This window comes from Gymnogyps californianus, chromosome 3 (assembly GCF_018139145.2).
Source record: "Gymnogyps californianus isolate 813 chromosome 3, ASM1813914v2, whole genome shotgun sequence".
Taxonomy (NCBI): domain Eukaryota; kingdom Metazoa; phylum Chordata; class Aves; order Accipitriformes; family Cathartidae; genus Gymnogyps; species Gymnogyps californianus.
Genome location: NC_059473.1, coordinates 10857637 through 10980855, shown reverse-complemented (window position 1 = coordinate 10980855; position 123219 = coordinate 10857637). Strand labels below are relative to the sequence as shown.

At 45.3% G+C, this 123219-nt stretch overlaps 1 protein-coding gene across 2 annotated transcripts; it reads right to left on the bottom strand.

Moving 5' to 3' along the window:
* Positions 1 to 21161: 21161 nt before the first annotated feature.
* Positions 21162 to 84631, bottom strand: SPRED2 (sprouty related EVH1 domain containing 2). Of its 2 annotated transcripts, none has more exons than XM_050894915.1 (6): positions 84540 to 84631; positions 46739 to 46916; positions 45229 to 45397; positions 42315 to 42379; positions 22478 to 22627; positions 21162 to 22063 (listed from the first exon to the last, which is right to left on the bottom strand). In XM_050894915.1, the coding sequence occupies exons 1-6, from the start codon at positions 84584 to 84586 to the stop codon at positions 21413 to 21415; spliced, it is 1260 nt and encodes a 419-aa protein (XP_050750872.1). In that variant the 5' UTR covers positions 84587 to 84631; the 3' UTR covers positions 21162 to 21412. The 2 variants fall into 2 exon arrangements, with proteins under 2 accessions (XP_050750872.1, XP_050750874.1); XM_050894917.1 differs by lacking the exon at positions 84540 to 84631 and adding an exon at positions 56597 to 56613.
* Between the last annotated feature and the right edge of the window lie 38588 nt (positions 84632 to 123219).

Here is a 123219-nt window from a genome sequence, read left to right as displayed (position 1 = left end):
AAACACAACTGCGCGGTTGTGGTGCTCCCTGGTAGCTCACAGCTCACACCTGGGACACGGCAGACAGTGGTTTAGAGCTGTTGGCTTTGGAGCAGGCTGCGAAGCCCAGATATCTACTCCACCAGAAAAGCCCCCTCAAACATAACCACCAAACAAAGAAAGCAGAATTTGTGCCCTTTCCAGACCCAGGGACGAATGATTTTAATCAGAAAGGCGTAATTGCAACTGGGAATGAAATTTCAGCGAGTGCAGCGACACCCAGGCGGTTTCTGGGGAGCAGCTGATGCGTTCTTATCCACATTCTTGCAGTAACAGGGGTCTGTACATTTTTGGGTTGCTGTTGATTACAGAGCTGTTAGCTGGATGTCTTTTATATTCAAGCTGGCTTTTTCCCCATTTTCCCCAAATATGTGGTGCAAGTTTCTGCTATTAAAGGGGGGTACTAACTTGGGAGGTAGGTTGGTCCCTTATAAATCAGAACGCTTGCTATTTTTGGAGGTTTTCTTAAGGAGTGGAGTGGGTCAGAAGGAAGTGACTTTTTTTTTTTAATTCCCCATCCCTCCTGACATTGTAACACAGTTGTTGCTTTCAAGAATATGCATGGTCTGTTTTCTTCAGACTATTGGCTCGTCTGGTAAAATAATTAGCTGTTAGGCAGACAGAGGGAAAGGATCACATCTGCACAAGACAGGAAGACTGGGACAGTAGAAAGGGGGGGAAAAAAAATCCCTGCTTGAATCACAGCTGCCCACCATGCATAGTAACAGAGCTTGCCAAGAATATTCAAATTGATTTAGGGAGAAAAGCTGAGGAAACCATTTAACCCCAGCCTGCTTGGATCCGTGACAGTATCTCTATGGGCTGCTCCGCTCCCACTTTGGGCCGAAAGAAGGGTTTTCAAGCCGCGTGTTTCAGCAACCATCCTTCCTCCATCCCCCTTCCCCTTTTGCAACAGGAACACAAAACACAGACTAATTGCCAGGCATGAGGCTGTGAGCTGCTTTCCACACGGAGAAAATAACCAAAGGTGGGAACATTTATTTCATATTGATGGGATTAAGTTGTAATTGGATCATGTGATTAAAACCAAGAGCCAGGCAAATTATTTGTGACTAATTTCGGGCAATGGGAACCTTTTTGCTGCCTGCTGCACACTCTGAATTAGGCCCCTTCTCAACAGAAATGGTCGGCATGTGCATCGTCTGCAAACAACCTTTTCAAGTGTGCGAGTCCAAAATTACTTGCTCAAGAGTTTCCGAGCACACACATCCGTTGCAGATGATTGTTCGCAAGCAGTTGTGAGGGTTTTGCATCAAAAAATACGAGTAGCAATTAGTTTGGACATGCGAGTCATACAATGAATCCCTTTCCCTACTTAAATAAATTTAAATCTGTAAGGATATGCTCATTTAATGATTAAAAAATAGGGCGTTGGGAGTATTTGTTCTCAGAACCTGTTGTCTCTGGGACTGTCTTTTCCTGCAGGAGTCCCAGGCTCGGTCCCAGCAATCTCTTTGGGATAAATCCACAAAAAGATAAATGCAGAAATGCACAGAACCGTATCCAAATAAAATAAAAGTGCTATAATGCAGGTGTTTCAATACTTTATTTCAGGTGCTGGTGCTCAGGTTCAAATCTGGAGCCCTAAACACCACCTAAGCTGTGGGTGGGCTTTCCTTGCCAGCTGGAGCAGCGAACTCCAGCATTCAGCCCCTCCAAACCTCTGCTCAGCTGCAACCTCCCTTACAATGGGAGGCCTTTGGCACATAAGCTTTTTTCCAGTTAAAACACAAGTTCCCTGGGTACCTAAATGTCTGCTGTGAGACAAATGCAGATCTGCTGAGACCCTGACAGCACTGAGCAGCTATGTGCTGTGTCCATGCCTAAACCACAACAGGCCTTACCAGCAAAGCGTTCTCCATCAAGCTCGCCTGCGGAGCCAGGCTGGAAGATGTGTGCGCAAGATGTTTTTGGATCAGGTCTCGCACAAAAACAGCTGTGGGAGGAAATGGGCCCAGTAGTCAGACCACATTCACCATTAATATTCATTTATGCACAAATACTAACACAATCATAGATGACTTCTAAAGAAATGGGCCTAAATACCTCCAGGAAGAGACAGTTCCGTGCTCTGGACAAATGATTTAGAGGCCACTGAAAGGAAACCCAAACCCTCTTCCTCTGTTTCATGAGAAGGGCCTCTCTTGCAAAGAGTTCCTGCCTGTGCATCCTGAAGAGCAGGAGACATCTCCTTATAACACAGGATTAAACACCTGAATGGCTTTGAGGGGCTGCAGCAGCGTCCTCAGCCTCTCCTATTATTTGCCAGGCTTTGGCAGCTCCTTGCACACAGCTGACCAACTCCCAGGGATCCTCTGCACACCCTCCCGCATGTACCAGCATGAAACGGGGTACCCTAGCACTGGCAGCTCCCCCAGGCTGCAGGACAGCCACGTTCTTGCATAGGTTCAGGTCTCCAACTGCTCTGTAGCTCCTGCGGGAGAGAGATGATCCTCCCCTCCTGCAGCACAGGAGCATTAAGCAGGTATTGGGTGTCAATGTATGTTGCAGAAGGCTCAGAGAGAGGACTAAAGCAGGCTGTATCTGTAGTTAGGTGGATATGTTTGAGGGGGCATGCTTGTAGTTTAGTTGTAAAAGGAGGGAAGAGGTGTAAAACAGAATTACATATTTTTAATTTTGAATGTGGTTGATCAGAAGCCCCGAAATGACATCCCTGAAGCAGGCAGGATTAAGTATGGCAACATCCCAAAGAATGACAGAGATCTAGTGCCCCAAACTTACAGCAGTGAGTCAAGTCATCAGCTCATGGCAAGACGGAAATGGAATAAGGAAAATGCAACTGAAGAAAAGAAAACCAAACAGAATGGGAGAGACAGAAGGAGGGAAAGAGGGACAACAGAGAGGACCAGGGTAGGTGGAAGGAATGAAGGCAGGCAATGAGATGGATACCACTGGCTTACTAAACATAGTTACACAGTCAAGACCACGTCACGGACACATTTGCTGGCGACCATGCAATCAAGCATAGCCCAAGGATGCCCTTCAGAGGATGTGGTCTATCCCCCCTTGTTTTGTGCAAGGTGACAACACTCAGTGTGCAAACGTGTGGCACTTCTCCCAATGTTTAGAGTAGAGCTGGTGCTCACCCCTGGCCAGACTCCTTCTGAAGTCAATGAAATAAGCCCTGGATGGGATAAGAGAGGTGTTGAACAGTGCTCTCGGGGTCCAAGGAAAATTGTTCCAGCATTGCATTTTTATTTAAAGTACTTGATGCATCAAGTTCCCTGCTGGAACCAGCTATTTCACAGGGAGCACAGCAAAGATGGAAGTTTGGGTTTTCCTCAAGGACACAGCTCCACTTTGAGGGGCAAAGCCTAGAAAAGTGCACAAGAGGGAGGAGACATAGAAACCTTTCTCCCCAAGGTTTGCTCAAGTTCCCCGCTCATGCGGAGAAGATATTAAAAGGGTAGGCAGTGTAAATCCACTAACACCAGGAATCCATTTTCTTTCAAACCAAATTCCTCTGTGAATCACTGTGAAGGAGCAAACACACAAGACCAAATCCAAAAACCATGTCGCTGTCTCCTTAGGAGCCTCAGATAGATAGATGATTAAGCATCACCTTACACTGATGGTCCATCTGACTTCCAATATCTGCATGCACAAGACGACGCCTGCCAACTTCAAGGGAGATACTCATGTGCACAACAGGCAGGATGAAGCCTTAAAACCGCTAGTAGTTACACTTTTACTGCCAGAAGCAACATTTTAATCTAAGTATTGGCTCCTGACAGAGGCTGTATTCTGAGGCGCTTCAACATCTTTGCTCCATCTGAATAATTGCAAATGCCTGTCTTTAATCTATTTTCAAGAATTGTTGGGTTTGGGTTTTTTTTTTATGTACAAAAGAAAATGTTTCTGTGTATACATTCATGGCAACAGAGCTACACAGAGACATAAACTAATGGAAGGTCCATATGTCGAGAGAATATCATATGTAATGAGAACTGCTGCATTTTTGTAAAATGTAATGGGACAGATACGCAGCAGCTGTGGGTTACTCAAGAAGCAGCTAATTTAGCAAGCTGAATTCAAGGATATTTCCCAGATCTCCCAAACAATGAATAGCAGTGTTGTTTAAGATTACCATTACGCCTTACATCCTCCTTTGACTGGAAGCAGGGGGAGGAAGCCTCTATCTGTGCTTCTGGGGCAGAAGTACATGATTAGTGCCTAGCTATCATAGGAAGCCCCAGGGGAGCAAGGGGGTCTGGACTTGAAGGAAGGAAGGAAATTGTGTAGGATAAACAAAAAAGAGCCTCAGGAAAGCAGTTGAAATGGGCAAGACTTGGTGAAAAACAGAAAAGAGAAAGAAAAAAGGAAATGCTGAAGGGATCTATTTGAGTTCTAGCTAATATTAAACTTTAAAACTAAGACACCCTCTTCTAAAACAGCATTAGAAATTTAGCAGGTTCATATTTCTATAGATTTAGGTTTGTTCTAAGGCAAGGTATTACTCATTTCAAATATACAACTAGCAGAATTTTTAAGGCTTGATTACCCTTAGATTTCACTTTTCTAAGGATTTTACTCCCCCCCCCCAAAAAAAAGGAAGATACAGGCAACCTGGATGTAGCAGATACAATCACAGCTCCGTTTCACCATTCACTGCTAGATTCACTGAGGAGATGGGGCTGGTGTGATCTCCATCCTCCCAAGGAGGCCAGTTTGCCAGCAGCCCAGGTACCCCACAGCCACCCTAGAGAGCCACAAACTCATTGCAGCTGTGGCTGCCCTAGCCCACAGCACAGCCCACTAGCCCCAGCTGCCCTGAACTCCCACTGCAGCTGGAGCCAAGTGCCTCATATAGGAAAGGCAGATACACCAGGGGACCCACCCCAGGATCTGCTAATTCATATGTTAAAACAGATTATACCTTCTGCTTCAAAAAAAAAAAAAAAAAAAGGAGGAAAAATTAAAAATGGGGCTAGTTCAAAATCTGGCTCCCTACAAAATCTCCAAACTCTATTTTTTGTGGGGAAGGTCTCTGCGGTGACAGTGCCAGTGCTGCCAAGAGCAAACTGCTGCAGTTTGCAGCCACCCTTCTGCAGCTGGGAGGCAGAGGGGGAGGATAGGGACTGGCTAATCTGGAATCCAAATTTGTTGCAGGTTTTACACATGTAAACAAAAGCGGCCAGGCCCTCAGCAAATTAAGAGATTACCTGAGTGAATAGATTTTGCAAAGGATTTTCAGATATAGTAACTTGGTAGTAGTAACTGAAAAGGAGATTGTTGCATTAAGACAGATAGCGTTTATCTGGTTCCTGGATCATGATGTTAGAATTTCCTCTTGCTGTACCGTTGAGATAACCGAAGGCTTTATCTCCCTATAAAAGAAAAATGCTTGATTTCCACACAAACGGAATGAGCTTACACAAGAGAAGTACCAGGAAAATCCACCTCTCCTGGCCAAGCTTTTCTCTCTGCTCCACTGGTGGAAATCAGGAGTAAATGCCTCAAGCTCCGAGACTTGCTGTGCACTCCTGGGGGTAGAGCAGAGCAGAGGCTCGTGCTTTGCTGATGGAGTCATTCCCACAAGCCCGGCTTTAGAAATTCATTATAGCAACACGCTCAAGCCAAACTTTTTGCTTAGTTACACAGAGAAGGGATCGCTCCTTCTGTTGAAATCAATGTTAAAACCACTGAGTGGCTTATGTAATGTAGCATCGGGCCTCCAAAGTGTTTTATGGCAGAGGAGCACATCTGGAGTCAGCAAAAGGCTATCTCGGGCCAAGGACTTTGCTCTTTGCCATATATGATCTACACATGCAAGTCTGGGGTGTAATTTTGCTCCTAGAGTCACAGCTGAAGTGAGATAACACAGCTGAAAGTTTTGGAACTACCTGAAATAAATACATTTTAAAATAGATTTTTTTTTCTTCTCAAAACTTTTTGAGCTGACCCTTTATATTTAGTGATAAACAAATACCACTCCACTCTCATATCAGAATGCAGTTCCCACAGTAGTTCATTCCTTTGCACGAGGACAAAAGCCCAGCCCCTCAGCACGAGGGGCCTGAATTTATTCAGGAGTCCATAGGAAACAGCTGTTGCTTTCAACCCAGCCTCTCCTTTATCTCCTTTATTGTTTATTCATGTCTCAGCTAATAGTAGCCACTGTGAGCAGGTCAGAACTCTGCACTCCAAAAAGCTCCTCAGAAGCTGATGGAACTCAGCCCAGTGCCAGTAGGATGGAGGAGCTGGGTTGTACATTATTCAATTCCCAGGTGGTGACAGAGGTAAATTCCTGACCTCGTTAGCTAATAGTGCAGACAAGAGCCAGGCCTTCGCCCCAGATTTTTGCAGAGGGGGGCAAATGTTCAGTGAGTTGCATGAAGGAAACAAAATGCAACAAGCCAAAAACAGAGCATGCCTTTGGACATTTCTCCCCTTCTTCTCTGAGTTTGTTGACAATTCCTTTGTACTGCAAAGCATGTTTACTCCTCCTCTCTTCTGTAACAATATAGTGAGCAGGATTATGCTCAAAAACCTGCAAATGTTTATCTGTAAAGACTGTGCTGTGGTGTCACGGCATGCAGAAGTGGTCCAGAGCCCAAACAGACCAGGGATATTTCTACAGAGAAGAAGGGGAAAGGCACAGAATGGTGACCTCAACAGGTACTTGCTGGAGATTTGCTACCAGCCAGGGGGAAAGACGGCAGTAATGAGCCTAGTGTGAAGAACAGGAAAATGGAAGGCAGGGCTCCCATGTCCTCCTTCTAACTGCCTTCATTTGTCTCTGTTTCCCAGCCAAAACGTGGGTGTAATTGTTCAGGCATAGCATGAAGCTTTAAAGACTCACAGTGGATACGGCATAGCAGGAGGACAGCATGATGTCAGCAAGAAGTGAGTTGTTTTCCTCAGCAGTGGAAGAATTAGCGAGCTAGAAATCCAGGGATGTCAGGACTTTAGTCCAAATTGGAAAGAGCATTTGAGCTTACCAGATTGGCAGGGGACAGAGGACAACCCTGTGTCTCCCCTTGCAGAAAGGCTTGTTGATTTTCCTGAGTTACAAACCATCGAGAGCTGTACATATCACTCACACTCTTTAAAGCACTGCAAAACCCGAAGCAGTGTCCTCATGGGGAGAGAAGCAACATGAGTTTGCCATGGAGAAGGGGAGAGGAGATGTGAATGCCTGCTCATAGAGTGGACCTCTTTTCATTTAACAGCAGATGACAGCGTCACTTATTTTCACAGACAGCTATTTAACAGTCAACATAAGGAAGCATCATGAATAGAGAACAGCAGACAAGGCATAAATTATACAGCTAACTAAAGAATATGGTTCCTACTCTACTTTAAAAGGCAGGCCAGATGTCTTCAGATACAGTCGACTGTTAGTCGGCGTGGTGAAACCCTTTCAAGACCAGCTAACTCAAGACACAATGTGTGCTTGATTCGCTTGGCTGAACGGGGATCTTCCTGGGCTGTGAGCAGGATCTACGCGCAGCTGAAAATACGGTGGGAATGAGTCAGTTCCTTGGAGCTTGTGTGGGAGGCAAAGACAGAACTGTGGGTGGCTTCAAAGTGTTAAACAGCCTTTTAAATTCAGGCCCAGTTTCTCAGAGGAATAAGGAAACAGAGATGTTCACCCAGTCTGGATTTAGTTCCATGCCTTGGGTCAGCCTTGAGAAAATTGCTCTCTGATAGTAACAGCCACTTCCCAGGCATGCAGGTCCACTTGATCCCGAGCCAGTTCAGCTTTAGATGTAATTCTGTGGAGTTTAACAGCAACCCAGTTAGTCCCTCACCCATAGCAAGGCGGCAGCAGCAGCTGGCCCTTTTCTCCTGACATCTGCAGGCTGCCTCCGAGGCAAGGCAGAGCCTCACCAGCTCCAGGTGAGGCATTTGTCTGTCCATCTCTGCTCCCTGCATCTCACCGCTTTTGCTCGAGCTGCCTGGGATAATAACTCTGCCAACACAGGTATCTCGGGTACCCACTCCCTGCGATGACAGAGAGCTGCTTCAACCTTTCCAGCTCTGTATTGGCAGCGAGTTTCCCCGCCCTGCAGTCTATCATTCCACCTCTGATGCCAAGAACTTTGGGATGTGGTCCTACCCACAACTGGTCTGTGCAAATGGGTGAAAGGGGGATGCTGTGGGTTAAATTACCTGGCGCATTGGAAATTCAGGCCCCATCCAGTTACCTCCTGCCAACTGTCTGCCATTCAGCCCCGTTCTCCTATAGTGCAACTGGAGTCTGGTCAGCTCTAAAGAGGATTTATTGGTTTTACTGGATCAGGTTCACCCTTCCGTTTAAGTGGATTAATGTGGGTTAGCTCTAACTTAGCCCCACACAGCATTAGCCAAGTCAACATAAAGTTCCCTACTACTGGCAATGTTGTTTTTTCCCTGTCACGATGAAATTTTAATGGTCTTTATGTGCAAAAGCAGCTTTGCAAAATCTTAGGCTCCTGCTTTCCAACTTAGATGATTTGGCATGTGAAGAATGCAATGAATATTTAAACCTGTAGTTTGGCATAGCCTGCACAGAGCAGCTAGAAACCTAGCTCTGGTCTTCCGGAGACTGGCCAGCAACCATGCAAAACCCCCAGCCCGGAGGAGCAGCATGGAGAGCTTGTGAGGATACATCAATCTTCAGCGCTCAGCCAAAATCACCCTAACCCCATCATTCTTTAGATTCTTTTAATTAACCTCAGGATTCATATGGAGGAGCTGTACGCGGGTGGAGCTGTGGGTTATTTGATAGATGACTCGGATCACTCTGCCGGTCGTATTTTATTCACGTGAGAGTAACTGTTGAAGGCTGTTATTTAACCACTGGGACCAGGGTCCCCATCCCAGTAGACAATGTGCAACCATGTGGTAACAATCTCTGCCTGGAAGATCTTACAATCAAACTAGATTAGACAAAAGGATCAAAAAGGAAGGGACCCCTCTTTTGCCCTCATCATACAGATGGGTGAACTAAGGTTTTACACACACACATTCAAGCAGCCACCAATTAAGAGTTTACTGTACACAATTTAGCCCACAGCAAAATCAAGGCAAAATCAACTTAGCTTTATCGGCTGTAAAAGGGCACCCGGTTCAGGAGCCATCACAAGAAAACCTCCATCATCCGCTTGAACACACAAGGATAGATGCTGGAATTCAGCCCAGACAACGTGGCTTTCATCTTTTACATGAAAGGGGGCTCCCTTTGACATTTTGAGGCCCACTTTTTTAAGAGCTGTTATGCAAACTTCGGCTCACATGAGCTTGAACAATACGGAGACGCGTACAACCGAAACTTCCAAAGTAAGCAACATTTCCGTACGCTGGACCTCATTCTGCAAAGATGTATGCAGGAACAGTCCCATTGACTTCGGCTGAACAACTCCAACACGTATCAGTTTGCAACCACCAGCCATAAAGGACTGCAGCTGAAAGACATTTATTTCTGGTATCAATGTCCCCTGAGCCATGGTTTCACTTTAGATATTAGCACAGAAAGATGCACATTTCTTCAGAAATCACTGTTGCTCTCTATCTCAGTGTGGCTTTCTGGAAATCCCAGATCTAAATATTGGCAGTTCTGTGCTATTTAATTTGTGAAGCCATCAGACCTCCTGTAGCTAGTGGCTGTCTTCACACGTGATCATATTTAGGAGGCTCCATAAGCCGGTATGTCATTATCTCAGTGTGTTAATTGATTAAGTCTGGCCTACATGCAGTCAGCTGGACTATTCCCTTTGGGTTGTTATTATTAGCAAGACCCAGACATTATAAGCCTTTGGAGCCCAGGAATCTCTCTCATCATGCAAGTAGAAGCCCAAGGAAACCTCTTGGAACCATTGACTTTCCAGCTACAATAATTTAATTTCATAGATGGAAAGATACTCATATTGATGCACAAGCAAGTGAGAAAAAAAAGGTGAAAGCAGACTTCAATCTGGCAACAAAAAAAAAAAGCAAATCATCCACCTACAGCCCTTCAAAGATACAGCCAACACTCTCAGCTGAATTAACAAATTGTGAAGCAGAACCTTTAGCAGCTAGAGCCAGACTGAAAAAAACCAGGGCATTACTTGACACATTTCTTTGCCCTGATTGGGAAAACATGTCACTTCCCTCCTAGATATCACTGGTATATGTTAAAACAAGTATTCCACAAGCGATGAAAACAACAGTACTTGGTTTCCAAAGGATATGTCAGAGCATGACTGGCTGTTTAAGAGAGAGGTACGGTGTGAAAGCAAAGTTGCTCTTGTGGGGCGAATGTTTAGTGTCCAGTAGGGCATGACTGCCAGCTGAGTTTATCCACAGGTAGGGCATTCATAACAAGGCTTTTCCCACATTGTTTTCCTGGTGTCTAATCAGGGATGAGCTCAGCAAGAGTATTAACAGCTCTCCATTTCACCCAGCTGCCTATTTTTATGAAGCCTGTAGGAAATCAGTTTCTTCAAGACCTCAGTTTTGTTTTCACTAGCCATGTGGTTCAAGAACCATTACAAGAGTAGGACAAGCAGAAGATTAATGGTGCAAATTCAAATCTGTTAGAAACCAAGCCAAAGTTGATTTTGTGTGTGTCTTTTTACTCCAAGTTGTGATTAAATTCAATGAGGCGCAGTGCCTTAGGACCCACATCTTAAAAAACCCCGTACCTACTATTTTCAGCTATCTGTGGCCTGAATTCCGGAGATGCTGATCATCTGTAGTTTATGTTGAAGCAATGAACAATTGCTAAACAATCAAATTAGAAGTCTGAAATTAGGATCCAAACATCAACCAATAAGTTTCTGCATCAGAACCACTAAGTTTCTAGTATTTGGCTGAATTGCTCACCTGGCCAGGCCTTGTTTTAAGCAAAGCAGGCCTTTCACTTGTGTTGCTTGTGACTAAGATCAAAAAGATGACCCTTAAAAAGATTGTGATGGCAACTCAGGCTGCAGAATTCTTCTTTATTTCTTTATAGGGGGTGGAAAAATGCCTAGAAGAGCTTTGCACAAAGAAATAAACACAAAGAGGCATTTTGGTATTGTTCTATGTATTAGCCAGGCTCTTAGAAAAATAGCTGCCAGTAATTACTCTCCTAACTCTGTATTTTGGGGTGATTATATATTACTGAAGCCAAAGGGAAGTTTGCCATTGACCTCACTAGGGCCAATGTTTTACACTTACCCAGCTAGGAAATCTTACTGGTTTCAGGAAGAAATTAAGACATTCAACACCTCTCAGAGCAAAGCCACTTGTACTTAGGAGCCTAAATACAGACTTTACACCTTCATCTCGGACACCCAGTTCATCCTAGTTTATATTCACAGCTACAGCACAGCTGTCTTTCTTTGAAAGTCTCTGAGTCCCAGAAAACAAGTATTATAAATCCAACTCAATGTCAGCAATCTGACAAATAAACAAAACAATAAATTTGCTGTCTTTTCACTACTCACTTCATATCCTCAATCTGTTTTGTGTATTTTGACACATAGGAGGCTTCAGAGAAACTGTATAACAATAAGAACACAATATCATCTCAACAACAAGAAAATTGAGGTTAAAGGATCCATAGAAGGGGATTAAAAACATTTGCCAAGAGAAGGATTTGGAGGAGGAGAAACTGGCATTTGCAAAATGGCTGCTATAGGGCCGTAGCTCCTGAACATCATCACATTTGCAGGGCTATCTGTATAAAAAACTGGCCGGGAAAAAACCTCAAACTATCAATTCAGCAGTAGAAAAATTTCCAGAGAAAATGGTAGAAGGGTTGTTATGGTATTTCAGAGAAATCAAATAAATTTCAAATAAAATTCATTAGGCTTAATGAATAAACTTACATCGCTGTTACATTCAATTAGATTTTTTTTGAAGAGGCACATAAACTTTCCTGTTTGAGGGGATAAATCAATGACAAATTGTCTGATGTTGGGAAGAAATTTCCTCTGCTAGCAGATGATTCCAATACAGAGTTTCTTGTATTCTCTCCCTTTGAAGTATCTGGTATAGGCTGTGGTTAGAGACAGGATATCAGCCTGATGAACCCCAAAGACATTTTCTTGTAGCTCAAAGTTCAGATGGTCACAAACAGCAGTTGTTCTGGTTAGAAAAAAGTATCACGCATTTGCTGTAAGTTCAAAAGCTCTCTGCTCAGCACCTGGATTTTCTGCTCTTCGTGCCACATCTTTACGACCACTTCCTTCAGGAACTGGCCATAAAATGTGCTCTGATGGTGACAGCTCTTAAAACGTTATGTATGTGAGTGGGTTTGAAAACACAGTCCTTTCAGGGGTGCTTCTTTGTTACAGGACCTTTTTCTAACGTAGGTTAGCACACAGGGACCCATTCAGCCTTTTAATCTTTGATTGGAAATTCAACCTAATATTGGAAAGAATTGCTGTCAGCTTGAAACCCTGCAAGCTGTCAAAAATGAGTGAAAGGTGGCTGAGGGAATGTCCCTACCAATTTGTCACTTTTTAAGTCAAAACTGCTTACTCCTCCTAGATACATTTTTTTCTTTTCCAAGCTGGTTTGTGAAGGTCCAAGTGAATGAAATGACCTGGCAACTGGGCACAGGAAAAAAGGTGATGAGCTAAGGTGCTGAGGTTAAAACCAGTGATCCTGGGGTCCGACGAAGCCATTCCTCGGCTGTCAGCAGGATGTTCTTGCTCCTCACTCACCTACTTGTAACTTTGCAGGAGCAGAAAGTGGCTCCCATTTCAAACACAGCCCTTTAAAGACAGAATTGGGGAGCTGGTGCACTGTGTAGGACAATAAATTCATTTTTATGGACTTATGCTGTCATTGTACCTAGTGTCTTCCTTAGGACAACGGGGGAAGGAGAAGACCGTGGAAAGTTCACCTCAGGGAGTTGCCAGGGGAGGGGGTACTTTGGGTGCCAGACCTTGAGATACTGGCATGCAAATCCTGCAGATCCCAGGAGACAAATCCTGGCTTCACTTGAGTGTATGGGATTTTTGCCACTGACTTAAGTGAAGTCAGGATTTTACCCCAGGGAACTGGGGAACTCAATCTCCTGGCATTAAATGGGCTGTTCCTCTCCAGTCTTCTCCTACCTGATGCTGGAAGGAGTCCATTTGTTCAAAGTCTAGGGAAGCACAAATGCAGCAAATAGCACTGCATCTGTGGTGGGTGCTAGAGTTTTGAAGTTAAACGTATGTGGTATTTCTTGCTACCTCTCTGACACATTACAGCCCTTCGAATCTCTCTGCAAAGACGTGTGTGTGAGGACTTTGCTCACCCAGCAGCCTGCTCCAGGCCTGCGGCACTTCTGGCCACACGTGGAAGTACAACCATGTCTCAGACCTGCGGCAGATGGCAGAAACCATATCTAAACTGTGGTACTGGCATCATTGCAAAGGCTGCCTTGCTCTGGCCAAATGGTTTACACCAAACCCCTCCATTTCAGGCAGATGAATGAATGCACAGGCTTTCCTACTCACCAAAATGCCCATGGTTTCCCCACAGCCCAGTCACTGGCCCCAAAGAAACAGAGTCACTGACCATTCAGCACATGACCCTCAAGTCACAGCAAAACAGATAACTCCTCTGAGCAGAATTCGTCTGTCTGCTTCATTCTATTGCTATTTCGCTTTCTACTTTGGAAGCCTTCCCATTTCTGTGGCTGGCTCAACCACTTAATGGGGTTCTGGGGTTTTCCCCAAGATGAGGATGTTCACTGAGGTCTATTCACTAAGCGAATAGAGAAATCCTGCAGCGATACCCAATACTTGGGGCCACTGCACAGAAAACCCCATTCATTGTTGCCAAGCCACCAGGGTCAGCCACACAGCTGGAGTTTTACCTGTTTATTTATTTATTTAAAGGGTAACTATCACTTGAGTTTTTAGCTCATGTTGGTAATTTCAGATTTCTGCTCCAAAAGGATATACGCGCACGCACACACGCATGTATATGTGTATATACATTTCCTGCTTGGCAGCCTTAGCCACAGTGTTGGTCTGAATGCTCCTCTCAGAGGCACAGGCTATTTGCCCTTCCCAGCAGGAATACATGGAAACTGCTGGGGGTACCTCAGCTTGAACATCAGGCCCCGTAGCAATACAACACTGTGACCCTGGGAGCTTCATTTTAGGTACCCCTCAAAAAAAAAAAAAAAAAAAAAAGGGACTGTATTTCTACTTATATTTCATATCTGGGATGAACCATATATCCTGCATCTGCATTCAGTCCTAGCTTCTACTCTGTCTTTTTTAGCTGCTCAGAGTTTTCTGAAACAAATTTATTGGGATTGGAATTTTGCGACGTTCAGACTCATGAACAAAACCAGGAGAGTGCTGCTTCTTTTGGCTGCGCATATCAAAATGCTCTCTGTTTTAAGTTGTGGCCAGCACTTTTGCAAAATGTGGTTGAAAGTTATGCTTTCTAACCTGGCTTTTATCATTGTTCTCAGGAAGTTGTAAAGAGTAAGCACTTCTAAAGTGAAATCACTTGAGTTCAGTAGTTCTGGAATTGGGCTTTTAAGGTTGGAAATGACCCTCCAGGGCACAAGGACGTTAATGCTTCCAATTTTAGAAGTGTCTGCGCTTTTAGTTTCTGAATCAGGTCGGAGCTAAACATAATCTGAATACCGGAAATCTCAGATTAGAAGATAGGGTACATTTGGGAACATATCAGACTTGATATTTCATCATCAAGGATCTCACTGTCTGCACGACAAGTTCCCTATCCCTGTTCTTTTTTCGTAAGATTGAAATCTCACATCAAGAGCTTAAACAGTTAATGAGCTAACAGCACACCACTGAAACAGAGAAATTAAGTGTGAAAAACAGAAAAATGCTTGCTCAAAGTGGTGAGCCTGATAGTAGTCCTGTCAGTTCCCTTAGAACAGATGTTGGCCAATTCTGCAGCTCATCATGACATAACCTTAGAAAATGCAGAAAAAGAAACGTCATTTCATATTACACTCTCTATATAATTAAGAATAATTAAGTATTCTAGATAAGAATTAAGTTTAAGGCTGTGTGACTTGGTAAATGTCTTAGCCATCCCGAAGTATGCGTTAATTCTAGCTCCCCCATGAAATGATGTGTATTCTTAACATCAGCGACTCCTTAGGTCATTACATGAATTATATTAAGTCTGGAAATGACTTTGTACTTTCCTTGCCACCTCAGAGTACACATCAGTGCATAGAGCTGTGATTGTGCATGCAGAGAGCTGGGGTATGTTACAGTCCTCAGAAACCTTTCTCTTTGCAACCACCCAGAGCGCTGCTGTGAGATCCTGTCCCACACGACATCAGGCAGCAGGCTTGAAATCTAGCAGAAGCCAAACAAAAGTCTGTCAACTCTTCCTAAATGAATTTACAAGTGGGGAATGGGGGAATGAGATGAATGGCATGGGATGGTTGTGCATGAGTGCAGGGAAGCAACTAAAAATATTTGTGGAGATCTAAGTACACCACCCCAAAAATACACACATACTTTCCACCATTTAAATATCTTGTCTCTGGGTGGAAGCCAAACATTTTTCTATTTATCTCCACGTATGTCACCAAGATACTAAGGAATATAATTGCCTAATTCAAAATTTTAAGAAAATACCAGAAGGCTGAACATCCTGGAAAAGGACAAGGTGTTAGGAGGATGTTAACTCATCCAGCATCGTGTGCTGAAGAAAGGAAAGCATTTCTAGTTGCTAGTGCTGCAAGCTCACTGTCAAATGATTTGTGAAAAAGGCTGCATTTGGTCTGTATGAGAAGCCAAGTTCTGCCTGTGATAAGCATTAGGAACACATGCAATGATACCTCTTGTTTCCAGGTGTCCTGACAGCTACTTTCAATTTGCATTTCTAAGTGGAATTAGCAGAGAAAGGAGATTTACACATTCCTTGCTGATTGGGCTGGTTGGTTTGGTTTGTGCTCCATGCAGTGAGGCTCCTGTAGAAGCCCAAACCTCCCAGTTAATCTTCAGACAGAGTGACAGGAGACACAACCTTTGGATGAAGACGGTGGTGGACTTGTGCTCAGGATACTTGTGTCACAAATTCCCCATGTGACATTACACAAGTCATTAAAACTCTGTTGGACTTACTCATTTTCACAACAGAGATAAGTCAGTTTTGCCTATTTAAATTACAGCTCTCCAAGCAGAGTGAGAAAAACTTATTACTGAGCAATTAAAGGAGGCTGGGTGAACCCTCCTCATGCAAAAATTCTGCCCCTGAAGGCAATGCTGGGCAGCTACAGTCACTCCTGAGAAATGCTTGAAACTGTTATCTTGGTACCTTGCAGGAAAACAGAGCTGTTGTAGCTGGAGGGACTCACACTGGTTATCCCTTGCAGTTGCCCTCCATTCCCCCTGCAATTCCTGACCTGATACTGCTTTTATGAGCAGAGGCTTGTTGGAAGTATTTGCAGGTTTCCTGAGTGAGCACAGCCAAGAAAATCCTCTCCTTGCCCTCTGCCTCTTCAGTTTCACAGGCTACAAGGAGAAAAGTTGACACAGGTGGGACTGCTGTGGTAACATTTGTCTGAACCCAAGGATGCCTCCCCAGGAGCAAGGCCTAGGGGTGAACTGGGTCAGCACTGCTCCTCCTGCCAAAGCAGGGAAAGGAGAGGCCAGGAGAGCCATTCTGACCCAAGCAATGGTAGCAGCACATCTGGTGTCAAATCTCTTTGCTATAAAATGCCAAGCTGCATTTGTCAGCACCTAAAACTCAGCATGGGTGAAAGGACATTATTCTAAAATGCAATTTGTATTACATTTACTAGTGAAATAGATTTTTTTTTTTAAAAGCCGTATTCAACCTTGTTTCACACGGTTGCAAGCTTACAGTATCCGTGTCCTCTCCAAACTCAATCTCCTTGATTGCACCTTGCCAAGAGGACAGTACCCATCCCAGATGATCAGCAGGAGTAAGCCCAGGACCTCCGCATTGATTAGGCTGCAGAAGGTTGATTGCCTTTCATGGTGCCTGGTATCTTGGTGGTGGTTGCATCTTCCATGGATCCAGGGTCCAAACGTACCATTTACTGGTTCAGTTTAGAAATCTCCAGGCATAAGCAACCCCTTTGATTCACAGACAAAAGCAAGAGGACATTGCAGGCTGCAAGAAGATACATAGCTTAGCCAGGCCTTCTGCGGGACAAGCTGAATTTCAATGGCCAGGGAACAGCGCTGAAGTCTTCCTGCCATAATTAGTCAAAAAAGTACAATGAACTGTAAGCAGCAGGCCGTTGGAGTCCCTTTGCCCTTGGCTTAGCCGCAGATGGAGCAAACACCAACGCAGACTGAAGGATTTTGTATGCAAGAGTCCTCCTGAACACAACACCTGACTGACAGTGCATGTGCTTCTCATGAGGCCTGCAAAGTCTTTTTTTAAAAATTGTAACACATATACACATGTATCATAAATGTAAACAGAAATCTATGTTTATATGAGCATATAATATTTCTAGAAATACATGAATACAAATATAAACCAATAAAAAGTGAAAGTGGACTCAGGATCTCAGCAAAGCTGTGACAAATTAAACCATTGAGGTTATTTATGCAACTGGCACATCACCCTGTGTGCTGGGTGAGCGCAGATGACGCAAAGCACCGCCATTGCAGGGAGCAAACCTTTTATCCGAGAAGGACATGTATAGTTTGGCGCGTGTGCTCTTTGCCTCCCCTCTTACACACCACTGGAGGCAGCTTCGTTATTCAGCAGTGAAACAAGCAGCAGCACATAGAAACAGAGCTACGGCTCGGTTGTGTTATCACACTTACCTACAGAAAAACAAAACTGGGCTTTTCAGAAGCGCATGGTGTTGGCCTGACTCAATCCCATCGGAAAGAACTGTAAAAATTCAGATATACTCACTGGTTTTCCTCCGGTTTCCTCAGTTGATTGGCTGCAGCCTGGTGTCCATTTTAACTGGGTTATTCCTCTTCCATCTTCCACATTAAACCTCTCCGAGCGGGGATGGCAGTGCCAGCCACCCCAGGCATCTCCCCTCAGCAGCGGCATCCGGCCAGCCCTGCAAACTCGCACCACGCACCCTCAAAAAGCGAAGTGGCCCTCACTCAGCAGCCATGCCTGCCGGCCTTTCTCTCTGCTGTCCCCTTTACTTTGGGGCCACTCTGCTTGGGTGAAACAAAATAAAATACAAACATCCCCGCAGCATATTTAGCCCAGCCCAAAGCAGCGCATGAGATGAGGGCCCGGGGAGAAGAGAAGGGAGAGCAGGAGGGGAATTCTGGCTGCTGTCATAGCTGCCGGGGCCTCCTGGGGTGCAGCACCACCAGGCCGGGCCGCCCTGCCGGCGTCCTCCCCCAAAACGTGCAAAACACCTGAAAACCACCTAAAAACACCTGCCCTCGTGCTCCCCGCTGCGTTTGGGCGAGTATGACCCGTGGCCGAGGCTAGCAGCATTTGCCACTGAAAAATGTAAAATAAACCCATTTTTTTCCTCAGAAACCCCGAGGTCTTGGCGAGGCGGCTCTGGCGATGGCCCCGTGTTTCCTGGCACCGTTTCGTTTTCCCCTCATTTTCCAGCCAGCCGAACGACAATAAGCGGTGTCATTTTGATATGATGTATTTATATTTACATGGTACATTTTAAAGCAATAGCTACACTGATCATACATATTAGAAACAATAAAAAAAGAAGTTAAGAACTAAAATGTACATCATACACTTGTATATATATTTTTTTTTTTTACACAGAGGTAAAAAGGCTTATAAAAATCAATACAACAGGGTTTTAACTTTTAGTATATAGATACAATAATGATGAGGCTTCAGGCACTTTAATTTGTTAACGTGAGCGATAGCTTGGATAAAAACAAAAAAAACTTTCCACAACAGAAAAAAAAAAAAATTTGGTTAATGTTTTGTTACCACAGATACAAAAATAAAATCTGAATAATTTCTCTCAAATGATTGATGTCAGTATTGCAAAGCTGACTGGGAGAACGCTACACACTGTTCAGCAGCAGTGTGGAAATTAAGGAGAAATATTTACAAAAAAACCCCCTATTTCTATCATTGTGCCCTTACACCACTGCCTTCACAAACCAAATAACACACGCAGCAAAATCTACAAGTATTACAAAAACCCAAGAGAAGAGGGAAGAAGGAGGAGGGGAAGAAAAAAAAATAAAAATGAGGGATTTTTTTTTTTTTTTAAACTTTTATTTCCAGACATACAGAAAGGCTTGGAGTATGTCTACTTTACTTAAATAAATAGGGGCACTTCAAGACCGGACAAAAAGCTGTAAGATCTTTTTGTAGTGTTGTGCTTTATAGAGAGAAGATCTTACAGATGTTTGTTTACATGAAACAACTTTGAGAACAGAAATAAAAGGAAAAGGTTGTTCCATTAATTTTTTTTTTTTTTTTTGAGGCTGGCTTGATGTTTACTAGACACCATTGAGAGATTTGTCAACTGCTATTAGGCACAAAATATTTATATTTCATTCAGAAAACCCAGACACATCACCCAGAGTGTAACACTCCATCCCTTTTCCACTATCATTCTTTTTTTTTTTCCCCAACTGAAAAAATCCCCAGCAACTGCTACGAATTAAGCCTACCAAACTCTATAGTGTATAAGCATGTTGCATACTTAATTCATGGTTGACTAAAAAGCTGTGATTAACTCTCAGAAGAACCATTGGGACATTCCACCAAGAAAGAATGGCAAGCATTCCTTTTGCATTTATTTGGCAAATTAATTAAAAAAAAAAAATTCCTCTCTTAAGACTGATGTCAATGTGCAATAGAGGGAGGGAAAGGACATGCGCCCACTGGCAATTTACTGCAGAAAGAAATTATGGCAGGAACAGCAGTGCCAGCTTTGACAAGCCAATCCCTAGCTGCCTCAAAGTATTCAGATTGTACTATGCTAGTTAGAGCTCACTGCGCTAAATCTTTTTTTTTTTTTTTAATAAAAATTATTTGGCTATTCCTTGTAATATATTAGAAAAATACTCTTTTTCCAAGCTAATTACAAGCCTTGTACACAAGACAACATGACATTTAAAAAAAAAATAAAAAAATTAAAGTAATCTTATCCTGCTGTACGCACCTTATGCATCCACTTGATAAATCTGGGTGGTGAACTGGGGAGGGGAAAGCCAAGGAGACGCTTCGGTCTGGCTCCTGCAAAGACTCACATGCTTAATCCTACACACAGACTCACAGAAATGCCGGTTGCACGCGCAATATGTTGAGACATGTGTAAGCATCTGGAGGATTGGGACCGCAGGTCAGGAAATGGAAGTGGTGGTTAACATCCTGGCTTTTGATTTTAAATACCTGTTTAGATTGCTAAATGTAGTTTCTACCATGGACGCGTATGTTCTCATGCTCATGTATTATACAGAAAAAAACCAAACAAATACAATTTTCCATATAATCCACCACTTAATGCAGCATTTCCCCAGAATTGCCATAATAGTGCTTTTGACGTTGCATTGTTAGTAATTCTTTGCATAACAACAATTTTCCTCATCTGGAACCTTAGTGTTTTATTCACAGATCATTACATGGCTGGCTAATGAAGAAGTTCCCTTTCTTTTGGGCAGAACTCTGAAAACACAGTTTTATTTTTCCAATGTTATTTAGGGAAAAAAGAAAACCCTAAAATTTAACTTTCCCTTTCAAGTAGTGGTCTGAAATGATTACAGGTAAGGAGAACTACCAGATTCTCAATGGTTATGTGACTATGGTAACTGAGCCTTGCTTTCTGTTCACAGAGCTTTACGAACAGAGAAATAATTTAAGATGTTTGCTGAAGGAAATGACGATGGACTCTAGAAGAGAAACTGCAGCTTAGATGGCTATTTTGGCTTTGGAAAACAGAACAAAAAACCCAAAGAAAACCAGTGACAGAAATACTGTGTTGTGGTACAAGTTTGTTACTAGCACACCTTCTATACACACACAATAACTTGACGGCAAGTTAAAATATCTTCCAAGTGAGACTTCATTCACTACACCACCCCGTTTCTAGAAATGCCGAAGCTTGCTAACACGCTGATGGTACCGCACAAGCGGAGGCAAGACAGACACAACCTGGAGATGTTCTACAATCCACCACCATTTAAAGCAGTTCTTTTCTCAAACTCATTTTAACTGGGAAAAAAAAAAAAAAAAAACCCATGTACAAGACAGTCTGTTTTGATTACAGATTAATAATACAAAAGTCTATGCTGTAGGTTAGTTAGTTAGAACACTTGATGAGCAAATCAATGCAGTGTGAGCCCCAGACGACTGAATGTAAAGTGATCCGAACTGGTGGTTTCTGGATGCTGTTGGGCACAGTGGCTGCATCAAAATGAGTGATCTCAATGCTCCAAAACCAACGTGTTCCTTGAACTACAGGAAAAACGTAACACTTTGAATGCATCTGTAGTCATCCAGCAGCTTTGTGTTTTCCACCACAGCACCTGCACATAACCCCACAGTGGTAACAAGCCCGAAGCGGCAAGTAACAGCACATACATGGAGCAATGAAAGACAAGGCGATAAGGGCCATCCACCGGAGGCAAAACATTTCATCACTGGTGTCGCACGAGCAAGGATCTGTATAGTCTCCTTCTGGATCGGACATACAGTGATAGAGCATAGTGTCTGCGCACCACATACAGCTCACTCGATGGATGCAAGTCTTGACGCGGTCTGGAGCATCCTGGCATTGACCCCGTTTGTTCTCCTCGTGGTTGAACATGTCCCTGCAGTACACGCACCGCGACCTCTCACCATCTTCCTTCCGCCTGGGCTTGAATTTGACAGGTTGAGTCTTTATCACAGCACCCTTGATATCTTCACCCAGGTCAAAGTCCGAGTTGTCTATGTAAGGATAAGTGTATTCATGTTTTGAGGCCTCGCTTTTGGCAAAACGTACATAGGAGTCCATGTCATCAGGATCAAAGTTCTTTCCTCGCGCTGGGGCATGGCGATAGTCCTCGTATCCAGTCATCCAAATCTTTTCCCGAGGATTGATGCGCACTATCTCCTCATCATCGTCTGGAAAGTTGACATGCCGGTAGGATCGCGGTACTGACTGTGGAAGTAGGGATGGAGATGAAGAGGGAGAAAAGACAAATACGCTCACTTTGCTATCAGCTATCACTGTCTCCTTCCTTAGTGAAAAGCCAATATTTAACAATTTTGTCTTTCCTTCTTTGTATGCCCTTCACCGTGACCCATCACAGAGTTTCAGCCTTTGGCTCAGGAATGAGTACAACTGTCACAGACCTACAACTATCTGTGTGCATGTGGTACAATGTAACTTATTAAATCACAGTGTAAACTTTTTTTTTTTTTAAATAATTGGAAGCCATTTAAAGCTAACTGAGAAGGAAAGGGTGAGAAAGGAAGGGGGGGGTCTTTCAGGGATGTGGGGGGAAAACCAAACACCAGTCTTAGCTAGGGCAGACACAGCCCTTTAGGTGGCAAGACTGGGAAGAAACCTTACTTGTTCTAGATGGTAGTGGTCAGAGCTATAATGGTCGTAAAGGTGTCCACGAGTGCAAATTCTTCGATGTTCGCAGGATGCAGGAGAAGCCAGAGTTCGCACGGGCTGTTCCCTTTTTTGAGAGGAGTTAGAGGAGCTATCTGTAGCATTCTGTTTTAAATGGAAAGGAGGGAAAAAAAATCATCATACATTCAGCTGTTACTGTATTAAAAGAGATGTTTTGCCACTCACTGACTTCGTGCACACCTGCAATATTGGCAACACCTGACAGCAGGCAGCTTCATAAAGTTTCACATGAAATACTTGAAAGAGGCAGATCTGTTGCCAGGCCATAAAAGCTGTCGCCACACACGTGGAAAAATAATATGCCATAGCCTACCCGTGACATATTCACCAACACCACTCGTATTTGCTTGGCATGTTATTTGTTATACTGGGCATTGAGGAATGATGAGCGCTCACGCTAGAAGTTACCTCTGAAGAGCAAAGTTAAACTCCGTCAAATGATGCAATCGTGTAAGTCCTGCAGGCACAGTCAGACAGAGCATCTGTGTGCCCAGGCTGTACCCCACTAGTTACCCAGGCTACAAAAATACTGGCAATTTTGTTAACCTGCAGGTGTCCCATCAAGCCAAAAACTCCGTTACACCTTCTTCCCCAAACACTCATTGAATTCCAGTTCATCACAGGCTACTTGAATAATCAGCTTTCCCTTAAAAACTTCAGGGTTTTTTTCCTCGTTTTGTCACTAATCTCTGATGTGCAATGAATGTTACTTGTGTTTTTATACATTCCTGGCTCACGGCGAGCACTTTCTTTAGGTTAATTAGTTACATCATTACACAACAACGATCATGAAAGGGTGAAATATCACGCAATAACATGCTGTTGCCAATACCCGCAGCTGCTTAATGTATTTCTCCTCCTGGAGAAACACACAGTGGGGTACCAGTCTTAGCCATCCTCTTTCATAGACCTTCCTTGGTTAAAATAGTTTCCATACAATATCTAGACATTCAGGATTTTGCCCATTAATTCTTTTCATAGATTAGTTGGGCTTTTTCATATTACCACGAATATCAGAGGACAGCTGTTAAATGCACTAACAGATCTGGAGCAGGAAAAAGAGCCTCCATGCACAACGATCAGAAGAGCTGTAACATTCATGAGCTGAAAATATTGGTGCTTTGAACTAAGAAAAATCTCCATCCTCCTCCAACTAACAAGCTGTGCTGCAGCTACGACGAGTCCAAGGGAAAGGTCTCCATTTGCCACAACAGTTAGCTAGAGACACAACCTCAAGAGTGGAGAAAAGTTGTATCGGTAGTGGGAGAAGACTGGTTTTACCTGAAAAACCTTCTCTCCTTGTCAAGAATGCACTCTCTAAATATTATTTTCCAATGAATCGTACTACACGTGTCTCTCACTCCAAGAATACAAGAACGCTCATTGTGGATATTTGTTTATTCTGAAAACAACACTCTGTCCAAAGGTGAGCACACCTTAAAGCATTACAACACAAAATAGATGTTGATCCTCTTTAACATGTATAGCACTTAAAAGCACTGAACTCCCAACTTACTTTGTTGAAAGCAAATACACAGATCTGTTTGCAGTGTGATGTAAAGCCAGGCTGGGTTATCTGAGAGGTACAACAAGCAGGATGAGTTTTGAATGGCTGACCCACCCATTAGGAACAGACTTTTAATGCATGTGTTTGTTTTGGTTGGTTTTTTTTAAACAAGTACCTAGAAGCAGAACAACTCTTAAGATAGCTAACACCACCTCTAAAATGTAACTGCCCTGATATACAGGCTCTTTTTAAAAAGTGGTTTCATCAGCCCAGTCTTCATAACTTATTAGACAAAGGCACTTCAAATCTGGGGTTTAAACCCTTCAAAGCTAGTTCTTGTGCCTGTAACTTTAGGTCCTACAATATACAGCACATTTTGGGGACATGTCAAAAGAAAATGAGCAGCTTCTACAAGCAAGTACTTCATAACAACATTAAGCTTCCAACCTATTTGGAAAACCTGAGAAGAGTTAGGATTTAGTTACAACAGCCGCCTCATACGAGTACCTTTTTGCAGTGCTGCATGCGGTGCAAACCCAGATGCCGAGCTGTAATTTAAGCTTCTCAGAACAACAGAAAGGCACACACCCCACAGTCCAGGCAGCCTCAGCCTGCAGCATGCTCTCAAAGTTAAACTTTGACTGGCGTGAACCAAAAAGGAGGCAGGGCCTTAACGTGGTGCCGTACCAGCCAGCAGGACCCTTCACCTTCACTGGAACCGCAGTCGAGCCCTGCTGGGACAAGCCTTTCATGGATATGTTCCTAAAACATCATGGGTGCTCATGGTCAAAATAACGAAGCCTGGGAAAATTACCCAACTGGAGGAGGTTGCACATACTGGCCTGCAACCCCCTCACCCTCCTAGATGAAAATAAAAATCCCAAACTGGATATAACTGCTAGATAATCTCAGCAGGGCAGCTGGGAGCTATAAGCAGCCCTCCAAGCAGCGTGCTATTTGCCGCCTCTCGGGGAAGGCAGTATTTCTGCAATAGGCAATTGGAAAAGAGGCTGTAGTGATTTTTATCTTGCCCGATCCTTATCTACCCTTGCTTTCCTCCACACCTTATTCTCCTTCAGACCCGGCAGGGCAACCAAGCCTCTCCTCCACATGTGTTGACATGGCTACAAAACCTGTTTGCAGCATACCACAGAGGCTGTGGCTCTGGCCTCCGCTCTCACCTTATTAAAAATTGCTGCATTTCCACGCTCAATGTCCTCAGATTAGAGGGGCAGTTTGCCAACACAAACACTTACTCTTAGCGCCCAGAAAGGGAGAAAGCAAGCTATCCGACACTTGGTCTCTGCTCACGCGTCCGTAAAAAAGTTCACGCTGCCTCCTGGTTGGTGACGCTAAAGGCAACTGGTTGACAAATTCAGTGTCTGCAGGGTTACCTTGCTGACCATCAACTGGGATAAGCATTGTTACTTTCCAACAAGGTCCTCCATTGAAGCTTCAAACTTCTGTAGTAGAGAGAAGGCTCTCGACACATAGGAATGAATGGTTTGAAGATTGGTGAAAAAAAGGTAGAAAATACCCTTCTCCCAAGCAGAAGGTCACCAGTGAACCCCACAGGCTCCTCACCTGTGCTGGTGAGCATACTCATCAATGATCTGAAGAGAGAGGTGAACAAGATGACACAGTTTTCTGATGAAACTTAAGTTATTCAAGGGAGTAAAAAGGAAAGCTGACCCTGAAAACTTGCTTAAGAATCTCATAATGCTGAGAGACTGGATGTTAAAAAAAAAAATTATCCCTAAAGTGCAAAGTGATGGAAACACCTTGATCTGACATGTACAATGATGCACTCTCAGCCAGCTATCGCTGCTCAGGAAAGAGGTCTTGGGGTTAAAACAGACAGCCCTGTGACAGTGTCAGCTTGGTGGCTCTGCAACAGATAAGAAAAAAAAAGCAGCAGCAGCAAAGATGATCATCAATGCATTGCATGTATCTGCTGTACTTCCCCAATCCGTCCGCGGTTCTGGCCCCCCCTCCACCCTGTGTCAATAAGGGTATTTCCACCATGGCAAGCTCACAGAGCCATGGTCAGGACAATCAAGGACACGGGATGGCTTCTCAACCACAGCTAACTAAATGGCCTGGGTCTCTCCAGCCTGGAAAAGAGATGATGGAAGGGATCATGAAGATGGGAAGAGAAGTCATCTACTGAATTGTGAGTCCCATGGGAACGTGAGTAGGAAGAGATTATTCTTCTAGTATCCTTCAGAAGAGAAGATTGTGAGGCATCCACTGGAACAGGCTCGGATAAGATTCAAACAGAAGGAGGTACTTCTGACAGAGCTCATAGTTAAAACGTGGTTCAAGAAGCCATATGGAAACCCTCAGAAGAAAATAAGTGACCGAGGATCAAAGACATGATGATGCTCAGGCCTTCAAAAGCGTACTGTTCTCTCAGTACCACTCCACTGGGACTCAACCTGGACTTGGTGACTGGCAAAAATCAGGCATGTTCTCAAAGAAAAGGCAAAGGCACTCTCATCTTCAGCCAAGTGCCACTATGAACAAATGATGGCAAGGCTTTTTCAGTGATGGAAGCAGGGAACAACTTACGTCCCTCATGACAAGACTGGGTCTTGGCTGGGATTTTCTACTACCAGCATAGCAGTGAAAATTTTGGGGAGGATGGTGAAGGAGGGAGACATGAGAAGTTTGTTGCAGGTCACCCAAATACAACATACTCGCCTACAGGAATACATCTAGAAAGGACATGGTCTCCAGAGCCAGGCTATTTCACTGATGGAAAAGCATGTCCCAAACCATCGAGCCACCGGTCTATCAGACAAACACTGTCTTCCTCTAAAGCCTGTTGAAACCAATCCAGCGCCAGTATTTGTTTTTGAGGGGGAAACTACTGAAAACATGCCCAGTAGCCACATAAGAGAAATGAACCCAAAACTAAAGTTGTTGGAACAGGGAGTCCGGTAAGAAACTCTGTTTCAACACGCCCTCAAATGCTCAATTAGAGAAATTTGTGCTGCACGTACTAGAGCTTTGTGATTGCTATGGTGGTTGCGAAGTCTTGTGGTTTCACTGCTCGGATAACAAAATCATTAATCATGACCATAATGGTAATTTTATAAAACCTGTGCAACACATTTCCTTTTGCAAGTGAGCTGTACATATCTGAGCAAGCACATGTACCACATGTTTGACATGGCTGCTTTGAGAAACAACACTGGGCTTCTACATGCAAATGATTGCACTGTGATCGTTTTTTAAAAAAAAAAAAAAAAAAGCGTCCTTGTTTCCCCCTCAGACTTTCAGAAGTGACTCATTAAATTAAAAAACCCTAGTCATTAGTAAAGATTATGTTAATCATTTACTGCAGTTTACTTCTCATTGAAATGGATTTGTAACACAAGAACGGCCGGCTAATCAGGTGCCTAAGTAATATTCTGAGATAAGCATCTATCATAACAACCAATGAGAAAAAGAAGCCTTCTCCTGCTCCTGAACTGGACTGATCACCTTGCCTCTAATGGCTTCACAGAATAGGTTCACCTCGTGTGATGCAACATCCAAGGGTGACTACAAAAAAGAAGAACGATTCATGTCAAAATTATGAAGCAATACAATCTGTGGCAGCTTGTCAGAAATTGGTTGCCAGAGGGAAATTATGGAGCTCTGTCACTTGTAACTTCCAGAAGTGCTCTCAGCCAGCTAAAGCATTCACAAGTTCGCTGTCAAAAATAATTGTGGGTCAAGCAAGACAAGATGGGTTTTTTTCCCCTCTAGGATTTTAATGGTTACATGAGGTGGAGAGGACAAGGGAGAAGTATGATGTTGAACAAGTAGTTTCGCAAGTAATAGCCCTAAAGGAGGCGAAAACCTGTGCCAGCCTGGCCTTTGCAAAGCACAAGCCCTCTACAAGCTGACCTGCTCTCTATTGCCATGCTCCGTTTTGCTCATCTCCCACTGCCGTGCAAGCCCGCTCACTGCATCGCCTGTATCTGAGGTGGACTGTTGACACGCAGCATGGAAATGCAAAACTTGGTGGGGGGCTCAAGGTCTCATCTTTACCAAGGCAGCCTTCTGCAACAGCCTAACCTCCTCGCAGCAGCTCCTGTGTTCACTTCGGGAAGCCTGGACATGTTAAAGAGGAGCCCATTGCCATCTTGTCATCTGAGAAGACATCCCCGCCGTCCCCAGGACAAGAAACCCAGCTCCCTCACCAATTCACGGCTTGAGGACGAGCCTGGAAAAATGACAACCAGCAAGCTGCATCCTCCCCCCGGCCGTAGCCTGACCACCTCTGGCTGAGACCCGCGTGATGAGCTCCCTGCAGGCAGCCGGAGCCCGTTCTTTGTGTGCTCTGCCCAGGTGCGATCCCTTGGGAGCCCCGGCACAAACCAGCTCTTCTTCGCTTGGCCCTTTTCATTCGCTGGAATGAGGGAAAACACAGCTGTGCTATCAATATGGAAAGGAAAAATGATAAAGTCGGCGAAACAGTACAGCAAGCGAGCAATACTGAGCTAAGCACCGATCTGAAGTTTATCTGCAGAGCCTCCGCTGTTTATGAACTTCACAAAGAGGAAGTCTGAGAGTTATTTCGGACGCATGGCAAAGAAACTTCCACCTTTCCAAAGAAATTAAGATAAAATACAATCTCCCAGAACTCCCTCAGCTTAATCTTGCCAGAACAAGTCCTTCCTTTCCCCTCCAGCTTTTTTTTTTTTTTTTAAAAAGCCTGAAGAGATATAGCACTTTTGAATTTCACAGAGAGGGGAACAGCAAAAATCCTAATTTTTGTCTCAAAACACCTTTTTCTCTCTATTCAAGAAAATTAGAAAAGGAAACAGCTGACATTTTCCACTCACCTCTAAGTGTGCCCCATATACTCAGGACAGCCCACTTCAAAGGGGGCTTAGATTATCTAAGTATTAAGAAAAAGGTTCAGTGTGAAAAAATCTTTTAAGATTTGAGACTCCTGTCTCCTGAGCACAAGCTTTTAATTTGTCACGGCAAGATAAAGCCATGGAAGAAAATGCTTCTGTCAAATTTGTTTGTTTCCTATCACTGAAGACAAGACAGAAATTGTATTGAAGAAAATCGTTTCCATACATTTTGAAACATTCTGACACTCTCATCCACTGAGGACTGCTGGAGCTGAATCTCGTTCTATTCCCTAGCAGAGAGTCTGAAGGAAAAGCTTCATGTTAGATCATCTTCCAGTACAGTTCAAAGATAAATTGGCTGTACACAACCATTACAATAAGCATGGATTCAGATTTTTCTAAAACCAGAACAGGACTATAATTTCTCAAATGTTTGGACTGTTTCCTAGTCAACACTTACAGAAATACCAATATAAAGTGCAGAAAACTAGCTAGCTTTAGTGCTACCTTTTTTATTTTTAAGTTTTGTGGTTATAGCTTTTAGTGCCAGAAAGATGCTGGTGGCTGTGCTGTCTTAAGTCAGCAAAACTTAAGGAACATTTACAAGGATTCAGTGCACAAGATCATCTCCATTAAGCTAATGCTAAACCCGCCTCTGGCATCATCAGTCAGTTCTGCATGGACCACAGATGTGGCTTAATGGCTCCCTTTGAGGAGTAAAAAGAATATATGAGAATCAGACACAGTTAAATGATACGGCAAACACTCAGATGTGGTAAGGGGAAACCTCAGTGAGATTTTCCTGTTTCACTACTTGCTGGTGATACAACGCTTCAGACACATCTCTGCAAAAGCAGGCATTTGAACAGATACAAAGAGAAATGCCTGCAAAAGTCAGAGAAGGACTGAAGTAAGACAGTACCCCATTTTGCTCAGACTCAGCCCAGGACCAGAGGCTGTGAGCGGGTCCACACAACATTTCCTTCCCATATGACACCCCTTCGCCTTGCCCTTACTGCACAACTGGGCTACAGCACTGCTTCAATGGAAGGAAGAGTCTGTGCATCAGGTACTTATAAGGGAAAACCAGAATGTTCTAAGGGGAAAAAACCCCAAACCACAAGTCCCAGTTACTGGGGCTGCTCCCTAGGCAACACAGCAATCCCACGGTAGAGTGGTGAGAGTAGGATGGCTCTGCCTACCCACGAAGCGCTCATGTCCTCATCAATCTGGAGAGCCTCTCCTTACCAGCACTCCTACGTTTCCTTCTTCATTCCTGTAACTCCTCCTTGCTGTGGCCTGATTGGATTTCTCTATGCTGAGATGAGCTACATCACTTCAGCAGGATCTTTTTACCTAAACCTGGGAACTGTTTAAACCAACCAATTGCTTAAAACCATCTAGGGACAGAGGCAGGCTTTTCCTTTTTGCATAAAGGGCTCCGTTAATCTGTTTATGCCTTGGAAATGACATCTCGGTGTGGACTACAACATTGTCGGGATGATCAGCTGCCCAATATTTGTGTTCATACAGCTCTGCGAAGATTAGCAAAGCCTCCCTCCTCTAACAAGTAATATTAGCCACGTTACCACAGCTGTCCTCTGCTAAGGCCATGAGAGATGGCCGCCGAGGTCTGTACCGGCGTGGGGAGGTGATGGTCCCTGCTTCTCCCTCCCACTGGTCCCATCACCTGCTCTGTGCACGTGCTTGCGTGGAGAACCACAGGAATCCAGCCCAAAATCATTTTTGTATCAGCTCCCTGACCCCAGCTGACCACCTGTAGAGGCTTGTGCCCTCATGTCACAGGAGGGTCTCCAGGTGAAGCAGGGGGCAGAGACAGGGGCGTCTACAAAGGGAGGTGGGTGCCAGCTCCTCTCTGAAGTCTTCTGTTTTTGACCCGCTTGCCATCAACATAGCTGCAATTAATTTGGAAAGTGCTAGCTCCTAATTTTAAGGTGCTAACACGGAACTTAGGACATCCAATGCTGCCAAAAAACTTTCCTTTCGGAAGATGAGTAGGGATGCTAGGAAATAAGGGAGCGAAGCTCAGCTGGGGGGTGTTAAACACCGTACGTGCACAGGGGATGGCAAAAGCCTGCGCTGCTGCTGAGCGCAGCCGGGAACAGATGGCTCCACATAACTCACTGCTGAATCTCAGCTCTTCTATACAGAAATTTCCGGAGGGGGGGGGAGGAAGAAAATAAGATTGGGGGGGGGCAGGGGGGAGAAAAATGCTAATGAAAATTAGATTATCTAAGCTAAAAGAATCACTGTACCTAATCCACCACTAACGTCTTTGCTATGTACAAATTCAACACTTCAGCCTCTGAATTCAGCAGCACGCTCCTCCTATATAATACACCAGGTTACAAACGGAGGGGAAAGAACAGTTAAATGCAAACTTCCCACAGCAGACTGATACGATATTTTAAGAAGTCAGTTAGGGGTCATTTATTCACACAGTTATGAGCATCCACGTTATTTTAGCTGGAATTCATCATCAAAATAGAATCCAACAGCTGATGCAAACTTTTAAAATACCCTCTTCACATGCACTGCAAATATGTCAGGCTCTGCTTAAAAATGCAATGGTACTTATTTACTTCTGCCTTTCCTTCTCCTTTTGCAGACAGAACCAGAGACAGATGAACTGCTTCCTATAATCACTTCTGATTTAATTTTTGTAAAATATTTACGAGATAAGGGGTGAGCAGACCTTTGGCAAAACACATTAGGCAGGTGAGGCAAGGCAACAGGGCTATTTAGATGCAGTTGTTTATAATGCATTTCTGTGCTGGGCAGAGGTCCATTTTGAGCTCCCTGGACTCTTGTATTCTGTTGCTCGTCCTCAATTACTACCAAACACATGCCTGAGGGCGGAGGGAACACCATCCTGCAGTATTTTGTCAGTCAGAAGGCAGTTTGGTTTTTTTTTTTTCTTTAAAGGGGTGAAAGGGGGAGCCTGTCACTTTAAAGGAAAATCATTCTTGAAGCCTCACGTAAAAGCACATCTCATTGTTTAGCTTTACCAAACTCCTCCTTTTCCTTTCCAAACTCTCCAAAAAAAGAAACCCCAAACACAAAAAAAACCACCACATTTGAGAGGATGCAACCAAATTATGGTTAGACTAGCAAAACTCGGGTGCGCACTCCAAGTGGCCTGAACTCTGTGTGTTCTGTTTTTTTTCTTTTCTTTTCTACCTGTTACATGAGACAACAGATTCAAACCAGATTTGCCAGTGTTTAAACAGCACGTGGAAATTATAGGCTCCCTCACGAAGAGCAGGGCAACGTAGTCATTTGCCCCACGGTTCCCACTCAGCCCCCTTCATATCACTGCCAAGACAGATGCTCCAGCTCGGCACCAGGAGCCAAACGCTTTCCGCCCTCTAAATTACGCAGAGAGGCCGGGATGCCGGGACCGATCACGGCTTTGCCCGCTCACTCCACACCCGCATCCCTCCGGCCCCACCAGTGCCGCTGGGTTATGTGCCAGGCGGTGATTCCCCAATCCTTTCTGCCGCGGCGCGGGAAGTTGTCAATCATCGCTCTATCCCCCTGGCCAAGGCTGCCTCTTTCCAACCGTGTTTACACCCCGCACAGGGTCAACTTCGCCTGTCACCTTCAGAGGCAGTGCCCAGGGATGGGTGAGACACCTCAAATCCAGCCGGCGTCTCCGGTGCCTCCTCCCACAAGTGCCCTGGGACAAAGCATTTTGTTTGAATGCAGCAGCCAGAGAGATTGTAGCTTACAAATATAGCTGCTTGCTGAAAGCGACTTCCTTACGTTGCATATTAAAATAATGGAAAGGGCCATTTTCAGTCTTTGTGAAATTTTCAAGCACCCCGCGGCCAAAAGAAAGGACTATATGCTTCAAAGGCTAACTGCATAGCCCAGGTTAAAGAAGAAACCTAATTGAAAACTATAGTAATATCAACTATGTATTTTCAAGGTAAAAGCATAACATTTGGCCATAACACACCCCCATCAACACCGCCTCAGCTATCCTGTCGTCTCCTTGTCTCAATCAAAGGATGAATTTTGCAGCAGCAACATGAAGGAGGAAGATGCCATAAATACTAAGCCAGGCTCAGCCACAAGTGTAAGAACCACCTCACTTGTACCACTGGCACAAGCACAGCAAAGGTCTGCAGTGAAGTCGTCTTGCAGAAGGTGGTGTATCCATGGCCAGGGGGTACGCGGCGAATTTCAGGCAGAAAGATGAATATTAGCAGGGTGGCGGAGGTTTTTTGCCGCCCGCTTAGCCTATCACTCTTATGGTTTCCCTTGAGCCAGCACTTCTGCTTCTCCGGCCCTACAGCAAGCTGGCTCAAGGAGCTAAACCACCAGAAAAGTATACACTGTCTTTTATAGGGCTAGTTTTTGGTTCACTTCCCCAGGCTGGCTCAGCACGGGGTCAGCCATGCTGGTAAAAGGGGGACGGCAGGAGCCCCTCTCCACTCCGCTGGCTCTCAGCGGCGCTGAGGCTAAAGATACATCAATCAAGTCGCATCCCTCAGCTGTGGCTTCATATATGGCGCTAAAATAACCCCTGCAACCCCGTTCCTGCTCCCCCACACCAGCTCTGCTCTTGGCACGGCTGTGCTGCAAAAGCAAGGTGGGGGAACCGAGCCGGCTGGAAAACAACTTGCTTTTCACGGGCATCTTGCCTCAAATCAGGTCCCCCTTACATAATGCCTTAGAAACGCCCAGGGAACCACAGCTGAACAAAAGCAAGGCCCAAACGAGAAGGCCACAAACCCAGCCTGCGAAGCTCTGTTGACAAGCTGAGGTAGGCAAAACCGCCACACTGCAAACACGGAAAAGACGAGCTGTACTTGCAAATGCTCCTCCTGGCTGAGGGCGAGGGATCAGAGCTATGCAAGGGAAACAGCAAGGGCCACGGTGGCTGCTTTTGGGGAGGAATAGCAAAGCCCACCTTCAGCAAGGGGTCTCACGGATGGCTTTGTCGGCAGCCAGCAATTCCGGCTCCACCTCTGGATGCTCACCCCTCTGCGTCCCCCTCTACCTGGGCTGTTGCCTGCGGGGCCATGCACTAAGTCCAACTAGTAAGCTGATCCAGGTTAAAAAATAATCCTTCAAAAAAAAAAAAAAAGTAAGAAAAAAATCTCTTCCCCCTCCATTTTACTGTATGTTAAGAAAGGGCAATTTCATCTTGGCTATGTTTTGTTTCTGACACATTTGTGCCTTAAGCACACAAATACACTAAAGCATTCAGCTCCAGACGAATTAAAAGGGAATACGCTCATAAACAGCTTCACACTTTAACTCATCACATAGTTTAAGTACATTACTACACAGCCAAATTATTTTTTCAGAAGACAAACAGGCAGCTAGCTGATTGCAAGTGTGAAATGGTGCTACAATGCACTCAGATCATGAATTCATCAGCTAGAAACCACAGCTAGGGAGGCACCAGTCAATTCACCTTTGGACAAGGAATCCTACAGGCAGGTTTGCTGGCGACCCTTCTCACCCCAAAGCCTCAGGTGACTGCCTATTACAAGAAAACAGTCTTTCAGTAATCTGAAGATTACTTAAATGAATGCAAGTCTGGTTATACATAACAAAATAATTAAAGAGAGTATAAAAACGGAAAGAACCGGCACACTAAAATATGCCACCATATCATCATTTAAGCACAGGGAAAGGGGAAAACGGGTGTTAAAAAGAGAAAGAAACAAAAAAAACCTGACAAAAATCGCCTCTGAACTGCTGGGGCAAACTGAACAAAACTCAATACTTAACTGGTGCACAAATTACACCACTTACAAGTTCTGGCAAGATATAGCTATAAGGAAACTTCCATCACAGCAGAAGATCAAATTTCAGTTTCCTGCAGGATATATCCCAATCCCAGCACAGGACCAACTGTGTTTGTATGTGGGAACGGTACAGAGCCAGAAAATACACTACAAAAAACGGTCTTGAGAGGAAGAATTGTGACAAGAGAAATTGCTTACCCTCAGCAAAGTAACTCAACACATCCAAGTCGCTGCTATAATTAGCTACATAAAACCTACACGGCAGCGAGACTTGGAATATCTGATAGCAATACAGATATTTTCTGCTTAATAATTTGTTACCGAATGACAGATGCTCCTCTCCTTGTCTTCACACAGACACCCCAAACGCCCCAACTCTCAGCAGGCTGATATTTGCAGGAAAGGACTGCTTCCCGTATTCGGGCTGCTGGGGGGCGGGGGGGACGACATGACGGATGGACGGACGGAAAAAATCATATCCTTTCTTTTGGGTCTGGTTTTGTGACAGCGAACACTTTTCTGCCTCCTCCACAAAGTGCACACAGGCATTCGTGACCGACCGAATTTCCCATCATCTCCCCGCCGGCGTGGCGGTGACTGCCCGACTCTCGGGAAGCGCTGCAGTACTGGTTGGGTGATCCTGTCCTTGCCGGAGACTCAGGAGTTTGAAGACTGTGTGTGGTAAAACAACCAGACTGATAGTTTGGTTTAAAAAAGGAAAAGGAAAAAAAAAAAAAAAGAAAAAAAAAAAAGAAAAAGGTTTTGCTGTTTGAAAGCCTTAGACTGAAACAGTGCCAAAGCAACTGAAGTTCAGTGCATTTGGGAATTGTGTTAAACTGCATATTCCTGATCTGCAGGAAGAAAAGCCTGCTTTGCCCACCACAGATTGAACCGAAAGCAAAAAACCAATATGATAAATACAATAAATCAACACATAAATTGTGCGAGACCTCTACTTCCCCCTCCCTTCTTTTAAAGGAAGCAAATAAAGCTTCAAATCTACCCCACAGTTCTCCCTCCTATCACTTCCCCTTAGCTCTTCACTTCACTTACATCTCATGAATCTGTTATATACACAAGAATAAACAGATTTTAAGCTCTGTGTACCTCCACACCACAGTAATTTTTGTATTTCCTTCTGTCCAGACAACGGGCTGTGAGTGAGCAAGGACAATCTATAGGCTGAAGTAGACAGTAATTGCCCCTACAGTTTTGAAGGACTTAAAGAAAAGAGCAGCTGCCACCCAGATGACAGCAGCGACACCTCTGTCTCAGTGACAACGATATTAAGTTATCAGTGAGTATAGCTTGCTTGTATTGATAGAAAGAGTAAGAAAATAAATGGGTTAATTTCCAGCATTACTTAAAAGAAACAGGAGGTCCTGAAGGAAAGGGAGAAACACAACACTATAAAAAAACCTGACAGCCAGAGAAAACTTTCCACTTGACTTTCCCTACTGAAAAATCTCTCTAAGCATCGTTATCCATTCCCATTGAGTGACATGAATTTATTGTGGGCAAAGTTAACCTGAAGAAAGGCAGAAAAAAAAGGAATAAAAAGAAGCTAGCCTTAAAACAACTGAATATTCAGGACCTTTTCACTATTCCAGTGGCATCTCTCCTGCCTCCTGACCCCTGGCATAAAAGCAGGAATAATTCCACTGAGAAGCTGATACACCCTGATATTAATGGGAGGAAGGAAAAAACCCAATTAAACTACAGATAAACCAATGACTTCAGACTCCGGGACTACCTTGGTAGTCAGTCTGCTGGAACAAATCAAGGCAGATTTCATAGCACTGAAGTGCGAAGAGCGAAAGCCATGTTCAGACATGACGAGCGATCGCTAAGTTGGTGTTGCACTGACTGTTGAAGTGTAGGATGGGGATGCCCAGAGCACTGTGTATAACTTGAGAGACCCAACCATAAAAAAATATGAATAAATCTTAGTCTAGTTCATTGCTCAAAGCCAGGAAAGGCTTTTTTGGTTGGTTTTTTTTTTGGAGGAAGGAATTTGAGCCTGCTGGTTTCTGTGTGTGAATTTCTCTCTTCTTGGCAAGTACTTTTTTTTCTTTTAAAATCTGAATTAGAATAGCTGTGGTTTACAATGCAAGCCCAAAATCCAGACATCAGAGGATGTGGCTAGCAGCAGTGAACCCTTCGGCTGTACATGCACAGCACAGCTGGCTGCTCAGCAGGAAAAATAACATAGGTAAGGCCATCTAGTCCTATCGTTTCGACAATCCTCTAATCGCCTTGCTCAGCCTCACAGAGCAAACAAGGTGGATTTGCTCGCGGTGGCAACCTAAGCACCGCACCCCATCACCCCCATACAGAGCTCTGCTCCTCCAAAAGGCATTTTTCCTTTCTCTTACTTTATCTTAGCCTTAAGAAAAAGGAAATTGCAGGCTCTTGCTGCTCCTCAATCCCTGAGCACAACTCGTGAAAGAAATAAATCTTGCAACTCAGTGCTTCTCTACGCTCGGCAACATCATTTTCCACAGAGGGGTGGGACGAGAGATGCTCCAGCATCACACGGAACTTACAAATATATTCCAAAGGAATTGGACTGGGTTTCTACATATCTACTTTAAAGAAAAAGAGCTACAGTGGTTCTTTAAAAGAACCATCTGAACGTGAAACGACCAAGCCAGCAAGAAAAATTAGATTTAGTGTTTATCTAACTAACATAAATCTTATAAATTTTAATAGTGAGGCTGTAACACGCTTGAGGCCCACATGGGAGATGAAAGTAGGGAAAAGGTTTCATGGAAAGGCAGCACGGAGAAATCTGGTTTTTTAATTAGGAAACCAGAAGAGATGCAAGGAGGGCTAACGTTAACATCTGCCACAATCTGCACCGCTACGGCAGAGAATGGGTAATTGTGTCTGTCTCTTAAATGACTGTCAGCAGTGTCCAAGCCACATGACAAACTTCCTAACTCGAACATCCCCAAGCACAGGAGTACACGTTCATGCTGAGAAAAAGGCACGAGGGGCACAGGATCGCTCCAAACACACAACTTCATGGTGAAAACCTGAGTCTGAAGACTTCTGCTGGAAGCCCAGTGTGAATCCCAGCACCAGGACCCTGCATAGAGAAGAAAAGTGGTGGTAGCAAGATCTGTCCACATCACCTTAGTGAAGCAGGAGAGTATTTTCCCTGTCTTGTAGTTGAGGAACTGAGGCAAACAAGCTTTTAGCCAGGAGTCTGCAAGAGAAACAATGGATCAAGTATCTCGAAACGCAATCCTGTAGCTCAGCCATGCACCTCTAGATCATGCCTGCTCTACCTGCAAAATTCTGCAAGTCTCATTTTGAACAAAAACTAGGATTTTTAAAAAATTATTACTGATTACATGAAACAGCTATGATTGTAACATGCATATCAAACTTAGTAAGGTTGGGTTTTGTTGTTTTCTCCCTCACATTCCCATTAACCCAGAAGGGGACTGCAGTCATTTTTAAGCTCACAAACCAGAACTGACATGGGAGCTGTTGCTCCTCCTGCCAGTGGGTGTCTTTTCTTTAGCACTAAAGCAGGCAGAAGGCTGCGGATTTATCTGAAAAACACGAGCGGCATTTCAGCTGAACCGGTCATAAGGTTTCGGAAAGAACACCTCTGCTTTTTCGGATGGGTTGCTAAAAGAGACCATTTCAGGCACTCTGCAAACTCTGGAAGACATTGACTTTTCTTTCCTTGGACTCAATTCACATTTTTCACTTCATGGTCTTGTGGGATTATTATCTGTAATTGAAAGTAAAAGTGTAGATTAAGGAAAAAATTTTGCACAAGAACTCAATTATATGGCAAATTCTGTGGCTGAGGAACTACAGAATATATTCAGTCCTTATTAAACGTTATTTCTGAAATGAATGTTAATTAAAGAAGGCTGAAGATACAGGCTGGATGGATGAAGACAAACAGAACAATCTCAGACCGTTGCAAAGACAATGTTTTCCCCAATGGAGACAGAACGGATGGCTAGTCTTACTCAGATTGCATCTCTTGAGAGGACGATTTATAATGTACAAGACAGGAGAAATTTATTTGCTAACATATGGAAAACATTTATGGGCTCTACTGAGGATCTGGAATTAAAGAAACACAACTACATATTGTTAAAACTTCTAAATGGAGATTTCATTTAAGAAATAAGCATATTGCCCTCAAGTCAGTGACATTTATTTCTATATACTTTTGCTTTCTGCCCTGTTACGTATGAATTTCAGAACAGAGGTTTGTACCAATTTGTCTAGTTGCTGTAGGTCTAATCCACAGGAAAATTATTAGATGGTAAAATTCTGTTTTTAAAGACATAACCCATGCTTCAGAACAATGGATGGGGAGCATACACCGTAGGGATGGGGCAAGGTACTGCTGCCCAAGTTATGGTCTTGGCACTGCAAATTACAGTGATGGGAGGAGATAAGGCTACCAACACCAGCGATGCTTCCCAAGCACATGCTCACATATCCACACCTGCAGATAATTCACCCCCTTCAAAACAAAAAGAACACCTTCTGGTACAAGAAAATGATCCTCCATTAACACACACGAGATCATAGCCTGAGGGAGAGCTCTGCCTCCGGGGCAAACCTTCTGTTCCCCATGTAAATAACTTGCTGGATGCCTGGAAGGGTTGTGTGCTGGCTGACGAATAAACAAAACGGATGATGTACAAGTTGCACGCACAAAAATATGCACAAAGTCATCATCCCACAGAGCGGTATTGAAGCTAACAGGATCAGGGACAGTATAAAAGCCCCGCGTCAACCAATATCCAACAGCTGTATCAGGGTCAGTGCTTATATGTAATGAGGGTGGTTGTTTTAAAGCCAGTACCATTACATTGGTGCAAACATCAGGGCTGACGTGCAAGATAAAGTTGGGGTGGCTGCCTGCAAAGTAGTGCAAGAAATGTGAAGTTCTGGACCACTGTGGCTGAAAAGACTGAAACACCTTCAAGGAGAGGCAGGACCTTGGGCCAAATATTTGAGGCAGCAGCGTAGCAGTGACGGCTGGGATTTTCAGAGACGGGTAAATGACTGATTAAATGACTCAATCATGCAGATGCTTTTGAAAATTCTGCCGCACGCATTTAAGTTTATTCATGCATGTGTGGGAGAGGGGGAGGACTGTGAAGATTTTAATAACTACCTTAGGAAATAAAAAAGAACAAATGTACTTTCTCTTTAAAACAGAGCAAAAAAACCCCAAACCCGAAAAATCCACTGCTGTGGCTGGACAAAAGAGTTTACAGGAAAGTTGTACAGAAGTTTTGTGTGCAAGGATGACCAAATGGACTATGACACACAAGTCAAAAAGAAGTGCAAAGAAAGAATGAAACAGAAGGGTAAAAATAAAACATAGCACAGCCCTATCAATTTCTTCCAGTCTAAAAGCCCTCCACGCTTCAGTCTGTTATTTCTGGCTTATGCAGACTTCATACTCCATCACCTACCAGATAAATGGGAAGCTGAGAGCTTCAAAGAGCTTAAGGACTGCAGGAGAAGGAGAGACTTCATCCCGGGAAAGCAAAGAAGAAATATTGGGGAAAAAGATGCTCCTAAAGCCTTGTTTTTGGAGTATGACAACACACCCGCCCTGATGTGACAGCTTGACCAACAGCATCATGCAAGCTACCACCATCAGTGAAGTCCCTTTCACACTCTGGAGATCACGCAACATGCAGAGAGAGCTGCCAGGCATGGCACAATTCGAGGTGTGAACGTCCCCCTGGATCCCAACAAGGTGCCGACTGCAGCTGAGGTTTCCCTCCTTGCTAATGCTATCAAGCAGCTCGTTCTTCCTTCTCCGCTGAGCATCCTACCCATAAATATCTGCATGGCAGGGGGTTATCTGTCACCTCCCCGGGGTCAAGTAGGGGGGAAAATCTCTCGAGGTTTTGGCTCTTCACTTTGAATGCAGGAGTTTGAGTGATTTTGATGCAGCTGGAGCACCATTCACCCAACTTTCCCAAGGTAAAGCAACACCTACTTAAAGGCAACAACTTCTTCCTCCCAGTAAAAAGCACCCTACGAGTTTAAAACTCAACACTCAACCACAAGTTTGAGCTTGTGGAGAAATCCAGGAGCACTCCCAGGTCCCTAAATGTCACCTGGTTGAATTTTAGCAAAAATACCCTTTCCTATTTCCACAGGCTACTTTTCACTGCTTTAACACTGAGTATTTCCATGTCTAACCCAGTGAGAGCTGGCACACACCCGCCCAATGCACATTTTGACAGTCATCCCCTTTCTGACAAGTGCAGAAGAGCCGCACACACGCCCAGCGTGATCATCCATCCCCAGCAGAGCATGGCTCACCCAGCGAATTTGGGGACAAAATAGCACAAATCAGTAAACCGCTCTGGCTCCAGCAGTGCCTCCCCCCCGGTCCATCCCATCCCAGTGCCTATAAATCACTTCTGGCAGGTAGCTGGGAAGCAGCTGCTAATGATAGTTTTGCTGCGGAGCGCAGGAAGTCACCTTTTAACCCTGCCTGCTGTTGTTTGTCTCCCGGAGCCGTGACAAAAGGACAGATGTGGACAACATGCCAGCCGTCGGGAGGATCTGGTCAAAACGCAGCAGGGAACCTGCCCTGGTCCCATATCGGTGAAACATCGCCCTCAAAAACGTATTTTGGCTTTGGGTGCTTCCCAGTGCCCGTTTTCAAACAGCTTGAGGCCCGTCCTCAGTTTTTCCTCGTTCACCCTAAAGATGCAGGGAAGTATCCCAAAGACGACTTTAACTGAGTTTGCTGCTGCTGCTGCGCTGAAGACATCCCACCTTCCACCCTCCTGCCATCCAGTCCCCACCTGCGCCGCGGGACAAGGAGGGCATTTATAATATAACTAATTCACGTACGCATGTGCGTGGGGTTTCGCGATTGAAGCTGAGCAAATAAATTTAATAGACAAAGTATTCGTTGTGAGCGTCTTGTTTTCAGCCCATGGAATATCCATGATCGGATTACAATTTCATCCGACATAATCTTTTGAAGCGTGCAAGTGTAGAGGGGACAGTAGCTTCTTCTGTTTCAGAAAAGCTCCAAAACTCATTTTAGACATTACCACAAATTAAATACAAGCAACTCACTCCTACTTAAGTCCCTGATGGTTAGGTAGATAGCATGCTACTGTGCCTTCCTCCAGCTGCAAAACACTTGTTTGAACTTTCTACATTTCATGCATAGGTGAAACACTTAAAGTTGGCTTTTGTTAACAATTGCAATTCAAAATCTCATTTCCTTGAGTACGCACCCCAGTAGTAGCCATCTACTCTAGCTTGTGGGAAGCTTCTTAAAGACAGAGAGAGAGGTATTGAGAGGTGTGTGCACCACTCAGACCAAGCCATAGGAAATGTGAGAGTTATTATTCGCTCACTTCTAGCCCTGACAACATCTGCTCTGCCATGCTTTTCACATGGCAACAGGAGGCAACAGAAACCCAAGGCTTTACCTTCTGGAGAGGATGTACTTCCATCAAATAAAACACACCCACTGGCCAAAAACGGTGATGGCTAGAAGCCAATCCCAAGGCATAAAAAGAAAACCCTTTCCAACTTGACCATGTAAGCCAGAGCATAAAGGAGAACGACCTCGGGTTACATGTACTTACAGTGAAGACATCATCATCGCCGACCTCAGCCTCGTTGTGAAGCGTTGACGAGGAAGTCGTAGACCCTAGGAAAAAAAAAACAACAGCTTTTTGAACATATGACATTTCTATGCAACTTTTTTTTTTAATTAGGCTGGTAAACATTTGGATTCTCACAGCTTTGTATGTTGTAGGTGTGTAAAAGAGTGGCTCAAATTAAGGAAGGAAAAAACATCTACTGGTAGCTGGGCTGGAGAGGTAAAATCTAAAAGTGTTTCTTGACACGCAACTGCATGGCTGCCAATGCTAATTAACCATGTTAAAAATAGCAGTTAACATTTCCAATTACAGAAGACTTTCATTTCTGAAGAACGGTAAAACTACATACGAATCAGTGCTCAAGACCAGACCCTCAGCTGTCAAGAAACTATATTCGAGTTATTCTTCACATATTCCCTCAATCTGGGGGGAAAGTGACTTTTTATTTAAAAAAAAAATAAACCTCACTTTGACAATTAAGAGCTAGATTGGTTTTTTTCCCTTCTTCTAATTTTGGAAGATGTTATATATTGTAAAGGTCTTCTCTGTTATCAGCTATTTGTCAGAGAACCACCTTGCTCCATGTAGGCAAAGTATTTGAAAGGAGCTGAAATGTGGAAATACCATAGACAAGAGCAAAACACTGGGGTGCAGTTCTCATTAATTACTTGGCAATCGTGTGGAAAAGTGGAAAAACATATTTAAAAAACCTTCCTCCAACCTATTTCCCCACCCCACGGGTGTCCCCCTCCGGAGCAGCTTGAGAGCCTGGTCAGCACCCACATCGCAGAAGGGCAGCAGGGAGGGTGGCACACGCCATCACTGGACTCGGCAGTAAATTTATGCTGTGGCTAAAAGGGGGTGACCCCTCTCCCTACCCCCGACCAAGGGTCCTGGACCCCCGTTCCTGGCTGGCTTCACCCCCCCCATGAGGCGGCCAAGGAGGCTGGGTGCAGCAAGATGCTCTGATGGGGGGAGAAACCCCAAGTCAAAGGCATTTTTTTTTGATGTAAGCTCACTGTTATACTGAATTAGGGCCACATCACATCCCTAACTAAAATAGTTGAACAGTTTGTACCACCTTCATTCTGGAAATTTTTTAAAATAATGTGCTTTATATAATGCTATCCGCACCAGCCTTGGCTGCTCTCAGTTGCATCATCACAAAGATGTGCAGAGCTAAGTGCGAAAGCCCACTTAAAACACTAAGTAATGGGAAAACATTTGTGCCATTTGCTACATTAGCTTTAAAAGTAAAAAATCCAGACGCTCTACAGAGCTGCATAGGATTCCTGTACTTGTGCACAGAACTTCTATACTTCTGACGCTACAGGGAACAAACTAATCGGTTAAATATTAATAACAAAGCAGCGATTTCATGAAGTGAAGTTTTGAATGCACATAGTTTGTTGTGCTTAATATTACCTGCTAAATTTGATCAACTACATGAACAAAAAATGAACGACAAATGAAATCCACTGCCCGACACTGTGTGTGCACGAGCCAGTTATTGTTTTGCATTCAGAGAGCCTTATTTGGAAGTTAAGGAGGAACACATTCATGAGGATCAGTCTGTGCTCTTAATGGGATAAATATAGATTTGCTGATTTTGAAGTATCTGAGATACAGCAGAACTTGATTTTAAATACCTCCACTGTAAAATGGATCAGAAAGAGCAGAACAGGAGTTGCCATGTACCGGCATCTCCAAAATACCACTCAGTACAGCTGAGTTATCATCTCCTTGAAAATTTGCACACTCCCGTGTCACTTACATAAAACATCACTTTTATGGCTCAAAATGCTTCCCAGTTTTAGCAAGCAAAAAGAAGAAAGCGGAAGACCTAGCTGTAACTTCTTCACATTAATGGCACAGGAAAAAGCAAATGAATAACTAGTTGAGAAGATCCTTCCTCTTAACTGATGAGGTATTTACCAGGAAAGAGCCCTGGGGGATTAATTCTCTCCCAGTATCTACCATTTCCATGTTAAAGCAAGGACAGGGCACCCAGAACGTTAAGCTGTCTTATGGAGCTAATGTCCTCAAAAAGAATACACATCTGTATATATACTTGAGCTAGTATCCTCAAAAAATAATACCATCTGCATATAAAAATATCCCAGTCACACCGGGTGAGAAGGAGAAAAACTTTGGACCACTAAGTCCCTACATAAAGTGGCATGGTTAAAAAAAAAAAAAAAATTAAGTAAAACACCCATGAAGAATCACATTTCATTAAAATAAAGTGCTATTGAATTATAGCTGTATTATGATTGCCTGATTGCAATGAAATGCGAGAAGGAAAAATTTATGACAACTTCAAAGCACAGGCAATTCAAACGCATTTTTTACAGAATTACAAAAAAAAAACAAACCCAAAACACAACAAAGTCTTCAAGAACTACCATTCAACTAAGAGGACGCAGACAAAACTAATTACTGCAAAAAACCAAAACCAAAACAAAGTTTTATTCAACTCCAGGCAGGAATTCATACTATGATTTAACAAAGACTCAGTAAGACAAGATTCGGCTGCACATAAAGAAGAGCCTGGGCTGTTTGAGTTGCCATCGCTAGCGTGAAACCCAAGCCTATCAAAAAAAGCAGTAATAACAGACTCGATGATAAAGGGGGGAAGTCTGGACAGACCAGGCCAGATAGGATTGGAAAATACCTGGACTGAAATCCCTTCCCTCCTTAAGGGATGAGAAAACTCGGTTCTTAAAAGTAAGCTCAGCACAGGGTAAGCGCCCAGCTACACTTGGACACGTGCACAAGAGACACAAGAGACATCCACGCCCAAGAACTGATTTTAAAACCATCCCTCTTCCCAGCTCTGTGACTCAACCCCCCTTCCCCACTCTTCCAAGGGTTGAAGTGGCCGCCGCCGCGGTACCTTCAATGAGGTCCTCGATGGCTTTCCTCACTCCTCTGTCGAAGGCTCGAGCATCAGCGGGGCTTTGAAAAGTGAGCCCGAACTTTCTGTTGTCGACTTTCCAGTGGTGGAAGGTGGGGTTCGCCTTCGTGTACACCAGGTCCTTCTTCACAAAGCACTCCAGCACCACCTGGGAGGGCGCGAACCCCGAAAGAGGAGCAAAGTCACTTTTCCCACCCCAAGGACACAGCCGGCACCATCTCAGCCCGGACCCAAAAGCAAGCCAAGTCATGCCTCGTGTAGGGGAACATCCTTCCCTACCAAACGATGACTAATAAGCACCAGACACTGTAATTGTTCTCATAACCATTGAACATTCATCTTTTGCTTGTGCTTTGAGTAGGTGCTTGCTCCCTACCCCAGGAGCCTGTTTTGGATGCAGACCCAGTGTGGCACAGGTTACAGCTAGCAGGGGCTCAGGTGGAGGGAGAACCTCTTCCCTCAATAATTTTGCTCAACAGAAATTTTATCTGCCAGCAGCAGATTTAGGAGGTGCTGTAACACTCCCCTCACCTTTTTTCCCCTCCCTCACCCCCAGCCAGGCACTCATCTCAAGCTCTGCTGTGCCAAAAACCATCTCTAGGATGATGCTCAGGGAGAACAGGAACAGCTTGTTAGTCTTACGCTGTCCTCCAAAACCATAAGCATGGCTCCCAAATAGTGTCAAAAAACACACCCTAAGCAAAAGAGTATTGCAAAAGACAAACTATACTTGAAACAGCTTTAAAACGCCAGTCTCTTTGAAAGCAAGATCATTTCCGACTCAAATAATGCACTTTTTTTGCCCAAACACTGAGTTGGCAGAGCCTGTGCAGGGAGCATTATTTTTAAGCTAGCCCATCTCTTCACAGGAGCGAATTTCAGAAGAATCAACTATATAGAAACAAGATAACAAACTATAACATCTAAAACAGACCCTGGAAATAGGGAAAAGGTTTTATTAATTTGATTTGTGCGGGGAAAGAAGAGAGCTCCTTTTTAGATAAACAGCTACCAGGAGAAACCGAGTGCGTCAATTCATAAGAGACAGCTTGTCTTCATATTCTCACTCTGCTCGTTCAAACCTTGAACGGCACGCAACATAAATAATTCATGGCCGTTTTAAAGGCTTGCACTCCATTACTCAGTGCAATGTGACTGGCTTCATGGGTTCTTTACACTTCAATTCACTTCTCACTTACCCCCGCTAGTCTTAGAAAAAAAAAAACACAGGCCCTTTTTCAATCATCAAAGGGGGTCTTTGCACATGGATGTCGAAAATTTACCTGCTCCTTCCAGGTGGCAGCATGCCAACCCAGATAGAAAAAGATAGCAATTCTAGACGCAGATGGGTTTGTTTTCTCCATTCTGGTACTATTTGCACACGCCTGTTTTTTATGTTTTAATAAAACTTGCACAAGAATACAATAGCAATAGATTTGGGATAATTCTCATTATAAGAACAGACAAAAGTTGAATTAGGGTCTATTACCAGTTTGTCTTTCTGCCTTTCACCATGGATTAGAAATCCACTTCTTCCATTGCCCTCCGGGTACGTGACCTTGCAGACGCCAACTCTACTGAGACCGCCTCCTTCTTGCGGCAACCATCCCCCACTGGAGTCATCTCGGGTCATAACCACAGCTTTGACTCGCACAATATAGCTGTCACTGCAATGGTAACAAAACAAAAACAAAACCTTTTGTGAGCATCACACAGTCTCATCAGAGCATTTTTCTTGAGGGCGGTATTTAGACAGCACTGGTCTGGCCCCAACACAGAGTTTCTGCCCAGGATGGAAGTCCACCTCCGTGACAGATGGCCTTGACCACTCAAGCCACCACAGGAAAGAGACCCATCAAACAGCAAGGAATGAACCCATTGCGTTTCCAGATGTCAACATACAGATCAAACAACCCATGGTCCCAGACACTCTTTCCCTCATGCAGCTGGGGATAGGGACCAAGAGAGCAGGGTGAGCCAGGGAGCACCCAAAGGCTACCACCCACAGGGGATGCATTGGGTCATCAGGTCTCCAAAGTGTTGGAAGAACATGTGGAGCTCAAATAACCCATCAACAAAGTGTTTTAAAGTTTTTGTGATCAAATTAGTGAAGTGGGCTTTGGAAGGCGACACTCAAATTCCTCCGCAACTAGGACAGCCTTATGGGAAAAAACCCCGAAGTGTGGCTCCAGGTGATACCTCAGACGAAAGGAGACAGGAACCATCTCAGCTTAGGTCATCAGGACCACACCATGTCCCTAAAACAGCTCCACCAGCATTTCAAGGGGCTTTCAAAGGCAGTACGTCATAACCTCACAAGAAGCTATTCTGGAAGCACCTGAGATTTGGGGATAATCCAGGTGCCCATCGCAAGGGGGCAAAAGAGCTCCCACAGTGGGAGACTCCACTCACCCAGGCCTCCATCCGTACCCTTTCCACGGAGCAGCTGCTCCAGCATCTGCTGGGGACATCACCAGGGAAGGGGAGCAGAAAGGCCACTACAGGACGTAAGCAAAAGCCATGCACCTTACATGGGACACGCAACAGATACCAAGCTAAAACGGGTTGTCCCCACCCCAGAGCTGCTGGGAAATACCCAAATTAGCTTTTCTGTCCTCACGCTGCTGCTGAGTCCCGGCTCGGTGCAACCCATCACGTGTTAGACATCGATTAACCCAGTGACTGCTCAAGAACAGCGCTGACAGCTGTGACGCCCTCACAGGGAGGTCACCACAGCATGGTTAGATGTCACCCATGCACAGCAACGGCACTGTTGGCTGCAGAGACACCCACCAGTGCCCACAAAGGTGCCGCAGGGCACTCAAACCTGGGCAAAACTGGGAACATCAACAGGGGCTAAGAAAAAGGACGTGCAAAGAAAACTGCCCAGGAACTGTCCATCTCCAGGCCACCGGGTGAGCTCACCAGGAGGAGGAAGCTCAACCCGTAGAGGGCTCCCAGAGGAGGCCTTTCAAAATGACAGGTATAATCCTTTAGGGAAAGAAACTTCCCCTTGAGGAAAGCTCTGTATCCGGACATTATCCCAGCATCCTGTACAGCATGACAAGAGAATGGGCTCTTTCCATCCAAAATTACAAGCAGCACAGTAGCTTTCTTCATCCTGTACCAGGTAAAACTGCCTCTAGCTTTCAGACATTATTTTTGCATCACTTTTGTAATCCAAGTGCTAATACCTGAAGTTTGAGTTCCCCTTTCTCTAATACGACCAGATTTTATTTAATACCTAAGCAAGCAGCCTCACAGATACTTGAAGGCAATTTTGAGGACAGACCAAGGGAGGCAGCGAGCATCTTCTGGGCAGAAGCGCCTGGGACCAGCTAATCTCTTCTGCAGCTAGACAGATCTTGCAAAACACACGCTGCCATTTTCCTTTCACTGGCTTTATTTTATGGATACACCAACTTTCTCACTGCACCTACATAATGAAGGTACTACACAGATGCTTAAGGTTCATCCCCTGTTGCTCTGAGGACTTTGCACTGGCTGATAAAAAGCTTTTCAGCATACTCAGATGCACGGCCCATACCACAGCTGACACACGCAAGGCATTCACAGAACTGAGAAACAACATTTTTAAGAGTATTTTTGCTCTTGAGTCCTTAAAGCAGCATCCTGGTACAGGAAACAGGGCAAGTGTGTCTATAAACAGATCCAGTTACCTTTTTATTTTCAAATGAAAACCCATGTCTAGATTTTACCAGTGGCAACTTTAATCTCTTGACTTCCTGATACTCAGAATTAAGCAAAATACTTCAGCTAATTTCCTACTGTGCAAAAATTGAGCTGCTTCCATCCAAGACAATTTTTGTTTTCTTCTCTGTACCTTTCCCATATGGTCTATAAGGATTAACAATTAACAAATAAAGAAAAAAGAAAGCCAACTATATGTTTCTATGTAGTTCTCCTGTTCCCCAAGGATCCTTTCTGGACTTATTTTGAACTCTTCTGACTTCTGGGGAACTCCCATTAAATTTCAAGCTCTCTTCTGAAGTCTGAGCTGCTCAACACAACCTTCCTTCCCATCCTCCCGCAAAAGTCATCCACACAAACTGCTGCTTCTCCTTCCACACTTGAAAATCACCACTGGCAATATAGCTTCCTGCAGGATTTACCATTCACTTCTATGGCAGCAGCCGGAGCCTTCGGCTGTCCCAAAAGTAGCGTTGTCTTCAGTTACTTTGCTGCAGGATATCGTCCACTTAAAGGAAAATTAAGAAAGCAGCAGCTACTCAGTATTTTGTGATTTCCACCAATTATTTACATGTTTCCATCACCTCTTGGTGATTTCTCTAGGCTCATAATTATGTTTGAATACTAGTGGATGCCTACACATTTAATTTAGGTCCCCTGACTACTATCCCTGCCCATTATAATCACAATCTGGTGGGGCACAGGGCCATACAGTTTTCATCTTCATATCCACACCGATGCCGTGACCTATGGCTCTTACAACCTCTGCCACCGAGGCCACTGATTTCACCCACGTGCCAAGAGAACACCATATAAACTGCGTTTCTCCCATCTTGAAGAGCTACCTCCTTAAATATATCAAGCCAGAAAACCTAGTTTCCGTCCCCCTACCACGGCAAGAAGACCTCTGCTCCCCTATTAGAAAAGGACCTTGTCAGCAGAAGGGTTCACCTTTGGCAAGGTAAGCAGAGCTCTGGCTCTGTTAACGTAATCCCTTGGCACGCTTTCCTGCACGATCAAAAGTCACTGGTGACGCTGTGCTCCCTGGAGAGCCCCGTCCCCACTCCCACTGGGCTCCAGCCACAGGCGCACGTTTCCCAACGTGCAACCTACGCCAAGGGACTTAGGAAAAAGAAAGAAAAGAAATAAGGAAAGAAGGTGGTTAAGGCTTCTTAGGGCTTGACATCTTCGTTTAGTCACTGGACGAGGACTCAGAAGCTGCACGTTGAATTTTCAAGGCTACGCACCGCTTCCTTCGGTTTTCTATGTAAAAAATCTTGCCTGCCGTTTCCATCCACAAGTCTAGAATAGGCAATGCTTCTTTCCATCATGGCAGTGTTGATAAATACTTGGGAAGTACCGAAATATTTCAGGTCCATATAAGGACCTTGCTTCCTTAGAGTAAAAGCTGTTTATTTTCTTTGCTATTATTTTTATGTGACTGCACCGAGGCTCCAGCTAGCTCCGGAGGATTTTGAATGCTTGCAACAAAGGAGCAACCTGCAAATCCCACGTGCATGTCACTGCTGAAACCTTGGTGCACCGAAGCAGCGAAACAACCATGTTCTAGTCATCCACCTGCACTTTTATCATGGCAACTGTGCAATTTGACTGTTCCAGAAGAAACGGTTAATGAGGTACGTGAAAATATTTGGTCCATTCCCATTAATGAGATATCTAATGTCAGCGGCAATGGGTAACGCAAGCCTTTTGTATAGTTAAAAATGAAACAGCTAAAAAAACCCCTGCAGTAGCCTTAGTTCCCTCATTTTATTGGCTTCTTAAAACTTTAAGACGCTCTAATTGTCGGGTTTATGGCCTATGTGCTACGCATTTCATGCAAGCTATTCTTAATTATGCTCTTAAATGGAATATTTTTCTATCTTAACCCTACAGACTTGTCTTCAACAGCCTTAAAAGCTTGGGAAGAAAGTATCTGCAGGGATTACCCAGCTGCATGGCAGCCGGCCAGCATGTTCCAGGGCTGCTTCAGGTTGTTCGCCCGCCCCACCCTGAGCAAAAAACCATAATGAACTTGGGGAGTAAAGGTAGTGCAGAAAACCACGTGCTGTTTTTATTGGAAGGAAGAGAGAGCCCTTTAAAAATTATAGCTTGTGGGTGTGCATATATATCTATAAAAAAATATATTTAAAAAAAAGAGCGTGTGCATGTGTAATTGCTACTCAGAAGGATATTGAGAATTTTCCTAAGTGACTGAACGATGACCTCTGCAATAACTGAACCATGGCTGCATTACCTATAGACTAACTTTTACAAAGCATCTGTGTCTAAGAGACAGGCGGTGTTTAAGGCGGATAAAAAAGTGCTTTCCTCCAGCATGCACGAGCCGCATTGTTAAGCACAGCTGACACCATCCAGCCCTCTCCGACATGAGCCACATCACTTACAGCAACCGCAGCACAGCAAAACCAATGGGGGAAAAAGCCCTGAGCCTTGTTGCACGCCTGGCGTGGGTTTACGGCTGCAATCCTGCATCCAGGATTAAATGGCAAATAATTCCTTTGTTAGCTAAGGCTTTAATTTTGCCAGTGTCTTTGTAAAAGGAGGGTCGAAGTACACAGCTCCCTTCCCACCAGCCGCTCTTTTCCACTTTGCTTCAAACGCAGCAACTGCAAATACCATCTGAGATGTCTAAAAATCCCGGGGGGGGTGGGGGGGGAAGTTGTCCAACCCACCATTTACTACAATCCTTTGAGTAACATTTAGCATCCAAAACACTTCCCAGACACCTTCCATAATTCAATAATATTTTTTCCTCTAGCCAGGCTAGTTGACCAAAACATAAACTTAAAAACTTCCATGCTAATACAGCACTTCAGTATTTTCCTTTCTTCTCGACTTTCCAGCTTACAAGGCCAGGAGAGATTCAGATCTCGGACAGAAAGGTAATTGCATATAATGGGTTTCAAAATTATGGACTGCTGTCTTTAGCACATCGACATTCCCAGATCCCAGATTTCAGGGAAGAGCCAAAAGGACAGCAGGAGGCTGCAAATGCAACGGCAGCAGAGGTCGGGCTGTTCAGCTGAACTGAACCGCAGACACCAAGTGCTTAAACACAATTTAAACTATTTGGATCCATGCAAATTTAACTTTACAATTACTGGGGCATAACCTGTCTTTGGCTGAGCTGGATGTATTTCACGGTGCTCTTCCTTTGCCCTCTGTCCCTGCCCCAACAACTCCGGCAGCTGGAGTTAAAGCCATCCCGTTCTGCCCAGGTGATCGCTGGAAATTATATTGCAAGGATCCTCTCTGGAGTTCATCCCGCAGCCAGAAAGCAGCGGCATTTTCACGAAAGTAAAGAAAAACTGCTATTTTTGGAGTCCCACTTTCTTGATCTGATGCTTGGTTCATGAACCTTCTAGCAAGGGTGAAATATGTGCCGATTATAACCAGCATTTTCTTCTTCAAAACCCTAACTTATCACTTTGGTAGAAAGAAAACTTTCGAGTGCACGGAGCCACAGCAAAATAAAGTTGATATTTTGATACCATTTAGATTTCCAGCAGGTTTGAAGCTTTTTCATTAAATATCAGCACGAAAAAAAGCCACCTGCACCCTTCTGGTCAGATCCAACGGTAAAATAGAGCCTGTAGAAAACCATGGAAAACCTCCCAAAAGTTTTCCTTGCCCTCACCTCTGCATCATACCAGGAACACAGAACCACTGTATCTGTAACCCATCTCTAGTATAACAAATTTGCAATCTGTATTTTTCTGTCTTTCAAATCCAATATTGCCAGAATAAAAAGGCATCTGGGAAATTTTGGTTTCCACCCGGTCAGAGTAAATACAAGACAGTTCAATCTCCACATGCCTCGCTCCAGAGATGCTGGCCAAGTCCTGCAATATGTCTGTCCTGGGGCACTTCATCTTAAACTGATATTAACCTTACAAGCTCAATTTCAGGACATTTCTGTCTGTCTCAACAAAATGAGAAAACTTTGTTGGCATTTAGCATTTCCTCCCAGCTTCCCTCTGAAAACGGAAAAGAGTTTTCTCTTCCAACTCCCCAGTTCATGCCTGGCTGCTGAACCGAGTTTGGCAGTGTGTGTTCAGCTTGTATGCTAACCATTTCAGGGGAAAAAAAGGGAAAAAAAAAAAATTAATTCCAAGAACACCGTTAGCCGCAGCAGCGCAGAAGGTGGAAGAGGAAAATCATGCCCCAAAGGAAGCGCTCATGCAAGATTTGGAAATCACTGCTGGTAAGTTATAAGACACGCACAGTCCTACCTGCACATCCCATAAAGAACTCCAGAAGAGTAGCTTTGCACGAAGGTTATTCAATGCTGGGGATTTTCCTGCTGGCTGAGTGCTGCCCAAAATCTTGTGTGCAGCAAGAAAACCCAACCCAGCAGGGTGATCACTCCAATGGACTGTGAGAGTCCTGGATGTGGCAGGGATGCTCGAAGGCTCAAGCGCCTTCAGCCCTCAAAAGCTTGTCTTCCTATACGACACATGGCCTCATGCAAGGAACACAGCTCCAGGAGGCTGGAGCAAACCCAAAGTACCACCTTTTGATTTTACTTTTTGTTCCTTGATGCCTTTCTGGGTCTAGAGCAGCCTCAAAGGCAGAATAAAGAGGGGCCACGTCCTCCATGGCCAGTGCCCAGCAAGCCTGGGTTTGCTTCCAGCGCTGCAGCCCATTCGAAAATCCTCCGTAGGAAAGATTAATAGCAGTTTTGTTTGTTTGTTTTTTCAGAAGGAAAAGGACTTCTCAAAAAAATCAAGACACCTGCAACAATCCAGCCACCCGCCTCCACATCTCCCTTGAATGCCGAGGCAATGACGAACAAAGGAACCCTTTCACCAAAATGTTTGTTAAACATTTATGGTTGATTTTATTGAGTTTACGAGAAACAGCTCTATCCTATTTGTTTGAATGGGATTTCATAATCCCGTAATTATTTCAGATCCTTCCAGGAAGTACATGGAAAACTCATTTTTTAAACATATGTTTATATACATTATATATAAAAATACACATACACAACATATAATGTAGATATGAAAATGTTCTTTTATATATATATTCATTTTTATATAAAAAAAACCAAAGGAGAAAAATTTTATAAAATTTTTTTTAAATGACACACACAAAAGCATCAGCTTCTGCTGTGAGAGTAACTCTCGCAGCGCACTTCTACAATGCGACGTCCCAACTAATCTGGATGAACCAAACTAGGGGATGAGAGCAATTTTCTGCTGCAGATGGGGCCCTTGGCCCTCACTCCTTACGGATCTGGTGTTAAAAACCAGCAGGGTTTGGCGCAGGCAGGGTAACACCACTGCTATTCACACAGCTGCAGCGTTGGGTGTTTTAGCCCTGCATGAGCTAAACCCGTTTTTTCGGCCAGCAGAACCTCTCCTCCTGCGCCAGGCTTGCCCAGCGATCCCCACAAAGTGCCGTACACATCGGCAAAACCCCAAACGAACCGGCAAGCTGCTTTTTAGGGAAAAAAGCAGGCTTGCAAACATGCTGACGGGCAAGCAAAGAGCCACTGATGCAGCTCAAGCGCACGGATTTTAGGGGCTATCCCCAGAAGTTAGCTTACTACGCAAACTATAAAGTCTAACTGCATTGGGGCAGACTAATTTACTACTTGCGGCGGTATTGAAGCATCTATGTAATATATTGTTGAAACCCTGCTACAGCTATTGAAGCCCACAGCAAAAGTTGTTACAAAGATACCCCCAAAATTATTTTTTTCTAAAAGACAGCCACCATACCACTGAGATGCATGCTAATAACAAAACTTTTAATGAGCAACCTTTTAATAAAACCTCTTCAAAAAAAAATCACAGTGAACCTCCTTCTCACTGGAGAACTGAATTACCTCAGGACCAGCCTCCTCGCAGCTTTGCCCGGTGGCTGCTTTGTCAGTGATTGTAAATTACAGGTTTGGTGTTTATTTTAAAAAAAAAAAAAAAAAAAACCAAACCCAAACCAAAACCTAAAAAACTTTTCTTCAAAATTGTTTAATGGATCAATTCTGCAATAAATCTTTATAGCTGCACGTGTCAGTATGTCTTGGAAAGTTCTAAGGAGCAGCAAAACAAAAAAAATCAGTTTAATAAGATCACGTGTTAAAATAATTTACCCTGCAGCTCATGAAGCCGGCATGCAGTACAGGCAAGACTTGCACACTCGAGTCCTCCTGTTTTCGTGCAAAGGTACAAAATACTAACAGATTTCAAGGAAAGCTAATTAGTACTATCATTTACTGTAATGAGAAAGGAAGTTGTTATTGCATGACAGATGGTATTTGTTTTATATCACATGCAAGATAAGCAAAAATTGCATAAAAGCTTAGCCAGACAAACAGGTAGTTGCATGAGATCTGCATCCTGAATTGATCTCCCCTGAAAAAAAGCCACAACCAAGTTCTACCCTAATTTTTTTCTAACATATACTGACCATAAACACTCTGTTACTGTTATCCTATGTTAGCTAACGAATGGTGATATTTAGCAAAAATAAGGAAACTAACAAGCACAGCAACTGTATTCCACCCTTCTAAGTTTTATCACCCTCTTTATTTTGTAAAGTGAAACTAGAGATTTGATACCGCTTGCCAAAAATTACAGAGGAATGTAATGGAGAAATCTATTCAATTCACAAGACGACGCTATTTCCACATGACCCTCTTCCCCATCCAATGAGTTTTTGCTGTCACGTCGTAGACTGCTGTGATGCCCATGATGACAACAAACGCGCTGGCCAGACGAGGTATCCCATTACTCCCATATAACATCACGTTTTGCAGATTAAGTGCTACCCGTCCTAACACAGCCATATTACAGTGCGAGTGAAAATAACACAAGGCGTGCTTACCTTCAGCTACAGAATCAATACTACTCCGGAACATAAAAATAAATTATTATGTATATGCATACACAATATTTCTGAAAAATTCAAAGTTTACAAAGAAAAGGAAAAAACCCAACGCTAAAACCCCTTGCTCACCCTACGCAATTTGCATTTTCCCCCATTCTCCTCCATTTTGATGAGTGCAGAATGCAACTATATTTATCCCCCTGTAAACATCCTCTGTGACACGTACGATACAACTACAAAGGCTAGACAATATTTTGCAAATATAAAAAAAAATTCTGTGACTCAATTCCAGCTGAATCTATTTCAGAGGAGAGGGGAGGGAATAAGCAGGATAACTGCGGTCTAAATCTAAAATGTTTTTATCTTTTGCCAGGTAAATGCATTTTAAAAAAACAGAATAAAAGACATTCTTAACTACATGAAAACCAGCATGCACATTGAGTTTGCCTTCCACCTCTCTTTAACCCCCACCCCCACCCCAAAAAGTGTCCATGGAGAGGAGCATCAAGGGAAGCAGCTTCCCAGGCAGCATCTATTTTCCTCTCGGTATTTAAGAGAGGGTGCACGTTAAACCATTACTTCTGAAAAAAATTTATATGTAACCATAAAAGAAAGCCTGTGTTTCACAGAAGTAGTCATACATATTCTCTAATAAATTATATGCTGATTTAGAAAAGATTGAGAAGGGCTGTGGGGGCAGATGGGGGGAGGCGGAGGAAAAAAAGCCAAGAGTAAAAAACATGAAATTATACACAGCGAGAGCACACACACATACCTGCTGGGGGATGCCATTTCCTCTACATTTTACACCCCGATTGCTCTGTTTTACCATCATTGCCACTTCCAGCCTCCCGATCGGCGTTGGCTGCCCCACGTCCCAGCTGGCTGCTGCCGAGCGAGCGGCTTCCCCCCATGCGTGATTCAGTCTCCTTGAGGGATGTGCTGCATTGTACCGGGTGAGTCATCCCAGAGGTATTCTGCATATTACAGCCCCGGCCGGACCATTACTCATTCGCAACATCCTCCCGGGCTCGGAGAGCACAAGCACACGCACCGACCAAAGATCCTTGCTTCCCCACCCCGGTTACAGGCTGGAAAAAAAATAAAATAATTACGATACAACCACCATAAACTAATAACGGGGGCGTTTAGCAGTGGCTGACTGAGCAAACGCGCTGCCGAGAGGTTGCACCAGACCTGCGGGCGCGTCACCCGCTCACCCAGGTCTGCAAACAGGTCCAAAGTTGAAAGCAGGCGTCATCTCCTCCGGTAACCCCGGCTGCACTTTATTCTCCAAAAGCTGCTAACGCAGCGCTGGGACCAAGGGTCCAAACAACTCAACAGGCTTGGGGGAAGCACTCAGCCTCCCGATGTGCCTGTCTCCATCGCAGCTTTTAACAGGACTTTAAATACTTTCAGTTTGCAACAAGTTGGTATTTATGAGTATCAGCTATAGGTCCTTGTATACCACACCTTTGCAGGCAGCCCACGCAACCAAAGTGCCAACACAGCAACATCCCTATGCACGAGCTTCGTTTCGGGCAGTTGGCCTCAAGCGCTTCCTTGCTGCTCAAAAACTTTCATAACCACTTTAACTACTCGCTCAGCCAGTGTGTGCGTCCCCCAAAGTTATATGATCATCCCTAAATGCCCTCTCATTTTTTTAAAGCAGAAATGTTGCTCAAGAACTGCCTCGGCACCAATGACAAGAATAAAAATTGTGACATTGGGGCTCTGAAAGCAGCTTCTAAAAATACGTGCCCGGTTTCTGAACTAATCTACACTGATGATTAGGCAGGAGGGGGGAAAGAAAGCTAATTTAAGTGTTTCCAGGCTCAGCTGCTTCTGCCTTCCTTAAATCCAAACCGTTTTAACCTTGATTTGGGGCAAAAATCCCTTTTTCCCTGGACAGAGAGCAGTGGCCGAGGTGACGCTGCCTGAAAGCATCCTTTAGGAAAGCTGCATCTCCATTTTGCAGACATAATAATCTAAAATCACACATGCTCTTGAAAACTTCAAGCTTGGACCACGGAAACACCGAGCTTGAGACCACCAAGGTTTGAACCCAGCTTCCGTGCATAGACACCAGGCTGCACAGAGGATGCTGAGGACAACCTGAGTCGCCAGGACAGAAGCATTTGTTTGCTGCTTCTCTTCAGCATCCAGCAAGCACATGTGCAGGTGTAGCTGCAGGCACCTACTTGCAGCTTGGCTGGATTTTGTCATGACAATGAAATCAAGCTACAGTCCAAAGCCACGCTGAAGGCAACAGGCAGCATTTTAAGTTTGTTATAGTGGGATCAAGTGACAGCTGCGTTTACCCTATTTCAATATACAACATAAAAAGGTCCTTAATTTAATGGGCAAAGGGTACTCCATTTTGGAAGAAATGCAATTGTGACCACTGGGTAACTCATTAGCCAGTCAGAGCATCATGCTATCCAAGTAATTTAAAAAAAAAGTACTTTTTTTTTTTAAATTTTAATTGCACATCCCCAGTCCACAACTCGTCCTACCCAGATGCGCCAGGATTTGCTGCCTTGCTTTCCTCTTCAAGCTCTGCAGCAGCACTGCTTTTACCCTCAAATGCTTAACACAGCGCCCATCAGCTCTGTCCTCAGCTGTCTCCACCAAGAAGTCAGCACACAAGTCCAAAGCAACATCAGCCAGAAAAAATAAAGAAAGACGCCTGGCCTTTTTTGCTGCAAGTCCAGTTTCTAAAGTTTTTCTCTCAAGGGATGGGGGAAGATGAAATTAGCCTCCTAGTGTAAGACAAAACTATCTTTCAATAAGCTGTGTTGTAATAATGTTTTTGAAACAACAGCTTCAGCGGTTACATCTCCCCAAAGCTTCCCTGTTTTCTTGCCTTCCCACTGCTCCACAGACCAGCCTGCCACTGGTCCTCTTAGAAACTCAAAGCACAGCACACGGCGAGAGTCGGGACTGAGCACTGACACGAGGCAACTTACGGAGAAGCAGCATTAACAAACACGACTCCAGCATTACACATCAAAAGACAGGTTTACACGGAAAAGCCATCACGCTGTAACGCTAACACAATTTCGCAGCTGCCGCAGGGTAGCTCTCAGCTCCCGTGGCTGGGTTGAGCCAGGACTTGGGTATTTCCTGCAGAGTCGCCTGTTTGCTGGCGTGCCAGGATCAGGGGCAGGTAGGGAGAAACACTCTGCGTGTGAAAATCAACTGAATCACTGGTTGTGTTCTCGCTTTTGCAAATGTTCTTTAAACTTAAGGCTAAGCTAACAAACCTCAGCTCCAGGGTTGGCAATGCTGCTGCACTTTTTTTGTTATTATTATTATTATTTTTCCCCTTAAATACCGCCCTGTCCAGTACACCTTAGCACACCCATCCCTACTAGCTTGGCGCTACAGTGAAATATCCTCCAAAGCTTTTGTGCATTTCCTAGCTTGGACTGGTGAGCAGCTGCTCTAATACATGAACATTTTCCCCAGTTGCCAGCGGGATGCACGCTGCTACAGGGTTTTGCTATTAGAAATCTAAAGTAAACATTGCAACTGGAGAGCCAACAAGGCAGTGGATCTGCTTTCCGCTGCCTTCCAGCCAACTACAAGCATGGTTCAAAGAGCCGAGACTGTGGTTGGAGCAAGAGGAGCCCATTTTCACTGTAGCTGCTGGAGTCTTTATGATTAAGAGAATGAAATTCAGTCACCTCGTTAATGCCAGTCATATTAATGGGCTGAACTTCTGCAGCACAACATTAACACAGCGCACAGGACCAAGCCCTGACAGCTTGTGAACCAGGCAAAAAGATGTTTCAGCACATAATTTCGGTGCAGTGTAGGCTTCCGAGTATCTGCAGCCCCAGGTCCGTATAGGACACTCCGAAACTTGTAATGTCTCATCATCTGCGAACACCAGACAACCTACCTTAGGTGTAGCATTCAAGATTTCCTGCCTAAACATTGCTTACTGTGCCTTGTGGGGGGTAAAGAAGGTTGCTTTTCTCCATTTTTGTTTTAATTTAAAATAACAAACAAACAAAAAACCAAAAACCAAACAAAAGACTTTATAGACATGGTCAGTGTAGCTTTTTTGTCCAGCACTTCAGAGACACCCATTTCATTCATGCTGTCCTTGTTGCCCACAAAGTTATCTTGAAAACAGCGTTCATTCAAGTCGTGTTGTAGAGAAGAGCTGGAAGTAGGGAAACGGGTAGAAAAGCTGATCCTTAGGAATGACTTCAAACTTTTTATGATGTGCTTGGGGCTGCTGAATATTCAGGAGCACTGAAATGCTCCTCCCTACCTACCCTTACCATGCTTTCCCTATTTTCCATGAAACTGGAGTAAGGCTCTGCCATGCTGCATGCCTCTGCCAGCACAAAAGCAAGGTATTATTAAAAGTACAGCTGAATAGCGCTTCAGCAGTTGGAGGAGTCTGCTGGGGGATAGATGGTCCATAAAAGCCCATGCAGGAGCAGTTCTGGTCACGGCACAGCTCGATTCTGCTTATGCATTTCTCAACATAGACTTCACCCAGATGTTAAGCATCACTGATCACGATGCTTTCCTAACACAAATGCACCCCGAGTACTCCAGTAAAACTAAGGAAAGAGGAAAGCTGCAGTATTTAATCTCTTGTAGATATCATCTGATCCAAAACAGAGAGGATCCATCCCTTTTTCTTTTTGCAGTTGGCTCCAGCAAGCTGCAAGCCACCAGCACGGTGGGAGAATCTTGCCGTTAACACCCGGCAGCAATTGCTTTGCAGCTCAGGGCCCAGGCTGGGAGGCCATCGTCCCAGCCGGACTAGCACAGGCATCCCTTTGGCACCAGATCATTACATATAGTACGATCCCCGGTCCTAGCGAAGGCACAACCTATTTATAAATTACAGAGACGCTAAATGAGTGTGGCAAGTTGGAGGCAGCATTTCTTTGCCATTCCAAAGTGTGCAAACCAAGGCACCTCTTCATATATTGGTTTAAAAAGTCCATCTCCAGGTGACTGACAGCTTGCAACACCCATTTTTCTTTTCTAGGTGTTTTAAAGCTTAGGCCTTGGACAGACACGTCATTCCCATAGATGAATGGACCTTTGTACATATGGATGACAATAAAAAACAACCCCAGCATAGATGAGTATTTCCATCCAGGATGCAGAAAGGTTCTGGGTGGAGGCCATGTGGATTTAATTTTCCTGCAGACAGATCAAAGGAAAGCCGCCAAGAGCGTCTTAACTTGACTCCAAATAAACATCCATGCCCAGCAAAGAGGTTCCACAAATTACATGTACCGAGCTCCTCCACACCGGAAAAGCCTCGTGTGCTTTTCTTCTAATTGAACCCTTCCTCCATAGCTCCTAATTGATACCTGGACAAACAGCTGTAATATACTCCAGGAAATATAACCCTGTACTTCGCTTTACTCGTGTGACACGGACTCAATCATCACAGGGCAGGCTGCAAATTTTCATTTTCTTGATAAAAAAAAACTGGCAAAAAAAAAAAAAAAAAGGCTAGTGAAAACCCAAGACCTTCCTCCTCCCTTTTTTCGCACTTAAATACCTAGCTCAAAGGAGAGATGCTTTTGATGTCCTGCCTCTCCATGGTTTGCATCTGAATTTGTGTTTTTCTTGCACCGGTATCAATATCTCCTAGACTAGCCAGATGGCAGAGCTCAACTGCTTCTTTCAAGTCGTCCGTCCAAAGAGCTCCTTGCCACTACGAGCGAAGATCAATCACTGCCACAAATGGATGCATACCTCTGACCTCCTGAGAAAACCGATCGCTCATAACACAGGTTGAAGAGCTTGACTTGGCTGGTTGTTCCTAAATCAAACCCTTGTTTCATTTCAGCTTTAATCTAGACTGCTTAGTCTAACAGATACTTTACTCCAGTTTACCTGCAAAAGAGCTCAAGTGATGAAGAATCCACAACATCCCTAAAAAAAAAAAAAAATACTTTTAAAGTGTGAATCATCTTTTAACTTCGAACCACTGCATCTTTGCTTTCCTTTTCTGTAGGATAAAAATTTTTCCCATGCAAGTACTCTCAGACTAATTATGCGTACCCCAGACCACGTACATTCAGTTTATTGTCTTCTCCAATTTCTTCTTTCTAGATTTCAAATCATCTTTGCTGCTCTTTCTGAGGCTTGGCGCTACCTTTCGCAAAGCCCTCATGCCAGGACTCAATACTCCATGCTAAAAGCACGTGCAAAGGCAGCAAGACACAGCAGACCAAGAGGCAAGCACCACGATACGATAACCTTTATCCACCTACGTTTCTAAATCCATTGAAAACTTCCATAAAACTGTGTTGACCAGCTCCAAGTTCATACACTCAAGCTAACGTCGACTGCACCTCCTGTCGACTGCACCTTGTTTTGCTGGGGACTGACTTAAGCTAACCAACTTAAATTTTCAAGATCACTCTGCTTCTTCTGCAAGTGTTAGTAAAACATTATCTTGTCCTTAAAATGTACCTTGTCCAGCTCTTTCCAGTGCTCTTGGGAACAAGCTGCTATTTTATAGACTTAGAGGAAGATGGTTAATGCTTAGGATTCTGCTTTCAGTTTTAGTAGTGTGGGAATTATTTTGTTGTTCATTTAGGATAGGGATCTTCGCAGTCTGCCTCTTTCAGAGCACAGAAATTGTATTGGGGCAGGTTTCCCTTCCTGCATAGAGTACTGTAAGCTTCGCCATGCCTGCCCTGTATCAGGACATCCAGCATTAACTATTATTCAGCTTTCTGATGTTATTATTTAAGTCCTAGAGCAGCCAGAGATTTCTCACCAATACCTTCGGCTTCCTCCAGCCAACTGTGCGCATCTCCCAACCTCTACTTTGTTCTCCCTGCAGCCAGCTTTCCTGTTTACATCTCTGCCGTTGCTTCCCTTGCAAGGCCGAAGGGCTTTGGAAAAAGCACAAACAAACAGGCGTTTCCTCAAGCTGCAGGCAGTTGCATGCCTCTCTTCCTACCACAGTCCTTCGCCCGGTCACAAAAGCGTCACTTGCATTTAACGGCCTGTATTTCCTGCGCGCCGTTTGAATAGGCAGATCTTCTAAATGCTAGAAGATAACGGGTGGTGTGAAGTGCCTGCTGAATACATCACTGGCAAGAGCGATTTTGTTCACATATGGCAGAGAAGTCAATCGAGGAGATCACCTCGGGGTCATTCTATATTCTCATTCTGACTGGTAAGGATGAGTTGTTCAACACGGTGCACATTTGTGTTTTCATGCCAATTCCTTCCAAAAAGGTTAAGCTTTGGGTACGTCTGCCTAGGGACAGCCAGAGTCCTCTGGCATATCTGAAGGTGACTGAAGCCTCCCATGGTCTTTCCTTTTAGCAGCAAAGATGGTGAAGGAGCTTCTCATCCTGTTCCCGTCAGAGTTTTTGGTGCACTCGGTATCAGCTCGGAGCTGCAATCTCAAATCTTCTTGGTTTATTGCAGAATACCAGAACATCAATGCCCCACACAAAACCAAAAAAACCTGCTAAGCTTAGAAAATATCTAGTAACAGCTTATGCAAGTCTCTTCATTTAACTGGCCACAACACTCTGTTTAAAAACATCAAAAAATGAATACTGAAGAAAAGCGACATTATCGTCTTGAAGATCTGTGAGAAGAAAGCATTTACCTTTCATCTTTGGGCAAAGCCTTGTCTATACTATTCGTTGCCCACCTCCAACAAATTATTAAGATAATGTCTAGAAGGGAGGAAGAAAACATACCCTGATTTTTTTCCCCAACTTCTCACTTGTTTTTCACTGTCTCAAGCTGTGTTACAACCACTTTACGCATGTTCAGCAGATGATAATGGAACCGCAAGTGTTTATCTCAATCCAAAACAGCTTTTTTTTTTTCCTCTCCCCTTAAACTCAGATTTAACTAGGGTTTTAATTCCTGTTTACCAAGGACACAAAATTGACAGGAGGTGCATGCTTAATCTTTCGACACCCCATCTACGAACTTGGTTTTCTTTTTCCTTAAGGCGGTTTCATCCAGTTATATTATGAGTCTCTGCCTTCCTTGCTTAGGATTTACCTGCCTCTGCCTCTATGTCCACTAATATCTTGGAGCAAGAGAAATTTCAGAAAAAAGCAAGAGCCTTGGTCTGAAGATGGGTCTCCGTTGCATTCGTGCAAAGGGAGGGCAGCTCTGCGCCCAGCACTCCAGTGGGATGTTTTGGCTCCCAGACAAGACGGCGGCGGAAGCGCGATGTGCCAAGACTGCCCTGCAAGGCCTTGTTGTCTGCTAGAAATTAATATTCAGAGAAAACAGCGATGGCGTTTCGGCGTGCTAAGGGAGAGAAATACGCATGCATTGTCCAAAAGCAAGTTGAATACAAGCTTTGCTAAACAATTCGCACTGTGATGGGAAATCATAAGTTGTCTGAAAAAAAAAAAATCATCCCCCCCCAGGCCTTTCTGAGTCTGATCAAGTGCTATTTCCAATATTAATTTGCGAGGTGGGGCAAGGGGCAATTCAAAAGGTTATGCCTTGAAGGACCCACAAGCTGCTTCTTTGTCCTGGGATGCCTTTTTGTTAATGTTAGCACCACGATGAGGCAGGTGCCCAACCCATGTTTCCTCCACCATGGGGACAGCCCTGGGGAAGCCACCAGGCCAACACTGTGAAGGCGCTGTGGATATCAATGCAATCCAGTGCGTGCTGCAGAAACCCGAGGCAGTGCAAGCACGAGCATTGAGTTGTGGGTGGTGTAACAGACCCAGCTTCAGTGGATTCAGTGACAGTGTTGGATGATGACAGCTCCATCCGAAATAGAAAGCCAAGGTGGAAAGCCAGCTACTCGGCCCAATCCAGCGCTCTCCCTTGGAGATGCATGGATGATGCATACCATCAGTTTTGAGGTAGAAGGGAGAAACTGCATCCTTGCTTCAGCCTGTCCAGATGTGCTCAGGCTGTAACGAGCCCATCGAGAACTTGGGTGTTGAGTACCCATCCACCACACGCATGCACGCACGTTTTAGGAGGAATATATTTAAAAGCCCATATTTAATGCATGTATTTAAAAATTGAGCTGAGATTAGCTAAAAGTAACAAAAGTTAGTAGCGTAGTGGCTGAAAAGATTGCCTCCATCCTGTTACAACAAGGCAATGCAAGAGTTGGACGTAGAAAACAGGCACTTCTCTGTTGACTAACAGCCAACTCTCACCTTGCTAATAAATTAGGTGGAAATTCATGGCCATCTCGCAACAAGCTTTAGAGACATAGCAGCATCCCTCTTCTAGGAGTCTAGGTAACACTTGGACAGGAGACCTCCAGATGCACTTACAACCAAATAAATGAAGTTTAGCTGAAACAATGCTTCGCCAAAACCAACACAAAGACAGTGACCTCTGGAATTTGGGGCTACTTGCAGATGTCCTAAAGGATGCCATCGACTAAGTCATACAAAAGGTACTTTAACCCCTGGCAGTGATTCATCTAGATATTTGTCCTAGCAAACAGCCTTATTACTGAGGGAGAGTTTCCTATTATTTGCAGGAAAATTCAGAAGAGAACAAGTAGATACTAATTTGTTAAAGAGACAGATAAACATGTACAGGAAATACTTCTATGAAGGTCCTGATCCTCTGAAGATTAATAATCTACAGTACTGGAGACAAAACCATGACACTGAGGAAATAAGCAAACTATAAAAACAGGAAGAAGTGGAAGTTTATTTTTTTTATGTTATTTTGAGGGAATATTTGTTTTTCTGAAGCTTAAGATACCGGCAAAAGCCTCCATCTGCAGGTCACACTATTCTCTATACAAAAGCAGCTGCAGAGAGTTTCCTCATCCAGGTCCCCCGAGCTGTCAGTCCGGGGAGGCCATCCTGCACATTACAGATTAGCTGCCTCCCTAGCCAACATTGTTATTCGGTTTTCACCTCATTTGAAGTCATTACAAGTCACTGAAAGGGCCGTCGTTGCGTGGACAGTGTTCTGTAGGTGATACCAATAAACCAAGTTATTTTGCTGCTCCATTTCCCCCCACAGCCACAGGACGAAGGCGCTCCCTCCAGACATGTATTTCGGTATATTTACTGTAATACTCAATATTAAGGTAGTACTTGTTGGAAATGAAGGATTTTGCCACAAAGAGAAACCATCAAGAAAAGCTGTTCTGGACTCTCCTGCCTTGGTTTTTGTTCAAATGAAAATAAAACTACCACCGCCGTGAATTACAGTCCCTCCAAGGATGCAGCGAGGACGTGCTGAAGCCAACCACTGCTTCTGCAGCGACTTGGTGGCACAACGATTTTCGGACCATCGCAAGTCACCAAAGCTGAACAGACACCACCGCTTTGTCCAGAGGCACTAACCTTTTCTTCCACCTCAGAAACGTCTTGTGCTAGCTCACGGTGGCATCACAAGGAGCCCTCGCACTCGTGTCATGTCTCATACGTAAGTTATCTTACTTAAGTGAGTCACGCTGAGGCACAGCGCTGCCCAGGGCTCTTCTGCTATTAAAGGATGTGGGGAGAGTAGGGGCCAGGGACACCACATCAATTTGTCCTCATTCAGGAACTTTTTGAAGTAACTCCTCCACCTCCTTCTTGCAAAAGCCTGCAAGAAATTTAGATCATTCCCACTGCAACCAATGCTACGCACATGTACTGAATGCCACCCTAAGAGCTGAACTAAGCTCACATCTGCCTGCAAAATTCCCAGAGCATGGAAAGCCATCAGTACCGAAATTAAGTTTAACTTAACCTGAAGAAAAGGTTTAAATATTTATGCTTCTAATATGTTCTCATCACTTCGCTCTTTAGTACCATATATGGTTGAATTATTTTTGTCTACTGGAAGCGATTCCTTTGAACTAGGGCATTCATCGCTTTGGAAATATAATTAAATTTCCACGTTAGTTAGCAGATGTTAGTTAACTATGGGGGGGAAATGTTCTACATTAAAAAAAGGCAAGCGCAATACTCTCAAACCAGCTTTCCACTGGGATTTGACCTCTACCACAACTGCAATGAAGACCAGGATGCTATTTGTATGCTTACTGCATGGAACATTTGTATAAATATATAAATATCTATATATTGTATCAAATATTAAGCATTTGCTATTTGTCTGACACAGAATATACCAAGCCACGTTTTCTGGTTTTGTACATATCAACCAGGACAGCGACCAACTATAACAACAGTATGGTCAATTAAATTGCAGTAAAATCAGAGAAGCAAAGATCTGACTCTGAAACAATTTAAAATTTCAGTTCACACAAATTATTCCTGTTTAGAGAAATGCTGATACTGCTACAGTGGCATAGAGTGTCAACATGCTCCCCGACGATGAGGAACAAGCAAAGGTCTGTACTCAAAAGCCCACCTGAGCCAGCCAGGCTAGCTGGTGGGTACCTGCCTTATGCCAATTCACACTCCGTTTTCAAGTGATTACTTACACTAAAATCCTGCTGAACTGCTGCACATCCAAGTAGACCAGCTGTCAATCTTTTCTAATTTTTTTTTTTTGTCTCCCATGCTCCCACGTTAGCGTACCAGGGTTTTGCGCAACGAAATGTTTTACACCACGTCGTAGCTCCTCGCGTTAACTGATGGTATTGGTAATTAAACAACTCGCATCAATTACAAGCAGAAATTGGAATAATAATAACAGACACAGACGGAGCCCTTGAGCACTGGCTTCTAGGAAATTACTATCAAGAGCACTGTTAAACTTCACACTCTCCAGCTAATTAAGTATTTGAGGCGGCAGTGAGAAGCTGCACCCATATACAGCACTCGCCAAGGTTACCTTTGCACCCTGAAATGTCACCCAGAAATGTCATTTCAGCCCTGAAACGACATCCAGATATTCTGGCTTCACCCCTGCGTTGCTCTAGACTAAGACGAAGGAATGAGCTACCAAAAAAACCTGGACAATACTTCCACAAAAATACTAAACTTTGACTCCTGCCATTAAGGCAGTTCATCAAGTGTGATCCAACTAGCAAAAGACAACAGTCTATTTTTCTCCATCGTCTGCCAATACCCAAGAGATACTTTCAGAAATCATAGATTGGCTCTTCAAGTCCTTTTCTTCAAAGCATATAAAAATAGTATGAAGTAACAAAAAAGCACAATAAAATGACGAGTGCCTTGTCTGAAGCAACCTTCCAAGCTTTGGCAGGCCTGGTTACAGAGCACGCAGTGCACAAGGACAGCTGCAAGCCAGTTAATGCTGAAAGCGTCGGACATCTCTTCTTCTGGGGCATCTCATGGCTTCTTGCAGCACTGCCCTGGCTGCACGGGTTGTTTTTTGCCTTATCCATTAAATCAACCAGTGTTTGAGGTCCATGGGTACTTCAGCAAGTCAGAGATGCATGCCAATGACACCAGAAATACAATAAAAAGTAATAATAAAAAAAATCAAGCAGCTTTAAAAATTTCCATGGCACTTACAGGCGGTGGACTCTCCTGCCAACCAAGGTAGCAACAGGGAAGGCTGGGCTCTGGTGCCAGGGACCCCAGACGCCCATCATGCCTATGATGACCAGCTGTTGCCAGTATGGAGGATGGTACGGGGACTATTCCAAAAATCCCGCTCCTGGATAGCACTCGGGACTTCCTTGTGACCCTCTGCCAAGCAAGCAGCATTGCGAGCTCAAAGTGGCTCCTCGCTTGCTTTCTTGAAACGCTGCTGTGAAATGGGCACGGACGGCTCTTAGGAGCCTGGCAGTGCCCATGCCATTTCCAAATAGTAGATTTTATTAACTTTAACCTGCTAATAGCTGGCAACGCAATAACCCACATCCACAGGCTGCTGAAGGTGCTACATCCCGTTTAGATTTGTAGGGCTAAAATTAAGCTTTTCCTTTGATACAGAGTAATTTTTGCTCGGTGCCCCAATGCTTGTTTGGGCAGGCTTTCTATTCACCTGGGGCAAGCATGCTCTTCAAGCTTAATTAGGTCATATCCCAGGCTAAAGAATTTAATAGTTAATTGACACATCGTGCCAACCTACGGTGTGCTCTGCATGTCTCTCATGCCTCGCGTAGTAGAAGTTCAAGGGTGGGAGAGCAGCTTGGGGTGGGGAGAAGGTTTAATTTTAGCCAAAAGGAAGAACACGTTCAGCACACTGCCTAGCTAAAGAAATAAAAATAAAGTAAAAATCCACTCTGCCACAATCCTGCTCCATGAGATGGGCAGACTAATTTATGCATGATCCATAATGCAGAGGAGCACTAAATGGCAAAAAACATTCACAAAACTGGAGCTACAGCCATAGACAACGTGCCAAGCCAAGAGTGCTGTGCTACGCAACGTGGGGAGAAAGCCTGCACAATGCTTGAAGCCACCAAAACCTTGAAGCCACCAAAACCTTGAAGCCACCAAAACCTTGAAGCCACCAAAACCTTGAAGCCACCATGCATGTCTGCACTGAGACACTGAGGGAGCCCATTGCAAACCTCATCCTCGAGCCGTCACGACCGAAGGCATGGCCTCACTAAGGCTACTGGCTGTGCTCGGGCAGGAGACTGTATCTTCAAGCTACCTCCCAGTCACTAAACACATTGGAAATATCTTCTTATATAAACAGGTTTCTTGCAAGCTTACATATTCCCGTGCCAGGTCAGTGTGTGTTTTTGTACAAAAAACCACAAAGACCAATCTCAGAGAGACTTTTTCCATGCCTGCCTGCACACATTTGATCGGAGGGAAGATGGTAACCGTCTTCTGACCTTTACAACAAGGCACTCTTGACAAAATTAAGGCTATCCTGCAGAAGGAAGTTACCACATACAGAAGCAAATATCTCCCTTAAGCACAAAAGAGGTTAGTATATTTAGCATTTTAATTAGATCATGAATGACAAAGCCACATCCCTGCAAAAAGAGTTCCTGTATTTGAGATGTTCCAAATCAAAATGAATATACAGAGACTGGGTTTTAGCCTTTTAGGTATTTCCTTCCCCATATTTAAGGTCTACAGTTTTCAGAAGAAGTTAAATATAAAACAGCAAGAATGTGCACAAGCTGTGAACATGCACAATCCTTTCAACCTCTTTTATTCAATTAAGCAAAGAAACTCTTGCACAGCAGCATTCACGTTCCCTGCAACGCAGCGCCTTCCAATGAGCCACATTTTCCCCTCTCTCCAGTCTTAAGTTTTTTCTGGGTTTTAAAAATTTACCTTTGCTGTCAAGAGAGTTTCTAAATGCCCTTTATGAATTATACAGCAAGAGATGCCTGAACCAGGTGCTCAACCAGGCACATTCCTATTGGAGCCATCCAAGGAAAACCCTGCTTGGTTTTCTGCCATCTCACCAACGTAGGGAGCTGCAAGGGCAGCTCAGGCAATCTATAAGTAGGACCTTCCTGGACGTTATATTATGCATCCTCTACAAAAGGATTTTAAACTTCCGGAGGTTCTTTCTGTTCAGAATTTGAAGCTAAACATCAAACTAGCAAAACACCCCAATGGATTACTTCCTCTCATTGATGAAGACTTACCATTTTCAAGTGTCTTGAAACGCATAACATAACAGGAAAATTTACCTATGGATTGAAGAAAACCTTTCTGCATCTTCTGTACTTGTTGCAAGAGACCTTGAGCATAGCTTAAAGCACCGGACAGTTTTCTCCTAACACAACACCACTTCTGTAAAACGTGGCACGGTTCCCTTTATCATTTGCTTTGCACCGCGGACTTCCATGCCGCGCTCCTTTCCTCACCAACCACAGCCATCCGTCATGCTTCAGTCACCTCTCCCTGGCTATTTACTTAAGGCTGGCTACGGCCAGGAATTCCTCCGCGTAACAAAATGTACAAACGTGCTTTTATATGGTGCATTTCAACGCTGGTGAGTGCTCTCAAGGAGTTTCCCTTTTCTGTCCTGAGGAGCTGGTTTTACTCAGAAGTTCAGGGAGCAGCAGTAGTTTCTCGCTGACAAAAGTCACATGCAGAAGTAGAGGAAACGGGCTGAGCATTTATTCCTTCCACCTAGGGAACTGACAGCTTAAAAGAGCAGTTGGGTATTAGTTCTTAGGAGCCTCTTGCAATTAAAGAGCTTGCAAAACCCAAAGCACCCCCTCTCTTGGGCTATTTTGCAAACACGGGCTCAGCGTGACCTTGTGCTTCCCACCGCTTCACAGAAGAAAGCAGAATTGGGTTTTCATCTGCAAACATCACGGCAACTCAGCGCTGCCAAGCAAATTCATACAATTGCTGTCATTGTACCTCTGGAGTCACTTGAAGCTGCACTGGCATCATGCATCTGGGTGACATCGAGCAAGCAAGGCAATGAGGATGAACCTACGGCACACACGCTTGAACCAGCAGCTGGGGTTGAAGCCAAAAGCACATCCCCTGCTACCCTGCCACGCTGCTGGGCATCTGCACTCTGCCAGAATCCAGAAAGTAAGACGTGATACTAGGCTTAATGGATAAGAAAAAAGCCAGGTGCTCTGTACCTGACAAGAAACGCACCTCTGAATGATAAGCCAAGGAAGACACACACCATCTGACACTGGAAGACACTGTCTGCAAACACAAAGAAGATGCACTTCTACTGGTCTAAGAAAAACACAGTCACCACCTTCCTGTGCCCCTTGTAGCAAGGGGTGACCCAGCTCGCCCAGGTTCATGTCGTGGCAGTTTATAAAACCACAAACTGGAATGAATCAGTACAAAAAAAAATTAGTACTTTTTCTGCTGACGCATCATCACTTAAGTCAACAAATTTCTCTGCCATCCCATCCTTCCCTTCTCTCCCCACTGCTCCCATTACACGCAGGGATGTTTACTTCCATATAGACTGCAAAAAAATCCAGTACTAACCATACTCAAAAGCAACGTTGGCAGCTATTTACCGAGTATTTTTTAAAGCATCCTAATATTTGGAGTGTCACTTTCATAAAAAGATGAGAGAGGATGTGAAGGATTTCTCTTTGATGCTCCGTTCATAGCTGAAGGCCAGCTAACGTTAACCATCTGAAGAGACAACCTCTTCCAGCCACAGGCATGTTCCCTGCAACCACCAGTAGTAGTTTTCAGCTAGATCCCTGGAAGTCCATTGAATGAGTCCTTTATAGCATTAATTGCAACAAACAGCATATGTTATACATTGTCTGCAACTGTTCCACAGACGACTGGTCAGAGACAACAGATCCAGAAGTCCCTCACAAAGGAGCTGGGTTTTTCCACCCTTGCTTACAGGGCAGGGGTTGCTCTACTGTTGGACAAACACGGCACCCGGCTGCTTTAAATGTCTATACCATAGAGTAGGTAGCCGGGGCTCACCAACGGTGAGCCAAGGTGGATGATCATCTGGAGAAGGTCCAACCGGGGATGCTCATTTCTAGTCCCACATCTACCATTCATATGCCAAGCACAGAAATCAGAGCAACTTTTTCCTTCTTAAAACGTGTATAGTGAAGTACTACTTGCAGTCAGGTATTTTCAGAAGGGTACCAGACTCATGTAGAACCACAACCTGGTAAATGGTCTTGTGAAAAATTATTCCTCCTATTCCTGCAGCAGAGAGGAAGCAGAAGAGTGCAATAGTCTAGTAATATTTAACTGTTTTTTCTTGATTCAAAGTTTGCACAAAAGGTATGCATTTTACTGACATCTCAAAATTTAAGTGCTGGATCAAAGGACACATTTTCCTCTGTATCATCTTACCCCAAATCAACACACACACCTTAGACACATTTGTAATCCAAAGAGAACTGATTTGCAAAAGCCCCAAGTGATTTTATTGCTTAAATCACTGCAGAACTTGGAGTGCATTTCATCTAACAGAGGCAAAACCAAAGCAGCAAGTGCTCTCCTGCTCACTGCTAGTCCCCTTCAGTTTTGTTTCTTTAAGTCAGCGCTGAGAAAGCAATTTAAGCTTCCAACTCTCAACTCCTATAATTGCATGAGTTATGCGGCACCAACTCCAGAAGTTTATATATTTTCTTTTTAAAACATGAATGGGAAAGTGTACACAAACACCCTTCTTTCCCCATCCCTTCCTTCCCATAAGGAGGAGTGTTTGTTTTTTTATTCGACCTTATGAAAGGTTGGGGAAGCTATTCCACCAATACTCTGATAAAGGTAGCCCACCCTTCCTTAGAGATATAGTAAAGGGAAGGACGAAAAAAAAAAATCACCCAAACAGCCCCACGAGCAACAAAGCTGCTGGAAATATTTTTTAATGACTTGTACAGAACAGCAAATTATATCAACAAATTAACCCAGTTTGCAATTCACCTAAGCTTTCCTGAACAAGAAAATATAGAGGTACACAGATGCAGAGGCACCAAGCACCGCAGAATTTTGGTGCTACATAGACAAACCCTCACATCCAAACTAAAAATGCCTCAGACAGGGCTTTTTGTGTTTTAATTTATAGATCTTTATGATTACCATTTCTAAAATAATCCATGTGGCTACTAACTTTAGGGAACAGTCTTTTTTGTTGCTTATGAGGGTTTGGGGTGGAGGGGGGGGCTTTTCTGCACACCCTAGAAATTTATTTCAGGGATCTTGTTGAAAGGTGTGCATGCAGAACCAAACCAAATGAGTGGTTGGCGGCAGACTTCGTTAAGCCGTAATTTTTTTTCATTCATAGACTGTAATTTCAAAGGGCTTCTTAACCGCTCACCGGGGGAGGATCGGCACAACTGAGGACAACAGGCACACCAACCGCTAGCTCCACACCCAGGAACTGGGAGACCCCAGATAGATCTTGGTGTCTGGGTACACAAGCATTTCTGGGACCTAATAATAAAACTGGGAGAGAAGCAAGAAGATTTTTAACGTGCAAACACAGGAGAGAAGTTGGGTAAAAACATCACTGTACTGCAAGCACACATATTTTAATATCGTCCAACCCAGCATCATGCAAGACGGCCATTGCAATCCCAGGACCAACGAACTCTTTCGGAGTTCAATCCAAGGCATGAAAATAAGCCTGTTTCTGCCTCCCCTTTATCTGCTGCCTGTTAATCATTTCTACACATACCACATACATATAAGCACAACTTTTAAGTGGGGGAAGACCCCTCCACACACAGACATCAAGTCGAACGGATAAAATCACCCACTCTCCTTCTGCCTTTGCCCGTCCGCACCAAGCTGCGCAACTGCATTTGGAAGGATTTTAACCAAGAATGGTCACTTACCCAGACGAACTGACTCGGGAAGGTTTACGACTTCTGGGTAAGGGCGAGAGAGACGCAGACTTTTTAATAATTGATAAAAAGCACAGACAGACCTGACGAACAGCTCAAAAAAAAAAAGTTGATATTTATCATATAACTTGTTTTAGGAACTACTGTAAAAACGCACATCATTGACCTGATAAGATCTTCCAAACCAGTAGAGTTTATGTATACATAGGCATGGGGGGAAATGGTTTATTTGGGCTTTAAGGCTCTTCCTGTAGGATGCAGTGTTTATAAAGGGTATTTCTAGAACTTCCTGACTGCGCTTGTGAGACCGTGCTCTCTGTACGCCTCCCGCTCCTCTCCACACCAGCCTGCTTGTCTGCAATATTTATAACCAGTGCCTTAGAAGTACAGAGACTGTAGATGCTTCACAAGAAGTCCCACAGTTCAGCAGGACCAACCTCTAAGTCACTAAAGTGGACAAGATACAGGAAAATTACAGTTGTTTTTGATGTGTTTTTCCTACAAAAATCTGCTAGTTATCCTTGTCTATATAACACATAATGCTGTTTGGGTTTTTAACTGCACCTTTAAAATGCATTTAGTCCCTTTCTCCCCCTCCCCTATCACTCCCCCTTTAATTTTTTATTTTATTTATTGTTTTTAACCAAGCTAGCTAACTCTCTACATTTCCCTTCCTTCGGACAACAAGCAGAAGCTCATCTCTAGCATTGCTTAATAACTTTCCAGCCATTCAACATTTGGGCTCTCATGCAGTATTACAATACCAAAATGCTGAATACTTCCAGAGAAAAAAAACAGGAAATTTTTCTCTTAAGCAGCTCTAGTGTTTTAATTGTACTGCAGCCTTTTATTCTTGTTTTTAAACACAGAAAACAAGCTCTGCACTAAGTTTTTCCTCTAGTTCAACTAAACATCAGATGCCTTTTTAAAAACACAAGGTCGTTCAAGAAACGCTAAGTATCGGAATGACTATTTTACAAAACTCTATACTGTTTCCTAACCTTTCTATCTTTACAGCCACCAAACTGCATACATCCAGTAACAACATGTAAAGCAACGACGGGCTGCAACCAGCTTAACACCTCCCATGCCAAGTTTCAGTCAAAGATGAATTATGTTGGCAGCACTATAAATCTCCAGCGATAAAGTTTTTGCTGTAATTTCACCAGTATTTAAAAAAAAAAAGCGCAAGCATGCTCCGCTGAAGTATCAGTGGCTTTTCCGTAATTTATACACACACACTTTAAATACACGGAGTGTAACAAGCTCTGAAATACAGGGATTTATGCTGCGGTCTAACAAGAGTGGCTGTAGCCTGGCTCTCCATCCCCATCAAGGCAGCGGGGGTTTTAATAAAAGATTAAAAAATAAAAATAAAAACTAAAATAAATCAGCGCTAAGGAATCAGGCACCTTGGGTTTTAGGAAATGTGATCAAATAAGGTGGCTGCGTTGCCAAAACCATGGAGAAGATGGTAGAAGGCAGGTCTAGCCTGCACTTTCAGCAACATGCTCTCCCAGGCAGCTCTTCAACAGCCAACCTGGCAGCAGAGGAGGGTGAATTTCTCAGCTTGCCCCACTGCACTGGGCATCTAAGACAAAATTAGGCATTCATCTCCCCATCGTGCCACCGGACTTCTGTCCTCGCACCGCCACCCACGCAGTACAGACGAACGATGGAGAGATGCAAAGGTCCCAGCGTTACAGGAATTGTGCTATTGAAGAAAAACTAAGTTTAACAGTTGAAAAAACTCCGAGAGTGCTTTGAATTAGCCCAGGTGATACTTTAAGGTCTCTACGTAATTTTTAAGAACCAGACTGTTCGTAAATAACCTGCAACCCCAGACCCAGAAGCCCTGCAGCAGCGGCCGAGTCTACTCGCCAGCTCTGCTGATGCTTTCCAGCAGCTCTTTACGGCACCCCTTTGATTTCTGGAAAACAAAAAAAAAGTAGCTCTCCAGTATTAGCACCTGGATACCTCTTCTCTTCTAAACCCTCAGAGATCTTATAAAGACCCCATGAACAACCGTCCTGGTGGTACCCTCCTGGCACCCCAGCCCAGAGGCTGGGTGATGGGCTGCAGGGGAGGAAGGACGCGCGTGATGAGCCACCCAGGCTGTCGCTCGCTACCGGGGCATGAACCCAGCTATTCACCCCCCCCTTACCTCATTTCGTCCCAACTCGAGGCAAAGCACACGCTTCCCTATATGCTGCAACTTGAAGCATTAGTAACCTTATATCAGCTTGGGGGCATACCTTTCCACTCGTAAAACCACGTAAACAGCCAGCTTGCCTTCCAAGCGCTTAAAAACCCAGGCGGGAGTGTTTGGACATGTCAGCGGAAGAAATGCAGCGAGCAGAGGTGAGCTGAGCTTTCAGCTTTCAGCAAGTGCAAGCGCCCAACGGAGGGGGACGAGCACAACTGGTATCTTTTCAGGCAGCATCTCCCTCACCGTGGGGACCTGCTCAAGGTGCTACGGGTAAGGAGTTATTTTGGCTGCAGAAAAATGAGTGTTGCCTGTATTTAAAGGGAGGAACCCTCCACCTAGAAACAGATATACACAAGGCTATGGGAGAGCCTTCTTTCACCTCATGTCCCGCCCCACCCCCCCGGAAAAATGCTTTCTACCACCAGTATGTGAATTAATAACTAACTAAAAAGCATAAATGGTCCAGAGACTCAAAAAAAAAAAAAAAAAAAAAAATCACACAGATGTGCCTTAGCTCAGATACTAATTGCTGCTAGTGGCAACAACTAATCCTAAGCATGGACTTAATTCCTATAAAACCACATCATTTAAGAAATGTTGTCTTTCTGCAGGCGAGGGGAGGACGAGGAAGGAGCTGGTAGGCGAGACTGTGGTGCTGCAACAGGCTCCGGTGTTTAGGGAAGAAGCTTCGTGATTTCCCACAGAGTTTTGAAACTCTGACTGCTGTGCAAACACCTTCAGTGTATTTCAGCTATTACAAAGGAAACTAATCTTGCTCCTGACTACTCACTGAACAGGCAAGCAATGCTAAACATTTTAATGTACAGAACAGGGAGGGAAGCTGCCTAGTCTTCAGACTCACTTTTAACTAGCAAAAAAAGAAGTAATGGGACTATCCAAACAGGACGTATGTATAATGCAATTAAAAAAAAAAATAATCTAAGCGTTTCCAGATCTCCTCAGGACTTAAGTGCATGTGCAGAACATGCTCCTGTCCTTGCACGGCAGCGCAGGTCCTTACAAGCAGAGAGACATGTTTCCCATACGCTAGATCAAAAGACACTATCAGGTTTTACAATGCATCTCCCAGCGCCATCAATGTGAGTCTCACAAAGAGCGACAGCAGAGGTGTAATAGCGACCAACTCAACTTTCCTATTAAAAAAAGGGGGGGGAAAGTGGTTGCTCTCAACAAGAGACACACACTTTTGTTCCCAGAGAGATGTACACAGGTAACAAGTCCTAATGTTACTTTTGAAAGGCCATTTAATACATGCGCAAACAAAAAAATCCATTTAACTGTTTAGGTAGTTCACTAAAGATACTATTTTTGCCTTGCATTTTGCCTAGTTTCTGTAGCACCTCGGACAAAAAGCACTAGCTAGCAAGAAACGGGCTCCACCACCACGGTAGTCTTCAGCCCATGAAACGTTTTTCTTCTTGCTAGGCACCGCTGTCAAAGTCCAAGCACTTTGTAGAGGTGGTCAACTCCACAATCTCACTTTTGAAAACACCACAGATGGGGAAATCAAGTAATTTTGTTAGAAAGCCCTGTAACCGCTCCTCCCCATGCCTGCCAGTAAGAAGCTTCCTTCCTAGCTGGAATAGCCATCAGCTGTCGGGCTCAGCTGATAGACTCAAGATCTCTCCTCCGATTACAGCACACGTAGGAGTTGAGAACAAAGGGGAGGGGAAAAAAAAAAAAAAAAAAAACAAACCCCAAACCAAAACATAGTCCTTGAAGTGTGAGTTGCAAGTGAAGTCAAAGAAGAAAGTTATTCAAAAAGCCTAAGAACAAGCAGACCGGAGACAAAAATAATAATTTGGTTTAAATCTCACTTAGACCTACTGCAACAGGTAGAACCTGCCGGCTGTTGGCAGAAAGGTCTTTAACAGCCTTGAAAGCATACTTTGTAATGCTGCTTTTGATAAAATACAGCTTACTTTTAAGGTGAAGCATCTACTTCTACTGCATGAAGCAGTGTTTCGCTCCAATGGCTACATCATCAGGTGCATGTTACAGGAGACCACCTTCCCCTGATGCCAGGGAGAAAATATCGCCAGCAGGGTTTGATTTGCACCAGGAGTTGCGGCAATGGCAGGAGTCCTGCTTCCAGACAAGAATGACACGTGAAGGAATAGAAATAAAATAAGCAAGAGGCAAAAAAACCCCCAAGAGTGCAGGGGAAAGGAAACGAAAGAGCACAAAACAAGAAGCGAAACGGAGAAAGCGGGCAGGAAAGTGCTGAAACCCAGCGGAAGGAGGGAACAGCCCCTTGTCGGCTCCACGCGGAGAGCTGCTCCCAGCCTCAGCTGGAGGCAAAGCTACGTCTCCTGCCCCAAAGAGCCAGCCAGCGGGTGCCAGGGGAAGCCTGCTCCCCTGGGTGCGATGGGTACAGGGCACGGGAGGGAGGAACCAGCGGTGACTTTGCTAGAGGAGGGAGAGCGATGAGACGGAGCGAAGACATCCTCCTGGACTTAAAGGAGACGATCATCTTCTGCCCACCCAACATTTGTTTGACATCAAGCTGGAGTAGGAAAAGAGGTGAGGAGCATCGCTATGATATCTGCAGGTACCAACACCGATGGTCACACCGGTATGATAAAACCCCCCAAAACGACTGTGCCAGCGGGCAGAAGCACAGTATTTGGGCATCACTTTGCTATTCTTGCTGCATTAGCAGGGTTCACGCCCTCGCCCCGGCTCCGCTTCTGCAACCTGGCACCCTCAACTCACCAAGCGGAGGGGACCAAGAGACGGCCAGCCTTGCCACGCTAGGAAACGAAGCATGAGACACTACGTGGGCAAACCCAACCTTTGCTCCGAAAAGCTGATGCAAAACCAAAGGGGAGGGTTAGGCGCAAAGGGAAGACATCAAGAAGATGGCCGGCACAGCCCAGCTGCATTTCTCTGCAGCTTCAGAGGGCCAGGTTTTCAGCACCGAGCAAGCACCAGAAAGATAAATGATTAAAGGAAATTTGACAAGGAAAGGGGCAGGGAAAAGGGAAGGAAGGAAAAGAAAACTCACAAAATTTTGGCAGAAAACCAATAGGTAAGGAAAAAACCAAAAAACTAGAGGAAAAAAAAAAAGCATTAGAAACCATCAGCTGAGTTTACCCACAGCTAAGGCGGGAAGAAAGGGTCAGTGCAAGCAAGGTGCTGGGAGATGCTGCACTGCTCTGCTCACTGGCAGGCTTGGAGAAGACCTCTTTTACCAGTGCTGGGATTTATGTGACAACAGCTTCTCACTTGCTTTTGGTAGTCCACAGAAATGGGGACCACTGCAGCTCGCATCTGCTGTCAGTCAACTCCGCAGTCTACTTGTGCCTTTTTTTAGTGAACTGACCTTTTTTATTTTATTTCTTTTTAAATTTCTGCACTGCTTCAGAAGTGTAAGTCCTCCAAAAAGCAAATGCTCCACTTAGCAAACAGAGCATATATCAAAAACGCAGTCTCCAGAGCTGTACTTTTGGTTTTACTGATCTCTGTGCCCTCTACTCTTGCACATCTCTTGCGAGAAGGATTACCTTCTACTGTTAAAAGGGGGGGGACGGGTGGAAGGAAAAATAAAACAAAACACATTTTTCAATGAATTTGTTGCAGGGAGCAGTTCCTATGGCTGAAGCTGGTCCTAACAGCGGAGAAAGCAAGAGGTGCACCTTTGCCAATGAGCCACAAGATCTCAACTTCTGCAGAAACAGGGCGCTGCCATTCAACGGGCTGGATCAACACGCAACGTCGCTTGTGTCAGGATGCGGCCGACTGCCTGCACCCTTTTGGTACTCAAACTTTCCAAGCACGTCTCTCTCAGGTTTAATACCTCTGGAGGATCATTTATTCTTATTCTGCTGGAGGGAAGGAAATTGAATTTATTGATTCCTCAAGCCAGAGTGTGTAAGAAAGCAAAAGGAGGGATTGAAACCAATAGTTAAGATGTGTCTTGTTCCTGAGCTCCTATTTTCCAGCCTGGTCCCGAAGAAGAAGGACAATTACCATCATCTCCCTGCGGTTCGGTGGCCGACAGGAAACAATTTTGTGGTTTAAATCCAGCTACCAGCGAACCGAGTCCACGTTAAGAGTGAGCCTCGCCGCACAATGTACTTTTGTTTGCAGCCTCGGGATTTAATTAAATGGGCAGATAAAGCCTACCTTTTAACCCACGCTCGAGGGTGCGCCCCAGCGAGATAAAAAACAGGCTGCAAAAACAGGTCAAAGATGATCCCGTTGCTGGTGCGGCATCTGTGCCACGCTTGAACATCGTCCCACCGCCGCCATCCCACCATGCTTCCTGCTGAGGGGGGCCTTGCCGAAAAACCTCGCTTTCTGGCCCAAAGGCAGGTTGTTTAGGTTTCTCCTCTTCAATACAGGATCAGGGTTATCCAAGGGCTGCCCACGGCTGTAGCGTGGGCTAACGTGCTGAGAAATTCAAGTCTGGCTCCCTCCCGCTTGTGGCAACCCTCTTCCCACAGGTCTCCTTTCCAGTTGTCCGACCAAACACCCTCTCCATACATCTTCCACCTACAGCTCCTTTCCAAGGCATTTCCAAAACAGAAGTAGAAAGGGTAAATCCCTTTCCCGCCCCCCCCTTCATCCAACAGAGCTATTATTCCCTTATAAACAGCAACTTCTCCCAGTAACCGAACAAAGCAGCTACTTATATGTCATATTTTAAACAGGCATGTTTTCAGGCCAAGAAATAAACAGTTATATTTTGGCAATCCTTCATTTCCTGTCCTATTTGCGAGCAATAATGTCATGATACACAGCGTGTCCCATGCCTTCCTCCCCGGCTTAAGCTTGCAGCAAAAAAATTTAGCTGAATGCGCCACTTATGACACCTACAGAAAAATCATCAGTAATGGGCAACAGCATGGTGAAAATGAAGAAAAAAGAAAGAAATTATTTTTTCAGCGTAAAGGGCGAACTGCAATATTGATAGACTTGGTATTCAGAGCAAGCATCACTGGTCCCTGCTCAGCAATGGAGGGAAGTGGGATTTCGCGACCAGTGAAAGGACGAACGAGTGTGAGTCAAGTTTAATTTTCTTTCCCTGGACTGGGAAAAACGCATCACCCCGAAGCACCAGTGCAATCTCACACCGCATTTTGCTGTCCCGGACAATGCCACAGCAACCCTCTGCACCGCCTGAGACACATCCCACTTAACCCAGCTTGTTAAAAACCTCCGAGGGACCGGTCCCACTTGCAAACACTTGGCACACGCGCTCCGGGCTCGCCGGAATAAATCAAGTGCATGTTTGCCGAGCAGCAGGGACACCCCGGGGACGCAGCCGCTGCCTGGCTCGGGCAGGGCGTCGCGGCTCCATCCCAAGCAGCGAAAGGCTGCGGACCAACACTTCCTCGTTCGCTGACCTTTTCCATTTAATTACTTCCTGTGACTTTCTTGGAACCGTGCATCGGAACGAGCAGGCGGCAGCCTCCGGGCGTAACCGAATCGCTTTAAGGGTTCAACTCCATCCTCCTACTTACAAGCGGAAAGACGCCAGCAGCCCACCCGGGAGCTGCCGGCTGCGGAGAGGGTCACGGCTCGCAGCGGGTAGCTGCCCGTCTGCAGGCAGCACTGCCCGAAACTCTCCAACCACTTACTCAGCGCCGCAGCTTCATGCCTCCGATTTATTACCGGGCATCCCCGTTTTCCCCCCGCCCTGCAACGTGCAAAGGAGAAGCGCAGCGGTGACTGGGGGGGGGGGGGAGCGGGGGGGAGAAGGTGGTAAGCAGAAATAAAGGCTGAGATGCAGAAAGAGGCCCTCGCTTTGCAATGACAAATTGACCTCTAAGTATCGATCTGAAATGGTGCAGTCATGAAGGGACCAATGAGTTCCCAGCATCCTAAGTCCTATTTTTTCCCTCCTTGGTTTTATAAATTGTTTCAAAACTCAAAATCTTATCGAGCTCTTCTCAAGGAATTAAAAAAAAAGCAAGCCAAAAACAGGGGGGAAAACCCTCATAATTTACTTCAAGAGGGTTATTTTAAAATGCATCCTGACAGTGGTCCTTTTTTTTGTAATCTGGCTGTTAACATTTGCTCACAGTGCACTCAGTGAAACAAGAATAGCTATGCAAATTAAAGCCAGATATCTAGGGCAAATAGCACGCTATACTACCATTGTTCTGACAGCTTGAGAAAACTTAACAGGAGAGCCTGTCCTTATTTCTTTTAACACCATATATATTGGGGGGGGGGGGAAATCAAATCACTTCACCCACCACTGAAATGAAAAACAACCCATGAGTCACCAGCTTCAGCGACGCTATCAATCAATGCAAGGCTGGAAGTGAAGAGCTTACGGAGGAAACCATGGCTTACCTAAAACACCTCACCATGCTCCTGCAAGGCAAAGGCCTGGACTAAACTGCGACAAGCCCTACTGCAGCCTCCAAAACAGCTGCTCGGGATGTGCACCAGGGTAAGGACCACAGTGCATCATTTACCCTGAAAGCCAACGCATCCAGCCGCCAAGAAAACTGCTAACGCTGGCCTAGGAAGCAGGTTGGGTACCAGCTCCCCGTGGCCACCAGTGTTCCCCATCTCCCAAGGACCAAAGCACAACATTGCTGGGTTGACCGGTGACCCCAGGAGAGGCGGCGTGACCCGAGAGCCTCCCTCCCTAGCCCAGGTAGGACCCACACGAAACCCATTAGCCGAAGCTTCCCTCAGCATTGCAGCACAGCGGCACGTGGAGGAAGAATTTACTCCAAAACAAACTGCAGCCTACAATTAAGGAAAAAAACCCCAACCATCAGAGCCAAGCGCTCGCTGTTTTACACCGACACTCACCTCCGCACCAAGCCCTGCAGGAAAACGTGTTCGGAGCAACGTCTTCCCGCAAGATGAAGGTTGGTGAGCCCCAGCTTTCATCCACTGAATTGGATTAGGTTTGCCCCTGCGCTCTCAAACCCCGAGACAGGGACCCACCTCTCCTCCTCTTGTCCAATTTGAGAAATGAAACCAAAAAAACCCAAACCAAGAACCGGTGGGTTTTTATTGGAAACGAGCTGGCCACATTTTTCCAGCCTGCTAGGTCATGGCAATCCACACGAGAGAAACTCAACTTTTTTTTTTTTTTTTGGAAGAACCATACCAACTTCAAAATAACCACAATTTCAGAAGCTACATATAAACGCGTATTTATAGTCTCTTCATTAAGAAGTGCCAAAATAACAATTCCTCTTAACACACGTGTTGCAGGCAGAAGCCGTTTCCTTCGCCGCTCACATTTCTCCAGTAAATCCCCTTAAAATAAGTTTGATGTTACGAAGGTGTAAGCGCAGCATATGCCGCCAATTATGATTTTTTCGGACTCCAAAAACTGAGCCGAAAAGTTGCACAATTTTGACGCCGCTTTATAAGCCCTGAGAGAAGTCATTTTAACGCGCGGTACATCCTATGGCGCTTGGCACGAAACCAGTCCTGCACGCAAGTGAGTCATTTTTCTCGACTGTCAAAACCCAGAAAGAGATAGCCAGGAACAATGTTTGGGCCAGCGCTGCTTGTAAAAGCCTTTCCTGTAATTTCGCTGCAATATCTTTAAGTTTTATTTTGGGGAAGAAAATTTTTAAAAAGGGAAAAGAGCATCGTCAGGCATTTTGAAAGCCTTGGTGCGGCCTCTCGGGGGGTTTATTGGTTGGGGAGGCTGCGGGACTGTTCCCGAGCGGGGGTGCCTTTGCCGGGGGGTGGGTGCAGCAGGCACCCGCAGCCCCCCGGGGCGGGGTGGGTACGGGGGGGGGTGGCGGTGAATGGGGAGGCCGCCGGTGACCGGGTTTATGAATGCGGCGTCATGTGACGGCGGCGGCGGCCGCCCTCCTATTCACAAAACGGCGGCGGCGGCCGGGGCGGGGATCCGCGACGTTCACCTCCCCCCCCCCCCCGCCCGCCCCGCTTCCCGCTCTCCCCCCCCGCCCCCCCACCCCGGGGGTGCGGGGCAGGGGAAGGGGAGCGCACCGCCGCGCCGCCCCCTCCGCTTCCGCCTCAGGCCGCCCCCGCCGGGCGCCCCGACCCCCCCAGCCGGGGCGGGGAAAGGTGGCGGCGAGGGGTGTCCGGGGGTGCGTGTCCCCCCCCCACTCCCCCGGCACCCCGGCGTCCCCGCGCCTCCCGGGATTTTTTATGAATGAAAAGGCGGTATGCAAATGAGCGCGGCCCGGGGGGGAGCGCGAAATGGCGGATGCGCGGGCGGGCAGCGCGCACACGTACGCGCGTGTCCGTGTCCCTCTCTCCGCCCGCGGTGTGTGTGTGTGTGGTGTGTGTGCGGTGTGTGTGCGTGCGCGGTGTGTGTAGAGGGGGGTGAGGGATCCGCACCGGCTCCCGCCGGGGCAACAAAGGCTGGCCCCCGCCCGCCCGCCACCCCCGCCCGGCCCCGCTCACTCGTCAGGGTAGGCTTCCTCGGTCATCTTCTCCCCGTCTAGGCTCATCCCTCGCCGCGGGCGGCCGGGCTGCGCCTCCGCATCTTCCTGCGCTTCACATGGCGGGGGAGGCCGCGCCGCGGCGGGCCGGGGCTGGCGGCCGCGCCGGGCCCGACGGCGCGGGAGCGCGGGCGGCGGCGGTAGGGGGGAAGGGGGTGGAAACGGGGGGGCTACGGCCGCGCTCGTCGCCGGGCGGCGGCGGCCGGGGGCGGAGGAGGAGGAGGAGAGGCGGCGGTCAGCGCGCCGCGGGGGCGCGGCGGGGCGCGGCGGCGGCGGCGGCGGCGCGGGGTCCGGGCCCGGGGGAGCGGCGCAGCGCCCGGGGGCAGGCGGCGGCGCCGGGCCAGCCCCATGGCCGCGCTCACGCCATGGCGGGGCGCCGCGGGTGGCGGCGGAGGGAGGAGGGAGCCCCGGCAGGAAGCGGCGGCGCTGCCGAGCGGCCGCGGCCGCCGGGAGCGGGCAGGGCAGCGCCGGACCCGGACGGGAGGGAGGGAGGGAGGGAGGGAGCCGCGGCGGCGGCGGTGGCGAGGAAGGAGGAGACGCGTCTGCCAGTGGCGCCTCCCCCGCGGCGGCACGGCCCGCCCCGGCCCGGCCCGGCCCACCGAGCCCCCGCGGCGCAGCGCCCGGGGTGCGGCCGGGGCCGCGCTCGCCTCCGCCCGCCGGCGCCGCCCCCCGCGCCGCAGCCCCCGCGCCCCGCCCGCCGCCACTCCGCTCGGCTCGGCTCGGCTCGCTTCGGCTCGGTCCGGCTCGGCTCGGCTCGGCTCGCCTCTCCTCTCGGTTCACCTCAGCTTGTCCCGGCTGGGTCCAGCCTTACCCGGCCCCGCTCAGTCCTGTTCAGCCTGACCTAGTAAGGCCCGGCTCAGCCCGATCTAGCCCACCTCAGTCCTGCCAGGCCTAGGTCGCCTCAGCCTGACCTTGCCCAGCTCGGCTGGGTTCAGCCCAACCCAACTTAGCCCGGCTCGGTTCGGTTCCGCCCAAGCCAGCCTGGCTCGGCAGAGCTCCTTGTCATGGCTGACAAGGCCCGTAGGAAGGATTTACGTTCCTGTGGGTGACTAGCGCGATGCCGTGTGCGCAGCGAGGGGTTTAACAGCCTGTTGGTAGAAGAAGAGCTCAGGGAGGCAGCATTGCCCTCACGGAGCCGCGTCCTGAGGTGACGGGGCGCCTCTGCCCGTACAGCTGGGTTTCTCACCGCCCTTGCATTCTTCCCACCCCATCTTGCCCTCTACAAGAGCTCAAATCAACCCTTGGAGCCACGCTCAGCAACACTATGGGGTGAGCTACAATGAACAGTGCCGTAACCGTAAACACTCTCCCAACTTGTGATGTGTCCACAGCTACACCGTGACATCTTCTCCTGCTCTGGAAACTTGCTTGGTCCACAGAGGAGGGGGTGACAGGAGCTGACTTTCGAAAAGAAAGTTTGGCGCATGAAGTTGAATAACTAGCAGTGAGTTTTGGCTTTGATTTCTCCATCAGGTCCTCTGTGACTGAGCAATCCTGGGAGAAGAAATCTGTCTGTCCCACCCAAGCACATCACCTTGCCCTTCCAGCCTCCACAGGCTCCTCAACTGCAGCATCTCTTTCCCATTGTGGGTAGGGAGATGGGAGATGTCCCGTCTCTGCTCTCACTGCGTAGGGATATTCAGACCCTGTACAGCTGCGATTGCTAAGAAAGCCACTTACCGATTTATCTTTCAAGTCTAGACTATGGGATTTAGTCTTGAAGGGGCCTTCAGATTTTGGGGTGGAAAGTGTGTTTCTGCTCTGTTGGGTTTCAGTTTCTAAGTGCTGTAAATTTTCTTTTCAGGAATGGAAGTGGAAACTTGGAGAAAAATCTGTGGACTGCTAGTAATGCGTTGGAGGCAAGAGCTGATGAAAGCTTTGAGGTCTTCTTTATGGGAGGTTACCCCCCAGGAGAAGCAGCATGTCCTTTGGAGATGGTACCAGAATCGGCAGCTTTGGGGGCATTACAATATTATAGTAACGCACTTGTCACTACTAGAGGTTCAGCCGTAACACCAGATAACATGTGAGAGTGCAAGCCCGCTTCCCTCCCCTTGGCAGCCTGTGGCGTGCTCATTCGGGTGGCAATGCTGCCTCTCTCCCCATCCCCTTCCCACCCATTCATTCCTCTGCAAAGCACAGTTTGATACCCCCTTGGCTGTGCTAATGCATCCCCTCGTTGGGGAGTTACGCTGCTGGATCTGCTAAATGGTCCCAGCTAATAATACCCCCCAATACCTCTTTATTTTGGAAAGTTTGTCAAGGATCCAGCTTGCAGAATGGCATGATAAACATCTTGGCAAAGCTGAGCTGGCAGCGAAAGGAAGTGTCAGGGCAGGAGTAAGCGGCTGGGGGCAAGGAAATGGCAGGAACGTCTTCAGCTGCTGTACCATAAAAGACCAGATGTAATGATTTGACACACTTCCACCCATCCTATGTCTTTTTTTTTTTTTCCCCAAACGATGCTGAGATTGCACAGGCGTCTAACATCCTTAAAATCTTTCATGCCAAAAATTTCCATGGTCAGCAGGAGCATCGATGCGCATGAAGTGGGGAGCATGGCATTTAGCAGTTGGCTACTGCAGAACCAGAATAAGGGGAGAGTTAATGGCCACGTGAAAAACCCAAGGCGCAATCATGTAATTAAAAGGCCATTATAATGGATATACCGCTGAGGAGGACTGGGTATTAATCACTGACTGATTAATGTTTGCGAGCCTGACTGTATGATCTGGATGTATTTTTATATACTTGTGTTGTGTATGCATATATTTGCCCCAGTGGCAAGAAGCAAACGTGTCTGAGACTTGGAAGCTAAAGTTTCACTTGATCTAGTTTCTTGAGTCATTTCCTGTGGATTTGCGATATCTCGTATTTGATCTCTGCTTTCACTGTCCTGCTAATTTGGAAGCTAAGCTATTTATTCTCCGAATGATTTCTCTCACTGCACAACCTTCTTACTATTACTTTCATACCGATAAATATTGAATTTTATTTTTCTAATATTCAGGTTACCGTGCCAGTTCTTGCAAGTAGCGCTTTCAAGATGACTGACTTTTCTGAATGAAAAGGCTCTCAGAGGTGCGATTTCTGTTTGTGCATTGTACTGTTTGTATACAGAGCTTCTGCTTACACACAGAATAGCGCTTCCCTGTGATGTGATCGTTACAGTACCTAGAATTAATTAGCCATTGGTGGCAGAGCTTCAAGACAGCAGCTTCTGCGTACTAACGATTTGCATGCTATGACTATTCTGTGTTTTATATTCAAAAGGAACATTTATTTTGCAGAGTAATACTTTAGCCGTTGCAGAGAACCTGGTATATGGACCTCGTTTCTGCTTGGACTGAAAGTGGACTTCCCCTAGTGCTGTTACACCTTTAGCTAGCACTTATTTGGGGTGAGAAGCACTGGAATTTGAAGTGGCAGAGTTTAGGATGGCATTTACTGCAGGCTTGCAACGTAGCCTCCTACCTTCCCCTACTCTTGCTTTTGAAACCCGTACCTTTGAGCTGAAATCTTCCACGCTGTTGATTTGGGAACCTAAATATGAATGTCGGTAGCTTGTTGACTGTGATAGTTTCAGTGACTTTTCCACTGACTCACTCAGTGACTTTGAATGAGTGAGGACTGGAAGTCAGCAGTCCTGAATCATGCCATCCTTCAGACAATTACCCCCCTCCCCGATAATTCTTTTGAGCAGCAATCATATTTTAAAAGCAATGATTATATCCGTGTTTTCCCCCATTATAATCGCTCAGAATTTAAGAGCTACAGAAACGATCTGCAACATTTGCAGTCAGCTTGAAAGCTTTCAGAGTTGACACATTTTGGGAGGTCACGGAGTTTGGAAATACAAAGGGGTTTTTTCAGCAGGAGTGGGATTTCAGCATGCGGTTTGGAGACTTGTCGGGAGGATTTCGGGCACGTGCCAGGGGAAGAGGAGGTGAAGGAGTCCTCACAGTCTTCCCAGGATGTCCTTTTGAAGGGTGGTAAGGCCAGAGCAGGAAAGCAGAAAGGGACCCTCACTGCCAGATGGGCTGCTTTGCCCAAGATCTGACTATCCCACTGTTTTCTCCATTTCTTGGTTTTTGTAACCATGTGTTTTACTAGGACAGAAAATGGCAACCAAGCTTATGCGATCTCTTCGCTAGTGCATGCACGTGCCTCTGCACAACTCTGAGATGCTGGGGCTGGTGGCCAGGGGGAAGAAGAGGAAGGGAGGAATGGGGAAGGAGAGTAGAGATCTCCAAAATAACCCAGTGCTCACAGGTTCAAATAAAATAAATGACTATTTAGAGGAGCAGCTCAGTGCTTTCAGCTGAAAGCAGAGGTGGAGCAGGAGCTCAGCCCTTTCTGGACACCACAGGATCCACCTGGGCAACAGCAATGTCCCGATGGCTGGGAAGGCATTGACCAGCGCGTGCAGTCAGCCGTGAGTCACACGTATGGGACAAACCTGGTTTCATTCATAGCTGTATTCATGAAACCATGTGCTCTCCTTCACCCTCTCCCAAAATAAAAGCAAGGTTTATTGAAATGAGGGGATTGTGAGGAAAAGGGGGCTTTTCAAAACCCTTGCTTTCCTACTGGGCACTCTGATGTCCTCTTAATATTCAGCAGTATGTGATTTATAGCCCTCCTGACATGATGGTTTGGTGTTTCCTTTGTGTGCATAACTTCCTTTTGATATAAAGGGATGATAACAAACCTAAATTGTAATCTTACGAGCACATGACACATTGTCTTTGTGGTGCAGATGATAGCAAGAAAATGCTCTGATCTTGAGTTCAGCACTTCAGCCTCGGGGCCCCCCCCCAAATTTCACTCTGGTAACAGGGTGGCATTAGCAGGTTTAGTGAGACAGCAACATTGGCGGGGGCGATTCCTTCAGACGTAGTGATGCAGGATGACGGTTTTTGGGAGTCCCACTAGAGCTGAGTCCCCAGCATGGACTCAACAAGAGATGGGTGCACAGCTGCTTCTTGAACTTCTTGCATACCTTTTTTTGCTGAATGCTTGGAAGGAAAAACTGCTACAAAACCTTCACGTATCACCATCAGTTCCCCAGCAGTGCTTTGCTTCTGTGCGTTCCCAGCTCAGAGCATGCCCTGGACCATTGGACCGAAAAATAAGTGCGCACGAACACTGCCAGTGTCATGGATGCATGGGCAACCTCAGGATTAGTCCTAAAGCTGGGCTACTTTTGGCATGAGGGAAGGGCTGCTCTTCTCTCAAGATGCCTTTCCACCCTTGAGAGGTTTCAGCATTTTTGATACAGCTGCTTCCAGGGCCTCATGGGAGCTGAATAAACAGATGCCAAATAATCTGTTTTTACTTCAGGGAGCGCAAAAGTGGATGGATCTGGGAAAAACACTGGAGCTGTGCACACCTTTTCCTCCCCACCCTGGGGATTATTTGAATTAGGCTTGAACCCTTAAGTGTATTTTAAGAAAGTCGCCTTCGATACCCAAACTTCACCCGATAACTGGTGTTCCTCCCTTTCTCGCACAGCTAATGGGAGACCATCCCTTCTGAACACCCGTATCTCCTTTATTGCAAAGCTCTTTGGTCGGCCTCAGGATGAACTGTTGACTACTTACTTTGGCAAAAGCAGTTTTCATGGCTTGACCTGCTTTTCTTACCTAGTGTCTTGGTGTGAGTAGAGGGTCCTAGTTCAGGATCTGAGCAGTTATAATTGTGGGTTTACCCAGTCCAGGCGCAGCCATGGCAGAAACCCCCACACAGGTATTGATCAGGAAGGCTTCTGGAGTTAAATTAAGCTTTTGAAATATGGAAATGAGGACATGGCTGGGTCATGCGTTTAGTGCTGTATGGTACGCAGGGGAAACGAGCGGAACTAGCATTGTATGTACCCTGCCTGTATCCTCCTTAACGGAGCCCTTGGCTTCAGGGCTGCTCAGTGACACTGACCCACGCAGTCCTTTACAGATGCTCGACAATATTTAATTTCAAAGGGTAGCAGTCCACCCTCTTCTCCAGGCAGATATTTTCCCTTGTGTCAACGTCCTCATAACAACTCCAGCTAGGCAAATATAGCACATGGCTTATGAGTGTCCTGGAAGGACTCAGAGGTGGAGAGTTAGAGCTAAAGAAAGTTCATGGTTAACCCCATGCACCACTGGATAGCTTTGCCAGGGATAAGTCGCAGCACACAATGAAGAAGCTGGGAGGAGAGTTTAATGGTCCTGCAGAGAACACCACCTTAGACACCCATCCTCCAAGACACTTGCCTCGCTGTTCCCAAGGATTCCCATGGAAAATAATCATACGCTCCTTTTATGTCCTTGTAATCACAAACATATTATGCTTCCCTGCCCACTTCTAAGGAGAAGAGTAATTAGTCACCCCACACAAATCTTTTGGGACTGTACATATACTCCAGTATGTATTCCAGCTCTGTCTAGAAGGGAATGAAGATGCACAGCTCTGCTCTGTGCGTGGTTATTAACAGACGCTGCCATTTGCAGAAACTGGGTGCAAGGCCTTTCACGTGCTTACTGCCAGCCGCATCTCCAGCAGCGTTTGCTGCCAGGGTTAACAAAGCCTGGAAATACAAGCCCAGGTTATGAGAGCTTCACGCCTGCAAAGCTAAAAGCATGGGCTTGCCTCCCCAGAGCTCGCAGCCTGCTTACAAAACTGCCTTGTTTTAGATAGGAGCCTCTCCAGTCTCTTAGTGAAAAAAAAGGGCTGGTTATTGCTGGGTGCATGTTCTGAGCTTAAAAGCTGAAAGTAAAAACAACCCAAGACATGGGGCATGCTGAAGTGGCAGCTGAAGGGCTTTTTTTGTTCATTCTACAGTTAATACCATCGTGCTAAAATTGCAAGCGGGGAGGAGTGGGGGTTAATTTAAGGTTTATTGTGACGAAGAATTATTTAGAAAGTGCTGGAAAACAGCAAATGGAAGCCATTCTGGAAAATAAGCTTCGTTTCCATAGTCAGGAGTACTTGACTTATGTTGCAGGGACTGTGAAGGAAACCTCCTAGGTCCATGGCAGGTAAACGTTTGCCTTTGATTCTGTTTTTCTCTTAGAGGCTATAAACCCCAGCATTTACACTTAAATGGATGTGCTGAAAGCTGTGTTTAGGAAGAGAATTTCATCCCCTCCTGCATGTACTTCTAACACGTGATAATTGTTTGACTGCAGCTTTACAAAGTGTGGCTGGAGGGGTGGTTTGTATGGGAGGAGTTACGTGGCACTGATAATAACTGCCTGATTCAGCCCTGCTGAAGGCAGTGGCAGCAGGATCAGGCCATCCAGAAGAGAGAGAGAGATTATTTTAAATAGCCATTACGTACCTTCAGTGGCTTATGGCAAATTCCTGCCACCTGATTTCACACATTGGAGAGGTCCCATTGACGACATGGGGAAGACACGTGTGTGCTAGGACCACGCGTGTCTTCAGAGTCACAGATGTTCAATGTGGGCATGAATCTCTGCAAAATTACGAGCCTCACTTCAGAAAGGTTTTCAATTGCCCTAAATTTCTGGGGGAACAAGGAACAAGATCCTCAACAGTATTCAGACACCTAGCTTCAGATACATCCCCAACTCGGCAGCACTGTCTGGCATTTTAAGCGTTTTATCACTTTTTTTTTTTAAAACAGGGAGCTAGAGAGCTTATGAAGAGATGTTTTGGTGATTGATGATTTCTTTTTAATGCCATTGGTTTTGTCTTCATCGGACCTATCACAGAGTCTGGGCTCTTCCTTTATTTTTCACTTTCTGCTGCTTCTCTCCCACCAGATCTGTTCCTCCCATACAATGTCATCCGAAACTCATCGAGGGGTGACAGAATTACCCTAACTGCATGGCCCGTATGCATCACCTTGCATATAACTGCTGCTCCTCGTACCAAAGCCATTGCCACGCTACCAGTATTTAATTTATTACTGCATAAAATGCTCTGGATAACTGTGACATTGAAAATCTGCTTATAAATCGGTTTCTGCTCAGCTCTAAAGAGATATGGGTCTTCTCTTTGACGTTTCTGAGTCTAAGGAAGTAAGAAACATGAAAGCTCTCCTACAAGACTTGATCAAAGGCCTGGGAGATGGCAGTCTGAATTTTGGCCCTTCTCCTCTCTTGGGGTCGCAGGCAAACTGGGATAAGTCTTTGTCTTCTTGAAAGAAAGATGGATAGCTGTCTTGCTTTAAAATCCTGGGAGGGTGCAAAGCAGAGGTGATACTCACCTTGCTGTAGCAAGTCAAGGTCAGCTCTGTCCCCTCTGCAGATGGACTTTACCTCTGCTAGTAACGGGGTGAGCAAGGCACCCTTTGAGAAAGGGCACCAGAGCCTGCTGCCTTCTGCTTTCTGAAGAACACTAACAGTGGAAGGCACTTCGTGCCACTGCTATACAGCTGTCACCAAAATCACAGCCAGAGCTTTACTTGACCATAAAATCTGCTAGACCAGAAAGTAGTGGAAGCTTTTCAGTAACTTACTTTGCTGCACACAATTACCCCGAAAGGGGCTTTGATCTTTTAACAATGGCACTTCACTATACAGAATTTTCTCATTTTCCAGCTATCGGGGAGAGATAATCACTGAGGAACATGAGATCTTGAAAAAAGATAATCACCCAGGTAATAAATGACATATTGCGACTTTTGATATAGTTAGTGCATCTCTGTAATCATATCTGGTCTTATATACTAATTTTCATTAGTATCCTTCACAGTCATTTGTAAGGGTGGAGAAGAGCATTGGTCTTCCCTTACAGCAGAAGAAATCACAGCCTGAGGAGATACCCAGGTGTCAAGGGGAGAACTCAGACTCAGGAGCACTTGGGAGTCATCTAGGACAGGAAAACAACATCCACTTGAGCTTAATTCCCTGTGCTTATTTACGTGTATCTAATTGCTTGGCTGTAAGTGGTATTTAAATCACCTAAGCCCCTCTGTTCCCCTGTAATTTACTATCAGAAAGGACAGAAATAAATTCTAACATGTTTGTGAGGCATACCAGAATTACTCCAAACTTAACGAGAATTTTGGAGTAAAGTTAAATGCTTCAAGCCTAAATACCACACTGCTTATTCTCTTCTCATAGTTTATATCAGCATGGATTAAAATGAAATGCTGCTGTGAAGCTGCCCCATCAAACTGAACGTGGTTGTAATTGTTTGCCCGGTGTGGCCTGAGTAAAAGTGCTCCAGTGTGCATTTCCACCCTAGGAAAATTCTTTACGCCCTGATTTCCAAGTTTGAAAACAACTCTACAGATGAAACACATTTTTCACCCTCCAAAGAAGTGTTTTCACTTACAAATACTTTTTGCTGCCTAAACAAGAGCCCTTTCCTTTGCACTTGTGCCAACATGTAACTTGGATAAAGAATTAAACTTAGATTCTTAGTTATAATGCTTCCCTCGACTTTTTTTTTTTTAATAATGACTGTAAGACATATGCTGTCTCTCTTCTGAATTTTAATCTTTCTAATGAAGGTGTGTTTGAAGAAGGCACGCCCTTCAGAAAATGTTTTGCGGTATCATATTTGTGCCTTTAGTGTTGAGGACCAGCTGCCTTTTCATTTTTAAATGCACCTTTCAGGGTCTTACATCACAGAGGCCTAAATTAAAACACACTTACCATAAAGGGGTGCAGCATATGCATTCATCCTGGAAATTGCACTGCGACATGAAAGATATCCAAACGCTATATGTAATTTCGAAGATGAGCAAGGCTTGGCCTTTCAGATGTCCCACGCGAGGGAAGCACCCACATCCCGCAAAATTGCAAGCTTCTGAATCATGGAAGTCAGATCATAAAGCCTCTAATTCCCACTGGTTTGAAGATGTGTGCGACTGCGAAAATTGAGCCCAGCGCTGAATCGGGGGTGGCCGACTGCCTGGAGGATATGAGCCTGGGCAGGAACCCCTGTGGCCAGGCACCCGGCACGACCCAGGGAGCTGCAGAGCTCAGGGATGGGGTAACTCTCCCTTTCTGCCTCCCACCTTCTCCTCCACATGGTTTTCAGTCTCAGGGGTCAGGGTCTGGTGGCTCCCTGTGGTGTGAAGATTTTGCTTAGTGGTTTGCAGGCTGAGAGGGGCTGCCTAGTGTAAAGAATTATTTGTTTAGCTCTAGGTGTCTTTCTCTTAATTAAGACTATTGGAGAAAATTTTTCCTCTCCAGTATGGTGGTATAGACCAGGAGTAATACCACTGGCACCTTTATTTTGGATATATATACCACGGTGAGACCAGCAGCTGGCCTTTAACATAGCTCCCTGAAGGTATGCAGCTATGGATACCTTGCCACAGGCTGTGCACCCCTGCAGAACCAGAGTCCTCCTTTCTGGGTTCGTATGGGATCGATGCCAAATTCGTTCTCCACCTCCATGGCTCCCGGGAGCCGAACGGGTAGCTTCAGAGAGCCATCAGCTCCATCAGCCTGCGGGTATACAGAGGGACCCCCTAAACTCCAGCCGGCGTGAGACTTCCTCTTCTGCTTCTATTCGACGGCAGTCTTTACTCATAACTCACTGTTGGGGGGAAAGATTTTGCAATCAAGTATCAGATATTGGCAATCCCTCTCCTAGAGTGTCGCGGTTGGAGAGTATCCTGGGCTAATTTAGAAGGCACAGTGCTCTCCTGTGTCTAGGCATTGCAGCAAATGTTATTCAGCCGCCTGTGGGGTTACTGGGTTCGACACAAATGTGCTGGCCAAGCTCACAAGGAAGAGGAAATATGGGAATATTCACCACCAGAAGACACTGCCTCCCTTGACATTTTCATCTGCAAAACAATGGCTTACAGAGAGTTTTGAACTGGAAGGTGTCGTTGGCCTTTTTCCTTTTCCTCTTTTGACTTCTGTTTCCTGTAGGAGAGTCTCTGGAATTACTTAACGTTGTCATCGAGTCCTAGGGATTCCCCTCCCTGTCCTCTTCCAGTTGTTCTGTATCTCCCAAGTTGCCTGCGATGTGAAATTGCTGAGGGAAGACATTTCTGTTTCAGACTGGAAGCCATGAATACAAGAGCTGCTCCTCCCCAAGGAAATGTTGTTCTTTTTACTTCCATGGCCTCAAATACGTCTTAAATCTTTGCTCTGTACCCGAGTAGGTCCACTTGGGACTTCCCAGTTTCCTATAAATTCTGATTTACTCTCTTGCTGAGTCCATGGAACCAGATACTAAATCCGTCTTACTGGAAAAAAAAAGAACAATAAAACCCTAATTGAAATATTTTGCTGAAAAATGTCACAGTGTAGTGATTTTTGAAACAAAAGCCCAAGGAATATTTTTTGCTTTTCTAAACTAGGAAAAAAAATGCATGCGTATACCCCTTTGATTGGAGTGGAACTGGAAAAGTCTGATATGTCGTACGCAGTGCCAGCTTCGGGGAAAGGAGAGCCTGGCTTTGTCTTTTTATGTGTATTTATATGTCTTTGTTATGAATGTTGTAGAGTCAGTCTTGGGAAGTTTTGTGGTGATGTTAAGGAGAAGGCGGCTATTTCAGGCACTGAGGTGGCTCCTTTGGAAAGGTTGAAATCTGGCTGCCTGCCCTCGGGTGCCCCTGAACTCCTCTATAACCTCAGTCAAACTGCGGGGGCTCTGCACCCTGCTTCTCTCAGACTCAGGGCAACCAGATGTCCAAGGCTTGGGTCCATCTTGGCGTCCTAACAAGCATCTTTGGGATATTGTTTTGTCCTGATTTTTTTTCCCGGATACGTTTTTTCTGCTAGCAAGCCCTTCTTAATCTGCAATGAACTGACCTTATTCCATGCCAAGAAGACAGGACTCTCCTGCGCAGGAGATGTGCCTGACCCATCTCACCACCCTCCCCAACTCTTCCTCCCTTCACTGCTCCTTTCTCCCTTCAGAGTCATCATCCAACTAAGCACCTGATAACTTCGGTGCGTTTATACCCCTGCTCGCCCAGATCTCAAGGGATAAATTCCCTGTCGATCCCACGCAGAGGGATCATTCTCATGCGTGCAGTGTCTTTAGGGTGCAACGCGCAGGACCACGATGCAGGATTCCCTAGCCGAAACCCAAACGCCACGTTTCCCTCCACCACGTGAAAATGAAAGTAAGCTTGGCCACAGCGAAACCACACAGCAGCGGTGGAGCCTCATGCGTTTGGGGAGACAGTGTAAGGCACCCAAAGCTTTACTTCAGATTTTCAGGGGGTGAAAAATGCATGGATGTGTCCGTCAGCAGGACCTCCAGAAGGACAAAATGTCACTGGGATTCCCACTACGAGGAGCTGCCCTAAGGTCTGTGTCACAGGATTTCCGCAAGCTTGTGCTTATCTTCTAGACAAATCTCCAGGGGAGGAAAAGTCAGACACACACACACAGGTACAGTGAGCACAGCTGTCTGTTGTGGGGCTGTAAGGAACCGCCGGAAACCCGCGGAGGAAGATGCAAAAGAAAAAAAGTGAAAAGGGGAAAGGGGGGGAGGGAAGAAGCTGTTTTTCTCAAAGCTTGGCTGCCCTCGCAAGCAGAGTAACAACATCCCAAAAGAGACACACGCGTTAGGCAGGTTTAGACCATTAAAATCTTTCGGTATTCTGTAGATACTGAAATAGAGGGAAAGAAATTTCGCTGCATGACAGTGCAGTGGTTAACGTGCTATTTTCAGGGGAGAGCACCCATGAGCAGGCACAGCAGTTTGCTGTGCTGATAAAGCTCGTTTCTGCTCTGGAGTCGGGGAAACTGAGCCATGGGAGCAAATCGACTTGCCAAAGCCACACAGTAAGTGTGACAGAGTTAGAAAGAAGATTAAATATGAACAGATTCCCCTTAACCTGCCTGCTTCACGCACTCATGCGAAGACTGTATCTTCATTGAGCGTTTTAGATGCTCCTGAAATCCATGAGTCAGGCGGCCTGGATAATACCGACTCATTTCTTATGTAGAAGTTAAGATGGAGTAAAAATGAGGCACCTGAGGGTTCGGTTTGCCCCGAAGGAGCAGAGCTTTGTTGCTCACTCTGTGTTTGCCCATGCACTGCATGGCAGGGAGGCACAAAGCAGAGAATATGCCCTTTAGAAAGACCTGGGAAAATAATAGCTGCCTCAGTTCAGGGGCTGAGCTGAAAAATGGAGAGAAAAAGAACTGGATTGGGTCGAAGTGAAAGAAATGGTTGTTTTTCCTTTTTTTTTGTTTGGGGGAAATGAGAAAAACCCCAACGTGTTATTTTGGGTCAACCCGAATCGCATTTTGAATGTAATGTTTTGTTTTGAGGTTAGTTACCCCTCTTGCTTCTCACACTTTCTTTCATTTCAGGTCTCTCTTGAGTGGAAAATGCCACTTCAAAATAGCAAATCAAAGGGTTGCGTTTAAGAGGCATTGAAATAAAATGCTGTGGCATTTTCAAAACAAACCATTTCTTTCAAGAAATGTAGATATGTATGTCCTTTCCCCCTATATTTTGGGTACAGTTGAAAATGTTTGCCATGTTTCATTCATTTTGGAAGCTCCAAAATTGCATGTTTTGGGTTTGTCTTTTTTTTCCTAGACATTTTTGGGGGTTTTTTGGCCTCATTCAATTCCTGCTGAGCAATTCCTTCTGCAGAAACAAGCAAAGGGAGGCGTGTAACCTGGGGAATGGAGGATCACAGCTCATGTTAGCAAAAGGCCCCGGGCGTGCTTGCCAACTCCTGGTTGTGTCTTCAGGGCACAGGACGAAGCTCACAACAGCACCTGCGGCAGAGCCCAGGCTATGGCTGAAGGCAAGAGCATTACCAGTGCCCTCTTATTTCCCAGCAAAGCTACTGAAGAAGCAGCAGTGAGGAAAGGGTTGAGGCAACAGGGGATGGGTGTGTGCAGCTTTATGGTGCTTGGTTTTAAATGGCTATGCCACTGGACGGTTGGTTTTCTAACAACCAGATCGCCAGCACCAGCCTTTCATCCCAATACACTCCAGGTTTTCTCAGTTTGCTGGCAGGTTGTATAGAGGTAGATGTGTAGGGTCACGCAAGAGGCGTTTGGGGGCTAGTTTGATTAGTATGCACCCCATCCCCTGTGGGGCTCTGCAGGGCTCTCTCCTTCAGTGGATTTGCCCTGTTAGGGCTACGGGTGTGGAGGTGCACTCAGAGCTACCTTCCCGCTCAAGCTGGGGGCTTGCTTGCTCACCAGCAGGCAGGCTAGGGACGTACAGAGCAGCACAATGCCTTGTGCTCACTCCAGATAAGAGAGGTGATGCTGATAGGCATGAGAGAAACATCCCAAGCAACTGACTGAAGCAGAAATGTGGTTTGCAGCTCGAGTGTTTGCCCGACTTGTTGGCACTCTTGGGCAGGGGCAGGCAGGAGCTGGTCCAGGGGCACCACGGTTGCACTATGATGTCCAGCGGACAGTCAAGTCCTAGAGCTTCTCTTTCCAACTGTAACATCTAATGTGAAGGCAGTAGCCCTGTAAAGCCAGATGTATGGTAACTGGCAGCTTAGGTGACGGGCATTTCCTTCCAGACCAACAAATAATGCTGTGTGCTCTGACTAGCAGGGGACAGAAATTCTGAATTCAGGCCATTTTAAGTTAGTAAACTCTTTTCCTGATTTTCCCAGAGCTGGCCAGCTGTGGCCTTCTGTGGTTGCTCCAGCATGCGATGTTTTGTTATGAAGTGGTGGGGTCTCAGCAGGCCTTATTCTGTCACTGGAACAATGGAGCACGGACTTTCTTTATATCCTGAAGGGCATCAGATAATAAGAACAAGAAAAGTTGCCCAGCTGTGCTTCAGCTGGACTAGTTTTCTCTTTTCATTTTTTCAGTCAGCCTTAGTAGACAGCACGGCTGCCTAATTCACTTATCTTCCGAGGAGGATACTTAAAATGTAAATAGAAAACTGGATTTAAGAAGTGGCGTGTGTCTAGCATGAAGAAGTAAGAATTACCCCTGCTGGAATAACCTTCCTTTCGTTGGGATTCTGTTACGGAGGAATTTGATCTGCTACTTGGCAGCTCTGTGCACAAGCTGAATGGTGGCATCGTTGGCAGTTGTTATTAACATCTAGAAATTCATTCCCAACCTTAGTCACCTCAGGTGATTTATGCTTGAAAAGATCACATAGCCTGGTAAGTTTGGGAAGGATAAGTAAAGGAATACCAACCCAAACTGCCTTCTGTCTGGCAAGGACTGGGGTTACTCAGGTTTCTTGGCAGTGCTGGGTTATTGACTACTTCACCCCCTGCAAAGTCCATGTAGAGGTGAAGAATTGTGGGCAAAACCCACGGGCTGGTCCCCCGGCTCAGAGGAGTGCCCGGAGGTGGCTGTCACAGCTTGCTGGGGCTCAAGGTGGCGTGGAGAAGGAAGCCAAAGCATCCAGCAGGCCTCCGCTGGCCTGCGGGAGATGTGCCTGTGAAGGTGCAGGCGGATGTTTGCTGCTCACAGCCTGTCTCCAGTTGCTTGTCACAGCAAGGTGAAAATAAGCCCGATAAGCAGCTTAAAGAGCAGATTTTGAAGGGAGCAGGGGGACAGTGGCAGTGGGAGCCACTCGGCCAGCACAGCTGCAGCCGGAGGAGGACGTGTATCTCCACCCGTATCCTTCTGCTGGGAAAGGACCGCCTGGGAGGCAAAGCCCATCTCAGCAGGGACCTGGGGAAATAGGTGGCGATGAAATGATTCCCCTGCATCCATTGAAGTGAATCAAGCGGGTTACATGGGGAACGGCTCATATGTTAAGCCCATCACACTTGCTATCGGATTTTTTGTTGTTGTTGTTGTTGAAACTACTACAGAGAGCAGCACGTTTCCAGGAGCCTGGCTCCAGCAAGCAAACGTCCCTGTGGCTTCCTGCCGGCTTGGGGAGGATTCGTGGCTGGGGATGCTTTACCTCTTCCATGCCAACTCGACTGGAGCCATGTCTCAAGATGGTTCTTTGATATCCTATACAAAGGATTGTTCCTCATGGCGTTTTTGTCATGAAATAATATGTTTCTGCGAAGTTTAATCTGATTAAAATGCAAAGAATTAGGATGGGGGACTGGATTCGTGCAAAGTAGTATTTATATATCTGTTTCTTTTGTTAATAGATAGGCCTGCCAGTCCCACAAAAACTTAAGCATGCACTTAGTGTTCCCGGTGGCTAATCCCATGAAAGTCTACTCCCAGCGTATAGTCAAGCACACACGTACATCTGTATACGGCACGGACTGCACGGCCCTAATACTGATGTGCTGACTTAGGGCTGTCACGTTGTGAATGTTTGCATGTCTGGAGCGTCTCATCAGACTCAGGGATGCATAAACCCTCACTGTCTGGATCTACAAGGTATTAAGTAGGACTTGGAAAATGGAGGGCTGGCAGGGAGAGGCAAGACATTACGTTTAACGATGTGAAATAATGGTAGAAGCCAGGCACAGGATCATTAAATAATGGCTTTGGTTGTCCATTATTTACTTCAGCCTTCCTTCTGCCTCTGTGAAACGCTGACTCTTGTGCCGTCTGTCTAGCAATGGCACAGTTGCCATCACTTTTTTCAAATGGACATTTTTGTTTAATATTTCAAAAGCAGGCCTAAAACGTACACAAGTATCAGTGTTAGGCAGAGGGGGAGAAAGCTCAGAGATAATGCAGTATATGCACATAGTAAGGCATGCGCCTTATCTTTCAGTAAAATTGGTGAATTACTATCAGTGCCACAACAGCATTCTCAATTACTGTAACAACTTACGGCCTTTGATAGAAGACCACCAGAATTTTTGTCTGCAATCTGATAAAAAGCCAACTGTACCAAAGCAGCAAAGAGATTAAAAGCAAAACAAACAATTAAAGGAAATGGGGGGGTGGAAACCCCCAACAAATGAAAAATTACAGGCTAGAATTTGAATTATATGATGTATTTTATACTGAAAGCTCTCAGCGTTTATTACAGTACTGTCTTGAAGGCAGATCTGTTGCCCATAGGAGACTGGAGTGAGTGATACACTGGTGTGTAGGTACTGCTGTGCAATTATGGGATCTCTAGAGCATCTGTGATTGTGAATCCTTCCTTCTTGCAAGGACCCCATAGACTTGGATACTTGGGGAGATGTGCTGGGTTTGGCTTTCAATTTAACCTGAAGCAAAAGTCAGCTTGAGGCTGCCAGATTGTGCCTGGTTTTAGATCAAACCCCTGTGAAAGTAGTGAATTGAGTATGGTTTCCACTCAAAACCATAAATCGGTCTTGATTTGCTTGAATCTTTGCCCAGGGTTTTCGTTTTTTTTTTTTGCAAACTTGGCCTGTGTTCTAGGTTTGTAACAAAACCTAAAACAAACATCACTGGGTTTCAGGTTTAGTTGTGAAAGTTTAACACAGAAACCATTTTCCTCTGGGGGGAAGGGGGGATGCTGGCCTGTGTGCTAAGGCTGAGGTTTGTTTTTTATTCTTTTGAGAATGATGGTGACAGTTTGTAATTTCTACCTTGAAAGCAGCTGGAGAAGAGGCTTTGGCTCAACATCTGATCTGAAGGACAGAACGGAGGAGGGTGACCATCACGTCCCTGCTTGGATCTCCAGCCTGGTTTTCCCATCGCTGTTAGCAACGGGGAGCACATTAGTGCAGAGAAGCCCTGCTGTCTCGCTGCTATGCCATTTAACTCAGACCAGCGCAGCTCTGAATCAGGATCAGCATTTGATAGCATGGAGGCCAAAGATAGCAGGAGGACGGATTTTTGCCTGGCACATGGTAAGATCAGCAACTGGGAACCATGCCACCACAAGAGAAGGAGCTGTAAGAAATTGCAGCTTCCAGCTCACGCTGAATTCCCATCTCACCAGGAGTGAGGCTTGTCATGTAAGAAAGCAAGATACCATCCATTAATTGCTGGCAGCTTTTTATCTTTCTGCAAGATAGGAGCTTCCAATTTCTCTTGTGTTTCTCCCAGAAAGCTGAGCCTCACATTTTGGAAAGAAAGTCCAAGCTGGCATGCTACCCTTGCTCTGGTCTGCGCGGCAGGCAAACCAGGACTCCAGCATTTTCCCCTTAGCCTAGTGCTCCATGTGCCATGTCGTGCAGTGTGAAACAGAGATTTTATTTTTTTTTTTAAACAAGATTACTACTACGCACAAGGTCAAAGACTACAGGAGTTACTGTCTGCCGTGCTAAAAAGTTGCTGCTGTCTCTGATGAGCACAGATATGCTGTGTGGTCCTTACAGCTTTTGACCCAGAGGCGTGAATGCTAACACTGGAGCCCTCTTGGTGTGCCTGGCTATAATCACAGGAAGCTCATTCATTACTCAGGTCCTGAAGATATGGAAGTCTTGGTAATCAGTTTGGATGGGAGGGGTAAATTAATCATTTCCTTTTACACTTGTTGATAGAGCAATTCATTCTGTCGTGAGAAAATTTGGAAGTGGGGGGGGGGATGTCAGTAAACTGTGAGTAAAACCTGAGATTTCAATCAGATGATGTGGTCCGGCTTTGCTGCTGCTTTAATCTTGCTTCTCCTGTCTCCTCACAACAGGGCCTTTTTCAGGCAGGGCTAAGCCATGCTTCCCAGAGCCATCCTTTGGAGATAACTGGGACGGTAGATAACTTTTCATCCAGGGAATGGACTGGGAGCCTAGGGAAGTGCATCTGCTGTCCCCATGCAGGGGACCGGATGAGATCCTGGAGAAAAATGCCCAAGGTAGTACAGCTACTATTATCTCCAGCCACCAGCAGCAAAAGCAGATTAGAGACCACCATGGAAAGTGGGAAAGGAGTGTCCCGGGCAGTTGGGACAAATCCTTTCTGCCTCTGCCTGGCCTATTGGCCACTGCTGAACTCTCCTGACTTGCTGTTACAAAAGGATCTGAAATAACACTCCTTTGGCTGCTGCCCTGGGCTAGCTTCATGGGAAGGGGGAAGTAGTGCCCATCTCTAGCACTCTGTGTCCTTCTCCTGGCAGTGCCTGACTCTTGCAGGGATATTTTAGCCTCTCTAGAGGCAGCTGCTGAAATATTGTTGAGCACAGAATTGGAAAATAAGGAGAACTGAAGCTGGGGCTGTTTTTTTTGTTTTGTTTTGGTTTTGGTTGGTTTTTTTGCTACATCAGGCTTTAAGCTGCTAATTCTAACAATAACATTTCAAATCATAGTCCAATAATACCACCGTGTGTTTTAGGGACATTGCTATCATGGTGGTTTTAGATGCTTGTCTAGGTCCTACCAATTTTGGTGGGATATGTACATAAGGGACTTTCACGCTACTTCATAACACTGAGGTCTGAAACCAGAGATCATTAGCAAAATGTTATGTGTCAAATCCATTTAAACATCCTATATTATTTAGATGCAGTAGTTGTCACAGGAAATGAGCAGTACCTTTGCATGGCTGTTGTATTAGAAGAACTTGCTGCTTATTTTGCCTAATTGCTTAGCTGTCTGCTGCAATCTTATTGTGCTAAGTACAGACCTTACAGTGGCTATTTGGTAGGGTGGGACTGGATGTTATTTAAATTAGAACAGGGAAAAAAAAGAGCAATTAGTGTTTCCTGAGGTCACAGAATCACCTTTCAGTTGCACCAGTGGGAGATAAAGCTTGTTAGTTAATTGGAAGGGCTGAAACCCCAAGGCACCAGATGCCATTGCATTTAGAGGCTGCAAAAGAAGACAACTGTGCGCTACAGGGGTTTTTAGTCTGCCAGGATTGCATGAGTGTGGCTGCACTTTCCATTTACAAAACACAGCTATTACTGGTTTTATTAAGTTAGTACAGGTGTGAAATGGTCTTTTTTAGACCTTTTCTCCTCAAAGCACTGGTGCCTCTGTATTGAGGCAGTGAAAATGTTATATGGTACCAACCCATCTGTGCACCATGTTAGTTTATGGAGCTGCCAAAGGGGTTTTAAGTTAATCCAGCTGACTTGGGAGTGCTCTGATACAGAGCTGACCTCTAGCTTCATGTTGATGACAGGCAGCAGAGAGTGGTCTCATCAAAGGAACTTGGTACTTAGGTGTCTTTAAGCTGATGTAAGTGCTCCTTCTCACTCAGTTTGTATTGGTATGATGCTTTGGATATTTATAGTTAAAGCTGGCAGTGGGCAAAACACCACCCTGGGGTTGCAGAGACCTTGCCAAATCAGGTAGTACTAGCTGGACCGAGCTTGAAGTGACGAAATGTTGGCTATGCAAATGCCTGTTCGTTCGGCGTTGGTAACCCTGCTGCTTGCCAGGACCTATTACTGTAAGGCAGTAGCTGCAGCTGGTCCTTTGTCAGTCGATGGCCAAAACCTGTATTGATTGTACCAAACCATTTGGTTTCTGCTCTTGCTCTGGTTCCTCATGTCTTGAGTGTAGCTTCTGCTCTTCGGCTTCTGCTCTCTGCCTTGTATTCCTGAGTGCTGGTGGCTATCAGTGCAAGTGGCAGTCTTGTCAGCAGTTCATGTATGGAGGCTGTGATACGAGGGCACTGGAGTGAGGAAGATTTCCCTGCTCTGCCTCGATGGGTCGTGGGGCCTTTCAGTGTGCTGGGGAGCACCATGTCCAAAAGGGTTTTTGAGAGTTGCCTTCCTGGGAAGCTCATGTCATAAAGATAGACCTTACTCTAGCAACACAATGCTTTTGCCTATGGGATTTTGGCCCTGAAATGAAGTGATTCTTTGCTGCTGTAATTGTACCTATGCAACATTATTACTGACAAAATGATGTAGTTCAGCCTTCCCTACCTCCTCATAGCACAGTAATCCAAATCGCTGTGTTGGTAAAACAAATGGCAAAGTTACAGAAGAGAGCTTGAGCTGATCTAATGGCACCTGTCCACCTGTCCACCCCCTTTCTGCCATTAACCGTGACTATTCTGCTTCCCACTTTGTGCCAGTCTTCAACCTGTTTGGGATCCTTCAGTTGAATGCACTGAACCAGAGGCCTGAAAAATGAAACCTAAAGTGAAGAAGTAAAAAACCTAAATCCATACACACAAAAAAAGGAGATTTTTTGACCACACTGGTCAGCAGAGGGTAGAGTCCAGCACATAGGAAGGGAAGGGACAGAATGCAGAGTGAAAATGAGAGCTGCAGCGAGGATGGGAATGGAATAAGGAAGAAAAGAGAAAGCAAGGAGGAAGAGGAGGGCAATAAGCTGTTACTTAAGTCCATCCATTTGGTGCAACTTCACCTTCTTCCTGTAGCCCAAGTCTCAAGGTGAGAGACCTGTCCTCTGCCTTGCATTTTTGGTGGAGACCTTTGCCATTTGTTTGCAAATAGGTCTGGCAGCAGCAAGGACAGCCGCAGCACCCGCCTGCATGCAGGAACGCAGGATGCACACGACGGTTTGAGACCCCCTGCTCCGGACATCCAGATTAAGCTGTTGGCCTCAGCTTACCGAGCACTGCTGCTGGACACATTTGTGCACAAAGACCTGGGAAGAAGCAGGGAGTTAAGCTCTGAGGCAGGGAGGAAATGAGCTGAAATGAATGTAAGAAGCACTGTTTTCAGGCTGCAAGACATGTAATAACTAACCTGAACAAAAGCTCTCTATCCCAGCAAGGTGTTAATTATATGCCTTGTCTTTCTGGATATGTGCGAACAGGGTCTCTTTGCCCACTGGGAACAATAGATGTAATTATTATTTAGTTGGAAAGAGAGGAAGCCCAGCTGCCTTTAATGCACAGGATCAAATAAAGGCCAATAAAGTGTATGCACACGTGGCCTGCACTCTGTGGCTTAGTGTAACCTACAGAGTTTGCCAGTGTAATTCTAGGGTGTGGAAAGAAATCAACTCCCCCACTGCTGGCAAGGCGCTGGTGTAGACAGAGCTATGCTGACAGATGAGTGTTTCTGACAGTTTAGCGTGTCTGGGTACGTAGGTGGCGTTGCCGTGGGCTGAAATTCCCTTTGGTGGCACAGGCCGTGTCTCTGCTAGGGGGTTCAACCCATGCCGCTCCACGGCAGTAGCTTTCACAGGACAAGCAAGGACAATTACACTTCTTTTTGTGTTGTGTTGTTGTTACTGCAAGATATCTCCTAGCCCGGGACAACGTTTTTCATGTGTTAGTTTGCTGATCTTCCAGACCTATTACGGGGCACAGCGTATGTTTGTAACAGTTGAGCTCTGTGTTTCAGTCTCTGGCTAAGGAGTGCTGTAAGGGAATGAAATCTCCGAGGCTGAAGCAGGAAAGTATTTATGCCAGAAAGTGATGCAGAACTGCTCAGGTCTGCTGGAGGAGGCAAGGGGCTGCATCATGAGGACCTTGTAGAGACAGAGGACAACCCACTCAAGCCTGTGTATATGACACCCTCTCTCCTACCATTCCAGAAGTAAATTAGAAGATAGATCTCAAAAGCCATCATAAGACTGTCCAGGTAGGGCCTGATACTGCTCTGTCTCCAGCAGTATCTGTTCAATTCTCCCAGTGTAGGTCATCCCCTATGTTGAACAATCCCGTGGCACAAAGCTGCCCAGCTCTGCTCCCTGTGACAAACCCTAGATGCTGCTCACCACCTCTTCAGCACACCCTTGTTATAGTGTAGTCCTCCAGCCTGCTCATTTGCTCCTTCACTTTGGGACCCAGAGGATTTTCCCCCTCCTGGCTGAGCACACAAAGTGTGGACCGTTATGTCAACATCCATGCTGGCTCTGATTTCAAGAGTTGACTGTCATCAAGCATCAGTGTCACCGTGGAGCTTTCTGCTAGGTATGGTCCAGACAACTGCTTGGACCGATCTTGTTAATGACTTATGTGCAGCTGTAGAAGAACATGGAAACCTTCTCTGCCAGAATGCTAGAGGAATTTCTAGGTTTAACCCTCCATGGAGTATCTTAGGCTTTTAAAGTGAATAAAAAGGCATCTTCTGGTAAATGAGATTAATTTTATTAGGAGGGAAAATGTAAGAAAGTTAGCATTAAATTTGTTCACAAGTACAGTAAGTGTTGGTTGGAAAAAAACATAGAGACCACCTTATGGATAGCTTAAACAACCATGGCTAACCGAAATCTGAGAGTGCAAACATAGAGCACAGATCTTTCTGCTACCTCCTCAAAGCATAAGGACTGGGCAAAGAGGTGCTTTGACGAAAGTTTCTTTCCTTCTGCTAAATGCATGCTTTTCCTGAAGAGGTGCCATGTATAAAGAAGAAATCATGCTAAAGGCGTAATTTTGTTTTCCAAGTCAATGTTTCATTTGCCTCCTCTTAGAATATACATTTCTTTGCTTATGATCTTGGCATGGCTGTACATATTTTCTATTCTCTTCAGGGGTGGTTTGCTTTGTTGTCATAGCAATGCCTTCTAACTCCTGCACTCACCAGTTTCTTTTCAGGTTCCTGCAGGCTGCAACCAGTCCCTCATTGTGATGATCACATCTCCTAGCAGTTTCAACGCCTCTTTTTTTATCTCCTAACTATAGGCACATTCAGTAGCACGATTCCAAGGAATTCTGGCCCAAACAGGTTTTCAGTTTGAAGTTAAAAAAAAAAAAAGAAAAAAGGCAATAACGTTGTTTGTATCTGTTTGGGCTTTTCATTGTTCTACTGATGATCTAATATTTCAACATTTATATTCATTCATCTTCTTAGCTTTTCTTGGACATGAGCTATAATTGCCTTGGTGATCTGGCTATCAGAGATGAGGTGCACCAGGCTCATCAATGTTGCTTGAGGACTGTTTTTCCCTAGGTTGTGATCACAATGGCAATGTGAGGCTGGGACCAGGCCAGCTCAAACAAAATTGTCGCCTTTTCCTATGCAGTCTCACTCAACAGCTTTCCTTCTGCAAAGCTCCACTTTTAAAGGCTCATCGTCTCCCCTTGTGTCCAGCTCCGCCTTGAACGGCTGGTGAGGCAGAGCTCTTCAGCTGTTCACTGCTAAGCCAGGCAAGAAAGACTTAAAGCTACAGGAGTGAGGGAGGCTAGATGAATTTCTTAAACTCCCTCCCCTCATCCAGGGCACTCTTCTAGTATGAAGTAGATCATCCCAGCCATGGGATATTGCTGGACATGGGCAAAGTGGGATGGGGTAAGAACTCAACTTTGCACTCAACCTTTGGGCCCAGCTTTGTTGCGGGCTTCCCTGTCCTTGAATAAGTCAGTCCCTCCATCCTGCACGTCAGCGCACCCAGGGCAAAAGGGAGAAAACACTCACTCTGCCTCACGCGGGAGGGCAAAATCCTTCCAAGCCCATCTAGGCTTGGGTACCCCCATGGAAGGGATGATGACAGTTACTACGTAGGGAGAGCATAGGCTTTGTCATTTCTGCTGTCCGTGGCAGACCACAGCAGAGAGAACTGTGGGTTTGAAGGTACTGCTCAGCGGCGGCCCTGAACTAAGGCAGGGATGCTACTTTGAGCAACGTACCTAGATTTAAGTTGAAGTCCGACCTCCTTGTATTACACCTCTGGTGTGTTCTGCAGCTGCTGGTTTTATATGTATATGGGAAACGCTTTCACAGGATGGGGTGATTGTACCATCTTCCACTGCACAGCTATCCCTCATTTTGTTGATGCAAGCCATGTATCTGAGAGGATATACAAGGCTTCCAAAGTAGCGAGCCAAAGGAGCGGCAGCCTATAGGCTCACCCCCAAATATTTTCTTGAGACAGATTATTACAGGCTTGCATTCCACCCTTACCACACAAAATACAAATCACAGAACAGAGATAGCTCCTGCTCCAAAGAGCTTTGTTCATCGCACAGTGGCTGTATGAGGTTGCTGGCTAATATTTTGTTGCTGTTGGAATTAGTTTCAATATGAATCAATACCATTTTTTTTTTAGCGCAGTAGGCGCATACGCTATACAATTGAAAGCAATTTTAAAGGAACTTGCGCTTTAATGAAACTCCTCTTGGGTTTCAGTTCCAAAGCGACTACCAGGCAGGATCATTAGTTATTTGCTGTCTTTGTAAACATTACATTCAGTTTGGATTGTTGTTGTTGTTTTTGAAATCAAAGATGTTTCTTTTTTTTTTCTTTTTCCCCAAAGTAGGAATATTTATCTTTGAATCCTCCAACAGCTTTGGAATGCAGCCTCCACACAGACTTTAATAGCAAAACCCACTTCTTCTGACTCAGGAACCATTTGATGAAATGTCTAGAGAAGCAAAAAGCAGCAACAAAAAAAGCTTTACACAGATGCTTCCCTGTGACTAACAGAACGTCCACCCAAAGCAGAGAGAGTATAAGTACGTTTGTCATATGTGGGTGTATTTTTCCCATACATTCATTTTTAAAGCTATGCAGTAGAGCACTATAAAATTATAGTTTTACAAATAAGCATTATTTGACCGTCACTGAGCTCAGCTGATGACTCACTCTGTGACCTCCATGCAAGTAATTTGATTTTCTTGTTCCTCAGTAAGACTAGCTGGGAAACAGGCTGGAAAAAAAAAAAAAAAGACGAACCCAGAAGACATTCCTGACAATATGTTCCCTACCTAAGCTTTGTGTGTTGACTGGAAACACAACATTGGAAATAAGAGCTTTACAGCTGTTGGCTTGATGTCTGTGCCCAGCCCTGTAGGAATTGTGGGTGGCCAGTGTCTCTGAAAAGCATGCTCTAAATATGGGTTGTGGTGTCTGACCTATTCTAAAACATTAGCAGTAGAAGACTTGCAGTCAGCTGCCAATATCATTATGGTGTCCCATTGTCATTGTGGTGTGAGCTGGGTCTTTTAGCAATATAAATGTACCATCTCCAGATGCACTTGGAAACATTAGCCTTATAATACAGACCTTACAGGCTTCAGCATGTCTCTAGATAGCTCTGTCCTCGTAGCTTACTTTCTGATACCAGGTTTCTCTTTGACCTGAAAGCTACATATTTGCACATAAACACCTTTCTTATGAAAATAGCCTCATTATGTCCAGAAAGCACTGTAGCTGTATAGTGCTTCCAGGGCCCAAACTATTAATTCATCCAACCCATGCAGCATTACCAGCATTTTGAACACTTCCTCACTGTTGAAAAGTTGTGGGGCAAATCTCAAGGAATTACCAGGTTGCTCTGGTTTTAAAGACCCAGTGTTTGCTAGCCAAACCTGGGTGCCTTTTCTGGCTTTTCTTTAAAGCACATCTATGTTATGTTTTTGAAGTCTTCTTTGCAGAGGATAGCAAGAAGGAGAAAATAACTTTCTTTAATGACACTGGGGACTGTATGCAATCTCCTGGCTCCAGGAGCTGGGGCTTAAAGGGTGAGGCTTGGAAAGGCCCGTCTGTTTTGCCTCTGTCTTTGTTTTACATATGTTTCTAGTTTATTTTCCTGTTGCTATTCATTGCTTTTTTGTTTTGCTTTCACTATGCTTTTCCCTCAGTTTCCACCTGAGGGGCCTTGATCTATTTTGAGGAGGACACAGCAGTTATCTTAAAAAGAAATCTCATTAACTTTATTTTGACTCCATCTTTCTGATTGCCAGTTATGCGAACCCCTCCTTCCAACCTGCCGTCTAGTGTAATTGCTACCTAGGAACAGCAGTGTTAAGCTTTCCATACATACAGAGTGACTTACTAGGTGTCAGCTCTGAAGCATCTATACCATACCTTGAAGGCACAAGCTTGCTTCAGAGTTGACTCATGACTGACAAACCAAATCTACTGGATTTAAGTGCCACAGCCAAAGAAATAATTGCCCTTCTTACTTTGCATTGCCTGTCCATCAAGTGCTGGCATTTCTGCAGCAGGGTTGGAGAGTGGATCTTGTTTCTCCCTGTCTTTAGGCCCAGTTCGTGCTCTGTCATTTAGATTATGCATCTGATGAGGATAGGACAATGATACCAGGTGAGCAAAGCCAGCATTTCCCTGTGCAGCTGTCCTGCTAGCAGGATTATCTTGCTGGCCCCTGATGCTGTAGCTGTCCTTGTCCTTGTCCACTGTGGTCAGCTGCCTGGGAAAAGACAGGGATCTGGGACGTGGAATGGGTGAGACGTGCAAAAGGATCCATGTGATGGACAAGCCTGCCGAGCAATGGAGCTTATGAAGCGATAGTGAAATCAGCCCCAGGAGGGTGACTCTGAGTATGTAAGCTGCTGAAGCTGAGTCACAGTCCCAGCCGTTTGGAAGGATGGGGGGCTGGAATGAAATATAGCAACAATTAACAAAAGAGAAATGTACTGAATAAGAGCCTCCTCCATTTCATTTTCCTTATGGATGTAATTGATTCATCACTCTAGCAGTCCTGGCTCCCACCCAGGATGCAAAGGGCATAATATAGGTTGTCTGGAGGCAGTGGCTATGGAAGATAAGGAATATTCCTGTTCAGTATTTTGTACAGGAAATCTTCTCGTACGTGTCCTACCCAAATTGCTTATGTATGTAGAACAGCAAAATCTATCATGGGGAAAGAATCATGCTGGTTTGGATTACTGTGCTATTTGAAGGTGGCTATTACCAAGTGGGTAGTATCAGTCACTGCAAGTAGTTGTTCTGGGAGCAGCCGATGCAGTGAAAGCTGCTTCCTATGCGTCTTTATCCCATGCCTCTATATACACAACCCTATAACTACAGCTTCAGACAATGACTTGCACAGCCCCACACCACCTCCTGTTCCCCCCATCATATAGGTCCCACCTGCTTTCCCATACCACAGCGACAGCTAGCCAAGTAGTAGACACCTGCGGTGGGAAAGCTCAAGTAACCAATGTATAGGCTGGCTGGTGTGTGCACGCTGCTGGGTCACCCCATGAGCCGAACGGGTGACTGTGGAACTACATGGTCTTTCCTAAAACAAGGGCATTCATTTGGGTATCTCTTCTCAGCCCAGTGCTGATTTTCGTTAAGCTTGGTGAGGTTGCAAAGATATTATTTTCCTACCTCTCTGCCAAATTTAGCTGGAATTGGCCAACAGGTTTAAAAGCATTTGAATGGGGGAGGCGGGTGGGAAAGGAAAGGAAAACAGACAGCAGGATCACGTAAGCCTCATTTCATTAGGAAGCCAGGCTGAAATAAGAGAGTTTAACTTCTAGCTATTAAAATTTTTGGATTTGTCTTGAATACTTAGCTATAGAAAGAGAGCTGGTTTTTTATCCAGACCAGTTAATAAACAGGTGTCATCACTGGATATGTTTGGGAGATTGTTTTTCTGTTATCTATGTGAGTGAAAGGAAGAAGGAAAAAATCTTGATGCTTATATATTTGGAAGGGGAAAGTGGAGGAGTAGAAGAGATTATGAGCAAACAGAGGGGGCAATGCTGATCATATACAGTTAAAATCATTTTTACCATGGTAACAAAAAATAACCTCCCCTAGAATGCACTTGAATCTACAGAACCAATGTAAGCAAAGATAGCGATGAACTATGTCTTGTTTAGAACATAATTCATGGCAGCTCCAATGAAATTCTTAATGAAGTATGATATTTTCCTCTTAAAAATCACTTTTTGAAAATGGAAGCTGTTAAACTCTTTTAATCTTCACTTCCAATGGTTGCCAGCAAAATCTGATCCAGGGAGTCAATTAGAAAGGATTCTCCTGTGTGCCAGGTTTAATTATCTCCTTGTTGTGCATTGAATCGCTATGTAATTCTTCCCTCTAACTTCCTGCACAGAGTTTAGGATTGTTAAGTCTTGTTTTCCAGAGGTACCAAACAAACATTGGATTGTACAAAGCTAGTACCATTGCATCTGTCTTGTAATAATGAGCACGGTCTTGAAAAGGAAGGGGGATGCTTGGATTTAAACGCAGTCTTAGGGAAAACTTTCCCCCCAGCAGTTACGGTTTGCTGGTGAATACAATTATGTGTAAGCAGAAACTTTGCTTGATTCTTGTGTGGAAGAAGCTATGTATGAAAAAAAGAGTGATTCTAAACCCTAGTCTGTGTCTTACTACTCTAAGCCAGCTGTCTGAAAGGAAATGGTCAAAATCTTGTCAATCGTTAAGAAATAATTTGTTTACCAGATGTTCATAATAATCCTGTGAATATAAAAAAAAAAGGGAAATCTGACTCCTTACTGAGGACCAGGGCTTGCCACTCCTGTTGCATTGACATCAGCAGGACTCCTCGTGTCACAGAGGGCAAATATTTTCTGAGAGCAGATTCCTGTTCTGAACCCTCCTACGTCATTTACATACACGCCATCATTACAGGATTGCTCAGAGGCTGCTGCGGATGACCTCTTTCTTCCCGTCCCCCCACACTTATGGTCACATGTGTGTGAGCCTCTTGGGCTCAGAACCGGAGTACCAATGCATGTGGTCTGGGCTGGATCTAGATGTTACATATGGCAGGGATAGAGGGCCTCCTCCAGCATCACCAAAACATCTTTAGTGAGAGGTTAGTAGTATGTTTGAAAAGGGTCATTCAGCTTGGGAAGCTACCGGAGAGTGACAGCCCAGAAGGACACTCATTCTCTTCTCCATCTGGTTGGACGTATGGAAAGATAATACTGCTGTCACTTGGATGGAGTTGTCCATCTAGCATCCATTACGGGCTTCAAGGAAAAATCTGCTGGCTGAGCTCAGCCCACCAATTCAGACTGTTTGAGCCAGCCTGTCTGATTGTGCCTGAAGCGGATTAGGCAGCACTTAGATAAGGTGATCCCACCTACAGAGTCGGGAAGGTGGTAACCCTCTAGCAGGCAGGAGCTGACAAGTAAGTGGGAGGTGGATACATCTTCAGCAGAGCAGCTGTTTGCATCCCGGCCAGGTCTTTTAGTCCTAACTTGTAACTGCCTTCCAGGAGGCAACTGAACAGAAGCGGAGGCTGCTGAGCCTTGCAAGAGACCCATTTTAGGATCAAGTTGCTGCATTTAGTCATTTTTGGAGGGATGCTCGGTCCAGATGGGGGGATTTAGTAAAGATGGTAGCTTTACCTTAACACCGAGTCACCATAAGATGCTGCTGCATGGTCCTAGCAACAGGAAATAGCAGGCATCCTCTTAGGCTGCTGGATTTGGGGGTTTTTCACTGCTCAGAAGACACAGTGAAAAATAAGTTGGGCTAAAGGACAGTGGTGTCACAGGAGCAGAGCAGAATGAATTGGCCATGGAAAGGAAGAGTTTTGTAAAGCAGAGGAGTGAGGCCCCTGAACAGCCACCTCCCAGAGCTGGAGCCTCCCGTGCCCTGGGTGCAAAGAGGGCAGCCGGTTTGAAGCCAGAGCTCTGCGGCTTTGCAGGACGCACCACTGAGGAGGGGAGGCAGCCTGCGCCCCCGGAAGCCCTTTTTGTCCCCAAACCAAGTGCCTAAACTCTCCCTTTTTCAGGGAGCAGGACCGAGGTCTTGGATCTGCGCGGGGGACGCCAGGAAAAGAGGGAGCAGACCTGCGGGGCAGAGGGCGGGCCGCCAGCAGGCCCCGAAAGCCGTCTCCCCCTCGGCCTTGGAAGGGCGCGGCGGGGCGGCGGGGCGGCCCTCGAGCGGCTCCGCGACATGGCGGCCAGTCGCCCGGCGGCGCATTTCCGCGCCAGCCAGGCGCCGCCGCCGCCACCGCCGCCAGGTGGAGGCCGGCAGGTCTCGGGCGGCTGCCGTGAGCCACCACCCCGCCGCCTCCCCCGCTTTCCCGCCGGCGAAGCGGTGGCGGGGCTGGGCCCAGCGGGGATCCCCCCGCCGCCCCACCGGCCCCGGCCCTGCCTGAGGGGAGGGCGACATCTTGTGGCCAGGCGCGCGCCGGGCGGAGGCGCGTGGCGCGGCCGTCGGGGCAGCGTTTAGGTCGGGCCCCTCACGGCAGGCGTGGGCGGCTAAGGAGGCCTGCCGCCCGAACTCCCGTCGTTGTCCGTCATGGCACCCGCCCCTGCCTCTTCCTGAAGGGTTATCTGCGGTGGCTCCCCGCTCTGCTCGGCTGGAAAAGGAAATGCTGAGCCGCGGGTGGAAATGACTTCCTCAGCTGCGTCATCCTTACCTGGAGGGTGGCTGCGCTTCAGCTGAGGCCCTTTGCTCCGGCCCGCAGGAGAGGCCCACGCAGCTGGCATGTGTCGCTGTGGCTTGTGCTGGGCCTGCCACATGGTTTAATATTTCTGAAGATGGACGTCCCTGTAAAGGGAATAGGAGTGGGAATCTGGCTCGGGTTGGCACAGCAGCATGGGCATGCAGAACTACACCCTTAAGAGTGGGAGCCCTGACGTGTTCTCGTTCCACTGGTGATGCAGTGGGAGACAAGAAAGCGGTGGCAAATTAATGAGTGACTGCAATGAGGCTCCCACTAGGGAGGGAGAGCAAGCGCTCTGAAGTTACTCGATCGGGGCAAGTTGTTCAAAGCCTTTCCCCAGCATTTCCTACACAAGGTTGTTTCACTCAAGTCTAGTATGAAATTGCACTAGCTTTTCTTCATGCAGAAGTGGGTCCCTGTTGCATCTTAGTGTCTTTAGTTCCATAAGGAAGAATGATTTGTGGCAGAGTGTCCTCCAGCGTTGTTACATCCCACCAGGTTTCCACATGGATTCTGATGAAACCACAATGTGAGGGCCCACAAGTAAACAGATTAGTTATCAACTGCTGTTCCAGTCCTACTTGTGATAGAGGTAAGGCTAAGGGAAGCTGGCGGCAGACTGGGGATTAGGAAACCTTGTTTATATTCCTCTTTCCGCTACTGAGTGGTGAAAGGACCTTGGATAAATCATATCACCTTGTAAGGCCTTGGCTTTCCCATCTGTAAAGTTAATAGCAGTCCCTTACAAAGCACTTCAAGACCTTTCAAAGAGAATAATAGGATTTCTCATTACTGAATTGTTCCACAGCCAAAGAAGCCTTATTTTTTAACAACTGTTTCCAATTGGTTCTTTAAGAATTTCAAAAAATTAATTAATTTGCGAAGATGATTGCTTTTCTTTTTGTTTCAATGTTGAGATAGCAGCATGTATTTTCTTTCAGGGGAGGGGGCGGTTTGTGTGGTTTTGCTATTCTATATATTTTCAGTTTACTAAGATGGATAAATAAGCAGATGGCTCATTCTGATATAAGATTGCAGTCAGAGTTTTACAGGCTATGAATTAATCCTGCACGTAAATATTTTAAACATTTCTGCTTTTTTTTGTGTATGTGGAAATAGCTGCTTTACAAACAGTCTTTTGTATCAGAGTCCATCTCCATTCCAAATAGCACTACTTCCTGTGAAATATTATCACTTGCTTTCCTCATCTATATATTGTTATATAATGAAATGCATGCCTGAGGAGAGAGCTCTGTCCTGCACAGGTGCTGTAAGCCCCAGTACTTCCCACTAAAAACAATAGGAGCAAGGCTGATGGTCCTGGGCAGCCTGCCCAGGTGACCCTACTTGAGCAGGGGGGTTGGACAAGATGACCTCCATAGGTCCCTTCCAACCTCAACCATTATGCGATTCTGTGACACCTCTGAAAGTCATGCCATGGATTTGCCTGGCTTTTCCATGCCAGGGCTGAGAATATTAGTCTGGGAAAATAGGACTATCTTCTTGTTCTACCCAGGCATGTTACGCTCAGGGGAATTTGAGGATACCTGTTGACTGACAGGATGCATGTCACAAGCTGTGCTCTTGTCTTTGTCCCCAAAAGAGGCATATAGGCACAAAAGTACTTGACACAAATGCTGAGGTCGTGCAGTGCATTCAGCTTGTCCAGTCCTCATGTACCAGAAGGAAGTCACTGAGGTCATGCAGTGCATTCAGCTTCTCTGGTCCTCATGTACCAGAAGGAAGTCACTGTCATAGAACAGATTCATTTGCCTTACAAGGATCAAAGAGATGGGATGTGATAAAGTTCCCCAAATAAGGAATAGTGTAGGAATGATGGCAGGGATTGTCTCCTTGTTCCATCATTTGTGCAATGTAACTTGCTGACACATCCTCTGCAGTAGCAATGGGACTCATAGCTTTGAGTCCCTGTGCATTGTGCCCTCCTTTCATATATCTGTCTCACACTTTCGTGACTCAGTCCCCCATTCACTCCTGTTTTGTGAGAGAGAGTGATGATTAGCCTGATCTGTAACCTGCCCTCACTGCAGCTTGAAACATGGGTCCAGTTGGGTCTCTGATCTTTAAGGAGACTGCTCCTTGCTGATCATTTAATAGTTTTAATAAACTGATTTGCAGGGGGGCTGTTTTTGTATTGTGATCGTCATCCTGTGACACGGGTCCAGCCGGGAACATGCCCTCTGAGGTCCCATAGAAGCAGAGATGGCCACAGAGGCATGCTCACTGTAACAGAAGAACTTCAAAGCTGCTGATTCCTAGAAGGGATCGCAGCTGCCCTGTGGGAATGCATCTTCACATAACGTGGAATTAGTCTGCGAAACTCATTGCCGCTAGATTACCTTGGGACCAAAACTCATCAAGAGACAGAGAGAAGAAATCTTCTTTGTCTGCCTAACTAAGATAACCAGTTTCATAATAGTTTATGCTAAACGTGTTTTTTGGAAAAGCTACAAAACCTGGTAGAATCAAGGTGAAGTCCAAATACCAGGATGGGGAACAGATTATTGTTGATCTCTAGCGTCTTGTATCGTTCTCCGAGATGACTACTGCTGTCTGCTTCCCAAGCTGGAATTGGGTAAGATTCAGTAAGAAAGTTCCTAAGTGGGACTGGGGGTTCTTCAGGTGTCTGCATAAAAGGCGCTGGTAATGTCAGTCAATCAGCCAGTTCAATCATACATCTCTCAATAGTCATTGCTAATCATTAGCACTGTCAATAGAGTAATCAAAGAACTAATGGGCTCAGGGATGGATTCTTACCTTTTGCCTTTTGGATAGCTTTCTCTAGCAGCATAGTGCAGCTTCTGGTCAGATAAGGGTTCAGTGGAGAGACTGGCCACTAGCATTGGAGCATTTTGCTTTGCTATTTGAAATTTTGCATAGCTAGGCAGTAATAGACAACTACTGTGAATGACTCCCAAAACAAGGATCCAGCGGCTGTCTGGTTTGCACTGGGGTGAAACCTGCTCTAGAAGCACTGTTGCCATCATTAGCACATTTGATAGGGAGATAATGCTGGGGAAGACTTTCCACTCTCCTTGTGAGGGGTTTTGCTGTTATCCTCCAAGAGACTGTGAATGGTCCAGTCTGTTGGTCTTTTATTCCCTTCTGTATCCTACGTTAATGGGGATTTCCGGGGACCCCACAACTTCAGAAAGATGCTCTGTTCTCCCCTTTATAGAGAATGGAATGATTTTCCTTAATTGTTCCCAGTCAGTCCGTCTCATTCTTCTTGGGGGTTCTGGATCTATTCCCTTGACAGCTTCTTGCCAGACTGCTGTTTCTGAGAATGCTCCGCCTTCCTTGGGCTGTAGTCTTTTATTCTAACCACTGCTAATCAGTACATACATAGCTGCAGAACATGAAGTAGCTGCTCAACACATTAACTCCTTGGTGCCTGGGTAAGTATGGGGCTTGAACTCAGCATTCTGCTCCTCAAAGAATATGAAACGATGGAATTTCCTATTTTCTTCTGGGTGGTCTCTCTGGAAAGGAAACACTTTGCTAAAGACTAAAAGAAAACCTGATTTTAAGGAATTGCCTGAGGAATATAAGTTCCCATAGGAGAGAACAGAACAAAACTTCAGTCTCTAGTCTCAGCTAGTGAGTTATTTTGGGGAAAAATTAATTGACTACATGAATAATCATATATAGCATAATAGAGCAAAAATAGCAATCCTGCACGTGGCCATCCTTCATTCTGCTTCATGTTTTTTTTCTTCTTTGTGCTTAACAGGAAAAGTTGACCAAATCTCACAGGAGTGGCAGAGGTTAGCTTCATCAGCTAGTGCATTTTGATGGAAAAGGTTTTAAGAAATGTGATTCCCTTATTTCCCAGGCAGGGGTGTATGTAGCTGCATGCTCCCCTCCATATTCCACTGGAACTATCCCATCCCAAACCCTAGAGCATCACCACAGTGGAGGAAGATCTTCAGCTATTTCACACTAGCATAGCCACATCAAGATTGATTTATGGCTGTTGAGGATAAGGGTCATGGTGCTTGGTAATCTGCATCTGACTTGGTTTATGCATTGAATTATTATGAAGACTTTTGGAAGCCATCCTTAGGTCCCTTAGGTATCAGTGTGATCATGATTTTCTCCCCAGTACAATTATATATCCTCAAGTTGTTTCTTTTCCTCTTGCCTTTTGGTTTTCTAAGTGATCTAAAAGTTCCACTGCCAAGAAGAACAAGAAAGATGAGGCCTATTTTCCCCATTCTTTGATTTCTAATAAATTGGAGCCAGTAAATTATATCTGCTAGCAATTCTTGTGTGTATCATATCTCTCAGGAAACCACACTGAGACTTCTATAACAGTTTAAGGAGAAAAGTATGCTGAAATTAGCCTTTCATTGTCTGTATTTGATCAGGGAATATATGGTCTAAAATTTATATTTTAGTAAAAACAAATCAGTGGCTTTTCAGATCCCAAAGCAAAAGAAAGAGGTAATACAGAGAATAATAGGAAGAAAACACATGAGCTGTTTTTGTTACTCTGCATGCGTGTGCGTATGTTTATAGATAGAACCAACAAGATAATACTGATCCAGATTGATGTGTGACTGTTTGTTAAGGCAGAAACAGAAGGCCTTCTTTCAACAAGGGGAAAAACAAAGACAAATTCCACAAAACCTGATACTGTGGGGAGAAGTAATTTTCAGGATACAGAGACTTTGGGGTCTCATAATGTCTTGTGCTTAGGCAGGGTGAAAAACTCACAAGAGATAATGCAGAAAGTCGCATATAAGTGCATCTCTATATCTTTGGCCAGTTGTCTACAACTGACTTTGTGGCAATGTGTATATAGGGAAAAAACCAAAGATTGGACCCTGGAGAGGATGCTCTGTTTGTGTGTATATTTGTATTTATACACACACACGCACACATGCATGCGCATACACACACATATATGTACAGTTATCTACATACAAATGGACTGAGCACATACATGCTTATGAAAGAAAGTTTGCCTTCTCAAATTGCCAAAAAAGAAGTGTGCCACCATAATTGTGAGTTTGAAAAACACTCAGACAACTTTGATGGAGTGTCTTGGGCCAGGATTGGTAAAAGATGCCTAAAGAGCAGTGAGAGTTGGATTTCAGAAGTGCCTGTGTGTGGAATCCCCAAATTTTATTTGCCTATGTATCTGGTCATTTAAAAAAAGAGTTCTGGGTACCTACATCCTTTGGGCTGTAGAAAATAATGGCGTTTTCCCCCTGTCCCAGAAAATCTGCCATTGAATCCAGGTACAATGAGCAGTAGAGGAGGCCTTGCACTGTTCAGTACCTATGCTGGGATGTTTTGTTGTTCTTTGTGCTTAACAGGAAAAGTTGAGCAAATCTCACAGGAATGGCAGAGACCAGCTGTCGTGGTTGGTCTTGCCAACTCTTCTGTGTGAATTTAGGAAAGGGAAGCGCCGTGTTGGCCCTAGAGCTGAAGGGTGGCACAACAATGATACTGCAAGAGCTACAACCTCTGTGAGCTTTCAGTTCCTTCTCAAGGAACTTGCTGTTTCTGCTTAAGTGAGACTTGTAACTTTAGGAGAAATAATCCTGTATATCTTGGCAACAGCTTAGACTTCCCCTGAGGTCTCAGTTATACAAGACACTGTTGCTTCACGCACAGCATTGTCTGTGCTTGTGTAGGAGTGTTAGGGCTTGAGTATTCTCTAGGTTGCGGTCACTAGATGGCAACATGATCACACACAGAGGCAGGTTTCCTATTGCCTTCCTTGGAAGACGCTCTCTGTGGAAGGACTGAGAGGACCGGAAGATTGCATTCAACTTCCTTGATGCTTCGAAGCTTTCTAAGATGGCAGTCAGTGAATACAGCCTTATGTGCAGTGTCAGACACAGCATCCGCAAGTTACTTCATATTGCCAAGTTCTTACTGTCTTTGAAGGGTCCCATCATCTGCCTTTAGGGGTTTGTAGTGAAAAGAAACTCAAGTCAATTTTTTTTCATGGTGGTTCTCAGCACAATATTGTTAAAACATAATTTTCAACTTTCTGTTTAAGTGTATGCATGTCTGTGTGCACATGAATGCATTTATACAACAATTTTTATCTTGTGCCCAGCTATTTAGAAGAGCAGTCCCTCTGGGCATCAAGACAAATAGGATTCGAGTCTTCCTGTAGGCTATTGATACTGCGTTGCCAAGTTCTGGCTTAGCTCAGTGGGAAGGTGGACAGCAACCCTGGCACATCTCATTTTCACTTGCAGGTCAGCATTTCTCCCAGAGTCGGGACATGCTGTTTGCTGGAAGAGCTGCACAGCCTTAGATCCTGCTAAGTGGACATTGTGGGTTAGCAATGGCCATTGCTGATGGTGGAAATATGTAATCCACAGACTGACACAAAGCCGCCATCATGATTATGCAAAGATTTCCATAACAACTAACAATTTTCATCTGCATTAGTCTTGTTCCTGTCCTTCCCCAAGCTATGGGGTCAGAATATTTAACAACTGCAATGTTCAGTGATAATGAAATCAATACATTGAGGCTCCTGAGATAACTCAGGTCTTTATACAAGATTAGCATTATTTATTTGGCTGAAGGCATTGGTGCCTCTGTTTTAAGATGTGTCAGAATATTTATCAATTTTTTGGAGTACTACATACCTCCTAAACACTCCTAGATGTGTCTCCACTTTCCAAAAGAATCATCAAGGGAATAAACATTCATTAGCTGTGTGTTTTCAGTAAGTGGATCACAGAATATTGGCAGGGTCTGGACATTTGTGTGCCAGCTGACTTCGGAACCTTTGGTGGCTGAGCGTTTCAGAGTGATTGAGATTGATGGGAAATGATTTCAGGGGCAGGACTCCTGTCTGAGTCTGTTATCAGCTGTAGGAGCAATATCTTCCAAAGGTGAATTAGTCACCAAGTACAGATAACTTCTCTGTGCCAATACCCTGCCATCAACCTGCAGTGTTTTGTAAAGAAAAATGTCATCTGTATTGTGCAATGGAACACACTATGTTCTCTCTGCTAAGTTGTTTGCCTGAGACTTTTCTGCAACTTCAGTGCAGACAAAAGACATACTTGGTTGCCTGGCCTTCAGTGGGTAGTGTAGGTACAAAACATTTCTTGCTCTCAAACTTAAGCAGGTGAATTATTCCAGGTATGTGAGAAGTCTTAAACTTAACAAGCCAACCTTTCTCTTTCACACCTGCACATTAGCTTCTCATTCAGCAAAGCACTTCTTTCTGTGTCTAATTAAGAGCATCTGCATACATCTCTTGAAATCATGTCCTTAAAGACATTTGGTCCTTAAAGACCTATGAAATTGAATCTGTTTTGTTGGAAGTCATTTTATATTGCAGATCATTTATTTCATAGTTTACTGTGATGAGGTCACAAGAACCTACTTAGGAGCTGAAGTGATCTGATGGAGGCAATACATCTGTTTTAATGTGCTCCACCAGTGGGCCACAACTGAGACAGGTCAGGAAAAAACAGCCACCTAGATGAAGACTCTGCTGCCTGAGCCAGTGGCAGTGAGTTAATTTCTATTGTTATTCCTGGTCACACCATTTTGAACTACTGACGTGCACGAACATTTCCTGGTGCACTGGCCTCAACCAAAGACACCATCTTCATGTGTAGCTTGACAGAAAGACCCTTTGCAGAGGACAGATCTCCAGCCATATCACTTGCTTCCAGTGATATATTCATCCTCAGCTGACACTTACTTCTTCCACAGTGATTGAGAAACATAAGGGAGCATAAGCAAACATAAGGGCATGTGAAAATATAAAGTCTATCTTCCTCCTTCTAGGAGGATATCTTACTTTAGGGTTGCTGCAATGGAGAATTCATTCAAAGACTGTATTTTCTCTCGCTCTCCTGAGCAGCGTCCCGTGTTTCACCCTGAAAATTGTTTCCTATGCCAGCCATTCTTTGGGAGGAAG

Excerpts from the sequence above, each read along its gene's own strand:
- SPRED2 (XM_050894915.1), bottom strand. The coding sequence starts at position 84,586 with ATGAGCCTAGACGGGGAGAAGATGACCGAGGAAGCCTACCCTGACGA. Across the intron at positions 42,380-45,228 it reads CATCGAGGACCTCATTGAAG|GGTCTACGACTTCCTCGTCA; the intron begins GTACCGCGGCGG and ends TTTTTTTCCTAG. Across the intron at positions 22,064-22,477 it reads ACCACTACCATCTAGAACAA|TCAGTACCGCGATCCTACCG; the intron begins GTAAGGTTTCTT and ends CTACTTCCACAG.